At 36.8% G+C, this 144,179-nt stretch overlaps 2 protein-coding genes across 6 annotated transcripts; both read left to right on the top strand.

Annotated features, from left to right (window-relative positions):
- The first annotated feature begins 19,838 nt into the window (after positions 1-19,838).
- Positions 19,839-71,166, top strand: LOC120539324 (hypoxia-inducible factor 1-alpha-like). Of its 4 annotated transcripts, none has more exons than XM_039769287.1 (16): positions 19,839-20,025; positions 46,945-47,135; positions 48,766-48,905; positions 50,494-50,578; positions 51,007-51,110; positions 52,761-52,948; positions 53,569-53,675; positions 54,797-54,944; positions 55,597-55,784; positions 56,905-57,089; positions 57,469-57,570; positions 58,646-59,022; positions 59,234-59,351; positions 65,127-65,262; positions 65,550-65,672; positions 66,002-71,166. In XM_039769287.1, the coding sequence occupies exons 1-16, from the start codon at positions 19,997-19,999 to the stop codon at positions 66,154-66,156; spliced, it is 2,376 nt and encodes a 791-aa protein (XP_039625221.1). In that variant the 5' UTR covers positions 19,839-19,996; the 3' UTR covers positions 66,157-71,166. The 4 variants fall into 4 exon arrangements, with proteins under 4 accessions (XP_039625221.1, XP_039625223.1, XP_039625222.1 ...); XM_039769289.1 differs by having other exon boundaries at positions 65,127-65,253; XM_039769288.1 differs by having other exon boundaries at positions 48,769-48,905.
- A 12,250-nt stretch (positions 71,167-83,416) lies between these two features.
- On the top strand, positions 83,417-140,083 carry dpp3 (dipeptidyl-peptidase 3). Of its 2 annotated transcripts, none has more exons than XM_039769291.1 (18): positions 83,417-83,502; positions 102,882-103,223; positions 103,446-103,535; positions 105,638-105,775; positions 110,406-110,480; positions 112,993-113,086; positions 117,903-118,033; positions 118,756-118,886; positions 119,580-119,638; positions 123,673-123,867; positions 124,247-124,359; positions 124,455-124,547; positions 124,797-124,859; positions 127,072-127,196; positions 136,643-136,763; positions 137,094-137,273; positions 137,779-137,941; positions 139,387-140,083. In XM_039769291.1, exons 2-18 carry the CDS (start codon positions 102,954-102,956, stop codon positions 139,527-139,529), a joined length of 2,184 nt encoding a protein of 727 aa, XP_039625225.1. In that variant the 5' UTR covers positions 83,417-83,502; positions 102,882-102,953; the 3' UTR covers positions 139,530-140,083. The 2 variants fall into 2 exon arrangements, with proteins under 2 accessions (XP_039625225.1, XP_039625226.1); XM_039769292.1 differs by lacking the exon at positions 83,417-83,502 and adding an exon at positions 83,519-83,644.
- The last annotated feature ends 4,096 nt before the right edge of the window (positions 140,084-144,179 follow it).

The following is a 144,179-nucleotide window of genomic DNA, read 5'->3' on the forward strand; positions in this document are numbered from 1 at the left end:
CATTTCTCACGTCTGAATTAATCCTTTATTTCTTTTCGCAGACTCCGGCTCAAAGGACATTTGAGGTTATGTGCCAGAGATTCTGGCAGCACAACAGAGGAATAGCTTATGTTGACTTCAGCGCATGTCCTCCTAATTGGTCAATTACAGCAACCAATTGCCATGCAATCAGGCATGCCGAGTTCAAGGCTTCCATCAGAGGGGCAAATCAGTGGCATCCTGGGAGGGCCAAGGTCAAAAGTTTACCGAAATACAGGAACAAATAAAAACATTTGCACACTGCCTTTGCCTTTGCTACATCCAGCTTTGCATTACAAAAGTACTTCCTGTTAACAGCATCCTGTTTGTGGACCTTGAAATGGGACCAGTAGCCTCTGTCTACATTCCTCTTTTAAAAAAACAAAAATTCTTGAAAACCTTGATGTTGATGAATAGTAATACATCGCTTATTAAGTATAATTTGTTACTGAAAATCTTTTTGCACCTAAGCTGACTCATATTTCTAAAGAACATATTAAATACCAGACCATTATTATGATCAGCAGTTTCAACGTTTTTGTGTGCTTTCCTCAAACACAATTAACTAATGTGTGTATCTATTTAGGGGCTTTAGAACCTAGGGGTTATAAAAATGGCATTTGTTTTTTCCACTACAAGCAAGTTTAACATTTTTAGCATTATGCTGTGATGTCCTCTTTGTTTTGTTCAGGATCCTGCCATTTCAGAACATTCTCATCTGGAGCTTGAATGATGATGTTACCCAGCATGACCTGGGATGTGCAACAAACATGTCACTGGATAAAGGTTCAGTCAGTAAACCCTTTATGTGTAATAAACTGAGAGGAACATAAGCCCAGTTTGTCTACTGTGTGCAGTGAATATTACACCATGTATTTTTGACAAAAAAAATCATCTAGTCTTGTGTGAATATGATTTCACTTCATGCCAAGTATCCCTCCACTGTCAACTACCAAGATTCTGCAAACGTATATACTGTATGTTTACTGTGGAAAGAAGTATCTCAAGACCTTCTGAGATTCTCATTTATAACAGAATAAGGAATTTGACAAATCAGTGGAGACCATTCACTCCATCATGCGCCTTTGTTTAGCTAATGGCTAAGCTGTCCCAATATCATATCTAGATACTTCTTAAAGGTTGTCAAGATTTCTGTTTCATCTAAATGACTTGATAGTTTGCTTTTTTTGTTACAGAGTCCCAAAACTCCCTGAGTAAAGAAGTGCTTCCTGGCTTCAGTCTTTAATGCGCTTCCTCCTTTATTTCCACTGGTATCCCTGCTTATGTGATCTACGATGTAGTTGAAAGAATTCCAATAGAACAACAACAACATTTATTTATATAGCACATTTTCATACAAACAAATGTAGCTCAAAGTGCTTTACAAAATGAAGAATAGAAAAATAGAAGACATAATAAAAAATAAACATAAGTCAACATTAATTCACATAGAATAAGTAAGGTCCGATGGCCAGGGTGGACAGAAAAAACAAAAAAAAAAAACTCCAGACGGCTGGAGAAAAAAAATAAAATCTGCAGGGATTCCAGACCAAGAGACCGCCAAGTCCCCTCTGGGCAATCTACCTAACATAAATGAAACAGTCCTCTTTGTATTTAGAAAACTAGAACTTGGGTCGATGACAGAATACACTCGACTTCATGAGACAAGGTCTAATACAAATGTAAAGGTACCCCTTACATACATTTCTCCCATCTATTAAAAGTATACACCAGACCAGAAACTGCCTCTTAGAAATGCATTCTGCCCCATTTTATACTGTAGCTATATCCTCTGCTTAAACCATAATAGACTACAATTGTTCACCTAGCTGTCAGACTGCTTCAGCTCTTTCTAGAATAATATTGGATGTAACTCTCCGTCTTGATAAAGTAAAGTAACATATTCTTGTGCTTGCCAGGGAAGAATGCAAACCCATAGAAATTTAGGTACCTTTGAAAATGAAAGAAAACTAAATTTATAATACAAGGAGCAGTTTAAATATTTATCAGCATACACTATATAAGCCCTCTATAATTATCAACCTTAACTAACAAACTTGAAAGCGATCACTAAATAAACTCCGCTGCCTCAACACCTTTAACCAGATTACTTTTTCACATTTGTTAAATTCTTTTTAACATTTGATTGAATTTATTAAAATCAAATAATATTCCATACAAGCAAGTCAAATTTTACAAAAGTTTTGAATCAAATCTACACCCACCCATGAGAGAGAGCTAGGCCAACAGAGTAAAATTTTAATAGTAGGAAAAATAAGCGAATAAATTAACTAAAAAATAAATATATAAATAGAATAAACAAGGGAAAAGAATCTGCTTCCTCAATTTAAATGCTTATTCTAAAATGTTATGGATTAGATCCTGCCAGGTTTTAAAAAGTTTTGTACAGATCCTCTCAGTGAGAATTAGATTTTTTCCAGTTTCAAATAGTATATAACATCAGTTACCCACTGACTTAAAACCGGAGAGTTAGGATTATTCCAGTTGAGCAAGATAAGTCTACGTGCTAATGGTGAAGTAAAGGTAATGACAGTTTGTTTTTTCTTCTCCACTTTAAGCCCATCTGGAAGAACACCAAACACAGCTGTTAATGAGTTAGGAGGGATTGTGATGCCAAGGCTGTCTAATACGCATATATTTTGGTCCAGAATGATGTTAATTTGGTGCACACCCAAAAACACGTGGCTCAGTGAGGCTGGAGCTCGATTGCAACGTTCACATGTTGGATCTGCCCAGGGATCATCCTGGACAATTTTAAATGAGACAGATGCATTCGATAAAAGATTTTAAATTGAATGATTGTATGTTTTGCACATATGGAGCTAGAGTTAATTCTGTGCGTAGCTGCTTTCCACTCCTTTTCTGAAATGTTGAGTGTGAGATCCTTTTCTTACTGTACTCTGGGATCTTTGAAAAGAAGGGACTTTAAAATGTTTTTAGAACAGTGTGAACGTGACTAATCTTGTCTAACCACATTACCTTTTACTATGCAGTCTCTCAGTGTTGTGTACTCCTATGGAGTGAGGCGACTTAATACATAGTGTAGCTGATTTACTGTAACATGTAAATGACATTGTATTGATCTTAAGATATTAAAATAACAAATACATAAATAGCAGTATTACTGTTTGACTACTTAAAAGATCCATGCTAGAAAAACGTCAGAAGTTATGTAACACAAGTTTCAGTAGTGATTAATAGCTAATCTTATGATAATAGTTAAGTGTTATTTACAAGGCTGCAAATTCCAGTATTTAAATGATGTTTCATTCACTGATCAAGACTCCTACACACAGAAAGTCTAACATTTGGGAAGCGGTGCTATATATATATATATATATTTTTTAAATTAAATATATTGAAACATGCACCAATCATTAGCCGGCATCACTGTCAAGCAGGCTTTGTACTTTCAACACTAACTGAAAATCCCAAAATATTCTTTTAAATTGAATGCATTTTTTGTTGCTGCTGTTGAATGGGCCTCTTACCAGGCCAGGGGTGGTTGAATAATAATCTTTTCATACTCTTTCAACTTTTCAGGTATAGCATTTCTCTGAAGGGATGAAATAATGCTTTTGCTGCTACAGTAGCACCGCTTTTTAAAGGTAAAGATAACACTTTAAACATTCAAAAAAAAAGTTAAAAAAAATCAGTTACAGGACAGAAATGTAACAATATACTAAGCATTGACATTATAATAGTTTCTTTCAGTGATTCTGTATACAGGGCACTTAAAACCAATGAATGTATAGGGACTGACTGTGTGGCATATCTGACAGTTGGGCATCTGTTTTACAGCAGATTTCATGATAAATGCATATCATTTTTGCAAAAACCACCAAATTGTTTGATGCTGACAGATAAAATGCCCCCTTATGTGTTCTTGAAAAATTCTAGTGATGTTCTTAGTGACTCAGTTTTGTTAAATGTTTCATAGAAATGGTCCCTCTCCCAACATGCACGACAGGAGTGCTACCACATCTACTTTCCCTTACTGTCATAGCTGTTGCAGACTTTCATTAAGCCCTCTCATTCAAGATGTAAAAGTAAGACATAGAGATTTGTGTTTTTTGTTCTCGTAAAGGCTCACCAAATGATTATCACAAAACCCACAGGTCAATACACTCAAGTCTTAAATCAGCAGCTGAAGTTCTCAGAACAAAACAAAGCTTGTAGTTCAAAATCAGAATCAAGTCAGATCCAGAATCTGAAGTGAATTGTTTTTCTCCTCGGAGTCTTCTTTTTATATTAAAGTTTGGACATCCTTTGAACCAGAATATTTCTAGACTGGACAGTTGACCTCACCCACCCGTAATTTCTAATAAATTCATACCATGTCCTAATGTCCTAAACTTGTGTATAGCATAATCAGTTGTGTCCTCAGGCAGCATGTTAGCACAGTACGTTATGTCTAATGACCATGCTGCATCATCTCAACCAGTCTGTCCCAATATGGCAGTCCCCATAAAAAAAGAAACAAAATAACAGTGAAGTGATGTCTCCATCCTGACAACAAATATACAAATAAAAAAAAAAAAAACCTTGCTTGTGCAATCCTAACACTTCGTTTTCGTGTAAACTTCATTTGCCATTTTTAAAAAGTAATGCATCTCTTCCCTAAATGAGTGGCTCACATATTTCTCAGGATAACTTTTAAATTTATGAGAATTGTCAATGAATAGTATTTCTTAATAGAAATAGACCTTTGATACTTGAAGATTCAATATGGCTTGGCATTTGACATGGCAAGTGTCAGTTAGTTCACTCAAAAAATAAAATTAGAATTTAAATTTTTTAATTAGTAGAAATTAATTGCATAGCCTCTGGTCAAATTTGTGTAAATATATATAATATACGTTTGTATATCTCTATTTTAATAAAAAAAAATTTGGGGAGACAAGACGTGATCTTTTGAAGAGCTACACTTTCACGTCCTGTGAGACGAGACTTTGTGCCACGAGATTTAACCACGCCTGGGGCCAGAAATAAAAGACAAAGGGTAGATGACAAAGTTGAACATCGTAAAGATTTCAAAAACGTTGACGCAATACACATGCAGAGCAGGTTAGAGATAATGGAAGTACGAAAATTCAAGTCTCAAAAAAATGATAGTAAAGATCGCATTAGCGCAAACAAACGGAAATTATTACTCGGTTAAATAATGGAACAGCGAAAAGAGATTGAATCTATTGTTCGGATTTAAACTTTAGGTCGGAGATTTGTAGATTGTCTAATTCGTGTTGCCATCAGGGAAAAGTAGTGTTTCTTCCTAATGAAGAGGCGTATCCGCGAGAATTAAAAGATTGGTTGTTTGATGAAAATGAAATCCCACAAGACAAGATTTTATGCAGAGAGATTTGGAAAAGTCCTGCCCACATCTAAAACATGTACAACCAAGCACACGGTTCAATTAGTTCTCATTTGTGTGAATGCAATTGTCAGACACAGTTCATGTAGAGAGAAAGAAACGATATTAACTCACGGCCAGTTATACATTGTGTTGTCAAGATGTAATTCCAAACATGGAGTCAAAATGCAAAAAGATAAAAGCGAAAAAAGATCGAATATATGGACATAGGCGATATGACAGAAGCATGTAGATATTGTTTGGCTTTAAAGTTTAAGTCAGAGACTTGCAGATCGTCTAATTTGTGTTGCCATCCGGGAGAAGTAGTGTTTCTTCCCAATGAAGAGGTTATACACGAGAATTAAAAGTTTAGTTGTTTGCAAGAGGCAGAGATGCAAATTTGCTTGTGTGTAGCGCAGGCAGGGGGGTTGGCGAGCGAAGTCCCCTAGTGTGTGTGTGTGTGTGTGTGTATATATATATATATATATATATGTATGTATGTATGTATGTATGTATGTATGTATGTACAGTGGTGTGAAAAACTATTTGCCCCCTTCCTGATTTCTTATTCTTTTGCATGTTTGTCACACAAAATGTTTCTGATCATCAAACACATTTAACCATTAGTCAAATATAACACAAGTAAACACAAAATGCAGTTTTTAAATGATGGTTTTATTATTTTGGGAGAAAAAAAAATCCAAACCTACATGGCCCTGTGTGAAAAAGTAATTGCCCCCTGAACCTAATAACTGGTTGGGCCACCCTTAGCAGCAATAACTGCAATCAAGCGTTTGCGATAACTTGCAATGAGTCTTTTACACGCTCTGGAGGAATTTTGACCCACTCATCTTTGCAGAATTGTTGTAATTCAGCTTTTTTTGAGGGTTTTCTAGCATGAACCGCCTTTTTAAGGTCATGCCATAGCATCTCAATTGGATTCAGGTCAGAACTTTGACTAGGCCACTCCAAAGTCTTCATTTTGTTTTTCTTCAGCCATTCATAGGTGGATTTGCTGGTGTGTTTTGGGTCATTGTCCTGTTGCAGCACCCAAGATCGCTTCAGCTTGAGTTGACGAACAGATGGCCGGACATTCTCCTTCAGGATTTTTTGGTAGGCAGTAGAATTCATGGTTCCATCTATCACAGCAAGCCTTCCAGGTCCTGAAGCAGCAAAACAACCCCAGACCATCACCCTACCACCACCATATTTTACTGTTGGTATGATGTTCTTTTTCTGAAATGCTGTGTTCCTTTTACGCCAGATGTAACGGGACATTTGCCTTCCAAAAGTTCAACTTTTGTCTCATCAGTCCACAAGGTATTTTCCCAAAAGTCTTGGCAATCTTTGAGATGTTTCTTAGCAAAATTGAGACGAGCCCTCATGTTCTTTTTGCTTAACAGTGGTTTGCGTCTTGGAAATCTGCCATGCAGGCCGTTTTTGCCCAGTCTCTTTCTTATGGTGGAGTCGTGAACACTGACCTTAATTGAGGCAAGTGAGGCCTGCAGTTCTTTAGTCGTTCTCCTGGGGTCTTTTGTGACCTCTCGGATGAGTCGTCTCTGCGCTCTTGGGGTAATTTTGGTCGGCCGGCCACTCCTGGGAAAGTTCACCACTGTTCCATGTTTTTGCCATTTGTGGATAATGGCTCTCACTGTGGTTCACTGGAGTCCCAAAGCTTTAGAAATGGCTTTATAACCTTTACCAGACTGATAGATCTCAATTACTTCTGTTCTCATTTGTTCCTGAATTTCTTTGGATCTTGGCATGATGTCTAGCTTTTGAGGTGCTTTTGGTCTACTTCTCTGTGTCAGGCAGCTCCTATTTAAGTGATTTCTTGATTGAAACAGCTGTGGCAGTAATCAAGCCTGGGGGTGGCTACGGAAATTGAACTCAGGTGTGATACACCACAGTTAGGTTATTTTTAACAAGGGGCAATTACTTTTTCACACAGGGCCATGTAGGTTTGGATTTTTTCTCCCTAAATAATAAAAACCATCATTTAAAAACTGCACTTTGTGTTTACTTGTGTTATATTTGACTAATGGTTAAATGTGTTTGATGATCAGAAACATTTTGTGTGACAAACATGCAACAGAATAAGAAATCAGGAAGGGGCAAATAGTTTTCACACCACTGTATATGTATATATATATATATATATATATATATATATATATATATATATATATATATATATATATATATATATATATATATATATATATTGTCAGGGATGCCAGGGGCAACAACCCGGCCGGGACGCCGTGAGGGACCGGAAGAGGGTCAAAGCCCACCCTGGATCACGTGGGGACTGCCTTCCTGGTTGCTCTTGGGGCCACGGGTACAGGGCATGGAAGCTCCACCCTGTACGGGCCCATGGTCACCGCCAGGAGGCGCCCCAATGCCTTGGGGACCTGTTACCCCAGCACTTCCGCCACACCAGGAAGTGCTGGGGGGAAGATTTAGGATGGCACCCGGAGAGCTGCCGGGAGGACAGCCGGCAGTTCCGCCACACTGGGGCGTGGCCAAGGGAGGAATGCCGGGAACACCTGGGGCTCATCCGGGAACTGGATAAAAGGGGCTGTCTCCCTTCATGCATGGCTAGAGTAGGGTGGAAGAAGGACAAGGCAAGAAAGGAGAGTGGAGGCGGCCCGAGAAGAAGGCATTTGTGGCCAGGACTGTGATTGTTGGGGTAATTGTGCACTAAATGGACTGGGTCTGATTGGTGATTAAGAACATGTCCGCCTGTCTGTGTCCGGGTCAGCTCCACTATATATATATATATACAGTATATATATATATATATATATATATATATATATATATATATATATATATATATATATATATAAAATATACTCACATACATGTTTCCAGTTCATATCACTTTTGCCAAGCAGAAGAAGCTACATGCAGTTGACTTAGCTATAGAAGACTGTGGATTAAATGTGTAAAATCCTATTAGTTTATGCAGAATTTACCACACCACTGGAGGGCACTATGCGGTTAGGCTCGACACAATAATGCTGTATTGTGGCCCCTTTCACGACACTGGGGAGAATATCCTATCTGGTTTTTTCCAGGAAATATCTATGACGGAAATGTGCAGATTTCAGAAACTCAGGGTGTCTCTACAGAGAGTTTTGCCCCAACTACAGTGCATTGTGCTTTTGACTGGTGGCTCATAAACTGATCATCGTGGGCTACCTAGAAATGGTAATGGGAAATCTTATAGGGACATGGCTGGTAAGCATGGAGTTGGGAGGTACTGTTGAACGAAGACTCAAGTAGCAGGAGGACGAAAGACGAAATGTGAGGAAGGAGAGTGAGACAGTTCAGCGGATCAGTGGACCAGACACCCCACAGGGTAGACAGAGAGCCCTACTTGACTAGGAATCAAGGTGGATTAATCATATGGGGAACTGGGTGGGTGTCCAGGGGCACCAGAAGCTGCAGAGCACTCACCACAAAAATCTCTAAATGGGAAAAACTGCACTCACAAGCATCTCAATGGCCAAGTGTGTCTTGTCATGAGCATTTACTGAAAAAAATACAAAAATAAAACAAAACTGTCAGATTGGTTTATTACAATATTTAATGATGACTTTAGAGTGGTTCACACTGAACTGCAATATTAAATATTATTGGTAAAATAATTCAAAAATGGGTGTACATGGTTTGCTCAACTCTTTGCATGTTACCATCCTGTCCCATCCTGCAGTTGCTGTTAACTTGTATGCTAACGTGTTTTGTTTAAAACACAGTAAAAAATGTCACCAAAGACATTGAAGGCACAAATGGTCTATTTTATCCTTTTTCCATCAAACTCCATCTAAGCCTATGGACGATCACTCACAGCCTTCCACTTCTGAAACATATAATGCTGTCTGGTAAATCACTCCAGTTGGATGAGCCCAGTCACCATTTATTGACTTAGTCTGTATTTATTAATTAGAAAATACAGATGTGACAAATTACATCTTGTTTTTCACTTTACAAAATCATCCTCTAGACAACATCAGAAAGCTCACTGATGTAAGCACCTGTTATTTATGAAAAGTTAACAAGTTTATGTAGAAAGCTACCCAGATAAATTGTAGATGGGATTTTCTCCTTACTAATTGAACACTTAATGTCAGGGGTTGGTTTGTTCTTGCTAATTGCATAAAGAGATTCTCATTTTATTTTGTTCAGTGCTCTTCTTCATTGGTACTTTTTATGACAATCTGATTTTAAAAAAATATGTCCTTACCAAGACAAAATTTAGTGTCCTTTTCAAGGAAATGGATTTCTTATTGTGGGGCCCACTTAGCCTGTTGACATCAGAGTTGCTGCCTTCAGTAAAAGAAGAGAGCACTAAAAGAAAAACAGAAAAAAGTCTGGAAGTGCAATCACATTCCAAACTGTGCTGAAATCACTCAGCCTTTTTCTTAGAAAAGATGAGGCCTAACCACTGTGGGCAAAAAAATTTGTATAAAGCTTCAAAGAATCATTTTAAAAAGCCAAAGACACAGTTGTTTGTGTCTGTTAGTAAGAAGAGCATGATAGTCATTTACAAATAATTGCCAATTCTGATTGATTACACAGATTGATTGTAACACTTCTATGGAAATTAAGAACAGTGATACAGGTGCCAGCCTTCTTTCCTTTTAAAGCCTGTTTACTTTTAAACCTGATAAAATTATTTTAGGTGTACAGTAAATTGCATTTGATTTGTATCCATGTGTGTATATGTTGACAATAGAGCTGCTGAGGCACCACAGAGCCTTAATCCAGCCATACGTTCGATCGTTCTGTTTCTGTGGAGTAATTACTCCCGTTTGAATAAACCCCTTTTGTTGTAGGCCTACTACAGTCAACAATATGCATATCCTGATGTTATTGAAAAAAGCATTGCTTTCTTAATTTCATTTTTGCATTGGCATTTGATGTGATTTAAAAAATATTTCCATAGCCATGTATTTTTGTAACAAAACTTTATACATTCTAAAACACAGAGGTTGGGTTTTATGGGTGTGCTTTATTTGCACAGCCTGCTCTTCACTGATTATTTTGTCATCAACTTGTATTTTAGTATGGCGTGTTTAAGGAGCTATGTTCACATATTAAAATATAGAGTGATGTCCTATGTGTGTAAAATTAGGCTAAAATGTAACATTGTCTGCCTACCATATAATTAGATCTTGAATACAATTTTGGTTCTTTCCTCCATAATTTATAGAGAATATACAGAGAAATTCCTCTTGCTGAAGACTGGCATGCGGCAGTGTCAAAACAGAGATATGCAAGCCGTTATCTGAGTTGTTATCCAGGAAGACCCATCCCAATCATCAAGCACATTGGTGGCGGCACCGGCAGCAGACACTGGGAAGCTCCTCTTAATTAACTCAAAAAGTTATTGAGCAAAGTACAAACTTGAAGAAAAGCCAAGATTCTGAAACTGAGTTAGATGTTTCACTTTCAGCAGATCAATGCCCAGAAGAACACAACCACAAAGTCATTAAAATAGTTGAAAGAGAAAATAAAGAATATCCCTGGCTTGGTCCCTGGTTTCCTGTTTTATTGTCCTACCTCGATGTCTCAATGTGTATTTCTCTTTAGCACTACACTTCTACAAATGGCAGCTCTTTAAATTATGCAGTATGAGTAAATGTAATGATTTGGTTTATTTCATATCGCTATTTTGCTTATACTTTTTAGCTGCCATTTTCTTTGCTACCTTCACTACCATTTTGTAGAATTGCTTGAATTACAGTGGCCATCTTATGGCTAGCAATGAATGCTGTTGCCTCACGTGGCACCGGAGAGTTAAACCTCAGAATTTTATTACCCAGAAGGCACTTCATGTTGCGATACACTACTCTTTCCATCCAAAATTCAATTTAAAACAATCAGTGTTAAGTTGAATTTTGTAGTTTTTTGATAGCTTTGGATAGCATTATAGCTTTATTTGGATTTTGTTTCTTTTTTTTCTTTTGGTTTTGGACCTTTGCTCCTTTTCTAGTTCACAATTATCTTCTTTTTCCTTCTCTGCCTTATCCATTTTGGGAGAACAGTGAGTGTGTTGGATTGAACAAATTATTGCTTTAATTTTCAGGAATTTATTAAATATTCCTGGGGATTGTTTTGTTAGGTTTTTTTAATACCATTTTTGTTATTGGTGTAGTTATTTTCTTATCATTTCATGACATAATGATAGTGCCTTTTTGTAGATTTATTTGTTCATGTGTTCCCATTTTATGTTTGTTTTGAACAAGGTAACATTTTTGTTTGTTTTGTAAATTCTGCAACAACATTTTATTTTTTTAATGAGCATTGCCATATTGTTGGTCTATGCTATGATGTGATGAACCATCATCAGTACAACCCTATAAAGGTTGGTATCAAGGACAAAACCTTGCCCAAGCTTGTGGATAAGAACTACAAAGTTTGCCGATTGTTTATTCAGTTTCCTGACTTTTTGCTCAGCTCTTTTTGACACAGTTTTTGGTTAATTGTTTTGGTCTGATAGATGGATGATTGACCTATTCCACTTGCTGGTTTTGACTTTATAATTTTTGTTTTATGCTTATCTCTATATACTCTTCTCCTTGCCCTTTTGGCAGCCACTGTCCTATCTTCTTACAGTACAGCGGAAGGTCCAAGTTCAGGCTGATGCTGCCATTTGGCAAACTCAATCTATCAGAATCCCAACATATTTCATGTGATTTAAGGTTGGAATTACTATGTAGCACAAATCTCTGAATTTTTCTAGTGACAGATACCACTCTAGAAAGTGCTTATATGAAAACTCGCAGTGAGAAGCTTATATGTCCAGTTTCTCCCATACAGTGTGCAAGTAATCCTAGTCGTCACTCAAAGTTACCGAGTCCTTTTTCAGAATGTATACACACATAGCAGACATAGTAAGTATTGTTTTGTCTATTTGTTTGTGAAAACTCATGGTATACACTCATTCCCCATCCTATGAAATGACTTCCTGAATATTATTTCACATTTGGGGGATGAGCTAAGGTCACAATCATTTACACTAGTACAGCGAAATTCTTACCTGTATCTTTAGTAGTAAGTGATGTTACGCTGTTGGTAAGTCTGCTCTTCTTAAAACCCTTGATTGGTTCGAAGTATAAATTTGTATCTCCATTCCAATCATACTATACTAATGGAAGGAATTAATAATTTCCACATAATACGTGAAAGGGAAAAATGTTTTGCAGAGCTGCCTCCTGCAGGCGGCAGACTGCGCTAAAATTTGAAGCAGTGTTGTCTCTTGCCAATTGTGTCTGATCTTTGCTTCTTTGACAATTTATCTTGTTACAGCATTTCTGTAACTGATGAATCACAGCCCAAACATGACGATGACCCTCCTTCCTGTACTTGCTTTTCCACGATCCCATTGTTTCTCATTTAACCGAACACATCCTGTTAAAAAAAAAAAAAAATGTTTTAGCGAATCCCTTTAACTATGTTCTTAAGCTTTAACTTCACTTCTGATTCCAGCTTTATCCTCTATATAAACAGAGGACCCTCTATATGTACGATTAAAAACGTAAATGGGCTTGTATATGATGATGGTGAATGTAGGCTTCAACTTTATCATTAAGATTTGTGATGTAATTGTTGAGTGTTATTTTACTGGGATTTATGGACATGATATACAACAATATTATTTAGTGAAAGGGGTTTGGTCAGATCTGGGCCCATAGTAGACATTTATGTTGCTCAATGCTCCTTCTTTTTGACATACTTATTAAATTTCCCATTGGAACAAATAACATTCTATATGTCTGTTACGTGTCAGTACTAAAGAAACACATTATTATTATTATTATTATTATTACTCATAATAGTGTTTGGGTGTAATTTTATAATGTTTAGATCTGGCAACAGGAGCTGTCTGATTGAAAGTATACATTCCGCCTCTGGCTACACATTGCCTAACTCATTAGCTGTGTTCTGTCTGTTATTCTTGATTTGATGACGTCCAACAGTCTCTGCTGAACTGGCCCAGCTCAATCAAGGGCAGAAGCTGTCCTCACATAACCTCAGTGCTGCCACTCATTCTGGAAGAGTCTGAAATAAATGATGATGCTAGCTTGTGAGTAATATTGAAAATATTTGTGCACTCAACAAGCTTGGCTCAGATTCGCTTTATTTGGAATTTCCCACAAAATACCCCAGGGTATACAGTTATAAGACTTCAACAGGTCTGCAAAGCATTGGTAGGCTACATTGGCAAACTCCCATGTTCACAGCTCTGAGGCTAAGTATCCAGAAGGTTACCGGTTCGAATCCCCATCACTGCCAAGAGATCTTACTCTGCTGGGCCCTTGAGCAAGACCCTTAACCTATAATTGCTCCAAGGTCGCTGTACAATGGCTGACTCTGCCCTCTGACACCAAGGGGTATGCGAAAACTAACAAATTCCTAATACAAGAAATTGTATAAGGCGAAATAAAGAACAAAAACAAAAAAAAAACCCTCAAATGTTCAGTCTTGGTCCACTGTTCCACAGCCAGATGCAGATATTTTTTCTACATTTTAGGGTTGACTATTGGTGTATTAGTCTACTGTCTGGTGTAGCATTTTTAGGGAGGTTGAAAAGGCTGACAATCTGTAACCAGATCATACCTTCTGGTGCCCCTTTTTTAAAAAGTGGAGGTAACTACATCCAGCTGACCAACATTAAGAGAAGACCTAATCAAGTGATTTCAACAATACCCAATAAATACCCTTAACATTTTAAGGCCATACGTCATACATCCCAGTAGCTTTGCTTTTGAAGAGCTTCTCAACCATTACAGTGAAACTCCTCAACAATTTTACCAGTTAAGGCAAACATTTTTTCACAGGAACAGATATTGTACAAGAAAAATATCCCGCCTATCCTTGCTAAACCATTAAGTGGTGCACCAGAACCTTTATTAGGCCACCCAAAATCCTTTTCAATGTCCTAACCAAACTCATCCCACAAAAAAGGCCTTTTTTCATTGGGTTTTTAAAACCTAAAAATCCAATAACTTTTTAAAACTCATATTCAGATTAGGCATACTGTTCCTAAAAAGCATGCCTCTCCTGGTGTCTCCTTCATTTTTAACATGAGTGATGAAGTACGTCAGTAAGACTGCTGAGTGAGCAGTTCATATACTTATGAACACAGCATCCAACAATATACTCTCCATATATATTAGGCAAGTAACAGTCAAGGTTTTCCAGTCTACATTTAACATTGCAAATTTTACATAAATGACACACATCTGAGACTTCATAGCATTAAACCCCAGAGTCCCGGAAAGATACCGAACCATGATCAAAAAGTCTGGTCCCATAGCCAATTCAGTTCATAGCAAGTGAATTCAGTTTTAGGTAGTGGGTCCTTTTCCTCCTGCAACACAAGTTCTGTCTGTCACCCATTCAGGTAAGCAGTAGTTTGCAATGTCAAGTCGGTCTGGATTTGTTCAACACAGCTCGATGCAATACTGTGCAGCTTCTTCATGCCATGTCTAACAGCTATTAATTAGATAAATTAGATAAGACTAATTAAACAAAGTTTAAAAAAAAAAAAAAAAGCAAAAGACACTTGTAAAGAAGGACTCCACAATGTAAAAGCCATGGCTGCAGTGGGAATCATTGTGAATTTGTGAATCCAAGTTCTTTAAATGTATTAGTTGACTTCTAACTAAGAAGCTGGTTGAAATGAAGGCCTACTGCTCTAGGAACTGAATCAGAGACAGTTGTGCTATTGCTGCTGTTATCCATTGTTTGTATTTTGTGCTGTAATCTAAATAATAATAGGGAAGGTATTGAGGTATTTTGTGAGAAGATCATAAAGAAACAGACCTGTATGAAATTCATATTTGCTGCTTGAAATGAAAAGCATCAAAGTTTTGGATGTTTCCTCTAAACCTATATATTACTATATATGTAGTACTGGTTAAATATATAATTTACTTCTCTGGTGTCTGTTGTAACAAAAGTAAAAAGGAGTTGTCAAAGTATTGCAAATGCACAAGGGACTACCCTATTTTCTAGTACTCAAAGACTAAAGATGGCAGATGACAAATCAAGAGACAGCAGTTCATAACTTCAGTATGAACTAGTTTGGTCCGCTGATTTGAATATTATCAGCAATTTTCTGTGAGTGCAACATTATAAGGTAGTGATAGTGGAAGGCGAGGCAGAGTCATGATTCTTCTACAGTGCTGAAAGGATGACTGGTAAGCCAATGTGTTACTCCAAATCCTTTCTTCCCAGTAAGGGGCAGACATTGCCCAAGTGCCGGACACACTACATGATGAAGTTTTGTTAACTAGGGGCCTTAGGAACATAATTTATCAGATGATGTCCATAGATATGAAAATGCATGTTTTTATTTGCTTGACACTTTGATGACTTTTGCCTTACTGAATGACATCTTCTGTTTTTACTGAATGTTATGTTTTGTTTTAACTAAATCCATCTTACCTGTTTTAAAACCTTAATGTACAGTTCAGAATCTTGTGGGTGTCTTGGCAGCCTAAACCAGGGGTCCTCAATCACGGTTTTGGAGAGCCGCAGTGGCTGCAGGTTTTTGCTCCAACCCAGTTGCTTAATAAAAAGCACTTATTGCTAAAGTAACGCTTCTGCTTCACTTTAGTGATTTTGAGCCCTTATTGCTTAATTTTGTCTTAAACAGCTATTTTAATTGCTCCTTATTATCAATAACATGCAAATGACAAGAGAGAGCAGCATTTCTCCATTTAGCTTATTTAAATTTACACCTGTGTGTATTTATCTGCACTATTGGGTTTAATTAAATACTTGGAAGAAAAATGAAGAGAAAAAAGTGAAGGACTGAGAATTACTCGTCCATTTTAGCCTTCAAATCATTTGCATGATAGAAAGGGAAAGAAAATCTAGGATATAAGAATGACCTGACATAGCAGAGTTAATTTAATTTCATAGCTTGTTAGTGCTTTATTGGCAAGAATTTCTTTCTGATTAACCAACCAGGTCAGAACAAAAACCTGCAGCCACTGCGGCTCTCCAGGACTGGGATTGAGGACCCCTGGCCTAAACCAATGCTGAACAGGTTCATTGTGTTCACCGAGAGAGGGACACTTTAAAGTTTCTAATTAACCTGGTGCACTTGTCTTAGGGATGTAGGAAGAAAAGCAATGCCGACCCAGGGAGAATATTCAAACTCCATACAGGCAATGCTTAGGTTAAGATCTGAACCCAGGCCTCTGCTGCGCCACTGTGCAAATCTGTAATAGTAGAAGTCAGTTCAGGAAATGAATGCATGGGAAATGCACACATACTCCATATTTAAAAGACACAGATGTTGACATTTATTGATGTATGTATTAAATATTGATACACATGTAATGATGGCAGTCTAACTAAAGCAAAGAGACACAAACAAGCTGTTCCACTGTTGTGATTGGCGACTTTGGCTTGCAGCTATTGTCCATAATTTAGGAATTCCCAGTAACTGTTTGTCGTAATCTCATGCTGATTAAGCCCCATGTCCACTGTGTACACCACCTGCCACTACTGCTGATTGAATGGTTTAGTGGGGCTCCTCATCCCTTGTGTCATCTTTTGTGGTCTCTGCCAGAGTGCCAAGAAGATGATCAACCTTATCTGCCTAGAGGAATTCAAACTAATGTCATATGGCTTGTATGTTGTGTTTAAATGGCTAAAACAATCAGGCCACTATACTTTACTATATGTTACCATTTACTGTAATTCTTAGTTCATGCAACAGTGTTTGTTTAGAGTGCTCTCTGGCACAAGTGAGCCCTTAATAAATAATCAACACATCCTGGGTTGTAGGATTACTAAAGTGAATTAACACTTTGCAAATTGAATAATAATAATAATTCTTTATATTTATAAAGTGCTTTTCTCAGTACTCAAACTGAATTATGGCAACCTCGAAAGTGTTTAATATACAGTACTTGTTATGTAAACCAGCGCCCCCATCATCAGGTTGTACTAATTCATGCAGGAGACTGAAGACTTAAAATATTAATCCTCACTAAAATTTTTAGACTAAAAAGAAGAGCAACCACGGAGATTCTATGAAAATAAAGCATTTCTGTTGCATGAGGTCAATTCAGTTTACTAAACTGTTTATGGAGGGGTGGCCAGTCTCATATCTGATTGGCTTTCCAGTCCACCTTTTGAGGTGCCCATCAAAGGATGATAAGTCTGACTTTTTGTGCAGCGTTGCACTAACTGAATGCACCCAACATTACTCTCTAGATCTTATGATTAGTTTTATCAGGACAACTTTGATTTTTAAATTGGCTTTGCTGCCAACATCCCCGTTCTGTCAGCACTGATGCTGCTTGGGATCCCTGCTACTCCTTAAATGTCACTTTTGAATGGAATGAGTTCTGTGAGAAGAATTGCAAAATCTAGCACAAAGCGTCAATGTATTCACCTTGACATCTAGAAATGTCCTTCTCACTGTACAGTACAATACAATACAATTACATTTTGTATAGCCCAAAATCACACAAGGAGTGCCACAAAGGGCTTTAATAGGCCCTGCCTTTTGACAGTCTTACAGCCTTGACTCTCTAAGAAGACAAGGAAAAACTCCTAAAAAAAAAACCCTTGTAGGGAAAAATGGAAGATACCTTGGGAAAGGCAGTTCAAAGAGAGACCTCTTTCTAGGTAGGCTGAGCATGCAGTGGGTGTTTAAAAAAAATAAAATAAAAGGGGTAAATACAATATAATACACAGAACAGAACACAAGCAATCTTCAATAAAACAGAAATATTACAAATGCAGAGCAGAATTCAACAGTAGATAATATCACATAATACAATTTGAATTTGTTCATAGTGTCCTGCAAACCTCAGCTGCTGTACCATTAAAGATGTGTCAATGCCAAAGTGACCTCAAATGGCAGAGCTACATTAAAAATCCATGCTAATAAAAACTTGCTGGGATGCAATTTGATGCTCCCTCTTGCAGGCTCATATTTCATAAATACAGTACTGGTTGACCTATTCCTGACAGAGCAGACCTGATGATAACAGATTACTTTGATCTTCATCATCTGCTTTTTTATTTCCTCCACGCAACTCTTTAATGTAACCGTCAAGGAACTACATGCTGCTTTACCAGACTCGGGATGCAAATGACTGCACGGACAGACTACTGCTGGTCTATGTCCTGTAAAGAATAACCCAGATCCTGAGTAATAACAATTTTAGGCTAAGACCCTAGACATAAAGCTATTGGGGGAGGTCATTGCACTCATTTTTTAAGTTACTAAGTTGAATAAACTTCAAAGACACAAGGGCACACAAAATTCACTCGGACATGGGAATCACTCAGACAGTGATGGGGTGGGATTCAAAATAAGGTAGTCATGCTAAGTGCTGTTTCATATTGCTGACTAAATATACCAGTATATTTATAAATGTAATCATTTATTCACTCATTCAAAACTTTCAAATCAAACTAACCTGCATGTCCTTGGGGTGCAGAGGGACAATGGCAGAAAATATATGAGGAAAACTCCATACATACATACATGTGATTGTGCTATGATTTTACACTACTAGCCCACCATGCCCTTTGTTAGTATTTATGTAAAACTGAACAGACCTATGGAACTAGTTGTGCCCAGCAGAATACACCTTTTTTGGGGGTCTGTGTGCAGTGTAATGCAGTGTGGCTTTGAGCAATTTGATAGATTTTCCTGAACACCCTGCTATTCTTGCCCAAGACTGTGTTGAAAGAAGTTCATCCATCCTTCCAGTTCCAACCCACATAATGCAATTCAGGTTCATGGGGACTTGAGTCTTGCCTGGCAACATTGGAAATCAGGCAGGAATCAACCCTGAAGAGGCCAGCAGTCAACAACAGGACACACTCATGTGCACCCCTCACTCATGCCAGTGCAAGTGAGAGTTGCCAGTCAGCCTAACTTGTGTACCTTTGGGGTGTGGGAGACTAACTCACCCTCTCTCTCACACTCTCTCACATACATACAGACACACACACATACACACAGGGAGAATGTGAAGAGTATATAAAGTCTGATACCCTGCTAGAAACACAGTAATAAAATATATAATAATAAAAAGGAGAAAGTAGTAGAGAGAAATTGTGTTAGGAGCTGCAGAAAGTATTTACAAGTCAAAGTTACACCTCACTTCATCCACCCAGTGAACCTACGTATCTACAAAACATCTCCATTCTATAAAGAAGGACTTGCCCACTGATAAACTACTATGAAAACACATCATGTCACCCTGTTTGTAACCTAGGTTTCTAATGCGGTACTACAGTATATAGTATAGTACAGCACAGAGGTGAGGGTTACTTATCAGTGAAAGAACATAAGTAGACAAATTCTAAGAAAGATGTCACTAGGACCCAGAAGGGCCCCATTTCCCCTGTTGAGTGGGTGGGCTTTAGTCCTTGATTAATGAAGTATCTGCCACACGACTTGCTCACTCTGTGTGAAACAAACAACCTCAGCACACTCTTTACACCTGGAAGTGATGGGCTCTGTTTTAAAAGTGACAGAATAGACGAGAAGCAAACAACAAAGCAAAGAAGAAAAATTCTTTTTTTTTCCTTGGACTGAGAAAAATCAAAATGAATGACAGAAAGGAAAGGAAAAGGAGGTAGGCACTTCTCTATAGTGTAATTAATAACTATAGCTACAAAACGTAATCCTGCTATGCTACTATTATAATTGATTTCTTTAAATCAATTTACACGTCTAATGAACTGAAACTGTTAGTTTTTTGACAAAGTGAAAAGGCATTCTGACTGTGGTGTGTGTGTGCGTGCTATATGTGTATACATGTACATACATGCCATGAGATAGCTTTTAATACAGTAAGGCCCTTTTCAATATATGTGTTCTCATTATTTTGTACAAATGTCATCTTTTATTTATTCCATTTCAAAAAAATACAAAAGCATTGGGGAATTCTTCAGAATTTTAGATTTTTTAAACAATATTTCTTAATGTCATGGAGGAAACACAACATACGCTTAATGAAATGTTACATCTGTACCGCACTGGATTAAATATAATAGTAACAGAAATGTGTTGTTATATGAATATAAATTGTGAATAATTTCTTCTTATTATTACATTTTAATGAATATAACTAATATGGTAACAGCGATGTACTATTAGTAGCAGTAGTAGTGTTAAACAGTAGCAAACAAACTTTTTCTGAGACTGTCAAGAAGTTTACATTTTCCTCAGCTGCCTAGATAAAAAAATGGACTCCAGCATACTAACAGTTGAATGCTTTATTGAAAATCCCACGACAGCAGAGTGTTTTATAATTGTATTCACAGCAGTTGTCTTTTCTCTCAGTGATTCTGTAAAGTGCCCAGAATTCGTACACGCTGTTAGCAGTTCAACCTTCCATCTTCTAACCTGTTTATCTAATTCTAGCCTTCCAGGGTTTCTTTCGGTTTTGTGCCTAATGATGCTGAGATATGCTCCTTAAGAATTGAAAAAATGGGTTCATAAAACAGACAGTGGAATGGACAACACTAATTATTCTGTATTATACACGTAAACCAGGTAGCGACATTTAATTTAAATATATTGGTGTCAGAATATATACAATTATCTGAGTTTCTTTAAAAGTATCCACAATATCCTTCTGTGTTCTGTGGCATTGCTTAAATTGATTTAGTTACTTTAAAATAATGTCAAAAAAACTGGCAACATTTCCAAACTATGACACTCTTTTCAATTCCTTTACATATTAAACTACAGTGAACTTCATATGTGAAGTTTAGTAACATCAGGTAACTTCACAACAGACGTGTTTCAAAGAGTAATGCAGAATCAATACTAACTCTGCTTGATAATGAAGCAGGCACTGTGTTCATGTGCAAAGGCTGCCATAACTTGGCACTTCATTGTCTAATGGCTAAATTAATTTCAACTTCATTTTAAACATGAGATTTAAATTTTTAAAGGCATACATTTTGGCAATTTGATATTTTATATTTTGCTTACTAAATGTAAATATCATGTTGTGAGCTTAATGCAACTGTACGTTAAAGTGAAATAGCACACAATGAACAAGGATATTATTTTGTGAATGTTTCTTTATTATTTTTAAGAGTTAAATGGGAGCATAACTTAATTTACTTTTATAACTTAATGATAGATGCCACCGTGCGAAGCCGTTTTTCAGGCTTACTTTAGGGCTCAGTCAGTGTCTTCCTCATAAAAATAAATGTTATGTTAATTTGTGACTCTGAATTGGCCTAGTGTAGGAGGATGGTGCCCAGTCTAAGGTGGGCTCCTGCTTTGTACCACATACCTACTAACCCTGTAATTCAAAACAAGAGCTCAGAATGTGTTTTGAAGGATGGCTGTCCTAATGAGAAGACAGGTTTCTAAATGTCTGGATTCAGTGAAAACTGAATATTGTTACTTCAAAACGGCTAGTTGATTTTAGCAAAAGAGATGAAAAATCTCTAAGGTCTAAGTGGTCGGTGTTATAAAATAAAAATATAAATGTTAAGTGTGTTGAATTCAATTACCTATGTTTCATTGCCTGTTCAAAATATAACACAAAAATAATTAAAACAAAAATAAAAATAAAGTTTTAGAGTAACACATTTAGCAGACATACTACGTGTCCCTTTAATTTGCACACAACATCTGATGACAATAGTTGGCTTCTCCTTAAGTAAAGAAAGCCCACAGTTTAGACAAACCTTTAAAAGTAATATCTGTAGTACACCGTGAGGACTCCTGCAGAATTTGGATTGCTTTGAGATTAACCTGCAAACCCCTAAGAGTGCATCTTAGATTAACCTTGACAAATGTGAGTAAGGGAACATAGCTTGTATTACACTGGCATCCATTATTACACTCATTTATTAGTATTTTATTTTCTCATTCATGCACTATTCACGTAACATACGCTGCTTAATCATTTTTGTAACCTGTTCAAAGGTGATGAGTTGATTTTCCTACTATTATTTTCTTAACTACAGAATTTCTCCATTTTCTCTCATGTTTATAAATCATTAGCACTTTAAAATATGGACTGTCTGTCAGTCATTTGCCCATATGTAGGAAGACCTTAAAATAGGCTTTGTTTGTCTTATATATCCATAAGCATCAAAGTGATTAAGAAGTATTTCCTTGAGCTAACCACTTCAATAATTATGAGCTAATACAGTATTATTCAGGACTATTTCTACCCTGTGACACACAACTGAATACGTGGGTCTGAAAATGGATAAGTGGTCTAAGGCTGTGCATTTGGAATGTCCCAAGGACATAGGAGGACCATATTATTTTCTCTAATACTGGTATGAGAAGAACAAATGCATGTTTTGTTCTTTTAACCAGATTTTAAGGAATCTAAGGAGAAAGAAGTCACATCTCTTCAAAACTGCAAATGCTTGCAACAAAAAACATGTAGCCATTATCTGTTCCTTAATCAATTAAATTATCACATTAGGCCTAAAGTACTTTCTAACTGGAGTGCTAGAAAGAAATGGTAGTCAGCCCTTGTGCGAAAGAAATGAGAATGGTGAGGGTGCACACCCTGGAGTGAATCTTAGATTGTAGATAGAACAGGCCATGACACTGTAGGTTGGCCACGGGTGTGTCCACGTAGAGTTATGCCGGACAGCGTGACTGCTTGAGCTCTAGGGACTGAGTTTGATTCCTGGCTTGGCCACCGTGGGTGTGGGATTTCCACTTTCTTACCATGGTCACAAGGTTTGCTGCCATATCCCACAGATATGCATACTGGTTAAACTGTTAGCTCTAAACTGGTTGAGCATTAGTGAGTGTAATTGTGCCATACAATGGAGTGGCATTTTATCCAGATATGATTCGTGCTTTGAGTCAGAAGTAACAATTTATAACCTGCATTTCTCTCTTAATTGTGAATTTCTAATCAGCAGGTTTAGAAAATGCATGAATAATTGATTGATAAAGATAAAAGAGAGGGGTGATCTACCTTCATTGTAATTTTTTCAATGGAATAAGAGAACCTCTTAATCAAACTATGCAGATATTCTGCTGGATAAGTTTCCATCCATTTTCTAATCTACTTTTCCTGGTCAGGTACACATTCCTGCCTCCCTAGGCAGGATCAAATCCTAAATATAATGCCAGTTCATTGCAGGGCTTGCTCACATACAGTCCTGCAGTCACTTATAATGGGCATATCTAGTGTCCTCTCTTTGCATGTTTTTGAGCTGTGAGAAGGAAACCCATGAGGCACAAGCTCTACAGAAATAATGATGGAATTCAAACCCACTGCCCACTGTGCCACTACACTAATAATGCAGAGTAAGTTCTATAACTGGGAAGCATTGTGGGTCTTGTTGCCACACAAGCTTTTAGCTTCAAATACTTGTACGTTGAATAACATGGGCTTGGGTTGTTTTGATTGTGTATGCCCCATTGTAGACTGGCTCCTCTGGCCCAATCTCTCCAAATGAAGCAATCACTTGAAAAAGGATTGAAGTGCAGTGTTGTACTTTCTAACATAACAAGCCACTTACATATATAAAGATAAAGCAACCATGAGACCATGAACTGGACAAAAAAGGGACTGATGGTTAGGTTGGATGAGATGAACACACTACTGTGAATATAAAACTGTGAATATAAAACCTTCTGTACATTGTGCATTTACCTGGTCATTTTAACCCAAAGCATCAACCCCATTGCTTTTCATTATCTGATAAAATTAGAAATATTGCACTATAATTGAAGATTAATTTCTGACGTTCTCATCATTGGCCTTTAATCCAAGACTTTTTAAACAAAATGAGTTTCTGGTTAGGACACTTTGACTGCATCATCTTATTCAGACCAGTAAACTTAACAGTTTTTAACTTTCCTGCACATGTTTTGAATGCAGAACATGGAAGATTCTGAAGATTTACAGTTTGTGGATCAATCGACTGGCAGTAAACACTTTAATTAAGGAACACAGTCAGCAAACACTCCTGAATTTTTGTTTTTTTATATTCCCTCATAAACAGAGAGGGGGAGCTTATCAGAAGGCTGAGAATGTCCTACGATGTGAAGTTTGCGTCATTGCTGTCTTATCTTAAAACAGCAGGGAAATCCTACACTTGCGCAAAAAGGCACGTGAAGCAGAATTCACAAATTAAAAGTACAACTAAGAAATCCCCAGAAAAGCTGAAGATTACAAGGTTGGAGATAACAAATTCCGTTTTGGTGCTGGATGGAGCATGGTGACTTCAGAGCATTTAGTTTTACACTTGTCTGATTGATGGTACATTGAAGGCATATTTAAATCTTTACAAGCACAGAGACAATCTAAAATTTACAGTCATATTACCTGCTGGCCAGTAGAGACTTTTCATTAAAGTCATGTGAATTCTGTGTATCTCTTAGTAATTTCTTATGGGAAAGTTCCAGTCTTATGCACTTTCCTGTGTATTTATGTTCAACCAACATCCATCTATCCGTTATATAAGCCTCCTCTGGATGTGGCAGTGGTCCAATGCAGAGTTCAGTCACACCCCAATAGTACCCCCCAAACCTCCCAACCACACACACACTTCCTCATACAGGTCCACCTTCAAATCACATATTAACCTAATGTGCATGTCTTATTAATGTGGGAAGAAAACCAGAGTTATCCAGAAATAAAACAAACATGTGAACAAGAAGGAAAACATGCAGACTCCCCATAGGCAGCATGTCAATATATGACTATGTCTGTAGGGGTCTGATGTACTCCCATATTCTAAAGGAGGCCTGGTGGGAGTGAGAATGTACATGTGAGTGTGCCCTGCAGTATTGTACAATACATGTCATGTCCAATTTTGGTATTTGGTTTGCAGCTGGAATGGTCAGAACTATCAGTGATTCTGTAGTACAAAAATTCAGAAAGTGAATGTATGGGTATTTAAAAACTATGCAAAAAATGTTTGAACCAATTAGAATGTTCCAGTGTACAACTGGTGACACATGAGTAAGAATGGATCCTAAAACCAAAATAAATGAAGAATATATTGAACTTTACATATACACATGTTTCCAGATAGTAATAAATCCCACTTGCCAATACAACACACATGCAAAAATTTTTGCTGTACTCATCACATTATTAACCCTATAAACTGCTATCCTTCATGGCACAGAGTCATTGAGAAGCCAAATAGTAGGTTGTTGAAAGCCCTATAATACATTACATCAGTCGTATGCAGGCATTGTGTCCCATACGCACTCAGCAGCAGATCCATCTAAAGATCCCCAATGTATCACTGCACAATCAACTTGCACATAACAAACAACAGTTACACCCCATTTTGTAGGTGATTCAGCAACTCCCCATGACACCCAGGGTACTTTAATAATGCAGTTTGGATTATACTGTTATCTGTATCATCTTTATACCTGAATCCCAAAAGATAAGTATCACTATTGTTGAAGGTAATCTGAAGTCAGTCTACTGCAGGGGTGGCAAACTCGTTTATTGACAGGGATCACATAAGTAAAAAATTCAAAGACCGGGGGCCAGATCAGTTCCTCACAAAAATCAAATCAATTATTACCTGTATATGATAAAATATTGTAATCATTAATTCTATTCACCTTTTATGGTACTTTGTGAGTATATAAAAAACAGAATTATTGCAGTTTTTAATATTTGCTTTAATAAAAAAAACATTTTTTTCTAAAACACTTTTACATTGCATGTGACTGGGATATTTACTGAACAGACCAACCACATGCGTTACCTGGTAGGTAAGCACTCATACAATCAGATTGAGACTCAGGCTACAAATGCTATAAATGAAATATATATATATATATATATATATATATATATAATAACAATCATGCCTAAGACATTCTAATATGCTACATAAAAGCTTAAACTCACTTAAATTAAATTGTATGATGAATATCACTTCTGCATGAAGAATATAATATAATCCATATAACTGCCATTAGAGTTATAACATTAGGCTTCTACTTAGAAGAAGACACCTGGTATCTTTTAGCTTTTCTTAGATAAAGACATTTTAACTTATCTCGTTTAAACTGCAAAAAAAAAAAAAAGTTAACTTCACACGTCTAAAAAAGCAGGGCTGCCAGATATATAAGATGATTTCCAACAGAAAGACTAGCCAAACCCGCAAGATTTATAAAGAAATCAGCCCAAACTAAAGTGACTTACATCCTAAAACACTCTTAATCTGAAATGTTACCAGCCCTTTCCAACAAAATTACCCTATTCTGACAAACAATACAAAACCAGCAAATAAACAAAAAAAAAAAAAAAATGAATCTACTAATACGATTGAAAAGACGAAAGTGCAAACCAGAACCGCCATTTACTGGATAAATTAGAAACTGCAACTTATGGGAGCCAGTCCATTTCCACCACCTCTGTTGCAGTTTATATACATATGTATATGAGTACACATACATAAATAGCAGACAATATTTATTGTATTTCACTGATCAGATCATGGACCGGACAAAACCTCGTGGTATAGGCCATATATTCTGCACCTCTGGACTACTGAATGGTAGTCCAGGTTGCCTGAGAATGTGGTTAATTGTAAATGTTGTAATGAATAGCACAAAGGGAGTCACATGTTTGCAAGCCATCTCCAAAATTCACAGTGTGTACTGGAAGTTTATGGATGAGTGTCTAATCTCAGCAGATGTTGGTAAATATTAGTGTAAGCATTCTAAACATCACCAAACCATCCTCACTGGATTAATCTCTTGTGAGATTTGTACAACCAGTTTGTGTTGTGATGCACTGAACCCAGAACTTGAACTAAGAAATATTTATGATTTGTCCCATATGAAACTCACTCGGTTGTTTGTATGACTGAAAAACATTTGATAAGGCATTCTCACGAACATTCTTTACGAACATAAAAATATGAAAAAGATTTGCTGAATATATATATATATATATATATATATATATATATATATATATATATTCAGCCCAATTTAGCCCCTTGACACCACTTTACTTGTTTCAAAACATTGTGGCATTATAATTTAAAGGTTCCAAAGTTCTATTATTTACTAAACTGCTTAGTAATTGTTGGGCCTTTGTATGAAGAAATCTGTTGCATCATTTGTGTAAAATTAATTCTTAATAAATATTTGCCACCATGCTTTAGGTGAAAATAATTTTAATGTAAAAACTGGCACCCACTATACTAATTCCCTCCTTAATTTTAATCACATGTCATGTCACCTCCTAATCTTTCATTGTTTAACTGGACAGATCCAGTTTCCTCTTGCATATATCTTAACCTAGCAGCCCTGGAACTCTCCTCACTCCTCTCTGGACCTTCTCTATGGCTATTTTACGTTTTTAAAACATTTAGAGGATGTCTTGCTTTTTTCCTTGTAAAAGCATCAATATGATCATCCTGATTTCTCTTTAATTTGATCCTGTCTGGTTATCACCTCTTTATGACCAGCTTGAAATGTACCCTCTAGTGGTGGTCAAGAGTATATTAGCTTGTTTGATCATTCTAACCTCCCATGATAATTTTTGTATAATTTGTGCCTGTATGAAACAATTTTATGTCATGCAACGTAAATACAGTATATGATTTTAAAGTATCACTAAGAATGAGCAGAATGACTAATTTCATTGAAAGGAGAAGAATTTAATTCCGAGGACATTCTAGCCCTCAGGAATTCAAACCACTAAAATGTGTTGTAAGACAGGACCCTAGAGAAACCCTACATTAAATGTTTGTTTATCAAAAAGTGTGTTCATGAAATTTATTAATTAAGAAGTTGAGTGGAATATTTTTCATAGCTATTTAGTTGACCATTTAAATGATGAGATATTGCAGCCCTGAATTCAATATTCTGTTTTTCATTTTTGTACCTTCTCTTCCTCCTGAAAATAGTTTTTCTTTTTTAACACAAACATTTCCTGTTTTCCGGAATATCTAAATATGTAAATATCGAGTGGTCTGCTCACCGGACCTTTGGTTATTACTTCATATAGAGGGTTGCTTCCTTTGCATTGTTCCGTGGCCTAAAGCCGAGACATTTTTAGCCAATGATCTGAGCTTCTGTCAGATTCTTACTGAAAGCTTTTGGGTTCTTAAGTTTGTTCTGCTTTGGTTGCACTTTGAGAGTGACCCTTTCTGTCTTAACAGTTAATCAATGTTCTTCCTGTTTCAAATAAACCTTTGGCTTATGTTTTATTTAGTAAAATATAGAGATCATGATTTATGATGTCACGCATAGACCCTGTCTACACTACTATGTTTGCATTTAAAAAACACATAAAGTAGTCTTGGGTTTCACCTTTTGTCAATACTGCATCTGCATTTTCAACCCTTGAAAACTGAGACTCTTGAAAACAACCTCCAGAGTTGAATACTTCTGAATATGTAGCCCCAGCATTGTAATGCAGATAGGCAAAACACAGACTTTTGAAAATGCAGACTCTAATAACACTCTGACTGGTTTGTGCTTATTAATGTGATTAGATTCTGCTCATTTTGATGTTTCATTCCCGGCCTGGTTACCTTTCATGGAAGAAAACTATATATAGTACCAACATAGCAGGAACAGAAAGGCTGCTTTCAAAGGCAAATGTTGCGTTGCTTACCTGCATGCATTTAAATTTTGTTTTTCTACACTTTGAAGGCTGCATATAGGCATTAAAGGCAAATAATTTACCTGTCACTACAGTTTTGTGATCCCAGGGCCAGTGGCGTTAGCTCCCCTTAAAGGATTATTCTGATGATGCACACAGCAAACGTCTACATCATATGTGTTTTCTTTTTAGTATGGACCTAGATAATTTCATAGAATATGTGAAAATGCTAGTGTGGACAGAGATAATTTTGGTTTAAAAATGCAGTTTTAAGTGAACACTGTGGATGTAGCCATAGTGCAAGTAACTTCCATAACAAATACTTTCTGTGACCATAATGAGTTTGTAAATTGCTACTTGTTGATTAAGGAGACAGTAACTGTGTTTTATAAGCTGCCAATTTAGACCAGACCACTTGTGAAGGTAGCCGCAGCATGAAAGAAAGAAGACCACATAAGCGATGAGAGGAGAAAGCCTGTAGACAGTGTGTCCACCCAACTAGGGGTTCCCCAGGGCATGGTCATGTGTCAATAAGAACCCTCCAGAACATCTCAATATCGTTGAGGGATTGACATACCAATTTCGATGAGATAATGGCACCTCAACAGGAGGCCAGCTGTACTGTTTGTGTTCACTTCTCTTTCAAGTTAAGCTACTGGGAAGAAGACTTCCCATTACACTAGATATACCAGATGAGAATGCGACACACGCCTAAAATATCTTCCTAGCAAACCTCATCAAGATGGTACACCTCTGACTTATTTTGAGAAATTGAATTCAATTGAAATTAATGTAGTTAAATTATCATGGAACGAAGCAGACAGCTTTTAATCAGTTTTAGGAATTTACAGGTAAATAAGAAATACCATGTTTGAGTTATTCTCTCAGCATTTTTAATGAGTCATAGACTAGAAAGCAAGCTGAATATAAAACTAAAACAAAATGTGAACACTTTAGCCAGCTAAGTGGGACTGTTATGTACAAGAAAACTTGAAGTGATGCACAACTGAGGAACTATCACAACAGTGGGCACAAAGACCTGGTGAGGACAGAGAGCACCTATAATGTAGCATAGGGGCCCTGATAAGCTCTCATAGTGAAAATATTTACAACTAAGAAAGGATGAAATTTTGATAGTGGCTAGCGCATTTCATTGTAATAGTTCCATTTAATTTGATTTCTTATTATCTCCTGTTGCTGTTTGACTATAATGATTTACCATTTTTCTTCAATAATTAACATTGTCCACTACATTTTGATTATCATTCATGTAACCTTTGAATAGTCCTTTACTATTACTTTGAATCATAATAATTTCATGTTTTTAATATTAACATTTCCCTTTGCTTTTTCATTTATTAACATTTTCCTTTACTTTAGTTATTATTCACGTTACATTTCCATTGTTATAATTTCTTAGTACTTAATAATTTGCCATTATAATGAAGTTGTCCATTATTAGCACTGCCAATTACATTTCACTTATTATCTAAGATCATAATGCCCAGTGAATTCTAGGAGTGCCTTCGTGCTACAGTGGTTAGTGTTGGTCTGTTCCCCTTGTCCGTATGGAGTTTTGTTCACATCACTCATGTTCATTAGATTAATAGGTACTAAATCTGGCAAACTGTGAATTTGCTAAGTAATAGACAATGTGTCCTGAATAGACACCGACTCCCTATGACAATGAACTAGATAAATGGGCTACAGATTTGTAATGATGGCAACCATTAACAATGACCAGTGCATATTTAGTCTAATCACATTGTGTGAGACTGTTTGAAACTGTCATTTTAAAGAAGAAGAGAAGAGCAGAGAAATAGCAACATCATGATGTATAGTTCTATTTTAAAAAGAAATATGTTGGCAAATTTAAAGATGCAGTCTGTTGTGGTTCTTGATACATGGCCAAAAATTACAACAAAATTAGGAATTAGAGACATAATTGCTCAAAAGCTACATTTATAGTACAGTGGCATATTTACTGTATGTTTTTGTTGCAGTGTTGTCTTAAACTTACCAGGATGAAGTTTGCTAGACTTGGCACTAGATAGTAGGCTACTGGCTAAAATGACCTAAAACCTCATTAACAAAAAATATCACTCTATACAGCATTTTGTTTCTTATAGCCATGTTATTAAGTACACAGAGCACTATGTGGGTCCCTGTAAGATAATAAAATGAAACGAGAGGCAAAAAAGTTGAAGTTTAAATTGGCAAACACTGCTTAACTGATGAATGCTAAAAAGTGGCAAAAACACTCCATAAAAAGAAAGTCCTCTGTCAGACACACTGGTATGTCCTTCACTTAAATGACCTCCACTTCCTGTAGTGGTCTTTTTTTATAGTTTGTTGCTGTACAGGGTGGAGCTGAAGGAGGAGTGGAAGTGATGTTAATGTCTTTCCTCTGGGGCATTATCTTCCATTTTAAGGGCAGAAGTGGAAATTGGGTCAAAGATTGTGCCACTCTCCCCCCTCTCCTCCTATGTGCCCTTAAAGCAGTCCCTGTAAGATACTCACCACTCTTATTTGTTTGACAACCATCTTTGGTACACTCTGAAGAGTTAAAATTGATCAGGAGGACATTGCGACATTAAGGTTTCTGACAGTATGGTGGCACTGGGATGTTAGTTCTTATCAGCTTTCACTTTGTATCTTAGTTGTTAGCAGGTGGTGCATGTTACAACACACAGTTTGGTCCATCTCATCTTGTTCACAGTGCTGATTTTGTGACTAAGGAAGCTAGTGCATTAAAATGAATACACTGTCTTGAACCTGCCTTGTGAGGGTAGTTATGTATTATGTTGTATCTATTTCAGAACCACTATTGTGTTCACAGTTATTTGCTCTACTGTTGCCTTCTTCTTTAATCTGCAAAAGTTGTGTCCGCATCTGCCTCTGCCCTCAGGGTTTCATTTATCTGCATATTTATTGGTAATGGTTGCCCATTCTCAAACACTCATGACTGAAAACTTCAGTTTGTTGTAGTCAATACATACACACTCTGGATGTTAACTGTATTGCTATTCTGCATTCAGGGCCACCCTCATCAATCCATTGTCCATCAGAACTGCACACGCACAATCCATTAGTACTAAGTACTAGTTTAAATAGCTTTGTCTGTGCATACAATGCAGTCTTTGACTGACCACTGAAATGTGTAAGTGTACATGAAGTGGTCACTCCGTGAAACAACGTAATGTTCATTCCCACAGACCAAAGATACGTTGTCATTTTAAATAGCCTCTGTGAAAAGTAATCAAGTGTGTGTCAATTCACTGTGTATGCGTCTTGCCTTGGGTATTGGGTGCAGGACATGGATGGCCGCATAATTGAAAAGCAGTCTCTAAATGAGGCATCATTTAACTGTTTAACTGTATAATGCAAGCAATTAATCTGTGCTAAATTTATTTTGCAAATTGTATGTTTAATTATTGTTGTTTTAAATCTAAGAATACAGCACTTGCTGCACAGTAAAAAAAAAAGTTCAGAAGCATAAGACAGTGCAGACTGGGCTAACACACTAATATTATAAAGAACATATCTGCCTAACTATACCTGCCGAGACAAAATAGGTTTGATTTAATATGCACCAAAAAAAAAACTGGAATAGTCTAGATTTTTGTATTACTTATATTTGCAAGGCGGGGTTTTTATTAACAACATCTGTGCAAAAACGAAGCTATTAAAATGTTGAGAAACACTGGCCAGTGCAATCAGGCAGCTTGAGATACAGCGCACCCCACCCTATAGCTAGCATAACGAGGGGCCGGCGACATCTTATGTGCTTATCACAGCCAAGCGTTGATGCCTGCAAGAATGGATAGAACAGGATGGGAGGCTCAGCAAAGATTTCCTACCAAAGAAAGTGTTTTACATAGATCTGTTCTGAAGTGTCTGAATATCCAAATGAACACACACCTCTTCCTCCAATACTTTAAATTTTATTTTACCCCTCACTATAATAGTACATTTATGGTATTGTAATTTGGTATTTGTAAAATTATGAAAACACAATGACTGACTGATAGTTGTCTATGTCTTTACTCATTTATGTAAGGAATCCTGTTCAATTAAACTGTAATTAAGATGCATGTGTGCTGATCCTAATCCCAATGCTATTTTGATTCTCAGACTGCAGTGTGTGTAAGGACACTTCAATCCGATATTATTAAGTATTTTTTCAATGACTGTGCAATATATACTCAGCAAAAAAAGAAACATCCTCTGACTTTCAACTGTTTTTCCTTTCAGTAAACTTAATTTGTAAATATTTGTATGAACACTAAAAGAGTCAACACCATAAGATATAAACTAAAAATGTTTCACAATGTGTCCCTGAATGAAGGGAGGCTCAAAATCAAAAGTACCAGTCAGTATCTGGTGTGGCCACCAGCTGCTTGAAGTACTGCAGTGCATCTCCTCCTCATGGACTAGACCAGATTTGTCAGTTCTTGCTGTGAGATGTTACCCCACTCTTCCACCAAAGCACCTGCAAGTTCCTGGACATTTCTGGGGGGAATGGCCCTTGCCCTCACCCTGCGATCCAACAGGTCCCAGACGTGCTCAATGGGATTGAGATCCGGGCTCTTCCACTGCGAGGATGATCAGCTGTCCTTCCTGTCTCCCTGTAGCGCTGTCTTAGGCGTCTCACAGTGCGGACATGGCAATTTATTGCCCTAGCCACATCAGCAGTCCTCATGCCTCCCTGCAGCATGCCTAATGCACGTTCACGCAGATGAGCAGGGACCCTGGGCATCTTTCTTTGGGTGTTTTTCACAGTCGGTAGACAAGTCTCTTTAGTGTCCTGCGTTTTTAGAACTGTGACCTTAAATGCCTACTTTCTGTAAGCTGTTAAGGTCTTAACGACCATTCCACAGGTGCATGTTAATTAATTGATTATGGTTAATTGAACATGCATGGAAAACATTGTTTAAACCCTTTACAATGAAGATCTGTAAAGTTATTTGGATTTTTAAAACATTATTGTTGAAATACACAGTCCTGAAAAAGGAACGTTTCTTTTTTTGCTGAGTATAGCTAACTAGCAATGTCAATTGGTATCTAAAGCATCAGTGGTAGAGGAAAGTGACTGAAGACGCTGGTTGCTGGAGCAACAAGGATGATGCTTATTAAATTCACTTTAATGGGTATAGATATGTGTCTGCTGTTATTTACAGAAAGTAAATTTCTTTGCACTCAGCATACAATAAATATATGCAGTGAAATTCCTGATAAATTCCCTTTATCATCTATTTCAATAATCCAGCCACCAAGAAAAATGCCATAATTGATTACTGCAATGAGACATCAAATAGTAACATCAAAAAAAAGCCAGAAGAGTGATGTCTTGAAATAAATGGGAAAACAAATGTAGGGTGTTTTTTTCAGTACATGTTAAACAAAAAATAATATGTCTCAATACACCAGTAGGGTGCAACTGTACTTCTTCTACATCACAGAGTATGTGTCTTTAATTTACACTTAAATATTAAATATTATGTCATCATTGGTGTTTTGTTATTCTGTGTGTCGGAAGATGTCATAAGCAGAGTCTTTATAATAGGTGTTGCTGAAGTGCATTTATTAGTCTCTTACTGCTGTGTATCATTTGTGTGGCACAACAATAAGAAACAATGAAATGCACTAATGGAAATGCCTACAGCTCCTACTCTAAAGTATTAACAAACTAACTGCTGATTACATACCTCTTTAATATTTGCAGTTTGGGCAATAAATAATGGTTAGTAATAAACATGCAAAAACTGAGCTGAACATGATATGTTTGTTTGATTGTATAAACTGTGAAGACTCAATTTTAATTTATGGCAGAGAGGCAATTGCCACAGAAGATAGTATATAAAATGAGCTAGCATATCAACAATGACTATTGAAACCATAATTCGCAATTAAAACGTACTACTTTGGCCAAGATGATGCATAGACTCCATTCCAAATACAAACCTGAATTGGATTACACAGGTTTGAGGATATTCCACTATATATTTTAGTTTCAGTGCAGAGTTGCATGAGCTGAAGTGCAGTCTGGCAGCATTTTATGCAAGGCTTTACTGTGCACATTCAGACACATCACAACACTTTACATTTTAGAATCTCCAGTTAAGCTAACCTGTGCGTCTTTGATGTTTGAGGAAAACCCACACAGCCAGAGGGAGAACATGCCAACTCTACATAGGCGGTACTTGGGCAAGGACTGGAGCTACGAGGCAGCGGCCCTAGCCACTCCTCTGTGCCACCCTCAAGGCTTGTTATATCTGTAATTAGCACATATAACAGGTAAGTGTTACGATTAGGACCTTGTGAGCATAATACAAATACAATGACAAGAATGGTATCAACTTAATAACTTGACACATGTTTACCTCAAACCCAGCACTTAAGGTGAAGGCATGCCATTTTCTGCAATGAATGAAATAAATAATACTCCTGCATTTTAACATAGCAAAACTGACAATGCTGTGTCCCACAACATTAAAATAGCAAGTCTGAAACATGTAGTTTCTATACAATTTTCTCATGCTAGAGTTTTCATTAAGCTGTTAACAAACAACTTAATTACAACATCTACAAGAACTGTTAATTACAAATGAATACATATACTGTAATTTGGTATAATTATATATTGTAAAAAAAAAAAAATGTAAAATTCTGCCCATTATTTCAACTTACTTATCCAACTGATGATGGAAAAAGCCTACCCTAAATTCATTACAATGAGGCAGAAACTGTCTAGGCATTGTTTGGGCCAGATGCAGACTAGATCTCCTGTAGTGGTGAAGCAGCACTACTAACCACTGTGCCACCACGCCATCCAGAGAAATTACTGCGTATGTTAAATAACCTTATTATTAAATAATACTATATAAAGGAAAGTAACATGAAAATAAAACACAGAACACATGTATACAAGCTCTCTAGCAGTCAGATTATCAGATTTATAGTCCACATAAAGTTTAATGTGTAGAGTTCAAAAATACGATCAAAAGTGGTGTATAACTCAGATGATGTGTTGCCAAGTATATTACTTATACAAATAATATTTCTGTCTTATAAAACAAATTACATTTTCATATTTTATTCAACTGTATGATCCCCTGCCCCCTTGCTTGCTTGCAAGTTTTTACTCTTTTTAAAGAGGTAATGTGTACTCAAATGACAATTTAAATACTGTTTTAAAGAACCAATACTCACTTTGAACTCCACACGAGTTTAAGCTTTTTACACCAAAGAGAAAATTGCATTTTGTGCCTTGTCTTGACAACAGGGGAAACCTCTGCCATAAATATGATACAGAGTGATAAACTCTCATTTTATGTGGCTCTGGTGTAAACCTGGAAAACCGCCTAACTGACAATTGTTCTGTCTTTGGCTTAAGAGTGATCTTTGCCAAGCTGCACTCAGAAGCCCTTCTCTTGGATACAGTACGTGTACACTATCACCTCAGCTGCATCAGGAAAGGGAATTTTTTTTGGTTTCAAAGGGGCTAATGAACAAAGGTCATCTACATGACAGGATAAGGTTTTTCCTGTAGCACTGAAAACAGGCTGCTCCTTCCTTAGAACGTTATGTGCACACACATCCCCAGAACAACTCAGACAATTACACACATTCCTGTCAGAGTCTAAAGGTACAAAGTGATGTAGCAACTAAATGTTTCTTGCCTGTGAGGTTACTCAATATTATTCAATATTACTTAGTATTATCAAGCCAATATTATATAGTCATTAAGTATTACATTTGGGAAATTGGAAATTTTGGCTTGCACAGTTGTTAGCACTCCTACCTTAAAGCTCCAAGGGTCTGGTCACTGTCTGAGTAACATTTGGACCTTCTTCTTCCCATGTGTGTGTGAGTTTTCTCTTTGTGCAGCTGGCCTCTCCTGCAGGGCTGTCTTCTGCCTTGCATATAATACTCCCAACATAGTCTTTACCTTCCTTCAGCACTGTGTGTGATAAAAATGAGTTAAGAAAATAGATAAGCAGACAGAAATTGAGAAATGTGTAAAAGAGTAATAAATGATTATTATTTTACATTTGGCTGATGCCTTTATTCAAGGCAACTCAGAAGAGGAGAATATAGTACTGTTGTTTGTTTATTTTAGTGAGTGACTTACACTAAGTCACACAGTGAGTCACAGGAGGCCCCTGAATTGGCAACTTTCCATTTGTCTCATTTAAAAATATTTGCATACATTGTCTCTTAGTCAAAAAATGGATGTAAAAAGTGTTGCTGCTGTTATCTTTCAAAATATGTGCGTGTCCAAAAAGCTCTAATGAAACAATGCCATTACACTTTAACTATTTCTGCAGATCTGCTTTAACACTGTCTTTATTTTCAGGGTGAATATCATGCCATAGCCTTTCAGCTATAAGTACTGTTTTTATACAGATACATTTTTAACACAACTGAATGTCAGATTTCAATAATACATGCAGCTGCTTTTGATCATTTGTAAAATATCACTAAATGTATATACTTGGAATACATTTATATGAAGTATATACAAACATGATTGAAAGATACATCTTTTACATATTAATACAGTGTTGTTAATATATGAATTGTGGGCCTGCATGAGTGTACCATTCTAAAAAATAATGTCAATATGGTTTCAGGAGAGACTCTGTTTTACCAGGAGCCTAAAAAGGAATAAGCAGGCTAAGAAGATGGATGGGTGGATAGTCAGTTAATTCAGACAGTGACAGGTATCAGAGGCTAATAGGTGGCCAAGCTAGACTATATAGAACATGACGGTGAGTACAAAGTCAGGGAAGATTATTGTAAGATGCACAATGCCTTTGTGGAGCCTAATCTGGAATACTGTCTGTCAGTTTTGGACTATATACTGTATTAAATAAAAGCCAAAATGAGTCCAGAGCTACTAGTCTGTTTCCAAGGCTGTAGAGTATTACCTAAGAAAAGAGGCAGAATTACTTAACTGTTTCATTTAAAGTAAACAAGAAATGTTTACAATTAGTAGATGATAATAGTCTCTTTAAAACGAAGTAATGTATAAAATTTTTGGACTTGAGTCTTGATAATTTTAGAGCATTAGGTGAAGAGGAATTGAGGAGCTGTGCTGGACTGAATAGCCAGATTTCTTATATCCTTATCTTGCCCTGTAAACCTTAGTGCAAACTTGACACAGTGTGGTAGTGTGCTGTTCCCCTTTGTGCCCGTTTACATCCTCAGTTTTCAGTTGCTTTGTTAAGTTTAACTTGATTGTATGGAATGTTATCTGCTTCTAATTAAAACTGATAAAAAAATCTTTCAGATCAGTTCAATCCAGCTTTAAGTCAGCTTCTCAGTCAACAATTATACACCATTGTAAAGGAGTACTGACAATAACCAAACCCACAGAGACCATCAATGATTACAAAAACCTTAAATATCCTACCTACAGCACAGAGCAACACATTTGTGAAAAAAAACTTTATAGTCAATGAAATTTTCATTTATAAAAAGTTAATATAAATTATAATAAATATGTGGGACCATTGGAAGAGTGAAGCAATATCTGTTAGTTACATATCCATTATTGAAAACTTACTAAATTCTATTATATTTTGGAGTACAATTTTTAAAGATAGCTCACTCCTTATTTATCATCACAAAATACACTAACACAGTAACCGCTCCCATCTGGCCCATGATCTTTTCCGTCTTCTTCTCTTAGGTGGACCCTTCCTTATTTATCCAGATTATCATGCTTTCAAGAATAGCTTCTTCTCTGTTGCTCTAAAATTGCTAAATTCTTTTCACTAGTTCTCTGATAAATTACTACAATTTTTAAAACTGCTGTTATGTTTGATGTCTATGCTGCTATGTCATTCTGCTGTTTGTGCAAAGTATGATGTAAATGTATGCCAATTCTGTATAAATGCAATTACTGCCAACTTGTACATGTGGTAGTCTTTTCCAGTTTATCATTTTAGGGTCAGTACTTTGGTAATTCAGAAATAATTTTATAGACTTGTTGCTAATACTACTACTACTACTGGTAGGGTAGGCAACCACACAGTTGTTTCATGTTGGTGTTCTATTTAATGCAAAATCCAAATATCCTTTCTAAAATTTATTTTTGGTGACAATACTGTAAGACATTAAAAACCATGATCATGTTAGTTATAAATATATAAATTTGTATTATTTTCAGTAGTAGCTTTATGGGAAACTAACTATTAAAAGATATACTTGGTAATAAAGTCTATCTATCTATCTATCTATCTATCTATCTATCTATCTATCTATCTATCTATCTATCTATCTATCGCCCTTTTAGCCTCTATTCTGAGAGTATTCTTCTAAAACTGTCTCATATCATTTTGCAACAAGATTAAAAATAATGAGTGCATACAGTATGCAGTATTACTTTGTGTACCAGTGACTGAGCCTACTTATGACTAGATATTACAGTCTTTTTCACCAATATACCCCATAAATTTAACCTTCAGTGTTAGTTCATTGATCTCTGGTGTTAGTTCATTGATCTGTGGACTTACTTTACAGGCCACAAACAATGTTAGACACCAATGTGGGTTTAAGAGAGTAAAAGAGGCAACTAAGAGAGAAAAAAAACAGTGATGTGGTCAAAAATCAATATAAGAACACTAGTCAGAAACATGAGAAGAATGATAAAAAATGTCAGGGTTGGAGACTAAAAAAAGAATAACATGGATAATACAAAATGTGTTGAAATACTGAATAAATGAATTAAAATAAAAATTAAAAATTAAATTAAAAATGAAAATTACTACATACCTCCCATTGCAAAAAAAACTGCTGATGTGAACAGTGTGAAACATTATGTAGTACTGGGAAACACTACTATCTACAACAGGGGTGCCCACACTGTTTCGGCTTGCAAGCTGCTTTTAAAATGACCAGGTCGATATGATCTACCTACATTAAAAATGATATATATATATATATATATATATATATTGTGGTGTATGGCTGGCCGTTCATCCCGGCCAATACCCCCAAGCTGACAAGTGGAGCTCTCCCTGCATTACAGAGGTCCCCCGAAGACCAGCAGGGCATCATGGACATTGGAGTTTTTATGTACAGCCCTGCTGGATACCATGGGGGCCACTAGGAGACGCGGCAGGGAGGAACGATGGTTATTTGCTTTACGCCCCAGAAGTACGTCCGAGTCACATGGACAAGGGGAATGATGTGCTTCCGGGATAAAGAAAAGGACTTTTTATCTGACCCGGAAGTGAAAGGAGATCACATGGACTGGGGATTGGAACACTTCCGGGTCAGGGAATATAAAAGGATTGTGGGAGCTCCCAGACGGTGAGCTGAGCTGGGTGGTAGGAGGGCAACGCATTTGGGAGTGAAGGAGAGTTTATTGTGATTATTATTGTGTATTGTATGAGTATAGTGGAGGAGAGGGTGCTTTGTGCACTGTTGCATATGAATAAAGTCAACTTTTGGACTTTTACTTGGTGTCTGGAGTCTTGGACAGGGGTTCAAGGGAGCGATAGCACCCCCTATCTGTCACAATATATATATATTTATAGTCTATATATAGTAGTGTCAAAATCTTATCCTCCACTGTAGAGGAGTTTTAGGTGAAACAGTGTTGCAATTTTTGATGCCGTTGAATCACCCTTAACATCTTCCCTAAATGGATAACACTTAAATGTAGTGACTGGCTCAAGTAAAGCTGAGTCTTGAAACCGTCTGTCAAAGTCTGACAGGCAATTTTCAATCTGCTCTGTAGCGTATGCTGTCAAGTTGTGCACACGCCTTCCATTGCATCTCCAGCTCTGACACGAGGTTTTGGATGTTCCCCAAATTAAGCATTAACTGAGCTAATCATATTGACCATGGAGTTCTCTTTTCCTTGCAGCTGTAAATTAAGCTCATTCAACATGTTGGTCAGATCGGAAAAAAAATGCCAAGTCTAGCGGCCATTGATCGTTATTAAGTTACTTGTATTTTGCTTGTTTAATGACAAAAAGAAACTTCTTTTTCTCCGGCCAGGGGTCTTGAAATCTCAGCAGGAATTTCTCTCTAGCCATCTGTCTCAACGAAGGCATCTTTTATCATCTCTCCATCTTCTGGAAGAACTTCTTATGCCTTTGCTTTTGAATTCAGCTAAGTGAAAAATGACAGCTGTCTGATTTAACTGCGATTTTAGTTCCCTCTCCTTTCTCTTTCTCAGATTGCTTTTCGGAAGGAAGTCAGTTTTTATGAACAGTACGAAAGTGCCTTTCCACATTTTCCTTCTTTGGAATAGCAATGATAGATTGACAGATCAGACAAACGCACTTTGACTGTGACATTGTGAGAAAAAAAATCCAGTTCCACATCCAGCCCATACCCTCCCCAAACATTTTTTTTTAAATCCCATCTTTAGTGTATATAAATTGGAAGGCTAACTAGATTACTTAGATAGCCGGAGTTTTGCAGTAGCTCACAAGTTTGATCGTGCGTGCGGGATGACCAGTGTGTTAGAAGAAAAGAGATCTCAGACTGGCCGCCCTGTATGTCAATCAAGTGGCAAATTTTCAATGCAACGCGATCTACCTGCACTACCTTTCCGATATACCGGTCGATCGCAATCAATGTATTGGGCACCCCTGATCTACAATAAGAGCTCGGCATCATAAGAGCTAGACTGTGGGTGACACATCTAGGCTCAAAACATTTACTAATTTAAAACTCCACACAACAGATGAAAATGTAGTGTTCTGTTGAATTACTGGATATTTAAAAAATGCAGAGTTGAAGAAGTAGAACATACTACTCACCTTTTAATATACACAACCGTCTCATCCACTGAAACTATCAGAGGCCCAGTTGAAGGACAGATGCTCAAGTCATGGATCTATTAAATAAATAAAACTAACTTGCTTTCATTTTCTCTGGGTATGTTCTGGCCATTATCCTGAAGTTGATTCAGTAAGTGTGAAAATGTTAGTTATTTTCTACACTAACAATACACATCCAGACTTAATTTCTTCTTCTAAATAAGGGTACAATTCCTCAGTGTACATTACAACAGTGAGAGACATCTCCAAACCTGACTACAGATCTGGCAAGACGTCTTTAGTGTGGATGTAACATTAGTGAACTTCCTCATTCCAGGTATCTTACTCCAAGTCATAAACATAAACAGACTGGTAAAACCAGGGCGAGAAAATTAAGGATATTTCATATCTTATTTTTTATAGGCAAGACTATTATAATTAATTATTTCTGTTTTACTGCTTGTTTACCTTGATATGTGCATTTATCAGTGTAAATGCTGAAAATGTATGGGTGTGGTATGATACTTGTAAATCTGATAAATATTCATCTATCCATTTCCATACCCACTTAATTCATAGGGGCTTGAAACCTGTCCTGTCAACACTTTGTGCAAGGCAGGTACCAACAATGGATTGTGTTCTGGGTCTACTCTCACACCTACCCACAGAGCTAGTTTTAATTCGCCAGTTGCCTTTGTATCTTTTAAAATAAACAGACTGTATTATTACAGATGTATAGTTATACCACACTACCGACTAGAACATCACATAAAGGGATCATTTTCCTGAAGATCATCTAATGTGGTCTGCCTAATTCTCTGCATGAAATGTCCTGACACTGCACTCTATGTGGGAGAAACTGGACAAACACTCCGCCAGAGAATGAAGTTAAAACAGGTTCCACATTAAACGTGGCCACACAGATGTTCCTGTAGCAGCCCACTTCAACAGCCATGGACACTGTGAGAGGGACTTTAAAGTCACAGTGCTTATGGGCAACTTCAGAACACAGCAAGAGAGAAAAGAATGGGAAGTTAAACTCATGTTAAAATTTAATACATTAAAATATGGTTTAAACAGCAACACGAGTTTTATGGCCAGATATGAGGATTGTTTGCATCTCTCAGACTAACAGAAAATCTGACTACAGATCCACATGGTATGGAAAAACTCATCAGAAACTTCAAAAGACTTTGTTAGACAGTTATCTTATCCAAAGATCTTGACCATATATTATTCTTCTCTCTTGTTCAATGAATCTTAGCTTGAAGAAGTCTATTAATTTTTTACATTTAAGATATCTCACTTAAAGATTTACCAATGTTGTTACTTGTCCTAATGTGTATATAAACACAGGGAACTCTAGTTTCTGTATTATATCTTACCTGAAGAAGGGGCCTGAGGTACCTCGAAAGCTTGCATACTGTAATCTTTTTAGTTAGCCAATAAGAGGTGTCATTTTTCAGTGTAAATGATAGTAAATGTGATCTGATAATACTGTAGTTATGCACACTCCACTACCTCAAAAATGCTAATATTAACAATAGTATGTATATACTTTCTCAAGAGGAAGCACTGAGATATAAAAAGAGCAATTCAGAAATACCAATGTGTTTGTTTTGTGCTTGTGGTAGTGGAATGTAAGTGACCTTTTATAAAGTCGAACCTTGACAACAAATTTGCAGTGCCAAAAAACAATACTTTGAATGAAAAGAACTGACAAGATCTAGTGTCAGTGTAATTGCAATGATTCATCCACAGTGTAGGAATGGAGTTGGACTGAATAATGCCCATACAGCAGGTACACTGGCAGGGCTGTCATGGCTAGTGACAAACGGGCACTATCAGCAGGGAGCAGACTTTTTCAATATTGCTTTTTTTTTGTTACCTGGGTTCCACCTCTTGCTGTCTTTGGGTATTTCCTGCCTTTCTTAGTGCTCTCCCACCAAAAATATGTTATGCACCAAGGTACTTGTTTGATTCCTTCAATGAATTCATGTGTAAGCACTTGACATCTGAAAAGTTAGCTGCAGTGGTGGAAAGGTGGTATGGCACATCATGGTGCATAAAATTATAGGAGAATTAAACTATAGGTGCTTAATCGTGCTTTGGCAATTATTAATTTGTTTTTGTGCTAAATAATTACTGTCAGGGGAAATGAGCACAAAATATTTCAGGGAAAATTTGCAAATGAATACTATATGAGAGTTTTTTAGACCATTCTGTGAAACTGAAAGAAGGATCACCCACTAAGAGCTGAACACGTGGTAATATTATTTATGGCAAATCTGAGCTCTCACTAACAAAATTTGGAGCATGAACAGTTGTATGGAAGTTATTTTGCCTTTATTGAAGTTCAAAGTATATTTTAGTTTCACCACTGGAAAGTCATTTTGCACATGGATTTAAACAAAACTTAAACCTGGCATGCTGCCCTTGGCTAGATTTTTATAGAAGCAATGTTTCTATAATTGCACACAGTATTCGATAGACATCCTGTCCTAAGCGTTTCCCTTTGACACAACAAAATATAATAATAGAATAGGAAAGCGTGGACAGGAATTTGAATCCGGTTAGACTTCCAAGGCTTGCAGTCCAAAATTCCTTTTACTTCAGGTCACACAGATCAGCTGTAAAGCAATGCCAGGTTGCTTTCAGTAGTCTGGTGCTGCAATAAACTGATGGCTCTATTCTTTATGATTCACCTCTCAGAGTTTCCTACAAAGAAACTAGTATGCTAGAAGGAGATTAACAAACTGGCATTTCCTAACATTATGTTAAGGGTCTTTGGTATCCTTTGTTCTTTCTGTAAGACAATGTCAATTGCAAACACAACAATACTGATGTCTCTATGAGGGAGCATGTTGAATGTAAATTCTACACTTTGTTATTTGTTGCGAGTGAACTTACCAATGCCTAATTGCTTTCATTGCCTTGTAAAGTGAGTTTCCAAATGTTATGCCTGCTGATCTGTTTATATCAACTATAGACCCTACGCACATAAGTCCATGGGCAATTGTTACAGTCTATGTGTAATGATATATATTTTAAATATTATCTATTACCGTTAAAAAAATCATCACTTCCACACTAAAAGTACAACAAATCCTAACTCTTGGTTCAGATTTTAATTAAATGTTTTACAGCAATTTTCACTGTTTCAGAGTAAGTCATGCAGTCATATATGTAAAGAGTCAATCTAAGGACAGTGGTATATGGCAGAGGAAGTGCCCATCGACAACTCTACAGAAACAGAGAAACTGAAAGCTTCGCTATAAGATAGTAAGGATATACAGGTCCTATCGGGGAGCAGTAATGCCAGAAGAAGCTAGGCAAGTGTATAATCCATTTCACGTAATAGTTAGGAGTCAGATCTGCTTTCTATTCTGTTTTATTTGATGTTTGTGTTCTCCATTTGCTCATCTCCTACTAAGGTTTAGGGGTTTTTTTTTCTACAGGTATCTAGGTTTTTAGGATTAGTATTCATTTGCACATTTTTGGCATGTGCTGCTTTTGTTTTTCTTGACGTTTATCTTTTTTTACTTTTTATGGGGTAATGTTACTGTGGTGCCATTTTAGGTTTTTGTTTTGTTTATGAACAGTGCAATTTTGTATAGTTTTATCATAGGTATAGTGATTTTGTTTATTGTTACTGTAACTTATAAGAGATGATGCAACATTGCAATGTAATTTCCTTTTCCCTATATAGGATGACAGCACTCACAGTTCAGACCAAAAATTGTCTGCAAACACTATTCACATCTTCTAGAATATTTAAGGGCAAGGAATTCAAGTTAATATTTGGAGCTTTGGGAGTTTTGTTTTACCTTGTTTTCTGCTTTTGCATTTTGCCTTTGTTGTTAGGTTTGGTTTGCTACTTTTCAGAGCAACTTTTCCATAGAAACAGCACTGCTACTGCACAGATACCATTGAGTGATACAGCATTCAGTATTTTTATTTAAACGCGAAAGGTTGCAGATGTAACTCTTCTAAACTTGAAGTAAAAATGAAGGAAAGACACAATCTTGAAAGAGATTTATTTATATTAATAGCTTTAGGTATAGTTAGTCAACTTGTGAAATTTGCAGATGCTACTAAAATTGAAAGAATGGCAGACACTGAGGAGGCAACAAAATCAATCCAAAAAGACTTGGACATGCTTAGGGTAAACACTTGAAAAATGCAGTTTAACATAAAACAGTGTAAAGTGCTACCTGTGGGGGAAAAAGGAACATCAGTTAAAAATACAAGATGGGAGACACTATCCTAAAGGAAGCAAACTCTGAAAAGGATTTAGGGTTTCATGTTGACACATCATTTTCATCATCTAAGCAATGCGAAGAGCAATGAAAAAGTCAAATAAAATGTTGTTACCCTAAAAACTGTCGATTATAACTCAAGGGATATAATTCCCAGACTGCACAGTATAATCCACTAGTACTAGTGAGACCACATCTAGAGTATTGTGTGCACTTCTGGTCACTATCCTACACTTGAAGCTGTTCAGAACAGAGCAACTAGTTAATCCCAGGACATAAGGGTATGTCTTCCTACGACGGTCTCAGAGAGTTAATTAAACCTGTTAATTCTTAAGCAGAGAAGACTGTTGTGGATCTTAATCCAGGTCTTCAAAATTCTCAAAGACATTTATAATGTAGATCCAGCAGAATTCTTTGACTTTAACACTAAATCACATACTTGCCAAAAACAATTTTTAATTTACTATTCTGATAAAATACTAAAAAAAAAAAAAACTTTCAATTTGCACTTTTGTATTATTAGAACAGTCTATTCTAATTCCCTTTTAAAACTTACATAAATGTCAACATAAGCCTTACCGTTTAATTAGCATATATTTTTTATAGTCTTTGTTGAACTCTCTATTGTTGAATATTTTTTTTCTAGTTCCTTTACTCATCTTCTGAGGACATCTATCAATATACCAGCTGCTAATTTTTACAATGAAATTGTCCTGCATTTAAAAAAAAAAAAACTATAACCATTCCTGCATTCCAGTTTATTTCTGCATATACATTTGTTCAACATTTGTTACTTTGAAATTAAATTTGAATCGTGAAAATGCTTCTGGAACTTATTAGGTTAATGTTGTTGGGTCCTAGTAGTTAATTGTCCTAATTATTCTGAATTCTGTCTTTATTTTTATTAGAATATGCTCTGAGAAAAGAAGAGAAAAATCCCGTGATGCTGCTCGAAGCAGAAGAGGTAAAGAGAACGAGCTGTTTGCTGAACTGGCCCTGCAGCTGCCGCTACCCCAAGGGATGGCCCAATACCTAGACAAAGCATCCATTGTGAGGCTAACACTCAGCTACCTACATCTTCGTACTGTTCTGTCTAACAGTAAGTAGGTCAAACTTTTCAAAAAGTAAAGACATACTGTTAATAGTTGGAGACATAGTATTCTTGATTAACAGGAGAAGCCAATTAGTATTTTTATAACTACATTTTTTTAGAGCTAGTCCCTTTAATCCCCCCTTTATCATATGTCAGCTGTGTAATAAGTGTTGCATAGCAACACATACAAAAAGAAAGGGATATTAGCACAACTCCAGACAATTCCTGAAAACACAAGAACTGAGATTGTTTTTTACTGTATGTGTGATGGCTGGATTACCCGTGTCAACTGCAGGGATCACTTGACTACAGAATTCACTTTTCCCTTCCAGAATCTTCAAGTCAAATTGCCTTATTTATCAAAGAATCATAAATATTTGCACAGTGGTACTCTAAATTCATCTTTTTATGTACAACCAATGAAAGGCATTTTGTAAATAGATACAATAATAAGTATCAGATTTTGACTCCCCCACCCCACACACTTATACAGCTACAAATTCCAATACACAAGTAAAGCAAAGTGCTAATTCACTGTTGTTTATTTTATACTTAGTTCACAAACATCACTTTGATTTATTGTTATTGTTTTCCAAACTTACTTATTTGGTACCATATTGCGTAAGGAAGCAATGCCGAAACCAGATATAAACCTGGTACAGTGGTGAGTGAAAATACTCAAAATGTTATGTTGAGAAAAACAGGAACCTGACGGTCACCATAATATGACACAGAAATACAGCCTAATCAGCTAGATCACTAGACTAGAACTAGACAAATGTAAAATTTAAAATTTGCATGGTACATCAAAGAAGGGAGATGTTTTACTACAATTTGTAATCTAATTGATGCAATTCAGAATTCTAGTGTCTGTTTTGGTAGCAATAGGCACAGGATCAGAAGCATTCCTAGGTAAGACAAGATTCTTGTACTATTGTTCTGGAGTCAATTATTCCACAAAATGGTAGGGCATCAAAGGTTGTCCTTTTAGAACTTTAAAGAAAGAGAAACCACAGAAAGAGTGCCATTTCGTTGTAAATAACATTTATTTTGCATACCCACTACTAATTAATATTGCATTTACTTCTCTTGTGTACACACATGGAAAACATGCAAACTGCATTTATATGGAACTCTAAGGCTTTGAGTAAGTCAATATTTGAGTAATTTAGAAAATCCACTGGAATTGATGGCGTATGTCAGACTGCTGGAGGAAACCAGGACCCCAGAAAAAGCTAATATGGATACATGAAAATCATAAAAATCTAAATTCATCCATGATGAGCAGCATTATAATGCAGAAACATAACCTATTCTAACAAAAAATGATTCTCAAGTAAGAAACATTCCATTCAAGTCTTTTCAAAATTCTTACAAAATTCTGCTAAAGTGAAAAATGAAAAATGTTCCTGGGGGATTTTTTCTGCCCCAACATCTAACAATTATTTATTTAAAAAAAGTATGTATATGTCTAACAAAATACAATTTTCCACAAGGGGCTATATTTATTTAGATTAATGTTGTGCGTCTAGTACATCACATAATAGTGAAGGAAGAAAACTCTGAAGTGAATTCCATTAACCCATTGTGCCTTACAACAAGCACAACATTGATATTAACAATATGCTTCACTCAGTAGGGACAGAAGATGTCAAGACATCAAAGACGGATGATCTCCTGAGTTCAATGCTTGACAACTTCCTACTTCTGCTGTCTCAGAGTGGGCACGTAGTTTACAGCTCGGAGGCCATAACCAAACACATCGGCATCAATCAGGTACTTGGCATTTTTGTTATTGTCCATAACTAGCAGCCGTTCTGTAGGTAGTCATAACCTTCTCATTTCAAATGTTTTTCATTTTGCTCTTTTCTCATTTCACTGTTCAGATCTGCTTTCATACGTTACAGTTATCAATCTTTACTCAGTATAATGTTTCTGTTTAAGAAGTACAAATACCTCTGCAAATATTTTTCCTGATTTTTGTTGGGAACTCTTTCTAATCATTAAGTTGGTGTCCGGGTGAGGGTGAAAATGGACATTGCATCCTTGTTCGAGGGAATGACAGTTGTCAGTGGCATTATTTTAAATCATAATAACTCATTAAACTTCATCATGGTTAGTTCAGAAGTCTTATGAAAGAATTACTGCCATTGTTGTTTAGTAGTGGATGTGAAGCACATCAGCCATTTACAGGAGTGAAAATCATGACTGGATGAACAAGAGAAATTCAATAAAATGGAATGAGGGAACAAAGGAAAACATAGCCAAAAGTGTCTACAGGAACTCCTAAAACATTATTATCAGAGGGATAAAGCAAAAAAAAAAAAAAAGTTGAGCGTTATCTGTGAAACTGATACACTGAATACTGGATGCTAGAAAATAATGTTCATTCAATAATGGAATACTTAATGATGAAAGGCACTATGAATATAGCAAAAAGCAGACTTAGCAAGATTTAGATGACAGCATCAGGAAACTGCGCACATGTGATGTGACAAGAGATAAACTGCACATTAATGTTGTTGCCAATGGGTGAAGGGTATGTCCAAGATTGTGGTGTCACAGTCAGACACTAGAATATTTGAAAAGCAATGAATTATGCTTCAGTAGCCAAGTCTTGATTTAATCCAATGAGCCTTCCTTAAATATATTAATCAGCACGTTTAAATATGCCTCAACTGAAATGGCAATGACTACTGTGATTAGTGATAGGCGATATGGCCGAGGATGTGCATGGATATGATGTATTACAATTTCAGACTTAGTCTTTTAATATTATATTGTATTATTATTTTGGTCAGATACTGTATTCCACATGCTCATATGGTACCCTGATATATGCACAAAGGTTTTACTTGCAAAGACTTTTTTTAACAGTGTTCTTAATTGACATTCATGCAATAGTTTTGCAAAACCCCATGAAAAAATATAGTTTCCTCAAACAGCAGTCTGCCAGTTTTCAGTATTGTTTCCTTCTTCTACATCATTAAAGCGAGTATGATTACTCTGATTACCACAAAAAACTGCTCTGTCTCCATATTCTCGTACTATCAGAGATATTATAATTGCTGTTTGTTTTTCATTCAAAGTAGGGCATAACACTCCAGAAAGTCTTTTCTCCCCAGTGTCATAATAAAAACATAAATGTTTTAGGCTTAAAGACTGTTATAAAGATATTGTTATAAAGATATTGTTTTTAAATTATCTAAATATTTTTGTGAAAAATGTAATCTGACTTTGGTTCTTTTCTATTTAAAGTTATTTAAATGAGAGGCACATTTCATGCTTTTTCATGTAAACATGACTAAATGAAAATCAGAAACCTTAATGAAACTCACGGTATGCTGCTTTGACTGTTTTACAGATGGAGTTAATTGGGCAAAACATTTTCGAATTTATCCATCCTTGTGACCAAGAAGAAATAAGAGACATTCTCAGTTTTAAACAAGGTATAACTCCTCACTCTCAAAAGATCAACATCTAAATTGAGCTAATCATGCATTTGTTCTACAGAACAAAACAAAGCAAATAGCAACACAGCTCCTTACCTATCTTTTTGAGGGCAGTAGTCTGTTAGTCAAAACTTTAAAAGGAGAAGTCAAAAGTTTGGAACATAATTTAATAATCGTGGAAAGCAGTTTGTGTTGATTTAATAACTGATTAAAAACTGACTCCATATAAATTATAACTGGAATCCCTTGGAACAGCAGTTAAAAGTGATAAGTGCTTTCATTAATCCATTCGTCCATCCAGTATCAAAACCTCTTCATCCAGAGTTCAATCTTTTAATTTACCTTAATTTACCCAATTCATATTATCTTAAGATTGATTTACTTTCCCATTAGAAAGTCAAGTTGTCTGCCTTTCTGTTCCACAGATTCCTTAAAGAGTGGCCAACAAGACTATGATTTCTTCATCAGAATGAAGTGTACACTTACAAATCAAGGACGTACTGTCAACATCAGATCAGCCTCCTGGAAAGTGAGCTACAATTTAGAATCTAATGGGTTATCACATTTATATTATGCAGAATGTTCAATTGATATAGAATTCTACATCTGCCATGTGTTGGGAAATTTGCTTACCAACTTACTCAACCAACTCATGTTCTGCTTATGGATTTTAATTCCAGGAGCAGTAATTTCTAAGTCATGACTTATGTAACAAACTCCACAATTCTCTTTCATAGTCCATAAACCTACTGTAACCACATTACATGGTGTTCCGTTAATACTGTAATACTTATGGGGTCATGCAAAGAATCCTACCGTTTATTACACTCAAGGTTCATGTGGGTTCCCCATACCTCCTGGACTGGAAATCCCCAAAGTACTGACAGGCATCTCAGAGTTCTGGCAAGAACTTCTGCCATTTCCTGTGTCCCTTGAATTTAGTTTTACAACTGTAGACTAATAATCAACTTGTGATTATGTATACTTATAATTCTATTAATATTTTGCTAACATTTAGGAAATTTATGAAGAAACAATTCTGATCCTCTCATATGAACATGTGAGCATTTATTTATAAAATCAAACATGATGTGAGTGCTTGATAATGCATATGAAGCTTTGGAGCAGTGTAATGTGAATAGGCCTTAAGACAAAATATTTAGAAAGGCTCTTCTTATTACAGGTCTGTTAAATCAGTATCTATAATCAGAGATACTATAAGTCTTTTAATTTAGAACTCAAGATGTTTGACAAACAAGAAGAGACCATTCTGTCCATTACACTCTTTGGTTAACTAATTAGAACATTAAAATATTAGAAAATTTTTGACAAGTAACAGGCATTTAACTCAACAAAGCAAGCCATTCCTATCCACTTAATTTCTCCAAAATAACATCAAGCTGGGATTTAAATATCCCTAAAGTCCTACTGCCTACCACACTACTTGGTAACACACTCTGTAGCCCTTTGAGTGAAGAAAACCTTCCTAATTTTATTATGAAATTTACTCTTAAGAAGTTTCCAACTGTGTTCACATGTTCTAGTTGAACTTGATACCCAGTTTTTACAGTATTTCATTTTTAAGCTGTCAAGCTTCAGTAGTTGCCATAGTTTATTCCAGCTTCCTACAATATTTTGAACCAAGAAGTGCTTTTTGTTTTCCCAATAATTTCCTCCCACCTTCTCAAATGGAAGGAATCATGTTGGATCAACTTTATTAATGCCTTGGAGATTTTTGAAAAGCAGCTTTACATTCAACAGTTTTAATTACTTTTTCTTTCAGAATTGGGCATTCTCTTCACACTAGGGATAAACTTGGTTGCTCTTCCATGCACAGTCTCTTTATAGGTTGCATTTTTGCAATATTGAGAGTGTAAATATATTCTAACATGTCTATCCAGTTGAATCTTTATGTATGTGCTACATATGGAACTGTACATCATTCTTTCCTAGACCTATTTTTCATACAGCCATTATATATATTTCATGAGCTCAAATACATTGAAAAAATGCTCAATGTTTGATTTTTGGTGTTTTGAATGTTGTTATAAAACTGCTTAAAAATCTAAATTAGGTCTAACTAAATATTTTTGTTATAAACATCATGGTAGGAAAGATTTTGTTTCAGAAACTCTCTTGTGGGTATTATTAAACTAAGATTACATTAATGTGTTTCCAGATGCTCCACTGTATTGGACGGGTGAGACATCCATGCCCTGTGCCAGCATCATGCAGGACCCCTAACGGTTGTCTGGTTCTGCTGTGTGAGTCCATTCCTTTCCCTGACAGCATGGAGACGAAAGAAAACCAAAATATGTTCCTGAGCCGACATAATGTGGATATGTGCTTCACGGACTGCGATCATAGGTCAGGAAAACACACAAAAACAATTCTGTTTCTCTTTTAAAATGTGCTAGGTGACACAACTGTTGTTATATATAATATAGTATATATAGTCATATTCAAAATTGTTTTAAATACAATTTACACAAAAAACATGGTTCTTGAAGAAATGGCTAAACAAGACCCCAAATCTTTCTGATAAACACTGTTGCATATTACATACTGTATGTACATATGTGCAAACAAGCATAACATTCTTAAGTACAATTTAATAACATAGGGAGTCAGACAGAACTGAGCGCAAGGCTGGAAACAATTCTAAACAGGATGCCAGTCCATTACAGGGCAAAACCACACATAGACTCATACTCACTCACCTGAGCCAATCTAGATTTGCCAAATAATCTCAGGGTTAGTAAAATAGAAACATTTCAAATCCATGCAGTAGATTATCCGCCCAATCCATTATTTCTTTATTTTAAATATTTTTGTTTGTTACCAGGTTTGCCATGCTCATTTTTCACAGCCTACAAGTGTTTAGTTACTTACCAGCCACACTAAAAATAATTGTCACATTTAAATGTATAGAACATTATGTATAACTTTGCAATACCCTTTTTTTTCTACTTTTTTGTTTATTTTAGGGTGAAAGATTTGGTTGGTTATGATGCAAGTGAGTTAGTTGGCCGATCTGTATATGAATACTATCACGCTCTGGACACTGACCACATAAGGAAGACTCATCAAAGCTGTATGGGCCAAATATATTCTTTACTCTATGACATTCTAAGAAATGTTTTACAATACTATTGTTGTATGTTTTATTATAGAAATGTTAAGTATTTTACATTAAACAATATTTAAAACTAAGGTAGCTATGAAGCAGATAACTTTTTAGGGCTGGACATCTGTGGGTTATAAAGTATATAATCAATTAATAAATCTATTGTAAAGAAATTTTGGGTTTTTTTTTACCAGTGAGACTGTCATTAGCACTTGAATCTTGTCTCAATTCCTGCACTAAATGTTATCTCACTGAAGTTTGCATGCATATTCCCCATTTGCATCTTCTCCTTGTATATCCACTTCCCTTCATATCCCCAGGCCAGATGTTGGTGAGCCTGAGTGAATGTATGAATGTGCCTGGTGTGGGTTAATGTCCTGTCTCCCCTGAACTTGATGCTACTACGATGAGCTGGTGTTCTCCATGACCCTTTATTGGATGCAGCAGGTTTAGAAAATAGATGGATATTAACTCTAAATGGTCTAACATGTTGCTGAGAATTGATCTTGCATTAGATTAGTCTGTCATTTAGGATTAGTTTTTGCTTTGTGTCCGAATCAACTGGGATAGGCAGCTGATACTCAAACCAAGTAATGGAAAAGCAAGTTCTGAAAATAGAAAGCTGTACAAATTACTATGGTAAGACTGGTGGGCAAGTGGATGTGCTTATTTCTACACTTTGCCATTATGTGGAAAATACAATGTGCGGTTCCAAAAAGATGACTGGGCAAAGCACAGACTAAACTGAGAGATTAAACACAAGTGACCCTCAACAAAGAACGGTGGAAATATATTACCTGAGGTTTCAGAGGTCTGGTAGCACCAACAGCAGCATATTGGCTGTATGGTCAGTCATAGGTAATTGTGCACTATGGGATGCTCAAGTCGAGTTAAAAGTGAGTTTATGGCTTATGTATGTTGATTGTTAGGTGGTGTGGCAACAGCTCCACACAATTCACTGCTGGGAAAGCAGTCAAATTAAACAAATGTAATCTTCATTGTTATTATTAAGTACTCCCACAATCTGATGTGTTTGATGTGTTAAACATGTCAGTTGTACAGATGATTTTCTCTTTCTCTCTTTTCAGTGGTGACCAAAGGCCAAGCTTCCACAAGACATTATCGACTACTGGCCAAAAAAGGTGGATATGTATGGGCACAGACTGATGCAGCAGTGATTTATAATAACCGCAGTGGCCAGCCTCAGTGTGTCATCTGTATCAACTATGTTCTGAGGTCAATAATCTTTGTTCCATTGCCTACATAATCTGTCCATAAATCACAGAGGTCCTACCACAGTCTTGATTCATTCATAAACTGTTTCCAGATAGTATACTGTTGTGACACTCTTTTTCATATATTGGACAGCTAATTTAGAGAGAGCAGATTAATATCATATACTCAAGTTTAGGTTTTTCAGGGCAAAGCCTACACTGGCAGCAATGGAAACAGGCCTGAACAGGGCACCAGTCCTTCACAGTCCTCTCACATAATACCAAGGATGTGAAAGAACCAAGTGATGTGCTGTATATCTTTTTTGTTCTTTCTTTCACGGTGCACTGGTTCTCGTTGGTTTGAATCCTGAGCTTGGCTGCTGTCTTTGTGGAGTTTGCTTTTTCTACCATCTCTGTGTGAGTTTTCTCTGCAACATCCCAGAGATGTGTTTGTTTGGCTAATTAGTAATTCTAAATTGACCTGGTCAGCCCTATAATACACTGATTGCTTAGTCTGCTTTGGTTCTCAAATTGAGTACCATGCCACTGGGACTGACTGTGAATTTAATAAGCCAGTAAGAAAATGGATGTAAATGTGTAAATAAGTATTTTACCAAGTTCTAACATTCTGTACTCCAGTTTAATTCATTAATATTATGTTGATCTCTTTGTAGTGGTCTAGAAGAATCTGAAGTAGTATTTTCACTGGAACAAACAAAGAATCTTTTGAAACCTTATACTTCTAACATGCCAATATCCCAGTCTGTGGATTTTTTTGCTCAAACTCCAGAAGAGTTGGCACAGCTGGCACCAGAGCCTGGAGATACCATTGTTCCCCTAAATTTCAACAATGAGGACACAGGTAAGTCACTGTGAGAGGAAATTTAATAATAATGAAAAAAAAAATTGGATGGGAAGCATGCAATGACATTGCGGTTAGTACTGTGGCTATATAGGTCCATTGACCTGGACTCAAAATCTAGGCCCAATCAATATATTCTATCCAAGTACTCAAAATAATTCTTAGGATAATTGAGTCTAATCTGAGATGAGTGTGTGTAGGTCAATTGGTCTGCCATGCAATGGACTGGCATGTAACCTGGAATTGGTTCCTACCTTGCATTTAATGTTGCCTGGGACTCTATATTGGAATAAGTGGATTCAAGAAGTGAATGTTTAGATGCACACAACATGGGTGTCTTAGATTAAATATACAATGAACCATATTACTTAAATATCACCTTTTGGTGTAAGATGTATTCAAAAATCTGTGGTGGGATTGGTTCCTGCCTTGTTCCCTGTGTTGGCTGGGATTGGCTCCAGCAGACCCCCGTGACCTTGTGTTCGGATTCAGCGGGTTGGAAAATGGATGGATATATTAAAAAATGCCAAAGTAAATTTATTATTTCGGACATTATTAAGTGTTATTATAATGGTTTGGGGCCATGTCCAGGGCTGTTTGCTGCGGTGGTACCAGAATAGGCTTGAGCACTCTACAATCATTGAATTGGGTTAAGTGAGTTTAAAAATGTAATATTATATCATTTAATTTTCATAAGAACAAAATTCAGTTGCTTTACATGTATTGAAACAATTTAAAATAAATACAGAGAAGAAATGAAAAAGCTTTGCCAAAAATTGACCTGCAGTGAAGGGGCGTGGCAGTTGTTGGTTTATAAATGCATTACTCACTGTAATTGCTTTTTAGATTAATCTATAGTTTCTTTATTTTGTTATGCCAGTTTGTATCTACAAAGTATTGTTAGTGAGTATATGTTTTAATGGCTAATGCCTTTTTGTTTAGTTTCTTATTCCAATAATGTGTTATATCATTAAATTAACAGTATAGAAAATATTGTAGAAACAGCTTTATTCACATCAGTTATTTCTTTCACTTACACAAAGAAATGTATATTTGTAATTGATTTGACTTTTCAAGCAATATAAACTGAATGTTTATATACATTTGTTTTTTCAAACAGAACTACCAGATCTTAACCAGTCCTACAGTGATCCTCTGGGATACACACCAGAAATATTTAGAACAAAGAAGGGTGGTGCTTTTAAGAAGGAATTTCAGATGTACTTTTCTGAGAAACAGATCAACAGCAATGTGGAGGAGCCTAGGAAGCTACCAAGGGGAAACTACAATGCTAGTTCTTTCTCAGTAAGTTAACTAGACCATTTGCACAGCTTCTGTAATTCCTAAAATACCACCAAAACATGCATTTATAATATATCTTACATTCTAAGAGCCATCACCCTTAACCTTCTCCAAGTTTATGAACTGCTGTGTGCAACCTACATTTCCCATTCATTGTGGTTTTATTTTTGAGACAAAAAAGCTATCAAGCCATGGAGTCTAGTTTCAGCTCTACTTGCAAAGCTGCAAACATTTACAGTTACAGCATGACATGAAATGCGATCTTTGAGATAAGAAAATGAAGATCTTTTTAAATAGTCTTATTTCTATACATTGGAAAAAATGCATTATATGTTAGAATTTTGAACTTAACCTTAGCATAAAAAATTTCTTCTCATTATAGAACCATGACGTTTCAGAAGAACAACTTTACAGTCAGCCTGTCAAATTCATCGAAAGCATGTTTGAGTGGGACTATGAGGGACAGAATCGAGTTGGCCTGCAGGTCTGTTTGAAATTTCTATTATTTAAAAATCAGTCAGAAATTCTACACACACATATATGAAAGGTATGAATCAGTCTGAAGACAAGAAGTGGTTTATACATTCTCCCCAAGTCTGTGAGGATACACAAAGCCTGCATATTAGGTTAATTCACAGCTCTAAAATGGTGTTGTGTGGAAATTTAGATTGGGTCCTGTGGGTGAAGAATCAGAGTTATGCCAGATTACTTACAAAAGACATTGAGACAAAGAAGTCATATAGTGTAAAGGGGGTTCGGAAACTTGAAAGTCCACTTCATGAAAAGGACCTAGTAGTCACAGTGGACTTGTCACTGTCCACATCCAGACAGCGTACACATATGATTAAGAAGGCTAATAAGACATTAGGTTATATGGCATGATTTATGAAGTGCAAGTCAGGGAAGCTTATTCTTAAACTATATAACCCACTTGTGAGGATTCATCTGGGATACTTTATGCAGTTTTGGCATCCATATTACCAAAAGAGCATACCCTTGCTAAACGAACGACTAGACTGCTATGAGGAGTGTGGGGTATGAGCTATGAGAAAAGATTGAAGGAATTGAACCTTTCTGGTTCAAACAAATAGACTTTTAGAAGTAACATGATAGAAGTTTTCAAAATTATGGAGGGAATCAATATGAGGGATATGACCTGTCACTTTGAAATCTTCAACAAGAACACAGATGGAAATTTGTTAAGTGTGAATTTCATACAAACATTTGAAAGTATTTAGTCATATTGCTAATCATAGATACATGGAATAAGTTACTGAATATTTTGATTGACACAGTACTACTTTGTGGTCTTTTAAATCTTGACTTTTTAGGTGGGCTGAGTTGCCCATTCTCATTGTAATTGTTCTAATGGTCTAATATTCTAATTATCTTTTGTTGTACATCATCCAATGTTATTTCCTTACTTTTATTAATTTTTTAATCGTTTATTAAAAGCATTTGGTCTTTCAAGACATGAAAGAAATTAATTGCTTAATATTTACAAAATGACTGAAAATTGGCGAACTGGTACCTTTACTGATTAGATCACTTTAATTTAGAATGACCTGAGTGAGCTTGATTTGGAGACGCTTGCACCTTATATTCCCATGGATGGGGAAGACTTCCAGTTGACGCCCATCAGCTATGACACCAAGGAAGGTGTATCCAGTTTGCCTGAAAGTGAAGACTGTGCATATGAGGCAACATTCCCAGCCCCGGAGCAAACAGATGAGAACTACACCATTTCGCCTTCTTCCTCTCTTAAAGATGTTCATTCATGCTTTCCTACAAAGTTAGAGGCACCTTCACATTTTCAGCAAACTGCTAACACACCTCAGCGGTCACTGAATCCCTTATTCAACAGTGTGGTATATCAGTTCTGGTCGGAGCAAAAGCCACCAGCACACTGCATGCAGCCATCAGGACACAGGCTTGGGTAAGGAGAAAATTGTATTATAATTCTTTTAAAAACTATACCAATTCTTTGTAATATTATTGGCTTGTCTATTAATTTATATGAAATAGTAAACATACCACAATACTGATAAAGTGAAAACGCAGAAGCAGAAGAGGTTTAAATATATTCGTCACCATAGTGCTTTTTACGCTGTAACATACAGATTGCAATTTTGCTTTGTTTACTACAGTGCTGTAACACCACTTGGTGCTGGACGTGGATGTTCAGGTCCTGGTTGTGACAATGAAATCCCTCAAAAGAGAAGAAAACAAAATGACTGCTTTAATCCTATACAGTGCAATACAGAGGTAAGGGCTTGTTCAGGTTTTATGGAATACTGTAAAAAGCTAAAGTTAATGGAACCCTGCTTGTCATGCTTGCTAGTTATTTTTACAAGTAAGCTGAGTTATGAAGCATTTTGTAAAATTCACCTAGTTCTTAACATTTTTGTTTTTTGTCTGTATTATTTTGGGTTACTTTGGTGAAGATATCATTGTGCTGCTTCACATTTTGTTTTTGTGTTGCTGTGTAGCCACTTTGTCAGTTGATGACACAATGACACGCCTGACACTCTTTTATTTAAAGGAATACTCCACCCTTAAATTACATTATTTTATTTATAACTTACCTCATGTGATTTGCAATAATGGATAGGAAAAATTTCAATGTTGCATTCCAAGTTAACAGAAGTAACAAACTTTCTGTTTGAATAGTAATCTATGGAGACCAAAGGTGGACCACAGAAAAAAAATATAAAAAATTCATGATAAAGTCCCCTTTTAGTCTTGTCACATAATCTACAAGCTAAGTCATCCAGTCATATACTCACAACAGGCAAACACTTGCACTATTGTTAAAATACTGCTATATACCTCCAAAAAATGAGGGCAATGCATGCAAATAAAAGGCTCACATGGGATAAATCTTTTGAACTGAAGACTGTCCTTTCCACCTTATTCACTAGTCAACAGTCCTGTCTTCAATTCAAAATCTCTTTTGCCTACATTTTTTGGTCCAAACAGGAAAGATTACATGATCAACAAACCACCATTTTTCATATGGTTACAATTCCTGTTGGAGCCCAAAATCCTGCCACCCAATAAATAATTAGATGGAAGAGAGTCGCTCTCTTTATGAAAGAAATTGTCACTGGTCACTTCTATTTTTCAGGACTTGGCCCACATGATGCTATTAAATGGTTACAGAAGGTAAAATCAATCTGGAGATCGTCACTGGATACATGTTAACTACAGGCCAAACATGTACACACAAATCAACTACCACACAAAATGGGCCAATTTAGAGTTGCTATGCATGCCTTTGGAATGTGGTTGGAAAAAACACACAACATACCTATGTTGTAACATCACATTAACACCTCTCTGCAAATGAAGGCTATAAGAGGACAGAATGCCACCACTCCAGAATAGTAAGCATTCCAATCCAGAATGATTGAATTGTGTGTTTATTAAGTAAAAGGAAATAAATCTCTGCTATCATTCTGGGTCTTCTGATATGGTCCTAAATCCTGTCTGTCAGGTGGGATGGCTCACTAAGTTGCCAATCTAGTGACACAAGATTCACTTCTTTCTTTATATCACTTTAAAAACTCTTTTTCAAACTACTGTATCTAGCTTAGCCTCTGATCCTCCATCCAGTAATCTGTTGTCCCAATTCACCTTTCAACTCTTAATTTAAACCATCCTGTAGTAAATTCTACCTAAGCCTGCAATCAGTGGAAAAGTTCACCCAAAACCAAAATAAAATCCCCCCACCTCCAAAAAAAATGCCAAAATAAATCCACAAACAATGGATCTAAAATCACAGATGCCTTTGTTTAATACAATAGACAGAAGTAGGGACAAACTAAATACATGTATGTATAAAGTGCATGAAAACTGATTAATAATAAATATCTTGATCTGGTGCTTTGAGGCAAACACACAATTAAAATATATGAATGCAAGAAGAATTTAAACACAATTATCTCAGGAACTAAGTACATTATGTCACTTAAACTTAACACACAAATTGGTTTGCTTTCATAGCTGACATTTACCAATATATAAGGACTTGCATGACAATGAGAACTTTTCTATCTTCCTGGACTTTCCTAGCTGCAAAGTCCTCTATGACCCATCATATGAAATATAAATGGTAAACTCATGGCTGATACTCATTACAGCCTGGTTATTTAGGAGGGTAAATTATTGTGATGTTACAGTAACTTCATGGTGAATGTGGGAACCTTTTCCTTTAAACCTTCCTGACCACTACAGAACTTGCTCATGTCTATGATTTCTAGATAGCACTGTTGTTCACGGGGTGGAGAAAGAGAGTCCTAGGCTTAAACCATTGTTCGGAGCACCCCATAGGGAACCACAGAAAAACTAGTATGTCATGTCAAAGCTTAGGAGTTGCCTAAACATGAATTTGGGACAACAAAGAGGTTAATATTCTCGGTTCATTGTTTTATTGATGTGTCCATCAAAAAGCAAAACATCAATATTATAGGTTGACTTTAAAGTTGTCTAAAGACAATAGTTATTGCCTACTGGTAAACTAATGTCACCTTAGACTGGAGATTACCTCAGGTTTAGAAAGAAACTTACTGATTTATTAAGAAGTTAGTCTGTTTTTGTTTTTTTGTATTGAAGGATGTAAGATATTTTGTTCTGATTGTGGTATTTTGTTATTTTCATGTTTTTTTGTTATTCCATGGTATCAAACCCAATTAATCACAAATCCTTTAATAATACATAATTTAACACAATATAACGTAAAAATAAGGTAGGAATGAATACGTTTTACAGGCGTTTTATTGTAAATATCTGTTCTCCATGTTTTGTAAATAGTTACTTTAAAAGCTGTCTTAACTTATTTTTGACTTATTTCGAAACTGATACAAAACCTGCTATAAGGCAAAATAACAACTTCAGGTAAGATGTGAACAAGAATCAGATTAAAATCTTAAGAGTGGAATTGCAAATAGACATACTTTAAGGTAAAGAATGCACTTCTGAATGTTCCAAGAACTCAATATGGATTTCAGGAAACTTGGGCATCTTGCACCTATTGTTCTTAGTAAAGTCACTGTACAAAGAGTAAATAGTTGCAAGTAATTTAGGGTTCACATTACTGAATTTTTCTGACCTGCATCAAATCAGTCAGGATTGCTCATGGTTACTCAGTACTGACTTGGGTGTCTTAATCACTCAGGGTCTGTCATGGTTGTTCAACAGCATCTTCTGGGTCCACATAAGTGAGGATCTTTCATGATCCCTTAACACAACCTATTTTCTAAAGAAGGTTAATTTTTAATTTGAATACAGATTTTTTATTTATTTTACTCTTTCATCCTGAGTGTACTAATCAAAAGTTTTTAAGTCAAACCTGAAAGGAATATGCTGTTTTTCTGAAGCCAAAGGTTGCATCCTGTATTTGTGGAAATAGTGGTCTATAGTGTAGTAGGCAAAGTACCTGCCATTACCCCGATATATTTGCATAATGGGTTAAAGTAAGAATGCAAATATTTATTGCTATTTAAATGCTGGACCTTTTGTCAGTGCTGACTGTAATGAAAACACTCCGTTTGTAATTCACATTTCCTCTCTGATAACCATCAGTTTTTCTGTTCTCATAAATTGAGACCTCTTTTTGGATTGCAAAATTGCATTAACACCTTGCTGTGTTGAACCATAAACACTGCTTCTTTGTATTTCCTGGTTTAGTGTAATTTCACAAATACAGTAGGTGTTTAATCATACATCTATAAAATGGTAAAGCCAGCAAAGCACAAAATTAAAAAAGATGTAATCCAGTGAAACAATAAAATTATTATTCGGATTAGTGGAGACTAAATCCTGCACCTGTGGTCTTAGAGGAGATCTTGCTTTTGTTGGTATAAAACATTGTATTCGATGACAACAGTGTCCTTCCATTGGCCCCAGAGTTCTTCTGCTGCCTGATGTGAATTGAAGTCCATGTGTCAGCACTGGTTTTTGGGTTGCTCCTCTCCATTACAACCCCTATCCCTGATATAAAACATAGCAATATACTTTATATTGGACCAAAAGCAATGTACATGCAAAATTTCATGTAAAGCAGTTCAGCTACTGTTGAATGATTGGTGAAGAAACAGACAAACAAACAAATTACAATTTTATTTGTATAGATGTTTCTTGTTTTAAAATCAGGTCAACATAGATGCCAAAAACACAAAATCAAGTGTTATGATATAATTTCTAACACTACAAAGTAAAATATTTTATGAGATTTCTTCTTGTCAAGTTAGCATTTCTGAGCACCAGTCCTTTTCATGTGCCACAGTCAAGAGACAGGGTGCATAATTCAGCTATGGCTGCATGTCTCTCAAAGATTACCTAGGGTTTACCAAGCCTATAATATCAACAGTGTGGAGCTATGCTCCACGTTGTTATTTTATAGGAATAATATAGATAAGAAGATTTGCACTGACACTAAAAAAGATATCAGTGCTTTCTAATATTAATTTGAATAATGCAGTCCTCTTTTTTTATGCATTTCTCATTTTGTTCCTCCATGGAGAAATAAAACACATATCATTTCTGATGCATGCATTATGAAGAAACAAAGAAAGGTTCATTATGAAAATAAAAATATTTTTACCTGTCTATGCATGCAAGCACACAGTTTGGTTATGTTACTTAAGTGCTGACAAATGTGAGTAAGTAAGCGATTTAAAGGTCAGGTTGTTTCAAAATTCGTACATTTTGTTAAGCTTTTTTCTTTGCTGGTCTGGGGAATAAGGCTAATGTTAAAATAAGTTGAAGGAAATGGTAGTGTGTGTATGTGTGCATATGGGCTATAACTCAATGGTAGTAAGCACTGGAATTCATTGACTGAAGATAAGTGTTTGGGGGCTGCCATTGTGGGATTACTGTTTCCTGAAAATCCTGGTTTCAGATTAGAAAAACTTTATTACCCCTAGGGGGAATTTAGATCCATACAGCAGCAAAAACATAAAAGCAAAAATACAGACTCACAGGACAAATAATACAATCAATCCATAAATAATAAATGTATATTGTGCAGAAATTGCAAAATGTACTTAGAGTACAAGCATTTAGTTTCAGACATCAGGAAGAAGCACCAAGTTGCCTGATAGCAGCAGGCAGAAAAGACCCCACAGAAGTGATACTTAGCACACCGTCATGTAATGCACCTGTGGCTTTAAGTACTCCAAGAGAGCACCTCCTGGGTGGGGGTGGAAGGAATATTTCATGTTGACATCCAGCTTTACCATCTTTCAGTATATCCAGTGTTAGCCCAGTGATGGAGCAAGCTTTCCCAATAAGTGTGTTCAGGAATTGTGCATATTTTGGGCTCAAGTTGCGTCCCCAGAAGACTTCAGGGTAGAACAATGTACTGTCTATTACAGACTGTTAGAAAATTTCCAGCATCTTGCTGCATATGTTAAAATACCCAAGTCTCCTTAGGAAGTACAGTTTGCTCTGGCCCTTCTTGCACAGAGACACTATGTTGTCAGACTAGTCCAGTTTGCTCATTACATTTGGTACAACTCTCAGATTAATCTTTTGTTGTTGATATATTGGCTAAAAAACTGGCTCACCAAGGGTAATATAGTAAGTCAGAGATAGGGAATAAACTGGCATCCAAGTGGTTTACATTGCAACAATATAGTTAAGTCCCAGAGTTGGTTACAACATGAATGAAGACAGTAACAGAATCTCAAAACATAAGCTAAAACACCCATAAAATGACCCATAAAATATAATTCAGAAAAAAAGTCAATGCACAAATTAATTACTTCATACTTCATATTTCATTAGCTTTTCTATCATACATAGCATATGGGAGAATTTTTTTTCCTCTTTTTACTTTTATCTTTTTTATACTTAGTTCCATACTTGCTGTTATGAAACATGTATTTATATCTTCAGAGAAACTTCTTTTTAATGCTATTGGAGAAAATATCAGTTCCACTTCAAATATTATATCTGATACTTGTCTAGATGTTCAACTATAAACAAAACTGAAAATCCTACTTACAGTATGATAGTAATTGTCATTTGCATTTGTAGTATGTATGCAGTAGTTTATGGGAGAGACAGCAGACCCTCTGGAAGAGAAAGAAAACTTATCTGAAACCAAGAAAAATCACTGGCTTCCTCACATGGGCAGACAGAGACCCCTACTTGTGGAATGCAGGTACTGCAGGTACTTATTCTTTTTGTGTCTTGCACTATTCTTCAAATTGATAACATCGAGAAAATGGATAAAGTAGGTCTAAAATATTTTTATTTCGATTAGTGTGTTACTTCAGTGGATTACCTAATTCAGACATCCTCCATAAATAATGTTATGTGTACTGCTTGACCAATCCAAATAGGTTTTGTGACACCGATTTGATCTTATCTGAAGGTTACGAGACCACATTGATGCAATATGAATGTGCTTAAGGTCCGTGGCTGACTATGTGTGATTGCTGATTGGTTTTCACACAGGATCACACTCCTATGTACATGATGTAAACAGGAATGCAACTTTGCAGATGTCACTGGCTCCAAATATTGGCCATCATCTCAATAGGACCAGCCTATCACCAGAAAACCTACCTGAAAGAACAGGTCATTATACTGCAAGAATAATTTGCTTGCTTTGAAGCATATGCTTCTCTGTTTCTGTGTGTTTTCTGTCACTGCAGGTCAAGTCTGTCCTGATTCCTGTCAGCTATACTGTAATAATGTTTTGACTGGATACTTTGCACTTCATGAAATACAGCCTTCACTTTGACCTTACTAATCCATGTCTAGAGTTTTTCCATGTCCATGATTTTTCTGCATTATCTCTACTGCTTTAAATTTAGCCGCTTTATTTTTTTTGGCAATCCTCTAACACCACTCTATTTATTTATTGACTGTAGCCCCGAAACACTGCTGTATATTTTGTTTCTCAGGTCTATCCAATTGCCTGCTGCATCCAGCTCTTGACCGCTCTGTGTTACCAGTACTGACTCGTTGGGAATGTGAAGTCAATGCCCCATTAACAGGTCCATCCCGCCTGCTGCACGGAGCAGAAATCCTTCGGGTTCTTGACCAGGCCGCTTTATAACTGACCACTGTGACCAGCATCTGCTTGGCCTGAATCGGGAGAAGGATCTTACTTGGATACCTGTCCTCGCAACTGATCGAGCAATAACATACAGTGAAATCATTTGATACGGCAAGTCATTGTTGTTTTGGACAGATTTTTGACTTTTCAACAATACAACGTTCCAACGGACTCCTGTGGCATGCACTGCATTGTTCTTTTTTTGCTTGCTGCCTGCTGGATATTTAGTAAGATGACGCCTCCTGAATAATTCCAGGGAAAATACTCAACCTGCACTTCTTTATAAGCATCACTTTATTGTGAGAAAAGTGGTAAAGATCATTATATAGTAGTTATATGTTAAAGCTTTAAGTGCTTTTGTAGTCAAAAGATACTGTTGTGTATTTGTTTGACTGAATGAACAAAGTAATATTTAGCAGAATATCATTACATTTTTTAACATGTAGCATTTTACTACTGAAATGGGTTTGTTTAAGATTTTATCTTTAAATTAATAATTTTACGCACTTTTAAAAGTAATATCAATAATAATGAAATTAAATTATCTATGACGCACAACTGATTATTTAGCTGAGTATGTTTTAATCAGCACAGTACTGTGCCTCATTTTTTAGTACTGTTCCCGTCTCAGTCCCAGGAATCTGCGCTAGATTCCAATCTAATGCACTGTGCACCTACTTCCCATGCATGTAGGTTTTCACCAGGTACTCCAGACTCCTTCCACATTTTGTGTTAATTGGCAGCACTAAATTGGCTTGATACTGGAGCAATTATGGGTGCGTGTTTGCCCTGCAATAGACTGATATTTCATGCAGCTTTGCTTTCTACTCTGTGAAGGGGTTATAAAGATAGCTCCTGCATCCCTGAAACCTACTATTGTACAAAGTGAATTCAGAAAAGGGGTGAATGAATGTTATATAGTAAACACAAAACCCTAACCCTAACCCTAACACCTACCAGCATGAAATCACTTAGTGAATACAATTACTAAAGTCTTAAATGTACCCTTAACATAGTATGAGAAGTTAAAAGGTTACAGCAAATATCTACGTTGACATTCAGATTTTTATATGTTGCTGTCCTAAAAGGCATCATAATCAGTAGGATGGACAAGATGTCAGACTGTAAAGTAAGAAGTCAGTAGCTGAGTTCCCAAAGACTCCCATAAAGATTTACATTGTGACACTAAATCAGTCACCTAAACTGTTTCTGCTACTATTTTAGAAAGGAATAAACAACTGTGCTGTACATTCAAAATTCCTATTTAGAAATGTGCCTTATAAAATAGCTTTTTATTCATTTATATCGGAGTTGGTAATACTGGAGTTTTGTTCATGCTGAGATAAGGAAACCATTTTGAGGCCACAATATAGTCATCAAAACAACAATTATTGGGTTCAGTTCTGAAAGCACAAGTATCTCTGCCAATTAGTGCAACAACTGCCCAATCTCCTCAACATGTCTTCCTTGACATGGGGTGCACTAGACCTCGGTGAGGTCAGTCAATCATAACTGTAATGGAGTTCATGTGTCTAGGGCACACTCCAGACATCAATGTAGTATACAGTATGCTACCAGGCATCCGTGTAGCATAACATATGTTAAAAAACAGACTATGCTAACCATAAATTCATTATATCGTGTTGCTTTTTTATAATCAGGATGACAATTTGCTAACTTGTGTAATTTGGGTTTCTTTGTGTAGTACTTTACTTACACAACACCAAACCACCAAGTTGAACAGTTGTGCAATTCCTGTATACATGTTGGCCTAAACCTTTTGTTTTCAGCAAAGAATGAAAACATTAACTTTTAGGGACTTTCATATTATGAGAGGCTGTTGTCACAGGTCTGAAACTTTAAATCTCATTCCCATTCTTGCTCTTTTAGACAAGACAGTTGTTCAATCACACTATGCACAAAAATATACAGTATAAAAGTTGTATTAGTTAAAAAGGAGCATTATCACCTATTTTAGAATATATTTTCATACAAATTTCTTAGGCAGACATCATACCAATGCACTATGCAAATGTAGGACTTTAGCAAACTTATTTATATATATTTGTGAGAATTGCTTCAAAAGTAATAAGTATATAATTAAATAAAGATATAAGTGTTAAATCGCTACATTTCATTCAAATCCACATCTTTTTTTTTCTTACATACAAAATCAACATCGCAAATGAGGTATTTTTCCACTGTTTTTCAAGTTTAAAGTTGTGTTGGATCTCTGTTCCAGCCAAGTATAAAGCTTCCATTATCTCTTGGATTTCCTGGTGCCCTACAGTGAGCTCTGTGGATATTTATACTATTATCACGCATCAGTCCTTTCTGATTGATATCTTTCTTTTTTGCCACTAATTGGAGGGAATTCGCTTATTACCACCACATGGCTGAGACAATTGGAGACGTCCATTTTTCTATCTTTAGAATGCTCTTAACTCATCATCTGACACTGGTTGTGCCCATGCAGTAATGGGTGAATGTCATCTGGAAACATTTTCTCCCTTAAAAAAATTAAATTGCTACTCGTCAGCAAAATGGCATATCCTTTGCTGTCAGTCATTGTCAGCCATTTTTTCGCACTGAACTTACAAAAAATATTTTTTAATCAGGTGTAAGACAATAGATCAAGTTATGCTACTGCACATTACAATGTTATCACCATTTTCTGGAAATTCATATCTGCTCATTACATTTGGTACAACTCTCAGATTAATCTTTTGTTGTTGATATATTGGCTAAAAAACTGGCTCACCAAGGGTAATATAGTAAGTCAGAGATAGGGAATAAACTGGCATCCAAGTGGTTTACATTGCAACAATATAGTTAAGTCCCAGAGTTGGTTACAACATGAATGAAGACAGTAACAGAATCTCAAAACATAAGCTAAAACACCCATAAAATGATCCCATAAAATATAATTCAGAAAAAAAGTCAATGCACAAATTAATTACTTCATATTTCATTAGCTTTCTATGCAGGGTGTATGTTGCATGTTCTGTTCGTGTTCCCCTGGCTTGTACTTCACCCCCTTCCCACATCCCAAAGACATATGCATTAAGTTAACTGGGTACATTAAGCTGGCCTGGTATGTGTGTGAGTGAGTTAGTGAGTCTTATGCCAGACCAGAATCTCATCCAAGTTTGGCTTCTACTTTGCACTCAGATCTAAACTGTAGGCTCCTTCTCCCATGAGCCTTTAGTATTAAAGCAGGAATATGTCAGGGAACATTTTAAAATCATAATTTTACTTATAAACACTATAAGGGATAAAAAAGTTATTTGTATGAGAGCCTTAATCCTATTCTTCTATTTTTATTCTAAATGGGAGAATACTATTAACACACTGTCGTGCTGCAATTCCATATTCAATAAAATAAAAGAAAAAAGTAGCACTTTGTTAAATGTCTAAACCATTTTCTTTTTATTTCTTTTGATTTAATTTATATTGCTCATAGTTACTGTATATTCACTTAAATTGTTTATTTAAATGCTTTTTCAACTGAATTTTTAAAAACATATTTATTTAATTGCACGCTTATGGTCACATGTACAATTTAATGCGTTAAAAGCATATTGCCACTAATAAAAATTAATGGAATTACCATGCAAAATGTTTTACAATTTTAGTGGCGACCAACCCTCAGCATTTGCACTTTTCTGTTTTAGCCAAACTATGATAGAACCATAGACACATGGAATAAATTACCAAGGAGTGTGGTAGAGAGTTAGATTTCAGGTACCTTCAAATTTTAACTTGATGTTCTTTTTGGAGAAATTAGATGGATAGGATTGGTGAGCTTTGTTGGACTGAATAGCTTTTTCTCGACAAAAATGTCCTAATGTTGTAATCTCTTAATCAGCGACTGCCTCTTTCCCATTACTAAATTCTGTTTTAAACTTAATCCAAGGTGACATTTAGTCTGTAACTGGGGTGAAAAGGAATAGTTGTTGTTGTTATTATTATTATTATATCAGAAGTAAATGAGAGAATTCACATTATATTTAACAATAAGCCAGGACAGCACAACAATACAGACATTAGGGCTGTTGTCACAAGGCTTCAGGGGCACAAGTTCAGTTCTTGGCCATGCCCACGTTTGTGTGAACTTTATAGCCCAAGTAGGTTTTCACCAGGTACAGCAGTTTGTCATAATCTGACACACTTGAATGATTAATACATTTGCTAAGATGTACCCATTATGAGAGAGTGTGTGATGAAGGCACATCCCATTCAGGGTTATTTAATTCCCAACTTGTCCTTGATTCTTCTGAGGTGGATAAACTCAGGCTCTCTGTGAATCCTGTAATTGAAAACGTGAAATTAGAAAATGGATGGAAGGATAGATGGATGAACTTGCCTAGCAAAGGATTTATCTTATTTTCTTTTTCTGCTGAATCTACATTCTTTTTAAAAAGCACTTAATGGGCAGAAAATGTCAGTAGACTTTTAGGAATATGTAAGAAATAATGAAAGATCAGATGGAGCTGTATCCTTTAATGTGAATCCAAACATGTCATGTGCACAATAAGTATTAAAAATTTACACAACTGCTCTTTAAGTTTAAATCCAAATATCATTAAGAATACATACTGCAAGGATAGACTATAGAAAGTATATATTTAATTAGAAAATTAAAGTACTGTTTTTAAATATTATTGTTTTGGTGTTTGTTTTTTCCAATACTTTAATATGTTGGGCAAAGAAACATTATTTATAAAAGATGACTAATTGGTATTTCTAAACTAATAATTTATTACATTTTATCAGAAATTGTTAGTGCACAGTGAAGCAATTCCAATTTGTTTTTTATTTAAATTAATCCATCTGTTGACTGACCTGAAATTTTACAAATTCTTTTTAATGAGGTACCTTTGGTCAAGGATAGAAACTAGCAATGTCCATCGAAAAATATGCATTTTTTTGTTAATGAGGCATTTTAACTTGTCTGTGAATTTTTGTAATATGAAAGAATTGCCATGGAAATAAATGTTTTTATGAGGATTTGTTAAATATTTAATAGGGTTGAAAACCCAAAGCAAAATTTCTTAAACAATTGAAAATTAGAAAATAATGCCAATAAAAATATCTCAAAGTAGTTTGTGATTTCATTTTAAATTGGCTCAGTGTGTGTGCAGTTTGTTTGTTGGTGAGCTGGTTCTCGTCTTCTGCCAGTATAGGTGTCATATCCCATTAATCCTGTATAATGGGAAAGTGGGTTCAGAAAATGGGTGGATGCACAGATTGGTAAATGGAAGTGTTCAATGCTGATACAGAAGATAACTACTTTCTGAGGAGCAGACCATCTTTGCTCTCCAACATACTTTGCAAAAAATAACATAATGGTGATACTTGTTATATTCCATAGTACAATAATACATTGCCATTGTTTTAATTGCTTTGAACAAAGAGTTTAATAAATGAAATATATGATGTGAATTTCACCTGTGATATAGCACCTGATTTTTCCATGGTCAGTTTCACCTCTGCCAACCTTGACAGCAACAGGCACAAGGTGGGGACAACAATGAATGAGGCTCTTAGGAATCTGGAGAGCACCCTAGTAAATATGAAGCAAATATGGAAACTTTGCTCAGACAGAGATGGGAAATGACAAAGAGCTCTCTCGAGCTACGAGGCTGCAGCACAACCTGCAGCTATTCCCATTTTTATATGGGGGTCCCTATGTTCTGACTAGACTTCTCCAATTGATGTTTCAGCATGATTTTTACAGCCGGATGCCTTTCCTGATGACAGTCCTCCACATTTCATTCACTGAATTTGTATATCCGCCTTTTTTATTATAAGGATCCAGAGGAAGTATCAGTTGCAAATAATCTGCTATTCCCCTCATCTCTCAAACACACACTTTGTACTACACAGCCTAAAAATAATCCAACCAAATTGTCTGTGCAGGAAAGGCAATGAGGGGACACGCAAGTCAAATTCCAATTAATGTGTCATAAATCTCTGCACTTCCATTCAGATTACCCTTGGAGTACAAATCCAAAAAAAAAAAAAATAAGATAAATCAAAAATCAATATTAACTGGTTTCTTTCTCTGTCATCTGTCCAGGTGACATATTCATTTCAGTCAAACCTTCTCAGGGATCGCTCAAATTCTGAAAGGCTAATTAATCTTTTAATGTTCGTGAAGGACGTGTTTTCCTCAATCAGAATCAGCTAAAAGGCTTTTAAACACTCTTAAAAATGAGCAATTTAGGTTACGTTACTGCTTTCCTTTTCTGTCGGCTGAAAACTCCACAGAATGCAAGCAAGAACATGGTAAGTCATTCTCAAGACTCACTTTATGTGCTCAAAGTAGTCACTAAACCAAAAATTATCTATAATAAATATTATTTAAGCAAACGTACAGTAGCTGGTGTGTGTGTGCGTGTGCCCTGTGGTGGGCTGGCACCCTGCCCGGGATTTGTTCCTGCCTTGTACCCTGTGCTAGCTGAGATTGGCTCCAGCAGACCCCCGTGACCCTGTGTTAGGATATAGTGGGTTGGATAATGACTGACTGATTGACAAACTTCCCCCATTGTTCTTTTTCAGGGTAATGCAATTTTAGACTCATTCAAAACATATAGCTGGATTCTATAGACTTCTGAACCAAGAAGGAAAGAAACTGGAAAGAATCCTGAAGTAGCTCTCAGTTTATTCATCAGCTTGTGTACATTTTCTGTTAAATCATTAAACTGATTCCACTGCTTATCTCAATGTGCTTCCTGTGCTAAGAAGCACAAAGTTTAATTTCTCGTTATCTGATGATTCTCTCTTCAGTGGCTTCACTTTATATTGTACCACTGGAAGGTGGATCAAGAAATCACTTAATTTCTACACAAATGCAATAATTCTCACTATACAAATGAGTTGTTCATTGCAAACATCATCTGGCACTTGTCAGCCCCTATCTTGTCTATAACACCAGCACTGCACTCAAGGAAGTGGATCAGACAGAGAACTCAGACAGTGTGTGTACTCAGAGAAGCAGTAGTAGATAACAATGCAGCAAACCAAAAACAAAGGAGAACACCATACAAGCAGCTGTTGACATGAAACAACAAAGAAACTCAAGACAAGTACTACAAAATGAAATTAGCAATCAAAAGGCCAAGCTAAAAGATCACTTGTTTAGGAGACTCTCTCTTTATAAAAGAAGATGGCTTTTCCAGCAATTAGAAGGGTATGGAAATCATAGTGTAACTCTTTCACCCTGTTTCTAAAGTCAAAACATTTTGACCATCTAAACTTTCAGCACCTGTCTTCATGATTTTATGTTAATCCAGCAGTATCTCATCTGGAATCTTGAAGAGAACTCATTTCTTACTCAGCAAAGGCTTCCATCTCTTGTCAGAATAATACCCTCACTAATATATCACCACTTTCTTTCTATCCTTAATGTCTATTGCAAGCACACTGCCAGATTTCCAGCATCTATACAAATATGTCAGGTCTGGTTAATCAAGACCTATCACTGAGGTAGCAGCCTGGGCACTTTTTTTATAAAACAATATTATATACAACTCTATATTAATAGAGAGGTTTGCTGTTTCTGATCCCCAAAGATGTATGTGCATGCAACAGTGCTAGGTTGACATTCTCAATGGAGTCACTGCTGTCTCCTTTCTCAGAATAGAAAAATGTAGTTCAGACTGAGAGTAACTTGCTTAAACAGAAGTGACATTCTAATAAGTTCCAAGGCTTCCTGGCTCATATGGTCTTGATTAATGCTTTGGATGATACAGATGGCCCAGTGAAGAATATATTATTGATATTTATTAGATTACGGTGTAATCTGTTAAATGTTCAAAATATATCCTTGTATGATATGAATAAATGTTACAGTAGCCTTTACCGTCATTATTTTTTCAGATTGCAGTAAATACTAAAGAACAGCCGGCTCCACTTGATCTATAGCAGCTGTTATCTGTTGTCAGTGTTTAATTATTACAAATGTCTTGAGCTCTGCTGTTACTAAAAAATGTATTTTTCAATCATGCATATAACCTTGTGATCATTTTTACAAGCACCATATTCATTCAGCAAGGGCAAAGCTAGTACAGTATCAGTCCCATTTGCAATGACAATTGAAGTCTGACACCTCACATTGACCCCCATAATCCCTTGAACCATTTTATTCTTAGCACTTTATTTTCAAAAGTTCCTGGAAATACCCATGACATTTCTGGGTGAATTTGGTCTACACAATGAATGTGAAGTCTATGTCAACCTTGGAATGTCTTAATAAGGCAACTATAATGATGCATTTACTGATTCATTAGTGCTCATGTTGACATAAAAATAAAAAGAAAAACTAATTAGAGCATTGGTGCTGTTGCTAAATTGTCATGTGGTGGCTTGGATTTAGATTTTTTTAAATATTTGCTTTTTTGTGCAAAATTGAGTCACAAATGCACAGGACTGCAGACAAGCTGAAATCACTGATTGCGATTATGTGGACAACAATGTTCGGCATAACCTAAAAAGTTTGACATGTAACAAAGCATTATATACTGGCAAACATCAAAGAAAAAGTAAGGAACGCGTGTCTTCTGTCTGTTTTCTGTCCCCCCTGGCCATTGAACCTTACTCTTATTCGATGTTAATTAATGTTGATTTATTTTGTTTTATAATTGTGTCTTTCATTTTTCTATTCTTTAATATGTAAAGCACTTTGAGCTACTGTTTGTATGAAAACGTGCTATATAAATAAATGTTGTTGTTGTTGTGTGCTGTGCAGGATTACAATATGACAATACTAAAGCATTTGTATCTTGTGTTTGGCACAATCAGTTTACAAGTAATACCTCTTATACCTGAAACTGACCTGTCACAACCAGTTCAGTTTAATCCTGGTTTTTGTAAAAAAGGCACAGAAAAATATTTTCATACTATATCATATTTTCTTTTGCACATTGCCCAGTTTTCTTAGTGTGCCCTGTGCTGGCACACTCTTACTGCAAAAAGTGTTTAGTCAATGGGAAGTTTAAATTCCACATTTATTTTACCATTCATGTTTCTACTGAACCAGGCATCTAATTTGCCCTGTTGTCACACAACAAAAACAGCACATATTTATTTGGGAAATGTTTATACAAATTCATAGCTCAAAGAGCTTAACAAATGGTAAAAGAAAGAAATACAATTATAAAAATGAAAGGTAGAAAAGGAAGAATCCCATACGTAAACATATCCCATAGGTAAACATAAATTAGAATTGAATTTGGGAAGTTTATCTCTGAAGCTTATAATAGCAAAAGTCAGTGTCCGATTTGATAACAAATGCCCAGATGGCATGAGGCAAATGGAAAAAAAAAACTCAAATAGGACTGCAAATGACCTGAAACTTTTTGTGCATACTGGATAAAATTAAAGGAACGTGGAATATAGCTGTCAATGTGAGTAATCTTTATCCATTCTTAGTGTTCCATGGTCAGACAAGTGAAGTACAGTATATTCTTTTGGATTTTTTGTATGAAACACTGTTGATGATAGACTTGGACAATGATTGAGTCAGATACACAAATATGATGCTTATACCTAGGGGAAAACAAATTGATAGTATAATGTATATAGCATGGGAAAGATCATGTAACATGCTTGAAGCTGATGATAAAGGATAAAGTATTTTATCTGTTCTGACACTGTAGAAAGTACACTTCAGTTGTGATCTTTTGGGGGCATTTATCTCCATATGAAATAAATATAACATTAAAATAGCTAAAACTTTATGACAATAAATTCAATTATTTTTATAGTAATTTTGTATGCAGAAGCATCAAGAGATGTGAAGTGGATATTTTTGGAAAAATATATGCATGTACAGTATACTGTTTGTTTGGAAAGCTATATTACAGATTTGCATCCATTTGTTTTATTTTCTTTGCCTTATTCCTTGTTTAAATGTTGTAGGATTAGGAGACTAGATACCAATAAACAGACACATGTGAGAATGCAGTTTTACAACTATAAAAATATCAATTGTTTACATTTTAATATAATTAAATAAACCATGTACATGTACCAACTGTAAATTCCTTTTGAATGCTACAAACAATAGATATGTATACTTCTCTGTCTTAGAAAGAAAAACTTGCCTGCCTTTGGTTTCTTTACTCCTGCTTACTGGATCTAGCAAACTTCATTTGAATTCTGAACACAGATTTTGGGTCCTATATTTGCATGCTTTTCCCATGTCTGCATGGGGTTCTCCTACTACATCCCCAAAACACAAGCAGGTTCATTTAGTGAACCAATCAGCATCTCTTAATTGGCCCTAATATATGTGAAAGTAAGTGCACATATACTGTATGCATATTCATCAATAAACAGGCACCCTGTCTAAGGTTGTTTCCCCCTTTTTGCCCAGAGCCACCATAGTAAGTCTTCCCTTTTCAAAAAAACATGCTGAAAACTAATGGATGGATGAAAAGAATCCCTAAAGGCTGATGAAAAAACTAAGTATTCTGCTTGAACTACCAACCACATCTATTGGATTACATCTTGCCTGAAGAAGGGGCCCGAGTTGCCTCGAAAGCTTGCATATTGTAATCTTTTTAGATAAATAAAAGGTGTCATTTTGCTTGACTTTTCACTACAACCATATCTATAAATTTAAGTCATTTCTGTATCAATCTTTGAGTTTTTCTTAACCACAGGCAGAACTTTTCTCCCCAACCACATAGTACCTTTTAATTTCAACATACGAAAATACTCTGCTCTTCCATTATTTCCCATCTATATTACAGTGATTCCCTTCCTACTGATAGGTTTAACAGAACTGGCTGGTACCAGCATCCTGGCATATGGTGGAAAATTACCATTCAACTGCCTGAACTTCATGAGTTTCCTGTTTATTACAGAATTGCCTTTAACATCCTGCTATTCATCTATAAATACTGACAAACACTACCTTCAGAACACTTCTTATTGTTGCTTTCCATTTATACTTTTAATCCTTAACTCTCTCTTAAAGCTTGTCTGTGATGTTGCTTAGCCCTAATATTTTAACAATTAGTCTACTTGAAAATGTAAGACTTCCATATCCCTAAAAACCAAAACTGTATGCACTTACATACAGATTGTTCTACACTGTCAAAATATATTCCGATTCAATTTATTTACTGATCCAAAGTCAGACTCGTATGAGAAATCTGTCCCTGAAGTGGATGGATTTCAAGGTAACGCAGCTTACTCACCTTCCTTTCTTCGTGCATCCCTCATGACACACCAGAAGAGACTCCAACTTTGTCCGTGTCCTTTTGGATCCTACCACTATAATTCTCAAGCTAAACAGGAAGTAGTTATATCAAAGTAAAAAACATTTTCCAAATCTCTAAGCAAAATTATAGCTAATAAAAGGGGAACCTGGCAATACATCAACCTTTTAATATTTTTTACACCAGCCGCAATATTTTAAAACCTATAATACAATGATACTTAAGCAAATTCAGGTAATAAAGTCATTTAATCTACTTATAATGCTGTAATAGCGATAAATCCCCAGCACAAGTAGAATTCTAAATTCACTTCTTTTAAGTATGGAGACCTCAAGTTCAGTCCTTGAAGGATGCAGGGATTTTAGATTTTTGTTTTTTTTAATAAAATTATTTTATTTTCGAAACCTGTAACATTACATGCTACTCATTCAAACAATAATAACTTAACAGGTACAACCATTTGAATACAATGGAGAAAAACAAAACAAAGCAAAACAAGATTACATCCCAGGAGAAACAGAAAAACACAGACATTAGCAAAAATGAAAAATATGACCAAGTGATTAATAACATAAGAGAGTCAATCACACTCTCAACGTGTTTTATTCTAAAATAATATTAATTATTTCCATGTTTAAAGAAGTCTTTGGACATACCCTCCTAAGAGAGAATTTGATGTTTCTAATTTGAGGAAAAAAAACATTGCTTACCCACTGAGTTATAAAGGGTGAACTGGGATTCTTCCAGTTGATCAAGATAAGTCTGCATGATAGTAGCATAGTACAGTCTAAAACAATTGAATTAGCCATATGTACCTTAATGCCATGTAGGAGTACACTAAATACTGACATTAATAGATCAGTGATGATTGTAACACCAAGGCTGTTTGAGAAGAATGTAAAGAGTGTTGTCCAAAACTGTGCTAAATTTAGTGCAATCACAGAACATATGGCCTAATGAAGCTGGAGCTAGATGGCAGCGCTTGCAGGTTGGGCAGTGCCATTGGTGCATTTTCAACAAATTTAAACAAGATAAATGCAATTGATAGAAGATCTTTTGTTGAATTATGGGATGATTGTTGTGTATAAGAGTAGAGTGTATTCTATATATGGCCGATTTCCACCCGTTTTCTGAGATGCCAATTGAAAGGACTCTTACTTACTGTTGCCTAGGATCTTTGAAGGGTAATTTCTTTGAAATACTTTTATATATTATTGAAACACTCCCTGAGCCTTCATCAAGACTATCCAGAATGGCCTCTAGGATTGACACGGGAGACAGATGTGTAAAGTTCAATAGGTTTCTTTTAACAAAATTTTTAATTTACATATAGGAAAAATTGCATAGCTGGAAAGTTAGATTTGGAACATAATTGTTCATAAGATGCAAATATGTGGTTTATATAAAGATCACTGAAGTGTCTCAATCCCTAGCGTTTTCCACAAGTTAAACACTGAGTAGGTTTGAGTAGGTGGAATAAGACGATTATGGTATCTAGGAGCAACAGATAAGAGCTGTTCTACCTTGAAGTAAGTCCTGCATTGGTTTCATGTTTTATACCTTTTTTCCCCAAACATTTAAACACGTTTCCAGAAACTATGCCTCTGTTTCTCAAAACTTTAAACATAACTGAAAAGAGTTCTCTTGCAAAATGAAACATGGCACTCAAAAACATGTTCTCTCTTCTTTGAACTGATTTCTTCCACCAAAACAATACACACAGCTATATGCTTATATCATGCAGAACATCAAATAAACACTGATGTGATAAATTCAAAACACTAACATCAAACAAAGACCAGCAAAGAGGACTAATTTAGGAACATTTCTGTTAGGTACAATGCCCAGTGGATGCTGGACAGCATGTTTTGCCTTGGAACCCCTGCAGCAGGAGTTTTTTTTTTCTGTCACCCCTACCATCAGATGTTACATTTTTTTTATTATTTAATGTTGTTGCCTAATCTTATTTGGTTCTCTTTTCTGGTCACTTTGGCCTTGTTGTGCAGTAAAGCAATCTGAGCTACATTATTTTCTTGAAAAAATGTTATATAAATAAATGTTATTTTATTTACACAAATATTACAGGATACACATTTTACTGTATAGCTACGTAAATTTAAGACAGAACCTTACAGTATAGGGTACACTTTTGTTGAGCACTGCAGATAGCCACAGAAACCATAAAGGTAAGGTATACTGTAATTACTGTAGAGAGTACAGTTCTCTTCTCTAAAGGCCTAGAAAACTGAAGCTACTTGAAACAGCTCACATTTGGCTGGACTTGCTGCCCAGCTTCAGTCATGGTTAGGCCACGATTGAGTACATGGTACAAAGTTACATGTATTACATTGGTCATATTGGCTTGCCTTTGCCTTCATCCTTTTCTTTTTCCTTCTCCTCTTCTTCCTATTACTCTTCTTCCTCCCCATCTTCTTCCTCATCTTCCTCCTACTCTTCATCCTTTCACTCTTCCTCATCCTTTTCTTCCTCCTCCCCCAGTTCTTATTCCTTCTCTTCTTCCCTCCTCCTCCTCCTCCTCACCCTAGAGGTTTTACCATGGCCTGCTAAGCCTCCTCTTCCTATCTGTCCTTACTGCTCCATACTCTTGCCTAAAACCTATATAAGTCACTTGAGGCCTCTTTTATACTCTGACAAATGATTGAATTGTTCTTCCAATTGAGTTTGTACAGATGCAACATGAGTGAGACTAATTGGTAATCAAGATAGCCAGTGTTTCTAGATGAACAATGTGTGCTAAATGATGCAGTGTGTGTTTAGAGATTTGCAAAACTCTGATTTAGAATGATATTTAAATGAGACCATTGGAATTGTGCTTAGAGTTTAGATGTTTGGAGTCATGTTGTTGATACATGAGCTACACATTTCCAGAATTATGTGCATAGTTCCATCTTTTGCATGAATAAAATGAGAAAAAACTATAAGTAATTGGTGGACAATTAAACAACAAAGGGATTCCAGTTTTTTGTTCCAACCCAGTTGCTTAATTAGAATCCAATGTTTGCCAAAAACAGAGTTCATTATTTAATTAAATTATTATTTAAATCCATGACATAAGTGTATTCCTACATCATCCAAATAATTTGTGGACCAGAGCAGATTACTAATTTTGGCTTTCACTTTATTACTCTCCCATTTCTATCTAAATATTATATTAAAACAATACTTCATAATGGCTGTGGTGGGCTGGCGCCCTGCCCAGGATTTGTTCCTGCCTTGCACCCTGTGTTGCCTGGAATTGGTTCCAGCAGACCCCCATGACCCTGTGTTAGGATATAGCAGGTTGGATAATGACTAAATACCTGATTGACTTCATAATGGACACATGCACAAGGGTGGAAATGTGACCAAGATAGATGGTTAACTGCTGGCCCCTTTGTTATTTGCTGCTCACTGTTAATTGCAATCTGGTTAAGAAAACAAGAACTAAATAAACACATAGAATGCAGCTGTTTAACAACACTAAAACAAGCAGTCACAGGTGGGGAATCCAAACACGCAAATAAAGATGGAGCACCAAAAATGTTATACGAGTAAAGATTGCCTTAGCAGCAATAACTGGCTTCTAATTATGATGCTGGACTGGAGCAAAATCCTGTAGCAACTACAGCCTTCTTGGATCAAACCTGTAGACTCCAGTGCTTTTCTTGCGTACACCAGGGTGTACTCGTTACCCTGGCATACATACTCTTGTAAACCCTACATCAAGGCCCCAAATGTGATGAGTTGCACATGCTCTTGAGGCACAAATCACTGGAGAGTGACGCTGCAGTTTCCAAGCTACGAATCAGGCACCACAGGCTAAACCAGTCTCTTCTCACCAAGTGCACTGTGTCAGAGTGTGTTGATGGCACCTGGGGATGCAGAGGCAGGCAGGCAGCCTAACAGCGGAAAGTGTTGGTGAACACAGAGCTGCAGCAGTAAAAACCAAGATGTCTCTATGTTCTTACCTGGTTTATTTCTCAGGCTTACAACTATATAAGAACACTTGTGAAGGAAATGCACAGCTATATGCACAAATATATTTTAAATCTTAAATAAGTGAGAAAAACAAAACTACTAAACAAGGAGGGGGATAATTAAATCTAAGGGAAAATTCTTCCTTCATAGACATTCACGTGTTACCAGCAAACAAACAAACAACACTCTTATTACTGTCTTGACATCTTGCCATATTTTCGCTAATATTTCTTTCGCCTTTTTATTGGCTATAGGCAGCTCAACTTTAAAGATGCATTGCCACCACATACTGAAGCGGAGAATGTCTCTAACATCGAGCTTTTTGTTGCTGTTTAGTAGTTCACCAAATAAACCAAGACACGTCTATCCCAACTCGAATTACCTGGCAAATGCACGCCAATGGAGAGAAATTTTGAATAAAAGAATACGACGTAGAACGCAGCAAAAAAATAAACGTCCTCTGACTTTCAACTGTTTTTACTTTCAGTAAACTTAATGTGTAAATATTTGTATGAACACTAAAAGAGTCAACACCATAAGACAAAAAAAACTAAAAATGTTTCACAATGTGTCCCTGAATGAAGGGAGGCTCAAAATCAAAAGTACCAGTCAGTATCTGGTGTGGCCACCAGCTGCCTGAAGTACTGCAGTGCATCTCCTCCTCATGGACTGGACCAGACTTGTCAATTCTTGCTGTGAGATGTTACCCCACTCTTCCACCAAGGCACCTGCAAGTTCCTGGACATTTCTGGGGGGAATGGGCCCTAGTCCTCACCCTGCGATCCAACAGGTCCCAGACTTGCTCAATGGGATTGAGATCCGGGCTCTTCGCTGGCCATGGCAGAACACTGACATTGTTGTCATGCAGAAACTCACGCACAGAATAAGCAGTATGGCTGGTGGCATTGTCCTGCTGGAGGATCATGTCCGGATGAGCATGCATAAAGGGTACCACATGAGGGAGGAGGATGTCTTCCCTGTACTGCAAGGCATTGAGATTGCCTGCAATGACAACAAGCTCAGTCCGATGGTGATGTGATACACCGCCCCAGACCATGACGGACCCCCCACCTCCAAATCGATCCCGCTCCAGGGTAAAGGCCTCTGTGTAACGCTCATTCCTTCGACGATAAACACAAATCCGTCCATCACCCCTGGTGAGACAAAACCGTGACTCATTAGTGAAGAGCACTTTTTGCCACTCCTGTCTGGTCCAGCAAAGGTGGGTTTGTGCCCATAGGCGGCGTTGTTGCTGGTGATGTCTGGTAAGGACCTGCCTTACAACAGGCCTACAAGCCCTCAGTCCAGCCTCTCTCAGCCTATTGCGGACAGTCTGAGCACTGATGGAGGGATTGTGTGTTCCTGGTGTGACTCGGGCAGTTGTTGTGGCCATCCTGTACCTGTCACGCAGGTGTGATATTCGGATGTACCGATCCTGTGCAGGTGTTGTTACACGTGGTCTTCCACTGCGAGGATGATCAGCTGTCCTTCCTGTCTCCCTGTAGCGCTGTCTTAGGCGTCTCACAGTGCGGACATGGCAATTTATTGCCCTAGCCACATCAGCAGTCCTCATGCCTCCCTGCAGCATGCCTAATGCACGTTCACGCAGATGTGCAGGGACCCTGGGCATCTTTCTTTGGGTGTTTTTCACAGTCGGTAGACAAGTCTCTTTAGTGTCCTGCGTTTTTAGAACTGTGACCTTAAATGCCTACTTTCTGTAAGCTGTTAAGGTCTTAACGACCATTCCATAGGTGCATGTTATTATGATTATGGTTAATTGAACATGCATGGAAAACATTGTTTAAACCCTTTACAATGAAGATCTGTAAAGTTACTTGGATTTTTAAAACATTATTGTTGAAATACACAGTCCTGAAAAAGGAACGTTTCTTTTTTTGCTGAGTTTATGTTGCGTAGGGAGATGGCGAACTCTTACTTTCCTGTTCAGAATTGGATCTGTCAAGTGTCAATTAAATTACAACGCATTACTCAGAATCGTGATTGGCGAAATTATGAAACCGTCAGCTTTAGCGGTCCATAATTGGACAATGGAGCGTTAGGGCGGGCTCTATGGGCAATGAATGGGGAAATAGGCGGAAGTAAGTGTGGGGTCAGAGTGACTCGTGTAAGTGTTGAGGTAAGTTAGAAAATTGCTTGTTGACGTTGGTTAGTAACTGTTTTTAAAGAACCTGTCAACACTGCAGGTAGAGAATCTGAATACGAGTGACTATACGTCAAGATTTTTTAATCTAACGAAAGGAATTCGATTGACTTACGAAGTAAGGGAGCATTTTGTTAATATGTATCAGTTGTTACTTGCAGGGTTCGAATGAGATAATTATGTTGATATTCTTGGTTAAATGCTATTAAGTAACAGTTATAAATACAGCCATTTTATTCACACATATGTCTTGTTAGTCTTTGTTTCGGTTTACATTTAACCCCTGTAAGCTTCATTTGCGGTTTGTTTTAGAAATATGTTCGTTGTCTTGTCACTGTCAACAGCATTGTCGTTGTACTGTATTGCTGCAGTGATCGAAAATTTTTCAGAAAGAGTACACCTCTTGCCTGCGGCTGGAATTTGATCGGGGTGGGCAGTTGACATTTTGAGACAATTGGATAGGCTAAAATACACGCGTACGACTCCAATGCACATTTTAGATCGTTATTACTTTTTAAAGTGATTTATACACTAAAAAACTCCGTACGATTATGATGAATGCACAGATATCCGTGTGACTGTTATATAGTTTCAATAAAGAATATTCGTGCCGTCTGAAACACGTTTTTGACCTCAGGGAAGTGACTGTACAGACCGAACGGTCGCAGCCCTCTTTATGAGGTTATTCATGGTGTCCTTCTCTTTGGTACAAAGAATAAATCCACGTTTTCCATTATGTCATCTGGTTCATTGGCGGCTGAGAGTGTGCGTAGCTCAGTGTGCCATGTGGCGGACTGGCTCCGTGTTCAAAAGTGGTCAGCGCTCTTGCCCTGCTGATAGCACACTGATTTCCTCGAAACAGAACTGGAAGAGCCGGTTGGATGGATCACAATCTTAATTTTGTTGAGTTTTAGTCGTGAAGGTTATGTAAGGTACAGTTACCAACACAACATTCTAAGTTTTTATGCTTAAAGATGATTATTTAAAAGTTTTCATACCATCAAGATCTTTGCATGGAGGTTGGATTCATTTTAAAAGTAATTTATGTAAACCGAACATTTTACCAGTGAAGCCCATTGAATTGGTATAATATAATGGCACTGGAACTTTCTCCAGAAGACTTCCGTCACAAAAAACATATTTAGTTTTTAGATAAGACTTAGTTTGGGAGCGGTAATTTAAGAAAGTTTTCACCCTGAACTATTGAAAGAAACACTAAAAACCAAATCAGTTTTTTTTTTTTTGGGTTTTTTGATTCATGTAGTCAATATGGGGTACATCCTTAGTGTTATGCAAAAAAGATCATGTGTACTTTTTTAATTTTTTTTATTTACTAATTCTTGACCTTGATGTTGTAGAATTACCATGCTTCCAATGGTTTTTATTGTTGTGAGGTCTCTGGGTCATAGTTATGTATCTCCGTTTCATCGCTAGTTATGAAAAGCTTTTTAAATGTTTTTTTGTTCAGATTCATTAGCTTGCATGTGGTGACATATAATTTCAAGATTCAACATTGTGGCCACCCTCGGTGCACTGACCTTACTTCTGTTTAATTGTTCCTGAAGAATGGGTTCAGCTGACCACAACTATTCTCTGTAAAGCCTGCCATCTTGCACACTTTCATTCTTTGGTTCTCCGTTATCTCTTGTTTTCTGTCAAAGGTCATTTTCAAGAGAGGTCCTACCATGATAAAATTCTGACTGTGGAACTGATTCTGACACTCGTTGGTTAGGCATGAAATAAATATCTGAAAGTGTATTGTTTCCTAATGTTAGAAATTCAGAGATAACATGATGATTGATTTTTGCAGTTTTTAGTGTCTCTATTGATTTGATACTGAAACATGAAGCGAGTGACTTGAGCATGGGAAAGGTGCTATATAAATAAAATTTACTATTATTAAAATACATCACAAACCACACATCTTAGAAACTTGTAGTACATAATTTTTACATAGGGAGCTAATTTTTGGCCACTTCCAAGATAAATGCTGCAGAATACCCCTTTAAAGGAACACTTTGTCCAAAAATGACATTTTTTTATGTTACTTACCCCATGCAGTTTGTAGTGTTGGCTGAAAAAATTTCAGTCTCATGTTTTCATGACATAACACACTTTCTGACAGAATGGGTGTCTAATGCTGAATCACAGGAAATATTATCAAAAAATGTTAGTGAAAAAATCTAATGCCAGTTGTGTTGTGTCATCAACCTGTCAAGACATCAAGTCATAAGCTCACAACTGACAAAACACATGGATTGTTTGGTAATATCTGGTTAAATAAATCCTTCAAGAAAATCAGAGTAGTGAGCGAACATGTAACACATTCACATGTGATCAATCTTTTGAATTGAAGACCGGACTCTTCCCAGTGAAAGAGGAGGAGAGGCGGGTCTTCAGTTCAAAAGCTGAATATCATGTGAATGTCTTACCTGTTCTTGCACTGCTCTGATTTTCTAGAAGCATTTATTTAACATTATTTTAGCAAAAAATGCACTTGTTTTGCCCATTGTGAGCATACAACTGGATGAATTGACATAGGGATGGTGCAACATGAGTGACATGATTTTTTTTTTTTAAAAAGACTTTTTATATTTTTTGGTGTGGTCCAGTGTTGGTCTCCATAGATGCCCATTCTATTAGAATGTTTATTAACCCTGCTACCATGAAAGCATGGGGTTAATATTTTTCTTGGCCATCACTACAAACCACATTGGGTAAGTAACATGTAAAAATATTTGTTTTGGGTGGAGTATTTCTTTAAGGTTGAAGTGAAAAACTATTAGGTCACTTCTCACAACTTCAACATAGGCTGCTAGTTCTTATTCACTGAAGGTTTGCAAAATGATTTTAAAGTTACCTTTGAAGGTTCCCAAGTTGGTACTGTGATTCACACTGATAGATGAAATAACTTTGCTTTGAAAGAGAAAAACAGCTGTTGTACTGTCTGTTTTTGTTATAATTTGTTTTTCAGTGTGTTGCAAATGTTCATGGGATGTAGGAATGTTCTACTAGCAGGACTTAAAATTCAGTCTGTATATGTGCAACAAGCCACTTATTAGTGTAATTGAGTATAGCACCTTTAAAACCTTCAAAACTGCAACTTTTTATTCTTTTTGGGCAAGCTATTTTAAAACTGAATGGCTTGATCTCATTAATTTTTTTCATCAGAATCAGAATTCACTTTATTACCCATGTACATTAAAGTGTACTAGGAATTTGTCTTGATAGTACTAGGGCGAGACAGAATACAAAATATAAATATATGAATGTATATGAAGGTAAAATATAAAATGATAAAATTATGATGCAGCATACAAGGGCAATACAAAAGAAACAAAGAGATAGTAGGATTAAAGTGCCCAGATGTACAGGTATACATAGATACTGAGAAGCTCAGACCTAATTAGTAAGAATAATTGCACATGGGGAAAAAACTGTTTAGGTGATGGGCTGTTTTAGCTTTTACTGGACAAAGACTTTTGCTGGACGGAAGTCTTTGGAACAGGTGATGCCCTGAGTGAGTCGGATCAGCAGTGATCTTTGTGGTCATCTTCCTTACCCTGGACTCCTATAGAACTGTAGTTTACAGTAAGTTACAGCCTACAATCATTTCACAGGCTTTGATGGTATGTTGTAGAATGGCCTTAGCCTGAACAGAGGCAGCACCAAACCAGAGAGTTAGATGATGTCAGAGTGGACTCGATGATGGCCGTGTAGAATTAGACCAGTATTGCTTGAGGAAGATTGAATTTCCTCAGCTGACGCAAAAAAAATATTCTCTGATGGCCTTTCTTAATAATGCATATGATGTTATTGTCCCACTTAAGGTTTGGTGACAGCACAGTGCTCACAAACTCAAATGATTCTGTCATCCCAACATCTGAGTCATTTATGGCAAGTGATAGGTGAGAAAGTGACAGTTTCTTGAAATCAATGATCATCTCCTGAGTTTTTTGTCTGTATATGGACTCATTATTATTTGAAATGAGGCCTAAAGTCATTTGCAAATTTAAGATTTTTGACAGATGAATTGTCAGAGGTACAGTCATTTGTATAATGTGAGAAGATATGTCAGATATCTTCAACGTTCAACGTCAACTGTACGTACTGTTTGCTATCTGTAAGAAAGTCTGTGATCCAATTTTAGATTAAACTAGGCAGGTTGAACTGGGTGAGTTTCTTATCTATCTTATCTTATATGATTGTATTGAAAGCAGAGTTAAAGTCCACAAACAAGATCCTCACATATGCCCCTGGCCTATCAAAGGTATTGGTAAGTAAAGCTCAGACCCAAATTCACTGTATCGTCCACAGACTGGCTGGCACTGTATGCAAACTGAAATGGGTCCAGAAAGTCTTTTGTAGTATTCCTGAGGGAATTTCAGAATAAGACTTTCAAAGGTCTTCATTACGACAGAGGTTGAAACTGCTGGTCTATAGTCATTTAAGCCTCTGATTTTGATATTTTTGCTACTGGAATGATCATGGATGTCTTGAAGCAGGCAGGAACAGTGCATATATCCAGAGATTGGTAGAAAATGTCTGCAAATACTGTAGACAACTGGTCTGCACACTGCCCGAGTGTGGAAGGGGAAATAGGGGCCTGCAGCTTTTTGAATATTTTGCTTTTTGAATAAGCTGCAGACGTCTTTTGCAGAGATGACAGGAGATGGAAGCTGAGAAGGAGTGCAGAGTAGTAACAGTGAGACTATTGGGTAGATTTATGTTGTGATTTTTTTCATATATTTTCTTAGTACAGTAATTCACCATGGGATGGGACATAGAGTTCATTGCCCTTTCAGTACTTTGTTTTGGATTTCAGTGTCACAAGATAAATAGTTTTTCTACCCAATGTCTAAATGTGACCATTGTGTTTGGTATGATTACACAGATACAGGAAACTTTTTTTAATTTTGTTTATTTGTGATGTAGTTTTGTTTTAGATACTGTATATACTAAGCTTTACACCTGTTGTAATGTTTGAGTCTAGTTAAATTCTAGCCGCCTTTTGCATATACAGGGATCTGAATAAGTGGATTATTCTTTCCTGCGTGGAAAAAAGACTCAAATCTGGTTACCTTAGCATTTGAAAGGGAACTATATAATCAAACTATTGGCAACAAGATGCTCAGGAGGTGGTTCTATCCTGGGTGAACTTGCAGTCAAAAAGCACTCGCACATCTTTGTATAACAGCCTAATAGAACAAATTAGGTGTACCACACAAAGCCTTTCCGAATAATAGTTATCTAAAATAATATGTAACATTTGGCAAAGCATTTTATATTTTATTCAAATTATATTAATTGTATGCTGTGTTATTTAATTTAGGCTTCTTGTTCATGTACAGTATATCTTGAGACATTTTCTTCTGGTTTTATGATTGCTTTCAGCATCCTAAAGGTGTACATGCTAGATTTATTGGTATGGTATGAGTTTGCCATATAATGAGTGTGTCTATCTTTGCATGCAAAGATGCTGGAAAAGATTGTAGCTTCCTGTGAACCTGTAACACAATAATTCTAGGTTTTATAAGTAATGGATACATGTTTTGAACTCAAGATACTACGTATTGTGCAACTTGTCATACAAAGTATTTGCTGATCCTGAATTGAATTTATCTAGATGCCTTATTTTACCAGATGTGATGATTACTTTTAACAGTTTTATCTGCTATTGTGCTTCCTTTGTTTTTATGGTTTACTTTTAGCTTGTGACATAGTGGCTAGTGCTTGTCCCTCATAGCCTCAGAGTACTGTAGTCACATTTCATTAGAGTGATGTATGGGAGAGCTATATTTTGTTGCAGCCATTTTAGATGACCAATAATTCTTAAATATAATATTAAAAGTATGTCCAGTGCTAATGTACATCGTCTGGGTCATATTGTTTTTTTGTTGTTGTTTCTCATCTCTGTAGAGTGGCAGATCTAAAATATTTGTTTCCATTTTTAAATGTTTGAGATAAATGATTGTGTTTATTCACTTTGATTTACCTGAATACTTGTACTGGGGAACTGGATGTGTTTGATAAACCAGCAGGTATAGGGAAAGCCATTTTATGCTATGTTTAGTAATGGAGAGGTGGGCTGGTAAAATGGATTAGGGTTCATTTGATTGGACCTAATTTCTGTGACTCTAAATGTTCCTCTACAAATGCATATGTTTGTGTGCCTGCATGTGCCATGCAGTCTTAATAATTATGTGCACTGCCAAAGTTTAATAATGTTAAACAAAATATTTAAATATTATTGGCAGTTGTCATTTATACAGTAAAATGCCTGTATATTCAGCCAACATGCAACAGTTTGCCATTCTCTGACACCATGATAAACAAAAATATAGAAAGTACAGAACTTAATTTTATTGAATAGAAAACATTCATCAGCTGAACAGATGCACTGCTTTCTCCTTTTCAGTTATGTTTCCATATATTATTAGGCACGTTTTTATATTATATATTATGTGATTTCTCAATTTTTTTATATAATTTATAATAATTTTTACTATATATATATATATATTGTGGCGGAAGTGCCGGCTGTCCTCCCGGCTGCTCTCCGGCGCCGTCATAAATCTTCCCCAGCACTTCCTGGTGTGGCGGGAGTGCTGGGGAAACAAGTCCCAAGGCATTGGGGCCTCCTGGCGGTGACCACGGGCCCCTACAGGGAAGGGCTTCCATGCCCTCGACCCGTGGCCCCAAAGCAACCGGAAGGCAAACCCCGTGATCCAGGCAGGGCTCTGACCCTCTTCCGGTCCCTCCTGGCGTCCCGGCCGGTCATGGCCCTGGCATCCCTGACAATATATATATATATATATATACACTAGCAAAATACCCACGCCGCAGCGAGAAGTATTGTGTTAAAGAAACAATGAAAAAGAAAAGGAAACATTTTAATATTAACGTAACATGATTGACAATGTAATTGTGTTGTCATTGTCATGAGTGTTGCTGGCATATATATATATATATATATATATATATACAGTATATTATACAAACCGGATTCCAAAAAAGTTGGGACACTATACAAATCGTGAATAAAAACTGAATGCAATGATGTGGAGGTGCCAACTTCTAATATTTTATTCAGAATAGAACATAAATCACGGAACAAAAGTTTAAACTGAGAAAATGTATCATTTTAAGGGAAAAATATGTTGATTCAGAATTTCAACAAATCCCAAAAAAGTTGGGACAAGGCCATTTTCACCACTGTGTGGCATCTCCCCTTCTTCTTACAACACTCAACAGACGTCTGGGGACCGAGGAGACCAGTTTCTCAAGTTTAGAAATAGGAATGCTCTCCCATTCTTGTCTAATACAGGCCTCTAACTGTTCAATCGTCTTGGGCCTTCTTTGTCGCACCTTCCTCTTTATGAATCGCCAAATGTTCTCTATAGGTGAAAGATCTGGACTGCAGACTGGCCATTTCAGTACCGGATCCTTCTCCTACGCAGCCATGATGTTGTGATTGATGCAGAATGTGGTCTGGCATTATCTTGTTGAAAAATGCAGGGTCTTCCCTGAAAGAGATGACGTCTGGATGGGAGCATATGTTGTTCTAGAACCTGAATATATTTTTCTGCATTGATGGTGCCTTTCCAGACATGCAAGCTGCCCATGCCACACGCACTCATGCAACCCCATACCATCAGAGATGCAGGCTTCTGAACTGGCGTTGATAACAACTTGGGTTGTCCTTGTCCTCTTTGGTCCGGATGACATGGCGTCCCAGATTTCCAAAAAGAACTTTGAATCGTGACTCGTCTGACCACAGAACAGTCTTCCATTTTGCCACACTCCATTTTAAATGATCCCTGGCCCAGTGACAACACCTGAGCTTGTGGATCTTGCTTAGAAATGGCTTCTTCTTTGCACTGTAGAGTTTCAGCTGGCAACGGCGGATGGCACGGTGGATTGTGTTCACTGACAATGGTTTCTGGAAGTATTCCTGAGCCCATTCTGTGATTTCCTTTACAGTAGCATTCCTGTTTGTGGTGCAGTGTCGTTTAAGGGCCCGGAGATCACGGGCATCCAGTATGGTTTTACGGCCTTGACCCTTACGCACAGAGATTGTTCCAGATTCTCTGAATCTTCGGATGATGTTATGCACAGTTGATGATGATAGATGCAAAGTCTTTGCAATTTTTCGCTGGGTAACACCTTTCTGATATTGCTCCACTATCTTTCTGTGCAACATTGTGGGAATTGGTGATCCTCTACCCATCTTGGCTTCTGAGAGACACTGCCACTCTGAGAAGCTCTTTTATACCCAATCATGTTGCCAATTGACCTAATTAGTGTTTATTGGTCTTCCAGCTCTTCGTTATGCTCAAATTTACTTTTTCCAGCCTCTTATTGCTACTTGTCCCAACTTTTTGGGATTTGTTGACACCGTGAAATTTTGAATCAACATATTTTTCCTTTAAAATGATACATTTACTCGGATTAAGCGTTTGATCTGTCATCTACGTTCTATTACAAATAAAATATTGACATTTGCCATCTCCACATCATTGCATTCAGGTTTTATTCACAATTTGTTTAGTGTCCCAACTTTTTTGGAATCCGGTTTGTATGTATGTATGTATATATATGTGTGTATATATATATATGTATATATATATATATATATATATATATATATATATATATATATATATATATATATATATATATATACACACACATATATATATATATACACAAATCTACATATATACTGTACATACACATATATATACAAATCTACATATATACTGTACATATATACTCCGCAAAAAAAGAAACGTCCTCTGACTTTCAACTGTTTTTCCTTTCAGTAAACTTAATTTGTAAATATTTGTATGAACACTAAAAGAGTCAACACCATAAGACATAAACTAAAAATGTTTCACAATGTGTCCCTGAATGAAGGGAGGCTCAAAATCAAAAGTACCAGTCAGTATCTGGTGTGGCCACCAGCTGCTTGAAGTACTGCAGTGCATCTCCTCCTCATGGACTGGACCAGATTTGTCAGTTCTTGCTGTGAGATGTTACCCCACTCTTCCACCAAGGCACCTGCAAGTTTCTGGACATTTCTGGGGGGAATGGCCCTAGCCATCGATCCAAATCGATCCTGCTCCAGGGTAAAGGCCTCGGTGTAACGCTCATTCCTTTGACGATAAACACGAATCCGTCCATCACCCCTGGTGAGACAAAACCGTGACTCATCAGTGAAGAGCACTTTTTGCCACTCCTGTCTGGTCCAGCGAAGGTGGGTTTGTGTCCATAGGCGTTGTTGCTGGTGATGTCTGGTAAGGACCTGCCTTACAACAGGCCTACAAGCCCTCAGTCCAGCCTCTCTCAGCCTATTGCGGACAGTCTGAGCACTGATGGAGGGATTGTGTGTTCCTGGTGTGACTCGGGCAGTTGTTCTGGCCATCCTGTACCTGTCACGCAGGTGTGATATTCGGATGTACCGATCCTGTGCAGGTGTTGTTACACGTGGTCTTCCACTGCGAGATGATCAGCTGTCCTTCCTGTCTCCCTGTAGCGCTGTCTTAGGCGTCTCACAGTGCGGACATGGCAATTTATTGCCCTAGCCACATCAGCAGTCCTCATGCCTCCCTGCAGCATGCCTAATGCACGTTCATGCAGATGAGCAGGGACCCTGGGCATCTTTCTTTGGGTGTTTTTCACAGTGGTAGACAAGTCTCTTTAGTGTCCTGCGTTTTTAGAACTGTGACCTTAAATGCCTACTTTCTGTAAGCTGTTAAGGTCTTAACGACCATTCCACAGGTGCATGTTAATTAATTAATTGATTATGGTTAATTGAACATGCATGGAAAACATTGTTTAAACCCTTTACAATGAAGATCTGTAAAGTTATTTGGATTTTTAAAACATTATTGTTGAAATACACAGTCCTGAAAAAGGAACATTTCTTTTTTTGATGAGTAAATATATATTAGGGGTGGGACTCGATTAAAAAAAATTAATCTAATTAGAGGCTGTGTAATAATTAATCTTGATTAATCGTATGTAATCACACATGAAAATTTGCCCCAAATCGCAAAAGTTTTTTTTTAATTTAAAAGGGTTTTAGTGGGCAACAGAATCAAATAATAGACATGGATATGAATATTGTAAACTCAAGCTCTTTTAATTTCTGAAAAAAAAATGCCTTTAAACTGCATTTCAATTCAAAATAGAAACAAAAATATCATCCCTGGCTAAAATAGGGCAGACTTAAAAATAAAGTGGTAGTTCAAGTACTTTAAGTACATTTTCAGAATAGTATTGTCTTTATGTTGAAATTTTGGTTATTATTATTTAAAGTGCAATCTTTCTTCTTAAAAAAAATAAGTCAGAAACATAAAAGGTAATTTGACATCTTACTCTTTAAACTCTGAGTAACATTAGCCAAAATTATTTTGTACATTACGCTAAAACAGTGTGATCATTGAACATTTTGTAATTAGATGTAATTAGAATTACTAACGGTCTCGGAAGTCCAATGATCCCCAGTAAGAGCCACAAAGTCCGCTTTCTGTAATGCATCTAATTTTGCTTACTTTCAGTGTGCATCAATGTAATCGATGTACAGGGCTGCTGCTGGCCAAATGGGTGCCCTAAGCAGAAATTTACTTTTGTGCCCCCTCCCCCAAATATTATGGAAGTAAAAATAAAATAATAAAAAAAACACCTACTATAGAGGCCAAAATAGAACTTTATTCAAATACAATTTATTTATGTATTTACTTTTATCATTTATAAATTACAATTGTAGCTCTACAGCAAAAAATACAAACTAAAATTACACTTTAAATAAAACATTTATAATAAATAAAATAAACAATAATAAAATGAAATAAAATTAACATTGTCATCTAATGGAGCTTTCCAAAGTTCAAAATTTACAAAGGCACACTTCTGCTTTTTCTTGAGGCAAAGTCGTAAATGAGCTCTTCATATGATAAAGCCTTTGCTAATTCAGAGTTGATGCTGACAACTGCCAGACCACTCATGTGCTCTTGTGCCATAGATGAGCGCAAGTACGTTTTGATGAGCTTCATTTTAGAAAAACTTCGCTCAGCAGAGGCAACAGTTACAGGGAGCGTCACTGCTATGCGCAGAGCAATCCAGAGATTTGGGTACATGCACGGGCTTCATCTTGGGCTTTTTTTTTTTCTTTCATTTCTCAGCGCCGGACTGTTGATGTCTCTTTCCAGGAGCAGGCATATTGTTAATTTATTATCATTTTTGGCCAAATAGGCAGCCGTAACAGAGGTGAGGGCGCACGCGTCATCACGTGTGCTTAGCCTACTCTGCGTTCACCGTAAAATGCAATATATACATTTATATTTTTGTTTATTTGTATATGTTTATTACTAATATTAATTTATTATTATAATATATAAATGATTTTTTTTGAGCAGCTGAGTTGGTGCCCTACGCAGACTGCGTACTCTGCGTATAGGGAGCGGCGGTACTGTCGATGTACCAGGAAATCATGCATTGACAAAAGTTCCCCTTTGCTTGGAATTGAAAATGTGATTAAATGCGTTTTTTAACGCGTTATGGAGTACATGCATTGAAGCTTCTCAGCTGTGCTTGTGCTAAGAAAAGGAAACATTTTAAAAACGTAAAATGATTGTCAATATACAGTAATTGTTTTGTGAGTGTTGCTGTCATCAAGGATTTGATCATCCATTATTTCTTGCAATCAGGTTCGTATTTGGAGGATGTGTTTATTTAATGGTAGCTAAGACCCGGCACTTAAACGTTTCTTGCTACAGCAATTTTAACTCCGTTACAAAGTGATCCAAAGTCTCGTTTATACCTCGTGTCTTCTCAGTAAACTTGTATGTCGCGAATACCGTCATTCGTCGTAGGCATGACAAACGGCAGCGGGAGTGTGTCTATAAACTTAATGTAAACTTACGGTTCACGCCGTGCTTTGTTTCGCAGTAGCTGCACTTATGAATATGCATTGGCCTCGCTCACTGAGTGCAAGGGAAAAAAATAAAATGTAGTCTATAAGTTATTAATAGTAAAACATTAACGTTTTGTTCAGTTTCTTGCTACAGCAATTTTAACTCCGTTACAAGGTGATCCAAAGTCTCGTTTATACCTCGTGTCTTCTCAGTAAACTTGTATCTGGCGAATACCGTCATTCGCCGTAGGCATGACAAACGGCAGCGGGAGTGTGTCTATAAACTTAATATAAACTTACGGTACACGGCGTGCTTTGTTTCCGCAGTAGCTGTACTTATGAATATGCTTGTCTTTATGAATACGCTTGTGTGCATCACTTGCTTCATAATCTTTTTCTGCCTTCTCAATTGTGAAATGGCGTTTTTTGTTCAGCGCTGTTTGGAGGTCTTCCTTGTTCTCTATGTACTTACGTAGGAGGCGTGATGATGTCACACGAAACCGCCCCCCCCACGGCCATCCAGCTCAACTCCATTACATTATATGGAGAAAAATAGCTTCCAGTTTATGACCATTACGCGTAGAATTTCGAAATGAAACCTGCACAACTTTTGTAAGTAAGCTGTAAGGAATGAGCCTGCCAAATTTCAGCCTTCTACCCACACAGGAACTTGGAGAATTAGTGATGAGTGAGTGAGTCAGTCAGTCAGTCAGTGAGGGCTTTGCCTTTTATTAGTATATATTGTGGAGCCGACCCGGACACAGACAGGCGGACATGTTGTTTTTCAACCACCACACGTTTATTTACAACTATTTACAACAATTATAAATGGTCACTCAGACCCAGTTCATGCACAATACCCTAAACACTCAGTCCTGGCCACAAATGCCTCTTCTTTGGGCCGCCTCCACACCTCTCTCGTGCCTCGTCCTGCTTCCACCCGACTCCAGCCTCAAATGAAGGGACACGGCCCCTTTTATACACTCTTCGGATGAGCTCCAGGTGCTTCTGACACACCCCCGTTGGCCACGCCTACGTGTGACGGAAGTGTTGGCTGCTCTCCTGGCAGCTCCCCGGGTGTCCTCTTAATTCTCCCCTGCACTTCCTGGTGTGGCGGAAGTGCTGAGGTAACAGGTCCCCAAGGACTCTGAGATGGTGAGAAATAAGATTCTCTGGTCTGATGAGACCAAGATAGAACTTTATGGCCTTAATTCTAAACATTATGTGTGGAGACAACCAGGCACTGCTCCAATACAGTCCCCACAGTGAAGCATGGCGGTGGCAGCATCATGCTGTGGGGGTGTTTTTCAGCTGCAGGGATTTGACGACTGGTTGCAATCGAGGGAAAGATGATTGCGGCCAAGTACAGTGATATCCTGGACAAAAACCTTCTCCAGAGTGCGAAGGACCTCAGACTGGGCCAAAGGTTTACCTTCCAACAAGACAATGACCCTAAGCACACAGCTAAAATAACGAAGGAGTGGCTTCACAACAACTCTGTGACTGTTCTTGAATGGCCCAGCCACAGCCCTGACTTAAACCCAATTGAGCATCTCTGGAGAGAACTAAAAATGGCTGTCCACCAACGTTTACCATTCAACCTGACAGAACTGGAGAGGATCTGCAAGGAGGAATGGCAGAGGATCCCCAAATCCAGGTGTGAAAAACTTGTTGCATCTTTCCCAAGAAGACTCATGGCTGTATCAGCTCAAAAGGGTGCTTCTACTAAATACTGAGCAAAGGGTCTGAATACTTAGGACCATGTGATATTTCAGTTTTTCTTTTTTAATAAATCTGCAACAATTTCAAAAATTATTTTTTTGTCTGTCAATATGGGGTGCTGTGTGTACATTAATGAGGGAAAAAATTAATTGAAATGATTTCAGCAAATGGCTGCAATATAACAGAGTGAAAAATTGAAGGGGGTCTGAATACTTTCCGTACCCACTGTATATGTAATATATAAAATAATTCTGGCTGGCAAGAAGCCAATTTTAAGCCCTTATCATTTATTTAATTTTTTGCAATTTTCAATGCAAATTTTAAAACTGCACCAAGTTTACACTACTTATTTATTAAAAGGTATATCTGTATATTAAACATAGTTCAATTTCCCTTTTTGTCTAAAAATTACAGTGAAATAAACTTGAAAGGTGACTGATAGGATAAATACTGGTGCAAAAATATTTTTTTCTTTCTCCTACCAAATTGTAACATTTGGTATATTTATGGAAATCTTTAAAAATGCTTTTGCAGCCTATATTAAATGATATATAGAACTTCAATTTCAATCCAGTATAAAGGTCTGTGGCACACTGCAAAGTTTAGAGTTATTTGCATGAGGAAGTGCTGCCTTGTGTGTCAGTCTCATTCTATACTGCTCACAAAAATTAAAGGAACACTTTAAAGAAACACATTAGATACATCAGATCTCAATATGAAGTTGGATATCTATACAAATAACGACAGGGCAATGTCTTAGGAACAAAAGGATGCCAAGTCTTTTAATGGAAATAAAAGTTTTCTGCCTACAGAGGGCTCAATTGTGTAGACACCCTAAAATCAGAGTGAAAAGAAGATGTGGCAGGCTAGTCCATTTTTTCAAAAACTTAATTTCTGCTACTCAAAATGCTTTTCAGTATCTTGTGTGGCCCCCACGCACTTGTATGCATGCTTGACAACGTCGGGGCATGCTCCTAATGAGACGACGGATGGTGTCTTGTGGCATTTCCTCCCAGATCTGTATGAGGGCATCCCTGAGCTGTTGTACAGTCTGAGGAGCAACCTGGCGGCGCCTAATGGACCGAAACATAATGTCCCACAGATGTTCTATTGGGTTTAAGTCAGGGGATCGTGAAGGCCATTCAATTGTTTCAATTCCTTCATCCTCCAGGTACTGCCTGCATACTCTTGCCACATGAGGCCGGGCATTGTCGTGCATTAGGAGGAAACCAGGACCTACTGCACCAGCGTAGGGTCTGACAATGGGTTCAAGGATTTCATCTCGATACCTTATGGCAGTCAGAGCACCATTTCCTACGCAGTAGATGTCTGTGCGTCCCTCCATGGATATGCCTCCCCAGACCATCACTGACCCACCACCAAACCTGTCATGTTGAACGATGTTGCAGGCAGCATATCGTTCTCCTTGTCTTCTCCAGACTCTTTCACGTCTATCACAGCTGCTCAGGGTGAACCTGCTCGTCTGTAAAAGTACAGGGCCAGTGGCGGACTTGCCAATTCTGGTGTTCTTGAGCAAATGCCAGTCGAGCTCCACGGTGCTGGGCAGTGAGCACAGGGCCCACTACAGGACGTCGGGCCCTCAGGCCATCTTCATGAAGTCTGTTCCTGATTGTTTGGGTAGAGACATTCACACCAGTGGCCCTCTGGAGGTCATTCTGTAGGGCACGAGCAGTGCTCAGCCTGTTCCGCTTTGCACAAAGGAGCAGGTATCGGTCCTGCTGATGGGTTGAGGACCTTCTACGGCCCTGTCCAGCTCTCCGAGAATAACAGCCAGTCTCCTGAAATCTCCTCCATGTTCTGGAGATTGTGCTGGGAGACACATTAAACCTTCTTGCTGCAGCACGTGTGGATGTGCCATCCTGGAGAAGTTGGACAACCTGTGCAACTTCTGTAGGGTTAAGGAATCTCCTCATACTGCCAGTAGAGATGATTACTCAAGCCAAAACTAGCATGAGTGGAGAACCAGCCAAAAAAGATCAAGAGGGAGAAACTTGAAATGACCTCCACATGTAAAACCAGTCCTGTTTTGAGGGTTTTCTAATTGTTACCACTTTAGTGCACCTGTCGTTAAGTCCATGAACACCAATACAGCTGAAAGTGATTAACAATGACCTCAGCTGCTTAACCAACCAGAAAATTATCAGACAGGTTTAATTGATTTCATGCCAGGCCCAATAAAAAAAAGTGTTCCTTTAATTTTTGTGAGCAGTGTAGTTTAAGCTTATGTCTCATTGCATATCTTGCATTGATCATTCATGCGTACAAGAGCTTTGAATGAGTAGAACTGAATTTATTCCATTGATATCTAGTTTTGGAATCATTAGGCATGAATCAGTTTGAATACTGAAAACAAAGAAACCAACTTGGCTGCTATAAGAAAAATACAATTTTATCAAAACCAATGAAGAACAAGGAGACATTTTTAATATTATATTTAAGAATTATTGGTCATCGTAAACGGCTGCAACAAAATATAGCTCTCCCTTGCATCACTCCAATGAAATGTGGCTACAGTACTCTGAGGCTATGAGGGACAAGCACTAGCTATTATGTCACAAGCTAAAAGTAAACCATAAAACATAAAGGAAGCACCCTAGCAGATAAAACTGTTCATAAGTAATCATCACATCTGGTAAAACAATATTTTCTAATGTTTTGGAAAAGGGAGGAAATAAACTATGTACTTGTTGATTACCAACAACTTGCACAAAGAACAACTGTGAAAGACAAATGTCTAATGGGAGAGTGCTCTATCATGTGAAGAAAAATTTTAATTGTCTCTGTAATCGCCAACATCCTCCACAATTCAGGGATTTAGGCATTACAATATACAATTTGCAGAGGGCTTTGGCAAAAGAGTAATAAAGGTCATATCGCAAATAATCATCCTCTCGTCATCACTGAAAGTAGAACGTCCAGATTAGAATGTGCTAAAAATAACATAGATGATCAAGCAGACCTCTAAAACAAGACGGTATGAACAGGTGAGACAAAAGGAATCTTTACCCAAGTAATGGCAAGGTGAGTAATTGGGAAAGGAACAGATTATAGATCTTCTGAAGCATACAACTCTTTGAGTAATGTTTTGAGGTAGTGTCATAGCTTTGGTTAGTGTGGTCAACTCTGCAACTGTCTCATTGTTATTAATAATGCAAGTAATGATTTTAGAACGGTTTTCATGTAAATGTACAAAAAATACCTTTAGACTCATGAACTCATTGACTTTGTTTCATGGTACAGCAAGACAGTGAACTAAAATATATGCAGCACAGGAGTTCATCAGCTGAAATAAAGTGCTAAGTTATGCCAACTCATTCGTCTGATTTCAGTCATGCATTTACCTTGGTGAAAAGTAGAATGCAGTAACAGAAAATAAAGAGCAGCTGAAAATGGCTGCAATGAAGGCTTATGTGTTTGATCAGGTTAGTGATTTACAAACTCGTTGTGACTCATCCATGTAAATGATTTGCAAGTAAATACCTAATTGCATAAGTTCATAAAATTTGCCTAACATAGTGGGATGTAGAAAAAAGAAACCTGGTTTATATTAAAATGTTAAGGCACACATGTGCAGAAGTAACCAAAACTAAACGTGAAATTATCAGATTTAATTTCATACTAATGTTTCATTACCAATGTATATTGCTGGATTATGCTGCAAAAATAGTGTCCCGGTGCTTACAGTATGTCGTCCTGTTTCGGCTAATTTGAGACTTTGTTCCCAGTATAGTTCCATTCAAATTTAAAATACATTAACTGCATTTACTGTAGCAACTATAGTACTGAATTTTTTTGAAGAGTAAATGTAGTCAACTAAATATGTGCAGTCATTTTTGGTAAAAAAAAAAAAAAAATGCTTTTATAAAATCAGATGTTTGTCACAGTTTATTAGTGTGCCTCATCCACTGTAAGAATTAAACAACCTGGGCAGATGTCAATTTTATTAAGTAGAACTTATGACATTAGGTAAACCTTAGTTGTTATCATTAGCTATGAAAAGGGACGTGTGTGTTGGTATTCATTTGTGTTGTGCCTTTAGTTGGTAGCAAAACACAGATATCCAGGTGACAAAACTTAAGCTAAAAAAGACCTTAATCATTTATTATTTACCAGCTCCTGTTTCAAAAACACCTTTCTGTTTTACTCTGGTATGTTGTTATCATAATATGATCCTTTGGATTAAAAGTCCTGTTTGCCTTCATGTGTGATATGTACTTTTGTTTTTATTTCAGGACAAAATTTATCTTCTTATATATAGTAATTTGCTTAATTTGGTAACTATTATTTTGCATAAATTAAATTGAAAGCATAAATGATGCCTTGTACTGATGTAGATTTTTGAGCAAAAACTTTAAAGCAATTTTAAGATTAAGTATTAATAGTTATGAGGTAATTTGTTCTAATAACTCCAAGCTAATTTAAGTTTGTCCACAGTATTGAAGTTTGAGAAACAACATTGCTATATGTGTTTCTGCATTTTTTTAAGATAATGACAGCCAAATTATAGTAATGAATAGAAAAAGTCCAATAAATATTTTTCTAAATCTTTTTATTTATGATATGGTGAAATGGAGTAAAAGGATGCCCCAGCAGAACTGTATACAAGAAAGGAACAATGCTAGCCCATCACAGGGCATACTCATTTATACAATGATAATTAGAGTCACTAGTAAGCCCAGTGTGCTGGTCTGGAAGAGAATGTTGCAGATTTTAAGCCTAGATTCACAACCCAAAGTCTCTGCAGCACTAAGCACTGTAACACTGTAATGGCCATACCATACTGTACTATACTATTTTCTAAGCCCACTTAATCCTGAGCATGGCCATAAGACGTAACAGTGAAATACTGAAGAAAAAAATAAATATATGAAAGTTTTATTTAACTTACCCAAAGGTTAATTCATTGAAAAAATACAATTAGGACAGCATTTAGTAAAGAAACCTAAAATGCTTAAATTCATAATTAACCCTTAAAGTCTAATAAAGTTCTGTGGAATACAAATTAAAAATGTTCTTCTGTTCTGTACATAACATGGGGCATTAAATATTGTATTAGGCTGACCTGTTTCTTCTTTATTAATTACGCTGAATTGGTGTGTAATGAATGTTATAGCACTGCACTTTAAAACCACAAGGCTGCAAGTGGTAAAAAATATAAACAAGTAAGATATTTGTAAGTCACCTCTTTCAAATGCATTTGCAAAATAGAAAATAATAAAAATACCATACCATTTTCCAAGCCTGCTTAATCCAGAGAAGAAGAAATAAACATATTCTAAATCCTCCTGTTGCTATTCCCACTGCGTGTGTGTGTGTGTGTGTGTGTGTGTTGGAAGAGGACTGGTTGTTACCTCTTCTTGATAGTCATCTGTATGTTTTACAAGCTTAAATACAGTACATCAAATTGGGTAGGAAAATGGGTGGCTAATGGATACAATTAAAAGATTACTGCTTTTATCATGCTGCATTTAGTACAAACAACGGTCTTTGTGGCAGGTGGTGTTGGTTTTGTTTGTTTATAGAATAGCATTTGACTTAACAGTTGCATGACAAAAATATAAAAATTTTACTTTTCATTTTTTTCATCCTATGAGTGGAGGGCCTAAAAAATGTGAAATGTGGTGCATGGTAGACTCTTTTGAAATTCAAGTAATTCAGTTTGTTCATTGCATCGTATTTGTTTCTGTTTTAGTGCCTGTCTAACTGATCTGCCTTTGACTTACTTTACCTGAACTAAGAAACCACTCTCGCCCTCTGCTTAATAATGGTGGACTCGCAGTACATCCTACCCAACGATGTGGGGATCTCACCTCTGGACTGTGCTGAGGCATTTCCACTTCTGTCCCCAAAGGAGAAGCTGTATGCTCATTACCTCTCACGCGCCTCATGGTATGGTGGGTTGATAGTTCTGTTGCAGACCTCTCCAGAGTCTCCCACCATCTATGTGCTTCTGCAGAGACTGTTTAGAAAGCAGCCGCCTAGTGTTCTAGAGAGTGTGGCCAGTGCAGCTGGTCTTTCTCCAGAAGAATACCAGGTAATGTTTCACACATGCTGAGAATTATCTCAATAAAAAAATTTATATAATACTTCCAAGAAGCCTTTCTTTTTAATTATTGGTAATAGAGAGATTTTAAATAAACTAAGTTTCAAACTTTAAGATATTTAACCTTTTATTAATTGTTCTATTTGCTACATACTGGGCATGGTCACCTCCACAAAAAATGTGTTTTGTTCTCTATCCCTTTCACGTTCACAGGCTTTCCTAGTATATGCTGCTGGTATTTATTCCAACATGGGCAACTACAAATCATTTGGTGACACCAAATTTATACCTAATCTGCCAAAGGTGAGTTCCAGCTTTAAACATGGTTAAGTAAATAAACACCTGGGAAGGGTTTAGATTGAATACCAGTTTTTTATATTAGGCCAGTAATGCTTTTGCAGTTTCTCTAGTCACACAGTTTAGAAATGTGTCATGCCTGTTCCTTTATGTAAGTAAAAACTCTTCCCTAAACACTCAGGAAAGTTAGAAACCTCAGGATGTTGGCTTAACAAGAAGGAGGCTTTGCTTATGCTAAACAGATGTACCAGATAAGTTTAATATAAAGAATGCTTCTTGAGGATGAAGGGCTGCCACATATTGAAAACATGAAACATTGAATTCTTTATTTTTGAATAAATTTAATTTAGTACTAAACTAAGATCAATGGAAAGTTATAGTAGTAAACTATAGTTTAAAAAAAAAATAAATAAATATTTGCATATACAGATGGCTAATTGGACCTACCACACATTTGTTTTTTTGCACATAGAAATAAATATAAAAAAAAATTTGATCCATAACAGAAGGACTTTGTAATGTGAGATCAAACCACCTTTTAACATGAAGATAACATAAGTTTTCATACTTTGCTTGGCATCTATGCTTTTTGTTTGTTTGTAGTTTATTATAAACTGCATCTTCAAGTATTTATATTTTGAAAGTAAAGTTATTTTAACACATTTAAAATATTAATTCACTAGGGCTAGTTGCAACATAGATTATTAGGATGTCAAAATTTTTAGCTTAACGCTTTTTGTTTCATAAAGTATGTATTTTTGCTATTAAGTGCATGTATTTCCTTAGAAAAGAAGGAAAGGACTTCATTTCAATTATGAGTCAAATTCTCCTATTTTTTGTGACAAATTAAATTTTGTGGAGTAAATTACTTTTTGCATTCTTCATTTTTATGATATGTCATAACAACCTTACAAACTGAAGTTTTAGTAAGTCCTAATTTTAATATGGGCAATGACCTTCATCCCTATCATGAAGTTAGAAAGGTCAGTTGGGACATGAGTATACACCCGCCAAGGGTATAAAGAACACTGCAGGGCCAATTGATTCAACCCCCTTAGCCTGAAACAAACTTGCACTACATACTACATGAAACAATGTTTTTTATGGATAAGTAATTACATTAAACATATGATAAAAAAATGGGGGCAAAATGCTTAAGAAAACTAAGCTAAGGGTTGTTACAAACATTTTAATAATGAATTATTTTCCACAACGTCTGGTGTTGTATATGTAATGTCTATATACTGTATACCTCCAGTGCCAGACTGGGCCTGGTCTTGTCCAACGTACCTTTGGTTGTGCTGTGATCTTTGGCAAACCTTCATAATGAATACAATTTAAAGAAAGTGATCATTTCTGTGAACCTAGGGTAGTACTCTATATGTATGTTACTTTTAAAATCTTCTTCCTTTCTACCTTTTTAACTAAACATTAAGTTGTTGCATGGAATACAAGTTTAAGTTTGAATACTTGTTTTGGTATGATCCATTTAATGCACTGTCCAGAGATATCATATTTATTCATGATCCTAGTCACAACACTTAGTCCCAGTTCTTTAACAAGTAGTATATAAAAAATGGCATTGCAGAGCTTTTTAAAAACTTTATTTACATATGACCTTTGTTAATTTATTTAGTCACAGAATAGTTAAAACTAGATAACTCTTAATGTTGTCTTCATTTCTACATAGCACATAATAGCCTTAGTCACATAACTTTTTTAAATATTAGAAAAACACTGATGTTGAGGTTTTACAGGTCTCCTACAGTGTATTCACAGCATGTTACGCTTCGTGTTTTAGGAGTTCAAAAAACGAAAACTCATACAATCACCTTATTGCCTTTTATATCGAAAATAATGTGAATGTAAACTACCCATTTGTACCATATGAGCTGAAAGTAAAGTTAACTGGAAAAAGTTTTGGAAATGTCTATTGTAGTGCATTTAATGTTTGACTCCCTGCATAAAAAAAATTTCTTGATGCTTTAGTAAGGCCTTAATTTGTCCTCATGTAATCTGCCAGCCTCTTCCATTTGTTAACCTCAGAAAACTGAATGGTGTTGGAAGTCAGCAAATAACTCAAAATAATGACCACTTCTCTATTTTAGGAAAAGTTGAAAGCTCTCATTTGGCAAAGCCAAGCATTTAAGGATAGTCCCACCCAAATGGAAGCGTTGTGGAATAGTTGTGGTGATCTTATGTACTCTCTGGATGAGAAGCTGAAACAGTTGGGTTTGGGTGACAAGGTAAGACATATATGATGCAGAGATATTGGTCTGCATTCCATCCATGTCTACAACTATGGCATATCCATTAATTTTACTATTTGCCAATATCTGTAACATTATTAAATGTACAGAACAAAAAGTTTAATAGTGGAACCACTGTTACGTACTTAGTCTACTCAGTTTTTATTCCCAAATGTAATCTGAACATTGGAATTGTTTAGTGATATTTGCTTTATGTTTGCAATCTAAATTTTAAAGAAAATTATTTTAAGAAAATTAAATAAAAATGAAGTTTGCTTATGTAGAATGGGACTACTGTCAGCATGTCAAAAAAATTAAAGGAACACTTTGAAAACACAACAGATCTCAATGGGGGAAAAAAAATCATGCTGGGTAATGTGTTAAGAATGAAAGGATGTCACATCGTATGATGGAAATGAAAATTATCAACCTACAGAGGGCTGAATTCAAAGACACCCCGAAAATCAAAGTGAAAAAATGATGCGGCAGGCTAATCCATTTTGCCAAAATTTCATTGCAGCAACTAAAAATCATACTCAGTAGTTTGTATGGCCCCTACATGCTTCTATGCATGCCTTGGGATATGCTCCTAATGAGACGACAGATGATGTCCTGGGGGATCTCCTCCCAGATCTGGAGCAGGGCATCACTGAGCTTCCAGACAGTCTGAGGTGCAAACTGCCAGCATCGGATGAACCGAAACATAATGTCCCAGAGGTGTTCTATTGGATTTAGGTCAAGCAAGCATTAGGGACAGTCAATGGTATCAGTTCCTTCATCCTCCAGGAACTGCCTGCATACTCTAACCACATGAGGCCGGACATTGTCGTACTTCAGGAGGAAACCAGGACCCAATGCACCAGCATAGGGTCTGACAATTGGTCCAAGGATTTCATCCCGATACCTCATGGCAGTCAAGGTGCTGTTGTCTAGCCTGTAGTGGTCTGTGCGCCCCTCCATGGATATGCCTTCCCAGACTATCGCTGACCCACCACCAACCGGTCATGCTGAACGATGTTACAGGCAGTGTAACGTTCTCCATGGCTTCTCCAAACCCTTCCACGTTAGTCACATGTGCTCAGGGTGAACCTGCTCTCATCTGTGAAAAGCACAGGGCGCCAGTGGTGGACCTGCCAGTTCTGATATTCTATTGCAAATTACAATCGAACTCCACGGTGCCGGGCTGTGAACACAGGGACCACTAGAGGACGTCGGGCACTCAGGCCACCCGCATGAACTCTGTTTCTGATTATTTGGTCAGAGATATTCACACCAGTGGCCTGCTTGAGGTCATTTTGCAGGGCTCTGGCAGTGCTCATCCTGTTCCTCCTTGCTCAAAGGAGCAGATACTGGTCCTGCTGATGGGTTAAGGACCTTCTACGGCCCTGTCCAGTTCTCCTAGAGTAACTGCCTGTCTCCTGGAGTCCACTCCATGCTCTTGGGACTGTGCTGGGAGACACAGCAAACCTTCTGGCAATGGCACATATTGATGTGCCATCCTGGAGAAGTTGGACTACCTGTGCAACCTCTATAGGGTCCATGGAACTACCTTGTGCTACCAGTAGTGACACTGATCATAGCTTAATTAATTAATTAATTAATTTCATTAACACCAAAGTAGCTAAATCTAATTAACAACCCCCTCTGCTACTTAACTGACCCGATCAATATCTTGGAAGTTTCGTTGACTTGATGCTATACTCTAATTAAAAAAAAAAAAAAAGTGTTCCTTTAATTTGTTTAAACAGTATATTTTAGAGGTAGTGAAACATGGGCTCTAAAGTATTTCAGTTAGTTCGGTATCAGGCATTGAAATATAAAAGGAAATTAGTATTAATTTGGTATCTGTTAAGTAACTGCATGTAGCAGATGCATAGTATTTCTGAAAGATCTTGAGGAACTTTCACTTTATGTAGCCTCTTTATTTTTTGAATAATAAGGTTTTATTTTGGGGTACCCCCACTCAGGTGGAGATTATTTAACACATTTTGTTATAGACTTAAAAGAGAGGATAAGGGGAACCATTCTAGTACTGCTTCAATACAAGTTACAAGTGAAAATAATTATAGTTACAGGCAGCATAATGACAAAAGTATATAGAAAATAACTTTTCAAATACTAGAAGAACTTTTTTTAGTTGAAGTAATATGCAGGGTATTCAGCAAAGTAGCAATGACAGCAGAAGAGAGAACATCTCAACCAAATCAGAGAATGTACCATACCGTCTGCAGAGAGCATCCAGAAACCACATATAAAAGTGGTCCTTTGTTTTCAGGCAAAACTAATGTAAGGTGAGAAAAGGTAAAACACCGTTTACTAGTCAGCCTTCAATATCACTAACAAATGTTGATGGAGTATTAAAGGACAACTTCTAAAGAAAAATGTATGCACATGCTTCAAGTAACACTTTGCAACTGATGGGGCTTGCTACACCTGAGAAAATCCACCAGAGTTCCTGTCACAAATTTTCAGCCTTAGGAAATTAACATTAAGCTTTTTAAATCGGGGGACTATACTCCATTACACACAGATCTTGATTTATGTGATCACAGAGAGAAATCTTAAAAATAACATTTTCACCATTAACCAGTGTGTACTCCGGGCACCTAACAGGTATACTGGAGTTTGTGAAAATGCTCCTTGCTATTAGCCAAAACACTGCAGCGTGAAGATGCTTTTTTTTCAGACCTAAACCTTAGTTTCTAAAAAAAAGTTAATCTACTTGAATGCAAACTCACAAATACTAGAATGAAGATTATATGCCTCTGTGATGGTGAAATCTGCTATTCAGTAAATAAAGTTATTATAGAACTCTCATACAATATTATGTTTGTAAGTGGTCTAATTCATTGTGCATGTGGCAATGACTGAATTTATATACTGTACAGATATTTATTAAAACATTGTCTTTATTAGTTAAAAATTAAATAGTGTAACCACAAGGGGGTGCCGTAGAATACCAAACCACATACATAGTAATACAGCACATCAATAAAATAAAGGATTTTTATTCCTTCTAAAGCACCTTTCTGAAGACCTCTTTCCAAGAATCAGCCACAAATATAAGTAAAATCACAAAAATTCAATTAATCTTCCTCCTTCTGTCCTCTAGTTGAGTGTTGCTTCCTTTTAAACCAGACCCAGGAACTGCTTCTGGTCTCCTGTCCAGATCAACCCAGAGCATTTCCATGTTGTATTGGAAACTAGGGCAGTTCTCCCCTAGCGGCTCCCTCTGATGGTCTCGAAAGACCCCGCCAGAGCTGCATTTCCGGACTACAGCTCCCAAGCCTGCCTGTGGGTGGGTGTCCTGATTGGGTTTTGTGTTGGTGGAACACTGCGACCTGTCGTGTGGGGGAATGTTCTACTACTGGTGAGCCCATTTGACTGCTTCTTCCATTATGGCCTACTGGCTGTGCATGAATCCTTCCTTTATCCCTACCAGGATGCCTATTCTTCCTCTCTGGCACTTGCAATAGTTTGCAAGATTGATTTTCAACGAAAAAGACTGGATAAACCAATTCAAAGTAAAGCTTGTGATATGAGTCGACGTGTAGTGGGGTGAAAAAATTATTTGCGAAGCAGTGTAATAACTTGAAGTAAATTTGGGTTGCTGTAACTGGCTATAATTTATTTAACAACACAGTGTGCTTACTGAGAATTAATCACAACCAGAATGGTTTAAAAGGTCATTATATGGACTTCCTATGGACTTTGCATTTCTTTTTTGTGGCTCAGGACGCAAATCTTTTTGTGTATGACTTTTACGGAATGTACAGTATGTTAGGAATGAGGTCTCTATATATATATATTATATATATATATTATATATTATATTATATATATATATATATATATATATATATATATATATACTGTATTAGTGCAGCAATTTTTATCAATTGAAGAAAATGTCTTTTACTGCATGTTTCAGACTCCGTAATGCAGGGTCATAAACACTGCATGAAATTTAATTAAAAAAACAAACAAATAAATAAAAATTATTAAACCCTGTTTCAGATCTCATGTATGCCCATACATAAACTGAGATATTCTTTTCATTTCACTTCTAAATTGCTTGAATGCACAGAAAGAAGCAGTTTAACCTTCACTGTCCTGAACTTATTTATGGTGCTGTATTTTTGCACTTTGTAGCACATTAATGCAGAAGCTTTTGATTACTAGATTCCAAAGCACATTACTGATCAACTCAAATTGTATTCTTTTTCATATTTACCAGATTAAACATTTTTGGTTTATTTGATACAAATAACAAGAATTGCTGCAGTTGGTAATGAACAGCAGGAAAACTGCACAGGCAGAAAAAGAAAACAAAAAGAAAATATAGGAGGGAATAATTATTGTAATAGTAAACTGAAAAGACTCAGGTCTTCTAATCTTTCCTCACGAGTCATTCCCTGTAACCCTGGAATTAGCCTGTTCACTCTTCTATGGTAATACTGCATCTGACAAGAGTGGGGAAATAGGAGTTGCATCAACAAGGAGTTGATATAACAGATATTAATAACAAATATTTTTATTTTAATAAGTATGCATAATATACTATTAATAAAGTCAAACTATGTTGGTCATTGTTTTACTTTGTCATACAGTATATGCTTTCTTGTAGGGAATAACTACTTACTTCTCTGGGAACTGCTGTCTAAAAGATGCTGAGCTTGTGCAGAAATTTCTTGACTCTAAGGTAGGATGATTAAGTGACTTGTATTTAAAATTTAAAGGAAAACATGATAACTTACTGCATACTTTAGTCATTTGTTTTGAAAATGAAGCACTATTTAAAAAGTGACTGGACAACTAATAACATTTACTGACAATTATTAGTTGAAGTAGATGTTAAAGAATAAAACTTATAGTATCGCAAGAAAACCTTTTTTACAACATTACAAATCCACTTAATTCATCCAACAACAACAACAACAACATTTATTTATATAGCACATTTTCATACAAAAAATGTAGCTCACAATAACATTGTCTAGTTTTGAAGGTCCCTAAAGTCCTATTGTCTGCCACACTACTTGGAAATTGATTCCATGTTTTTTATGGTTCTGTGTGTAAAGAAAATTTTTCTAATGTTTGTGTGAAATTTACCCTTAGCAAGTTTCCAACTGTGGTCACCCACATTCTTGTTAAACATGTTTTAAAGTAGCAGTCTTGGTCCACTGTACTAATTCACTTCATCATTTTAAACACTTCGATTATGTCTCCTCCTAATCTCCTTCTGCTTAAACTGAAAAGGCTCAGCTCTTATCTTTCCTTATAATTCATTCCCTGTAGCCAGGATATCAGCCTAGTCGCTCTTCTGTGGACTTTTTCTAGTTATGTCTTTTTTTTGTATTGTGGAGACCAAAACTATACACAGTACTCCAGATGAAGCCTTGCTAGTGTGTTTATAAAGCTTGAGCATAACCTCTTTGGACTTGGACTATACACATAATGCTATATTACCCATGACTACTAAATCCTATTTTCTACTTTCTACATGTAATCCCTCTGTGATTATTCAGTGGATTTAGGATTCTACATCTTGCATGGTATCGTTTACAGACCTAGCCAGCTTGTTTATATTCCCAACCAAATCATATATACATATATAATAAAAGAGCAGTGGCCCTAGCACTGACCACTGTAGGGTGCCACTCTTCTCAACCAATTCTAATAAGACTTGTTGCACCATAACCCTTTGCTTCCTGTATTTTAGCTAGTTCTGGACCCATGTACACAACACCCTGAACTCGTACTTCTTTTAGTTTGACGCCCAACCTTTCACGCAGTACTTTATCAAATGCTTTCTCAAAATCAATTTACATAATATCAAATGCACCACTTTGATTGTATCCCTTTGTTGCTTCCTTGTAGAATTCTAGCATATTAGTAAAACACGACCTCCCTCATCTAAACTTGTGCTGACTGTATGTGTGGATGCATCTTTTTGCTGTTTTTCATGTGAAGATGCTGCATTTCAGTTCATTTACAGTTTACTCTCAGATTCATTTGTGTGTTGTAATTTCTTTGTTTCCTAATTAGAAGTACCTGCTTTTCAAGATTTCACATCAACCAGTTTCAACCTGGTCAGTCAGTCACTCATTGTCCAACCCGCTATATCCTAACACAGGGTCACGGGGTCTGCTGGAGCCAATCTCAGCCAACACAGGGCGCAAGTCAGGAACAAATCCTGGGTAGGGCGCCAGCCCACCGCAGTTCAACCTGGTTGTTGAAACAATTGTATCTTAGTGTCATAAGACAGTAAAGATAAAATTCAATAATGACAAATCCCTGCCTGAAAAGCTTCTCTTAATATTTTTTTCTACTCAAACTTTTAGCAGGTCCACAATGTAGTGTTTTGAAAAAGTGACAAATTTAAATATTTGTCAGTGAAGATTCAAATTCATTTACTATACAGTATAACCCAATTAGTTCTGCCTCTTCTTAAGCTCGTTTTTTAAAGCATTATTTTTGTTTTATATTTTAGACAATGACTCTGTTGCCTTTATACAGTATGTAGTCTTCATCAATAAGTTCTGTTTTTTTTCTTCTCACTGTTTGTATGTGTATACGTATAATTTTTCCTTGTTTTGGGGGCTCAGAGTCTCCATGTGGGCAGAACTCATATATGATAATATGATAATTGTACGCTTGTTGTGAGTTTTAATTTTGACCTAATAACAGTTTACCTAAAAAATAGCTACCACGGTCAGAATAAAAGCCATATTTTTTCAAGACATCTTTTTTTTTTTTTTTTTTTTTTTAGATAAGGGTGCTGTGTTTTTTCTTTTAATACTAGTAAATGCTGTAATTAGTTGTTCATGCTTTTAGGATTGCTTTATAAAATGAGTCTTTTGCAAATAACAGATGCCTTTTTACCGCATCTTAAATGTAAATCTGTTGACTGAAATGTATTTTGCCTATACCCACCATTGTCCTAGGTTTTTGCAGGATTGCTTTTATTTCTAAAATCCCTGTTAATTTAAAAATATATTTTAAGTTTCTTGTGATTTTTTTGTAGTTTATGCCTCCACATTTTATAAATTAATCTATATATGTTAATTATTTGTTAACTTGACTAAAGATTTTCAACAAAATGTAGCTTCTTATGAATGTTTTCCCAGCTAACCTGGTGTTCAGTATGAAGCAAAGAAGAATTGTTAGCTAAAAGACGGTCTTGTTTTTTTATAATTTTTTTTCCTTTGTAGAATCTGAGTGCTTATAATACTCGCCTTTTCAAGCAAGTGAATAATGATGGGAAATGCTGCTATGAAGTGCGCCTGGCTTCTGCCATTAAAGATGGTATGGACTAGATATTCAAATGAAATTGTTTTTTTTTTTTTTTTCTTTCTTTATAGATTCAGTTCACAGTTTACCAGTATGAAAATTATGCTACATACACTAAAATGCAACATTAATGAATAAAAAATAAATAGTGTTGCTTTTCCCACCTATACAATTTGTAGTTAAGCTGTTTGACCTATGGTTAATACCATAATTATTAGGAAAAACTAATTCCTAAAATCTCCCATTTCCAGCATTTACACAACCATTTTTTAGTAGTACAGTTTTTGGCAACTTCTTCTTTATAACTGCCGCTGTCTTTACAACAGAAAAGGCAAGTCATATTTACCATAAAATCAGAAATTTTTCTTGGAACAATGGCTACAGCATATTTCTAAAGGCCCATCTATGTCCTTCTAAAGGCCCATCTTGTTGTTGGCAGTGCTTTCGATTTTGCTTCCTTCTTACAGGGGGTGTGGAACATACTAATTTCTGCCCAGTTACAAGTTTTAATCTAACCACTGTGTTGTAATCCCAAAGTCTTTTAGCGTTTAAAGAAAGGGACTGCTGGATGTGCTCTCGAAAGAAGCCAGTGACACTGCTGCTAATACTAATTGGTTTACAATAAGAGTGATTTGCAGATATAGTCTACTTCTCAGTAGGGATCGGCAATATGGACTTGTGATATTTGATATTTCTTTATATGTTCTCGAAACGCCTTAAAAACAAAAGATCAGCATCATATACAGTTAGGTCCATAAATATTTGGACAGAGACAACTTTTTTCTAATTTTGATTCTGTACATTACCACACCACTTTCTTCTTTGAGCTCTCGTCCTCTCCTCACCCAACCCCAGCCCTGAATGAAGGGAGGCGGCCCCTTTTATAGTCACCCGGATGTGCTCCAGGTGCTTCCTGGCCATCTTCCACCAACACTCCCCAGTGTGGCAGAAGTGCCGGCTGCGTACCCGGAAGCACTCCAGGTGTCCCCGGTCCTCTTCCCACCCCAGCACTTCTGCCAGGGCTCCGAAGGCAGTGGGGTGACCATGAGCCCCTACAGGGTTGAGCTTCCAAGCTCTCTACCCGTGGTCCCCAAAGCAACCAGGGCGGTCGCAGCAGCCCCAGCCATTCGCCACAGTGCCCCATCGCCAGCAAAGACCCGTCCCACGAGGGCAGGTCCTACTGCTTGTCCAGGGTCAGGTCCTGCAAAGCAAACGGAAACAGCCACCTCCTGGCGTCCCTCTGCGCCACACACTGGCAGCGCTCCTCCCTCTGACCGGCACCCTGGAACTTGCCTCTTCGGCACCAGGTGAGAACAAGTCCTCCGTGGTCCGGCAGCAGTCTGTTGGGTGACTCTCTGTCTCTGGGCTGTGAGCACTCCGCCCTCGCGGCACGTGTGCGTGGCCGCCTGCTGCTCCGGGCCATCCACAAAATATTTATTTTGGGGTCCCTGCCTTGGAACAGGCAGAGAGCCCTACCTTGGGCGCCATTGTGGAACATGACCCGGACACAGACAGGCAGACTCGTTTTAATTACCCCACACACTTTTATTATACATACTACTATTTACAGTTCAAGTGCTCACAAACCCCAAAGTCCCCAAATTCCTGGCCACACAACACAACGCCTTCACTCTTCAGGCCGCCTCCTTGCCTCCTCCAGAGACCTCGTCCTCTGCAGTCCTGACTCCAGCCATTTTCTGAAGGGAGGCGGCCCCTTTTATCAGCACCTGGATTTGCTCCAGGTGTGCTCCAGCAACCTTCCACCGGAAGTGCCGGCTGTGTACCTGGAAGCACCCCGGGTGTCCCCAGTCCTCTTCCCCCCCAGCACTTCCGGGTGTGGCGGAAGTGCTGAGGTCCAGTGCCCTTAAAGGCACGGGGCGCCCCCTGGCGGTGACCACGGGCCCCTACAGGGTAGAGCTTCAAAGCTCTGTACCTGTGGCCCCCAAAGGAACCAGGGCGGTCGCCCCCACATGGTCTGGGGAAGGCGTAAGCCCTCCTCCGGTCCTCCTGGGCGTCCCGGCCGGGTTGCCACCCCAGCCATCTCTGACAAAATATATATATATATATATATATATATATATATATATATACACACACACACACACACACACACACACACACACACAAGTTTTCTATACAAAGTCAAAAACCTGATATAAGTTTTTGACTTTAGTATGGATAATATGAACTATTACCAAAGGAAACAGTTTTTTGTTTTGTTTTTATTTTAAAGTGATAACAATTTCATTAACAACTACTACTTATTTGTGTTTTCATTGTATGTATTGCATATCTGCCAGTCAGATAAACCAAAGCTCTTGATTCATTACCACACTAATCACTGATCATAATACATGTGCATATGCACATTATTCATGTACCGTTTTTTATCATTTACATCATTTTTAATGTTTCTAAATTGTGTATATGCATATCCATTTTTTTTTGTCTAAAACAGATTATGATGTGTGCATGCACTTTTACACAGCTGATGCCAGGTAAGAATCTGTAAGAGGTGCTTGTAATTCTGAAGTGTGTGGGATATTTTGTTGGACAAGGAGCCAATTTAGTTATCCAGTGAAGCTTTACTTGCATTTTCAGTCCGAATAAACAGTGAAGTAAAATCTACCTATTAAAATATGACATTACAAAATCACAGCTTTTTAATCATTAATCGATATCTTAGTATCTTTTGACTAACCGCCGCTCACAAAGTAATATGGTTGTATATTTGACATCCTTCAATAATGTTAATGAATTCATATATCGCCAAGACAATGTAGTGTGGCACCTCTTAGAGAGAAACACTCTTCAGGTGATCTCAGGCTGTCAGAGGGGTGAGGATGCATAGAGAAGCCAGCCATAAAACACTCTCGGTGGAGCTGCTGAGTGGGGTGCACAGACAGCACTTAAAGAGCACTTTGACTGGGTGACCCCACTTCTAAAGTCCATCAGCCTGGGTGTGTGGCAACTGGCAAGCCTTAGATGTGCTCATGGAGCCTGATTAGCTTTGTGAGGAAAGGCTGATGTAGAAGAATTGTGTGGCATGAAGGACCGGCCAAGTAAGGCACTAGCAGGCTCAGCTGTGGAAGAAACTAATTGTCCTTTTCAGGACTAACTATCATCAGATTTTCACAGAGTGCTTTAATCCATTCCCCTGTTTCCCACACCTCTGGATCATTACAGTAATTATAAATGTTAGGTCAAAATTAATGCACTATACATTCAATATATATATTATTAGAATTAGGAAGCTCAATTCAATTGCCATGCAAAAATACAAACTTAAAAAAAAAAAATTGGCCAGGATACAGTTTACCCCATAGATGATACACGATCATTGAATAAGTCACACAAGTGAAAACTAGGCTGCTGTTTTTATTCCCGCTTATAATGTTTCAGTAATGGGACAGGGTTAAATGGATGTTTGAGGATTTACACTGTGCAGATGTCTGACTTGTGGTGTGATATGAATTACAGGTTAGTGTAGATATCTGACTTTTATACTGGGAAAGACCATACTATTTGCAAACAGCAGTGCTAATCCTAACAATCTTAAATGCTTTGTCTTCTGATCCTTGCTCCATTTTTTTTCTCACTTTAATCGTCGCTAGGCAACATAGTTTTGTGGATTTTATTTAATGTTCAAAAGAAGCTGTGGAATATTAAAGTGCTGAGAATAGCTTTTACATATTCATTTTTCTTAAATATCTAATCAAATTGAAAATTCCATATACTGCCCAGCTCTACTTCTCAGTACCCTTTCTACATTATAATAGAAATTGTGTTAAAATAGTACCAGATCCAAACTGTTTCACTTTAGGCTGTTCAATAAAATACATGTCCTCAGTGCATTGCATCTACACATTTTTTTTTAAATCCATCTTCCTGTTTCAGTGCTCCTCAGCAGCCTTTTTGTGTTCTTTACTCTTTGGAAATTTCCACACATTATAGCTTTTTGGCAACATAAGATGAGGCGAAGGCAAAACGTGAAGTAGTTTCAACCAGTGGCTGTTGAATATTTGTGATGGATTTCAAAATTGCTTTTCAGTATCCTGTTGATAATTCATGATAGTGTTTTATTTATTGTTATATTACCAGCTATTCACTTTGATAGCCTGATAATTCAAAGACTTTTATTTGTCTTATTAAAATTTGTATATTAAACAATAGACCATATTTTGCACCCAACAAATACAAATGAATCTGTACCAGCAAACTCTTCTTTCTGACGGGACTTGGGTCCTTTTAATGTGTGTGACTAGCTGCTGGGCACGTCCTACCAGTCCATAGTAGCCAATGTACTGTTTCAAGCTGCTGGGGAAGTAACACCAACTCGGAGGATGACTCGCATCTAGATGAACTATAAATTAAGGCATGCATAAAAGCAAAGATATGGAAAAATGTGGGGCCATTCTGGCTAGTGCTGCTTATTCTCTTCATGTTGTGTTTCCTGGAGCACTTTTAGTCACTGGGCACTGTTGGGGCTTTCTTTTACCCTGTGGGATTTTCATACTGTTTAATGCCTCCGTTCATCATACCCAGTCATTTAAAGTATTTCTTATCTAACTAGCTATCCATTTAATTTCTCAAAAACAACATTTTAGTATCATTCTGCAAACTTAAAGATTACATATTCTATATTTTAATTTAGGACTGCATTTTATTTTTTGTTATGCGTATGCAGTGACATGCTGTATATAGATCATTAAACAGCAAAAAGAATAAAGTATTGATAATGCATACTTTTTATTCATTCTGCTAATTTCTAGTTCTCATCATTTTTTTCATGATTTTGTTCTGTGTTTGTGAAATCATTCCTCTTTTTCAGAATGTCCTATTGATGGTGATGTTGACAATAAGTGTGGCTGTTACAATTTTGATGGAACTTTGTTCAAAGTGGTGCGCGGTGACTATGCTCCTCTTATGCAGAGAGTGGTGGACTGTCTTAAAAAAGCCAAGGTCAGCAAAACTTAGTTTGAAGTAGAAGAAGAGAGTGATGTATAAAGGTTTTTAGGGAGAACAATGTCCATACTTCATTTTGTGACATTGTAACTACTGTTCTCGACTATGATATTTCCCATCCTAGCAATTTTCTAGAAATGCAATGAACATGGCTCCCCTGGAAACTTTTTTTGAGAAATAATTAATATTCTACATTTAATTCTTTTTATTCCCCATCAAAATATCCAGATCAAAACAATGTGGCCAGAATGTATTGTGTTAAATTGTTTCTGGTGAACCTCAACGAGAGTGGCCCCACATCAGGTTTTCTACACTATAGGGAAAAAGGCACTGCTGTGGACTAATACATTAATAACACTTGAAAGCTAGAAAGGGACAGAAGTCTACCATCTTTAAAGTTATATTTTCACATCAGCAGATATCTGTTTGTAGTTCTAAATATGTTCTATATATTAAATATAATATTCTGAAGGGGCCAGAGTGATTATTATGGTATAATTAATAAATCTGAAACCAAAAATGCACACATGCTTAAGCTGATCTTTAATAGTTTATTATTGGAGAGATGACCATCTCAGGTCCCCTTTGAATTGTCTGTATTTCATTCAAGTGAGAGTAGAGAAATAAAAAAGCACATGTAAATAATACTTACAGTAGTCTTTTTATTGATTGCATGTTGGTGTCCAGATGACATCTGTTGTTCTCTTTTATGCACACAGGCCTATGCAGCTAATGAAAATGAAGAACATATGCTTGAGGAGTATGTGCAAAGCTTTTTCTTTGGGTCCATTGAAGCACATAAACAGGGCTCTCGTTACTGGATCAGAGATAAAGGACCTATTGTGGAAAGGTATTGAGAGTTCAAAGGAGTGGCATTCATATTTGATTAGCATATTCTGTTAAGACATTATTGACATTAGGGTTTTGTTATCTTTAGAATACCAAAAGTAACTGAAGTTGTTTTAAACAATTTAAGAAATGAGTGATATATATGGCAGTAGGTAAACTGCAAGACCACTGTTTCTGAAAAGCCTGTGCTTCCATTGCTGGGCAAATAAATTCTTCACTATTTATATGTTAATACATTGGTTTATGCATGCCACCTTGAGGATGAAATTAAGATTTCTTGTTACCAGTTGTATGCAAATACTGCAAATAACATTATAGTGGACTTTATTTCTGATAATCGGAGTCCTAGGTCCTTTTTTAGGTATCGAGAATTTCTTTGGCTAGACTAATAGAGAAACAAGACCAAGCATAATTAATCTTTTTTTAATTCTATTTACAGTGATTACCTCACACTCCCTTACCATGCTTGTTCTGGCTAAGGCACAGTAGAGATTGTGACTCTGATTTCACTTTTGGAATTAAAATGCAGTGAAATATTTTAATATAAAATATGTTTTCAAGACTTTAAAGTTTTGTAAAAAGGAGAATAAGTTCCTGGGATACAGTCAAGTAGATTTTTAAATTTTTATTAGGTTTGGGTAGTGATTGCATTTTTGTACTTATTGATATATTTTATTTTCTTTCTTCTCCATAGCCACATTGGCTTTATTGAAAGCTACAGAGATCCTTTTGGCTCACGTGGAGAGTTTGAAGGTGCAACAGTTTTTGTTTCTTGTTTAGTTTGTCATGTAAAAGTTATACATTATATATTATTCCTTCCAGTGAGCTTTTATTGGTGATTTATTTCTCATATAAAACTGTGTCACAGTTTATTTTAGGTATGCTATGTTCCTGTCTGGACTTGTAAAACACCTTCCCTTTCTCACATGGATAATCACTTCACTTTTCCAGGCAGCTAGTACAGTGCACCTAAGTTTGACTTTGAGATGTGGTGCATTGTTTGTTGTGAGCACATCAGTTTCTGCATGTGTACTTAGAAGACCACAAAATGCTAAAGTGACAGTTTAACTGTGCTGTCAAGATGTGTAGCTGTATTTCTGGGATGGTTTAGTTTCTTATATACAGTGGGTACAGAAGGTATTCAGACCCCCTTCAATTTTTCACTCTTTGTTAAATTGCAGCCATTTGCTAAAATCATTTAAATTAATTTTTTTTCCTCATTAATGTACACACAGCACCCCATATTAACAGACAAAAAAAAGAATTTTTGAAATTGTTACAGATTTATTAAAAAAGAAAAACTGAAATATCACATGGTCCTAAGTATTCAGACCCTTTGCTCAGTATTTAGTAGAAGCACCCTTTTGAGCTAATACAGCCATGAGTCTTCTTGGGAAAGATGCAACAAGTTTTTCACACCTGGATTTGGGGATCCTCTGCCATTCCTCCTTGCAGATCCTCTCCAGTTCTGTCAGGTTGGATGGTAAACGTTGGTGGACAGCCATTTTTAGTTCTCTCCAGAGATGCTCAATTGGGTTTAAGTCAGGGCTGTGGCTGGGCCATTCAAGAACAGTCACAGAGAGAGGTGTTGTGAAGCCACTCCTTCGTTATTTTAGCTGTGTGCTTAGGGTCATTGTCTTGTTGGAAGGTAAACCTTCAGCCCAGTCTAAGGTCCTTAGCACTCTGGAGAAGGTTTTTGTCCAGGATATCCCTGTACTTGGCGCATTCATCTTTCCCTCGATTGCAACCAGTCGTCCTGTCCCTGCAGCTGAAAAACACCCCCACAGCATGATGCTGCCACCGCCATGCTTCACTGTGGGGACTGTATTGGACAAGTGATGAGCAGTGCCTGGTTGTCTCCACACATACCGCTTAGAATTAAGGCCAAAAAGTTCTATCTTGGTCTCGTCAGACCAGAGAATCTTTAGGTGTCTTTTAGCAAACTCCATGCGGGCTGTCATGTGTCTTGCACTGAGGAGAGGCTTCCGACAGGCCACTCTGCCATAAAGCCCTGACTGGTGGAGGACTGCAGTGATGGTTGACTTTCTACAACTTTCTCCCATCTCCTGACTGCATCTCTGGAGCTCAGCCAAAGTGATCTTTGGGTTCTTCTTTACCTCTCTCACCAAGGCTCTTCTCCCCCAGTAGCTCAGCTTGGCCGACGGCCAGCTCTAGGAAGGGTTCTGGTCGTCCCAAACGTCTTCCATTTAAGGATTATGGAGGCCACTGTGCTCTTGGGAACCTTAAGTGCAGCAGAAATTTTTTTGTAACCTTGGCCAGATCTGTGCCTTGCCACAATTCTGTCTCTGAGCTCTTTAGGCAGTTCCTTTGACCTCATGATTCTCATTTGCTCTGACATGCATTGTGAGCTGTAAGGTCTTATATAGACAGGTATGTGGCTCTTCTAATCAAGTCCAATCAGTATAATCAAACACAGCTGGACTCAAATGAAGGTGATCAAGGATGATCAGAAGAAATGGAAAGCACCTGAGTTAAATATATGAGTGTCACAGCAAAGGGTCTGAATACTTAGGACCATGTGATATTTCAGTTTTTCATTTTTAATAAATGCAACAATTTCAAAAATTCTTTTTTTTGTCTGTCAATACGGGGTGCTGTGTGTACATTAATGAGGGAAAAAAATTAATTTAAAGTGATTTTAGCAAATGGCTGCAATATAACAAAGAGTGAAACATTGAAGGGGGTCTGAATACTTTCTGTACCCACTGTATGACCACTTGCACTGTGTATAGTACTTATTTGAGGAGTGCATGTGTCCCCAATTTGTTGATAAAGCAGGAATGAGTTTATAATAATTAAATTAGGTTATTACTTTAGGACATTTCTCAATAAGTTGTACTGCACTGCACTGTTGTCATTGTTTTTTTTTTTAATTAATCTCAGAATGATTTAATATATTGAGCCTCATTGTGTACAGCCTGGAATAAATCTGAATGCTACCTGAGGCCAGGTTACTTTAGGTTAGCTTATTTCAGAAAATAAATATTACAAATAATATCTATAGCTCTACATAAGTGATTTATTTTTTATATTGTAATGAGTTCTTACGATACAATAAACATTTTTATGGAAAATGTATATATTTGCAGTATTAGCTTTTTGTGTAATCCATCTACCATAGTTTTGCATTTAGCACATTGGAATTGCTTTTTTTATGAAGTAAAGCAATATATACCTGGAAATCATGTTTTAGGGTGAAAGGGTGACATGAAATGCCACTTCTGTATTATTCATGATATGTGCTAGTTATGTTTCCTAGAGAATATTTTAAAGAATAGACACTGATAGGAAGTACAGTAATGTTATTTAGTCTTCTTGCCTGGTTACCTAGGAGAGCAGAACCACATATCGCTGTGTGCAATAGATTATCATTTGGATAGTAAACAAATACTGATGACATTTTACTGCAAATCTTGGAAAACTAAAATATTTTGTTATAGCGTTACAATGATTCATGCATCAAAGACATCCTCTACACCCTGTGTTTTGAACAATTTTATTCTTCTTTACAAAAAATGAATTATCCATGTATCTGCTATTGTGTTACAAAGTTGAGGATCACAAGGGCTGGAGTCTATTCCAGTAGCACTGGACATTAGACAAAAATCAGTCCTGGCTGGGGCACACTGACAAATACATACACTCACTCATGCCAGGCTTATTCAGAGTCCCCAGTTACAGAACTGATATATTTAGGATGTGGGAGTTAAAATACTGCATCCAGTGTAAAACACACATTGACACAGGAACTGCGAAGACCATTATGCCATCTTCTTATATACTTTTAGATGCTTATTATCTGGTTATATCTTTTCTTCTTCCCTCATGGCAATGGCCCACTTGAATTGACAACTGCTTTTAAAGTTTTAACATTTGTTACAGCTTCACTGTCATTAGAGATGTGGAGTGCCTGTACTAAATGGGTCTTAACTGTAAATTTCAATAGATGAAATGGGGGGAAAAGGAAGCTAATACCTGGGTTGACAGTAGAGGTACAGGTTCAGTATGTGAAATTATTTTGAATACCAGCATCTGTGTGCCCTTGACACTTTCCTAGTACAATATACTTATCTAGAGCTGAAAACCATGTTGGAAGTGATTTAATTCTGTTAACTGAAAACTTCATTGGTAGCATTTTTTTTCTCTTGTTCTTCTCCCTTCCCTCTTGGTTAATGTCAGAGCTATTATACCAAGCCTGAAGCAGGGAATACAGTTTTAACAGTTTTCTATAAACTACCACTTTACAGAATTGTTGCATTAACAGTCAAAAAGACTGGTCTTAATAAAATCTATTATTAACATTATTGACTGTTAATTTTATACAGGTCTAAAGTGCACCATAGGTTATTTAGCCACAATAGCTAAAGTCAATAGCAGTTCTACTAAATTATGAATAGATGTCTTGCGCATATAAAATAAATAATGTAATAGTGCAGCAAGATTATGCTCATTATTAGCCAAGCTGTTTTTAAAAATGTTACATTTGTACTATAAACACATTAAGGTTTTAGAGGCAGTTTGTTTTCCATTATCACAAATCACTTAATACAAAAATCACATACACACAATACATATTTGTCAGTTATTTTAAATGTATTAATTGTATAATTTGGGAGATGTTTAATTGAAGAAAATGTTACAATTGTCCAGATGTGTGTTTCTTGTAGTTACACACATCTGCAGACAGTAAGTTTTTTGTTTTCATTTGGTGGTGGTAACATTTTTTAATGCTGATGGAAAGAAATTCCTTTTTCTTCCCATTCCAGGTTTTGTAGCTGTTGTGAATAAAGCAATGAGTGCCCGCTTTGCTGAATTGGTAAATTCTGCAGAGGTCTTACTGCCAGAGCTGCCTTGGCCCACACAGTTTGAGAAGGATCGTTTTCTCAAGCCAGATTTCACTTCGCTAGATGTACTCACTTTTGCTGGCAGCGGAATTCCTGTGGGCATCAGCATCCCCAACTGTGAGTCTTGCACTTCTTCAGCTGTTTTTAGTTAAATATTATTTTTCTGGAAACTGCAACATTATAATTATTTTAGTTATCTTTACATTCTATATGCAGTTTTATTTCCTGATTTTGGTTTGTGTGGTGTTTTCCTTTTTTTGGGGTTTACCTTTTTCTCAAATAACATATTTTGCATCAGATATTATTATTTTGAAATTCTTTTCATGTTTTTTGTATGTCTCTTGGATTGATATGGAGGAAATACTAATTTTTCTATGCAAGTACACAGATGTGTTCAGGGCACTGTATTCAATTTAACACGTTTAGAAATAACTTATTAATTATTAGTACCGCGATATGGAGAAATCTGTGTTCCTTCTGTATTCCACTGCTTCAGATGATTGCATCCGTCAGTCAGAAGGCTTTAAGAATGTGTCTCTCGGCAATGTGTTGGCAGTGGCTTCAGCCACACAAAAAGAGAAGCTGACATTCCTGAGGGAGGAGGACAAGGTTTGCTCTGATTTGATGCAGTAGTGTTTTAATGGTGCTTTAAAAGATGGTACAAAACAAACAGTTAAATAATAAAAGAACGTTCCTTTTCACAGGATCTCTATATCAAACTGAAGAACCCATCATTTGAGGTGCAAGTGGGCTTGCATGAACTTCTAGGACATGGCAGTGGGAAGCTTTTTGTTGAGGTATGCACGTCACTTCTTTTTTACATATTTTGTTTAATGTTATATTTTTTATAGACATAAAGGAGCAGGTGCTTTATTTCAAGATGAAATAATTCAAAATTAAAGTTTGAGAATGATTATCCTTTGAAATACTTAAAGACCACAGGGATTTTAAAATCATAACTACTACCAGTTGGCCTAAACCAAGATAGTTGTATCTTGCTCAGATATTCTGGTGAGCGTTCTTGATTACTGCTTGTTCATTTTCAGGATGAAAAGGGAAACTTCAACTTTGATTCCAAGAATGTGAGAAATCCAGAGACAGGAGAACTGGTGAGTTGGTTTACTATAGCAAATTTAAAAGACTTCCACTTTCCTTTCATAGCTTTAGGGTGTTTTAATATTGTAACTGCTTGTTAAATGCACCCACATTCCTGTGTCTAAGAACAAATATTGTAATGTAACAATCACAATGTGTGTGTGTGTGTCTATAAGAGCATAACAAGATTGTGGCAAATTATTAAAAGAAAAAAATGTATGTGTTATGGGAAATTGAAACCATAGTGAACAACAAATCCTTACCCAAGTGTACCTAGGACATAAACTTCAAGGGAAGCAACTCTGATATAAAAATCACATTGACTTGTTATCAAACGTGACATAAGTAAAAATGAGGATAGAAACTTTTACAGTGGGATGCAAATGTTTGGGCAACTTTTGTTAATAGTCATTATTTTCCTGTATAAATCGTTGGTTGTTACGATAAAAGATGTCATATAGGAGACACACACAGTGATATTTGAGAAGTGAAATGAAGTTTATTGGATTTACAGAAAGTGTGCAATAATTGTTCAAACAAAATCAGGCAGGTGCATAAATTTGGGCACCATTGTCATTTTATTGATTCCAAAACTTTTAGAACTAATTATTGGAACTCAAATTGGCTTGGTAAGCTCAGTGACCCCTGACCTACATACACAGCTGAATCCTATAATGAGAAAGAGTATTTAAGGGGGTCAATTGTAAGTTTCCCTCCTCCTTTAATTTTCTCTGAAGAGTAGCAACATGGGGGTCACAAAACAACTCTCAAATGACCTGAAGACAAAGATTGTTCACCATCATGGTTTAGGGGAAGGATACAGAAAGCTGTCCCAGAGATTTAAGCTGTCTGTTTCCACAGTTAGGAACATATTGAGGAAATGGAAGACCACAGGCTCAGTTCAAGTTAAGGCTCAAGTGGCAGACCAAGAAAGATTTTGGATAGACAGAAGCGACGAATGGTGAGAACAGTCAGAGTCAACCCACAGACCAGCACCAAAGACCTACAACATCATCTTGCAGCAGATGGAGTCACTGTGCATCGTTCAACCATTCGGAGCACTTTACACAAGGAGATGCTGTATGCGAGAGTGATGCAGAGGAAGCCTTTTCTCCGCCCACAGCACAAACAGAGCCGCTTGAGGTATGCTCAAGCACATTTGGACAAGCCAGCTTCATTTTGGAATAAGGTGCTGTGGACTGATGAAACTAAAATTGAGTTATTTGGGCATAACAAGGGCGTTATGCATGGAGGAAAAAGAACACAGCATTCCAAGAAAAACACCTGCTACCTACAGTAAAATATGGTGGTGGTTCCATCATACTGTGGGGCTGTGTGGCCAGTGCAGGGACTGGGAATCTTGTCAAAGTTGAGGGACGCATGGATTCCACTCAGTATCAGCAGATTCTGGAGACCAATGTCCAGGAATCAGTGACAAAGCTGAAGCTGCGCCGGGGCTGGATCTTTCAACAAGACAACGACCTGAAACACTGCTCAAAATCCACTAAGGCATTCATGCAGAGGAACAAGTACAACGTTCTGGAATGGCCATCTCAGTCCCCAGACCTGAATATAATTGAAAATCTGTGGTGTGAGTTAAAGAGAGCTGTCCATGCTCGGAAGCCATCAAACCTGAATGAACTAGAGATCTTTTGTAAAGAGGAATGGTCCAAAATACCTTCAACCACAATCCAGACTCTCATTGGAACCTACAGGAAGCGTTTAGAGGCTGTAATTTCTGCAAAAGACGGATCTACTAAATATTGATTTCATTTCTTTTTTGTGGTGCCCAAATTTATGCACCTGCCTGATTTTGTTTGAACAATTATTGCACACTTTCTGTAAATCCAATAAACTTCATTTCACCTCTCAAATATCACTGTGTGTGTCTCCTATATGATATATTTAACTGACATTTTTTATCGTAACAACCAACGATTTATACAGGAAAATAATGACTATTAACAAGGTTGCCCAAACTTTTGCATCCCACTGTATATAGTTTCAAATCCTATAATCAAACACGGTAATGGAGATGTTACATTTGTCAATAGGTCTAAAGACACTTCTGTGGAACATTAACTTGCTAAACATCGGGGCTTAAACAAAAAACTAAAAAGTAGTCCCTGTGTAATCCATAATATATTCATAATACAAATATTTATAACCACATTAATTTTAAAGGTAAACAGATGAAGATGATTTTACCCTGTTTCTTCCCTTAAGGTTTCAAGCTGGTACAAAGGAAGTGAAACTTGGGACAGTAAGTTCTCGACCATTGCTTCAACCTATGAAGAGTGCAGAGCAGAATGCGTTGGTCTGTACCTCTGTCTCAATAACCGAGTACTAAGGTGAGAATTTGTGTCAGTGTTTTCTTTTAATAATGGAAATATTATTTTTATATTCAAATTTATTATCTAAAATATTGTCATTTTAGCCAGTAATGTCATCAATTGATTTCCTTTTGTTGGTTGTGGGCGGTCTGTGACTTATTGTAGTTCGAAATTACTTAAACATAATATTTTTGAAAGACGTATCCAGTGGAGAGAGAAAATCCCTGCGGAAGTTTCAAGGCAAAATTGTAGGCTATTTCAGACCAGAGAAATACGGAGTTATTATAATGTATGCAAAATACCGCCATGAAGTTGTTTTTTAGTGTAGCCTAAATTTGGAGTACAAATCTGCGCAACCTGAGCAACACTTACATAATTCCAGTCCTCTTACATTCATTTCTAGATAGTTGTGAACATTAATAAAAAAAAAAAACCTAGGCAAAAACTAAGTTACCGTAAGCAGTAGGAGAAGTAAAGTGATACACAAGCAGCTTGATTGTGCAACCCATATCCAGTATTTAACTCGTATTAGAGATCTGTTTTGCTGTCAGAAGTAGCCATTGAACTAGTAAAAGAAGAAAATGTACAAGTTGAAGTGACCTTTGTCAAGGAAAATTGGAACAATAAACTATTCTGTAATTGAAGTCACACACAATATTTCTTTATTTTTTGAGATGGTCAAAATCACAAATTCACCAATTATGTACAATGGGAGATTTTGAAATTTCAAAGGTTTGTCCTGCACTCTCTATTCAAGATATCTCAGCAAAAATTGAACTGTCCTTACAAATTTAATTGAAGAAAAAATGTGCCAAATTCCAACAGACAGACAATGAAAGGGGGCAGTAGGTTTACAGAAATTCTTTCTTGCATGTGTAAATTAAATATCAATCACGTCGCCTCTCTCCCGTGCCAGGATCAGTTAATATTAATACTGTACTGCAAAGCCACCATCTTCCTTATCTGAAAGATTGTAAAGCAATAACAAATGATCATGAGAGTCTGCCTGCACACAAAAATGTGTGTGATTAATTCTGTTAATTATTCATTATCATTAAAATAAATGTTTGTCACCATAAGTAAAAGCCGGTGAAAAAAAAAACAATTATCCAGATATGAATTTTGGCCTGTTTTAAGAAATTGACAAGCAAATCTCACATTTCATCATATGCCCTGCACCACAAACAAACCTCCCACTTGTGAGTTTCACTGTTGTCACAAGATATATTGGTATAGTCTTTCAATAATAAAAAAAAATGTAATATATTGTGGTGGATAGAAAGCATTATTTATTTATTTAAAGTTGCATTGTGTTTACCTCTGTTATTTACAAGTCTTATGTTAACCTTAATGGCAGTTAAAACATATGGCTTTAAAATGAGCTTATGAATGAATAACTGTTATCTATATGTTATAACGTGATGTATAATGCAAAAGAGCCTGGCCATGAGTAAAGCCATTTAGCATGAGTGCAGTATGCATTAATTGATTAAAATATGAATGTTTAGCATTTCATGTCCTCTTAGGCTTTATTAACTTTAAACGTGGAAGCTTATGAATAGGTTTTGTTCCCACCCCATGCAATATTTGCTGGATTAAGCAAGTTTGAGAATGACATGGTGTTGTTACACAAACTTTAGTGTTTGTGAAAATGAGGTGACACCAATTAAAAAGTGTTCAAAAAGTTGACTAAACTTATAAATTCTGAAGCACTATAGTGTGTACACTTTCAACTGCTTATATACCATTTGTTTTCTAAATGCTTTACCAGTTGTACTTGAATATTACATAGGATGGCGCTTCCTTGTTAGCGTCCAATGTAAAGTCCCAAAAGGAAGTGAAAAGTACTGCAAGAATTAGTTCATTTATTATCGCAGTAAACAACAAAAAAAAAAAAAACATGGCTATAGAGTGAACAAAAATTCACAGGAGTCTCAGTGAATTTCCCCTTGAGATTAATAAAGTATCTATCTATCTATCTGCACACTATTCTCACTGGTGTTATCCTTGATTCCCAATTTACCACTTCCAGTATATACATAAAAATCTTCAGACGTTCTGTGTCCCAAAGCATTACCGTCTCTGCCTGTAGCTCCTTTCAGTTGGTGTCTCTCTAATTCTCTTTACAGAAACATGCTTCTGACGCCAGACTCAGAATAGAGAGTGACTTGTTAAAACCTCTTTTGGATTACGTCCAGGCTATACCTACAGTAAATCTACTTCTTGGTAGTGGTATGGGAAATAAATTATTGGAGATACCAGGCAGGCCTCTGACAACTTCCGGTGATTCAAGATGCCCAAGAACTCTAACATACACTTAAAGGGGAAATGCCTATATGTTTTTATATTCACCAATATTATATCTTTACCCCGCTGTTCATAGCAGACACTCTATGAGAGTTAATGATCCCCTGCAGTTGCCGTTTATCCAACATGTTTGCATAAAAACTCTTAAAATGCCAATTAGGATTTCTCCATTTGACTCCTGTAAGGCATTCCCTAGTCCTTTTAACAAGATAGTCTTACTTATTCCCCTGACAACTGTTTACAGTATTTGGAAACAAAGAAAAAGATAAAACCATTACTGATTTGTATTTAACAATGATTTGGAATACTGCAGATGTTAATACTTGGGCAGGTTACAGGTTTTTGCACAAGCAAGTCTCATGTCTTAAACTTCAAATAATAAGGAAGTCTCAAGTGATATGTCTCAAATTCTTGAAGTAAACTCAAGTACCAAGTCTATAATTTTGTGCCATAAGTCTTCACGTCTAATGTCTGCATTATAAACTTAAAAATAGCCATCTTAAAATGTGTGAAGCCAAATAAATAGTAACAATGAATTCTTTGTAGGTTGATGCAGTTTATTCAATGAGTATTGTCAATGGTAGAAGAACCTGTAAAATCAAATCCAAGACATTCAAAACTGCCTGAAGACAATAAAGATTGTTGATTGAAATTGAATAAAAGTGCTGTATGTGGATTTTATCAAAAAAAAGATAGACTTAATGCGCACACGCACGTTTAATATGAATCCCTTGGGTGCTCCTGTAATGCATTTAGGAGTGTCATATATAGGAGAATCCATTTGAATTAAAAATTAAACATATGGTTACATACCATGGATGTGAGTTGCTTGCAACTTTAAAGTTAAATCTGCTGTCTAATGTAATGTTTAAACAGTCATGTCTTAGTGGTTAAGTAAGGAACATTTGTCAAAACTCCATAGTCAGAGACAGGGGTCAGTTAGTGTTGTCTAGAATGATTCCAATTAACAAAGGTTTATTTCTGAAGATCATGCGTCCATTGGTCCAGTCTTTTTCATTGCTTAGATTTTTATGTTGTTTAGAAACCTTTCTTTATGTGCCATCTTGCCATACAGATGGCATTCAAGCTGCTCCAGCTCTGTAACTTAGCCTTGAGATGGCTCCTTACTCTCTGCTGTAGCCACTTTAACACCAAGGAAGCATTTGTTACATTAATGCATATGTTAAATGTTATCCTGGTCATACTGTACAATTTTCAGATGGGTGATGAGTATTCAGTTGGTGGTTTTTTGTTTTTTTTTTCTCCACAGTAGAACATTGGCACCCACTCTGACTTTTTATAAAGTGTCCAAAATGGAAAAGTCATCAAAGGTGGATTTCTGTTTGACTATTGGTAGAATTTAAACTATTAAAAAAATCTTTATTCTTAATTAATATAGTAATAATATGAAATGCAGTGTCACCACTGCAGCAGTTCACAATAGTACATCCTGATAAATTGAGCAGTGATAAAAAGTTAACATTCTTCGCTCAGCTCCATCTATTTGAGGGCATTGGGGGCTAGAACCTATCCTAGTCACCAATCTATGGTGCAAGGCAGCAAATTTCCCAAGAGTTGACAGTCCATGGCAGGGCCCGCTCATGTACATATTTACATCTAACAAGTGCATCATTTGGGATATTTAAGGACAACCCATATAGGCACATATGACTAGTTGGCAAGCATATACAGTACACAAAGAATAGTACTTCAGTATGTCTTATTTAGCTCGAGGTGAGTCTTTGTGATGTGAGCATTAATGTTTGCAGAAGGGCTACTGGCCAATATAGTCTGTTTACAAAAATGAATTGCATTCATTGAATGAGTCAGACATTTTTGAAAATCTGCAAATAATATTTAAATGTGAATACTAAGCTTTTCTTGTTTATAACCGAACGAATTTACGTCTCTCAAGGAGGCAACTCCACCTGGTTTCACTTTCCATACAAAACCTCGCAGCTCTAGACAAGGAGGTGGGCTAGTAGTAATTATCAGAGCAGACTTGAATATCAAACGAATCCCAATTGACTGTCCACTGTCTTTTGAGTGCCTGGCTCTTAAACTAATAACGGAATCGGGTCCTGTCTCACTCATTGTTCTTTATCGTCCCCCAAAATACAATGCATCCTTCTTATCTGATCTGATTGAACTTTTAACCCACCTAAGCTCTTATTCTCAGAGAATTATCCTTCTTGGTGATTTCAACATCCATATTGACATTACTACATCTAAACTGAGAAATGAATTCCTATCCTTACTGGACTGTTTTGACTTGACACAACATGTTGATTTTCCCACCCACTCTGGTGGTCATATACTGGATCTGATCTGCACATCTGGACTATCTGTTGCCAACATCTACAGCACTGATTTGGGACTCTGTGACCATAAAGCAGTATTTTTCACTGTCTCACTGCCTTTCCCTCCTCTTAACTGTAAACGACAAATTTCTTACAGAAACCTTAAAACTATCTGTCCCTCTATCCTTTCTGGATCCATTTCTGATCTTTTACTGTCTGCACCTATTCCGTCAACACTAGATAGTCTTGTTGACCACTATAACTCAGCCCTTCATTCAGCATTAGATAAAACAGCTCCTTTAAAACATAAGGAGGTTTCCTTTAAACGTTCAACTCCTTGGTATAATTCAGAATTGCGATCTATGAAAGCAGCTGGTCGACGCCTTGAGAGAATGTCACGTAGGACTGGCCTCACCGTGCACATCCAGGCTTTCTCTGACCACCAAAGAGCTTACAGAGAAGCACTAACTGCTGCTAAGAACACCCACTATGGCAGAATAATAGAAAGTGGCCACGATAACCCAAGGGTTTTGTTTTCTGTAGTTAATAAACTACTCAAACCACATCTGGCCCAACTACCTCTTCTACTGAAGTCTGTGAGGAATTCCTCCACTTTTTCCGTAACAAAATTAAAGATCTAAATAATTCAACTAACATAAATACATCATCTGTTTATATCTCTCCCTGTTTTCCCACTCCATCCAGCTCCTTCTCTAAGTTCTCACCAGTCACATCTGCATTTGTTAATAACCTGCTTTGTAAGATGAGGCCGACTGCTTGTGTACTGGACCCCATCGACAGCACACTACTTAAATCCTGCCTTGCCATAATCCCGACTGTTACAACAATAATAAACTCATCCCTTGACACTGGCTCTGTGCCGCTCACTTTTAAAATCGCTTCTGTAACCCCAATGTTAAAAAAGTCTGGTCTTGATGCTGACAATCTTAACAATTTCGGCCTATGTCCCACTTACCTTTCCTGTCAAAAGCTCTTGAGTGTGTTGTAGCCACCCAGCTCACCAATTACTTAACCCCTAAATAATTTGATGAAACCCTTTCAATTTGGTTTCAGGGCGCAGCACAGCTGTGAAACTGCTCTGCTATGGGTAACCAATGATTTGCTTATGGCAGCAGACTCTGGACAAACCAGCATATTAATTCTATTAGACCTCAGTGCAGCATTTGACACTGTCAGACATGACATTCTACTGTCCAGAATGGAGAACATGCTGGGTATCTCTGGCACTGCCCTCCAGTGGTTCAAGTCCTATCTGACTGATAGGCAAGAGTTTGTTAGTCTTGGCAACAGCAGATCCAGCTCGGTGCCAGTCACACAAGGAGTTCCTTAGGGCTCTGTCCTCGGCCCTCTTCTGTATCTATATGCTTCCCCTTGGCCATATTATTCGTAACTATGGACTGGGCTATCATTTTATGCAGATGATACTCAACTCTACTTCAATGTTAAAAGTGGAACTTCATCAGAGCTTTCTCAGCTCACAACCTGCCTTAGTGAAATTAAAACCTGGATGGAGCAGAACTCTTTAAAATTAAATTGCAACAAAACTGCACTCCTGCAAATTGGGATTAAAATGCAACTTAATAAAATGAGCTCATCAGACCTGCCTCTACTGCAAAGAATCTGGGTGTCATTTTTAATTCCTCCCTCTCTTATTCCACATAAATCACATTAAGAAACTTGCTTACTTTCACCTCCGTAACATATCCCGTGTTCACTCCTTCCTCTCCTTTTCTAAAGCTGAGAAACTTGTCCATGCTTTTATTACATCCCGCATCTATTATTGTAACTTGCTGCTGGCAGGTGCCCCTTCTAATCTTATATCACAGCTCCAGCTTATTCAAAACTCTACTGCAAGAGTCCTTACTCGAACCAGCAGCAGCAAGCACATAACACCCATCCTGCTCCGTCTTCACCGGCTCCCTGTGCCTTACAGAATCGAATATAAAATCCTACTAATAACCTACAAAGCCTTAAATAACCTCGCGCCAAACTACATCACTGACCTTCTCCATCACTATGTGCCTGCCCGCCCACTAAGGTCCTCTGATTCTGGCAATCTTGTTGTGCCCCACACTAATCTACACTCCATGGGTGACAGGGCCTTCAGCTGTATAGCGCCCAGACTCTGGAATGACCTACCGAAATTAATTAGATCAGCTAACTCCATGAATTCTTTTAAAAAAACAACTTAAAACTCATCTGTTCAGGAAGGCTTTTTAATAATAACGTAACATGATTGACAATGTAATTGTTTTGTCATTGTCATGAGTGTTGCTGGCATATACGTGTGTGTGTGTGTGTGTGTGTGTATATGTGTATGTATATATATATATATATATATATATATATATATATATACACATACACACATATACTATGGGGTGCCATACTGTACATTGATTTTCTGAATATATAAAGTCGGCGTCAGAATATATAAAGTCAACATCGGAGTATATAAACTCATTCCTGAATATATAAAGTCAAAGTCAAAATATATTGATTGAAACGACTCTGAACTGAACTAAGTTAACAAAAACTTATTCAGAAAAATAAATTAAAAAAACACTGTTCGGTTAATGTTTTGAAAATGATGCATGTGCCCTGCCCAGGATTGGTTCCTGCCTTGCGTCCATTGTTGGCTGGGATTGGCTCCAGCAGACCCCCGTGACCCTGTGGTCGGATTCAACATGTTGGGAAATGGATGGATATTCCAGCGCTGACTTTTTATATTCCGACGCAGACTTTATATATTCAAGATTTGACTTTATGTATTCCAGCGCTTACATTATATATTCAAGTTTTGACTTTATATATTCAGAAGCAAGTTTTGACTTAATATATACCGACGCTGACTTTATATATTCAAGTTTTGACTTTATATATTCGGGAATGACTTTATATATACAAGTTTTGACTTTATATAGTTAAATTTAGTCATCATTGCATAACTTTTTCTTTACCATAGAAATTTAAAGACTAAATTCAACTTCCATTCCTACCAAAGATATTTCTGGGGACTAAATAGAACCTACTTATATCCAAATTGAGCTATTGAGCGTCGCCTGCCTGCCTGAATAAGTCACCCTCGCGCTCTTACTTTTTTACCGTTCATTTAATCATGGCTAGTGGTGGAAAATTTATAAAATGGAAGGAGGATTACACCGAGTATGGCTTTACCAAAACAATTCTTGATGGCGAATCGATTATTCATAAAGATTCAATTGGTGATCTGTTTTTCTGTGTTAACCTCATATTTTTTCATACTTCTTCTCAAACCAAGGGTGTGCGAGGGTAAAATGAATCGGGAAGTGCTGATCAATGTAATCGGTGTACCAGGAAATCGTGCATTGACAGAAGTTCCCCTTTGCTTGGAATTGAAAGTGTGATTAAATGCATTATTTTTTAACGCGTTATGGAGCACATGCATCGAAGCTTCTCAGCTGTGCTTGTGGTAAGAAAATTAAACATTTTAAAAATAACATAACACGATTGTCAATGTAACCTTTTGTAAGTAGTACCTGGAGGATTCAGTGTGGAGAAACTCTAGAGACAGCGTGTGTATTAACTTGTGGATTTTTCTGTGAGTATTTGGTAGCAGCGTCACAAAGTCACTTCTGTAAGACTGCGTTGGCTGCGGAGCTCAGCTCAGAGCGAAATGAGGTGAATGGGAGGGGAGATGATGACGTGACTCCCCCACCTGCCTTAACTGTCAATCCCCCACAAACACAGTCTCTCAGAATTTGCATAAGCACAGCCCTTCACCTGCAATTTTAACTTAGTTACAAAATGATCAAAACTCTCGTTTATATCCTGCGTCCTCTCATTAAACTTGTATCCCGCATTACCCGTGGGCATGAACTTAACTTAAACTTTAGGTTTACACCGTGCTTTGTTTCCGAAATAGCAGCACTCATGAATATGGTTGTATATGTCACTGGCTCACTTCTTATTGTTTTGCTGCCTTCTCAATTATATAATACATGTTTTCTTCAGCGCTTTTTGGAGCTTTTCCTGGTTTTCTACGTACTGCGTTGACAGTCAGTTCACGTGATTACGTGGGAGGCGTGATGATGTCACACGAAACTCTGTTCCCCACGGCTTTCGAGCTCAACTGCATTACAGTATATGGAGAAAAATAGCTTCCAGTTATGACCATTATGCGTAGAATTTCGAAATGAAACCTGCCTAACTTTTGTAAGGAAGCTGTAAGGAATGATCTTGCCAAATTTCAGCCTTCTACCTACATGGGAAGTTGGAGAATTAGTGATGAGTCAGTGAGGGCTTTGCCTTTGATTAGTATAGATACCCTGCTGTTCTTTTTTTATATTCTGTGAGTGCCTTGAGCATGGGAAAGGCGCTATATAAATAAAATGTAATTATTATTATTATTATACAGATGTAAAGAGTGTATGCCCAAAGTAAAAGTCCATTTCTTATACTATATAAAGGGAATACTCAGACAGCACTATTTTGAACACTAAAGTAAAACTTGTATAATTTGAGGTATAGAAAGACAAACACACATTTCAGAAATACAATTTTTTTACTGAATTTGTATTCCAATATTTAATCTGTGTAAATTTTAAAACTATGTGAAATATATCAGCAGTAAATTAGGTTAAATAAGACGTAACTAGCACATTTCAATTAAAATGCCAAATTTGTCTACTTTTGTGCATTTGTGGAAAGCAGGTATGCAAAAACTGCAAAATGCAGTGTTAGACTGTACTGTAATCTGAGGTAAATGCAGGTGAATGTATCTAATATATAGAAATTAGTGTTTCTTCTGTTAATGTTTATTTGAATGTTCCACCAAATCTCTCTTTTTCATTCTAGCATCTTTGGTCAAGAAGGATCAGATGCAGAGGATGTAGTTTATATTAATTGGCTGAACATGGTGAGAGCAGGAGTGTTGGCCCTTGAATTTTACACCCCAGTAAATAAGACCTGGAGACAGGTAAGAAGCAGAAACCAAAGGAATTTTAAAGAAAAATTAAACTGTTCTGATTTAACAAGTTTATTTTAAAAATGTAAGTGCTATATGCCTTAATTTGTATGAATGTACTTGTAATAAACTTGTATTTAGAAACATTTTAAACTTTATTTTATTTATTATTGGAAGAATGTGCAACTAGATTACTTTAGTAGGAATATAAATTTTAAAATATGTTTAAAGCCACAAACTCTTATTGATCCTTATGTCATTTTTCTTTTTGGGCTATATATGTCTTTATGTACTTGTTATATGTAGTTTTTATTTATTTTTATGTTTAATTCATTCTTTTAGGCACATATGCAGGCTCGCTTTGTGATACTGCGTGTACTTCTGGAGGCAAATGAAGGCTTAGTATCCCTAGAGCATACTGTTGGATCAGATGGTAAGCCAGATGCCATTATCTCCTTGGACAGAACAAAGATTAGGAGTGTCGGCAAACCTGCTATTGAGCGATTCCTCCGTAAACTGCAGGTATTCCAACATCTCAAAAATTCTTTCAATCACTTGTGACTTTTGAGCATATGGTAATTGTTTTACTTTCACATATTGGCTGTGATATAGTTCACCTTCTGTCCAATTATGGTAGTTTAATCATCACTGATTTTCCTTTAATATAACTGAAAAAAAATAGTGTAGTTAAACTCTGCAAATAAACTACTGTACAAAACAAATTGAAGAGAATTAAAGCATAAATTTGAAATGGAATGCATGAATCTCTATGGAAATGCGCCATAATAAAGTATGTTTTTATTTAGCAAATGTTATTAGATCACTGGTCTTTATTTTTTATTTTTGTGTTTTAGTCCATAAGGCCTATTTTGAAAGATGTCTGTAATATAGATTTTTCAATGTTTTAAATGTAAAACCAGAATGACCTCCAGGAAAAAACGTTTTAGGAAAACTTCATTATGACCTGATTTTTCAGGTATTCCAACATCTCAAAAATTCTTTCAATCACTTGTGACTTTTTTTCTAGATCCACAAGTCTACAGCAGATGTTGAGGGTGGACGTGCCCTATACGAAGGTTATTCTTCTGTAACAGACAGTGAACCAGAAAAGTTCCTAACTCTTCGAGAAACGGTCCTGCTAAGAAAGGAGGCTCGGAAGATGTTTGTCCAAGCCAATACGAGAGTTCAAGGTAATTAATGGAAACTCCATAGAATACGTTCTAAATACTAACATTTAGGTCCGTACAGATTTCAAATTCAAACTTCCTTAGTTTAATTAAGGCTTAGTCCTTAATGTAATAATAAATGATATATTCAGACACAGTCAAATAAGAAGCTAGCAAGCTTTATTTAATATAAAACTTGGGTCAAAATATGGACTTAAAGTATTTTATGCGAGCTGGAGTTGCAATGGAACGTTCATTACGATATTCTTGTGTCAAGTTTTCAAATATTAAGTGTTGTCATTTAAACCTAATCAGAAAAATACTTGACTTCATTTATCTTGGTGAATTCTTTTAATATTAGTATGACTGGAACACTCATTTATGGTACACAACACATGGGTACATCTAAATTTAGCTCTGGGTGATGTTTGCAGTAGGGCTGCTGGGTAATAATGGAGATTAGAATGCTTCTAATTGAAAATATTGCTTAAATATATTTACTTCTGCATTTAACTCTGTAATGTCCATTAACACAGCATTTTTATAATGAATTATCATTCATTATTAAAATTTCTTACAAAAGGAACATGTGTTGAATGCTGTCCATTTGTCAAATACTGATAAATTCCATCGGTAAAATATTCAGAGATGCTTCACATCCCTTTACTTTTTATTTTAAAGACATTCAAGCCTACTCTTTTGTTTTCAGATCTGTGTTGCAGTTTCATGCGAAATGTCTTGTTTCTTTGCTTTCTCTTTAACTGTATCAGTTGGTGCTTCTGGAAACACAGGTGCTGGAGAAGATAGTCCTTGTGTGTACTGTGTCAGAGTACTTCATTTTAATATGAGAGTGCAGTTTTAAGCAAACCTTGCTAACATATTGTAACTAAATATGATACACATAAAAGAGACACAAGCAGCAGTACAAGAGCAGCATAATCAAGTAAATCATTTCAGAAATGAAGGTTTCCATTGTTCAGGTGTGTTTTTTTTATGGGTTTTTTTTATGGTAATTCCTGTTTTCATTTTTTGTTCATCAAAAAGAAACTACCACTAGTGTACTAGAATTTTTATAATTTCTTTCAGGAAAACTCTAATACAGATAGATTTCATTTTTACCTATTCCCCAATTTTTTTTCATATAATTAATTTAACTCAGAGCTATAATAATTTTTTTTCAATATATCCATTCATTTAATCCTTAACTGCTAGTTAATCAATACACAATACAAGCTAAACCAGGAACCAAAAACTAAGATCCAATTAACACATCTAATAGTTTGGCATTTTTTGGAAATTGTCTAACTATTCATTGTAGGCCTCAAGTATTTTTTTTTTGGTGACTAAGTAATCGGTATTATTATTATTGGGCTGCCAGGTAATCAAGACAAGATGTGACCAACTGAATGTATGTTTCTTTGTGAGTGACCTGCACTGATGTTTCCTGTCTTTAAACATCTGCTTCACAGGAGACACCATAGAACTTCAGGAATATGCCGGCAGTGCAGCTGACCTCATTCGCTCATTTGTTGACCGATTTCATGATGATGGAGAAGAGCTAGAGGAAGAGATTCTTGCTCTAAGCCAGATGGATGCACATTGTTGGAGTTAAATGTTTTTTTTAAAAGGAAGTCAGTTGATATAGTTTTTACTTACTTATTACTTTTTACTTAAAAAGAGATAATGTTGGATTCTACAAGGATGGATTTAATCAAGGAGGGTGATAAAGTAGTCTTTATTTTTTCCTCTAGCACTTGCTTTTACAACAGTCTGAATGAAATTATTCCAACAGCACACTTTAGGACTTACTTTTTTTACTGTTTCAAATATTCATAGGTGATCACCAAAATGGGAGAATCAGTTTTTTCATTTCCTCAGAAGATGGCTTACATCTGGGATTACTTTGAATATGGCTGTAGACTGTCATACTACTGGAACCATAAGCTTGTAAATTTAAAACATGTTTCCAATGAAATTAGTGCCCACGCAATATAGCCTTGCTTTAAGTATTTTGATGCTCCTAAATTCTGGTAATAATTTTCTCACAGCTATGTAATCCTCCCATTAGACATTGCACTTACAGCTAATGCATAGGACATGGATGTTACACTAATATGTACTGTTTTAAAAGAGGAAAAAAATAAACACTTTTTTCCCTCACTTGAATTCATGTGATTAATTTGTATTCAGAGATGTCTCAAGTGTGTGTATGCATGCATGCATGTATGTGTTCATTCATACATATATGTTGAACAAAATAATAGAAACAGTCAACAATATAGTGGTGTGAAAGACCTAATAAGTACTACAGTTATCATTTCCTTTCAAAACCACTGCAGTCCTTTTTTGTAATACTGTCATACAAATCGTGAAAAGTGTGTACTGGGATACAAAACTTTAAGGAGAAAACCCTCCAGGACTTTGAGGGATAAAAGAAATGGAAATCTGCTTTGAACCCCCATGAAAGTTTAATGCTGTTTAGACTTTGTAATTGGAGAGGCCATTGACAGCATTTCTGTTCATCCTAGTATTGATGAAACCTGCCATGAAGGAAAATTCTGTGCATCATAGCAAACTGGTCCTGTAAAATGAACTGATATTCTTTGGCCATTATACAACCACACAGAGCAATCCTCAAAATGAATAACTTGTTTAAAAAAGCACCCATACCATTACAAATCCCCACCAAGTTTAACAGCTGGCAACAGATGTTGTGGGTTGAAGGCATCTGTTGACTCTTGTGAAGGACAGCCGGGTCCCATGCCTGGCAGGGACGCCCCTGCTACTTCTGTTCCAGGGAGCCGCCATGGGCAGTCTCAATACCTGCCCCGGGACGCTTGGTGGCAGCCTCCCTGGCCGACGGTGATTCCCCAACCACCCGCAGGGCTCCATGGGAAATGGAGTCCTCCACAGCTTGGTTGTGGCCGCTAGGGGGGGCTGTCTGCTTCCAACAGCCCGGCTGGACGAGTCTTCAGCCCCACCCGGAAGTGCAATTAGGACCAGGTGGTTAATCACCTGGAACGCTTCCAGGTGGGCTATAAAAGGGCCCAGCCACCACCACTCGAGGAGCCAGAGTTGGTAGGAAGGAGACGAAGCTTGAGGAGGAGTGGTGGTCAAGGAGAAAGGATTGTTGGTTGTGCTTTGGGACTGTGTTTGGGCTGTGTGGCACGGGGAAGACGTGTCCCACAGCTGAAGAAAAATAAAAGTATTTGTACTTTTTATACGTGCCTCCGTGTCGGGTCAGGCGCCTATATAGCACCTTTTGTTATGTTACACTCTGTACAAGTGTAAACCTGTCCAAATGTAGGGTGACTATTTATTTAGCAGACCATATCCCTTTTTTGATTGCTCATTGGTGTAGGTTTTGTTGTTGTTGCACCAGGTTGTGCATCTGTGTTTACATGACATTGATACAAGTGTTTTCTGAATTGCAGCCCTGCCATAAATTCTAGCATTGTGAAGAACATAATGCACAGATTGAGTTGATAAAGGGTCTTGGAAGATGTGATTTAATTTGTGGCATCTATTCAGTCAAGTGCCCTCCTGTCACTGTTGATGCATTTCTCTTTGCAGTTTGTTCATGTTTGACATGAGCTCTCACTGATTTTGAGATTATTCCACTTGACTGATGACTGTCACAAAAACAAAAAAGACTGACTGATACACCTGAAATTTTGGCACTGAATATTTTGCAGCAGTGGGGAAAAGGATGTTAAAGATTTAAGTTAAAGGTTTATGGATGAGGAAAGAAGAGGACATGCAGGTGGCAACCCCTAACGGGAACAGCCAAAAGAAGAGCTTTGAAAGCTCACATATCAAACTGCTAATCATTTGACCTCTTTATTTTATTAGGTTGCCTAATGAAAATCTTTGAATAAATTCGCTTCTGAAGCTGTATTTGTAATTGTGTTTTTACTTAATGAAATGTGAAATTTTGACTGTATGTGGTGTAGATAGCATGAATTCATGGATCCACCCTACCTAATATTACAAGGTGCTGCTAGTACAGCACTGGTGATAGGGTTGTTTTCTTGGCACATTTTGGTACTTCTAATATCAACATCTTTGAAAGTCACCATGTTCCTAAGTATTACTACTGACTATGTGCATTCGATTATAGCCACAGTCTGTCCTTTTTCATATTACCAGGAAGATAATGTACCATATTACAAAGTACTAGTCTATTATCATGAATGACAACTGTAACAGAGTTGTTTGTTAAATAAAAAAAAACTAAAAGCTCAGTTGAAAGTGGAAGCTAAACTGAAATTTAAGCTACATACTTGAAAACCTAATGAAATCTATTTTTTCTTTAGGATTTCTCCTATTGGTCATGGTGTTTATATAAAAAAAAACAGCTTCTGAGGCTCTTTGTAATCCTAACATTGTGTTTTTATGGCTGGCCACAGGCAGTATCCACAATGCAAATGTCTGGACTGGTGCACATTGTGCTGTGATTCTACAAGAAATTGTTAGTGGGGCCTGAAACAAATTTGTAATTATCATGGAATCATTGATGGCACCCAGCTGTATCATGCATGCTTGATGAATAGGATACCATTTAATGTAATGGGTACCCAAGTCAGGGTTGACTCCTATTGTATGTCTGATGCATTGGCTCTTTGTGACTCTGTAATGGAATAATGCAGTCAGACACATTTGACACTTACAAGGGCCTGAAAAACCCAACTGAAGGTTGTTAAAGCTCAGGCAGTTGATTTTATATACAGGAAACCTGTAATTTAACATTGAGTAATAAAAGGCATGATTTTCAGTGTCAACATATCAAGTTCAGATTTATTTTCATGTGTAGCTATTATACAAATATTTTATTTGCAACCCACATGGGATACCAGAAGTACTCCCGGGTTTCACATAAAAGGAACTCCCTGCTACTGCTCAAGGCGCCATAGTCAGGAGGGCGATGCTTGTGTGTTGGAGTGGAGGCAGAGTGAGTGACAGAGAGAGATAAGAAAGACAAAGAGTTGCAGAGAATCGTATTGCTGTGTGCTCTATTACTGTGCTTTGTACTTGTGTTGATGGAGGGAACTGCTTATTGGAAGAGTTTCTTACAATAAAAAGCTTTGAGCTTTTGTAATTGTCTCCAAGGTTTTGTGTCGGGTGTTTGGGAAGCACAAAAAAAATTAAACACTTTGAAAACACATCATAGCTCAATGGGGGAAAAAATCATGCTACTTATCTATACTGATATGGACTGGGTAATGTGATAGGAACGAAAGGATGCCACATCGTTTGATGGAAATGAAAATTATCAACCTACAGAGGGCTGAATTCAAAGACACCCTGAAAATCAAAGTGAAAAAATGATGTGGCAGTCTAGTCCATTTTGCCGAAGTTTCATTGCAGCAACTCCAAATTGCTACTCAGTAATTTGTATGGCCCCCGTATGGCTTGTATGCATGCCTGACAATGTCGGGGCAAGCTCCTAATGAGATGATGGATGATGTCCTGGGCGGGTCTCCTCCCAGATTTGGATCACAGCATCACTGAGCACCTGGACAGTCTGAAGTGCAACGTGGCATCATTGGATGGACTGAAACATAATGTCCCAGAGGTGTTCTATTGGATTTAGGTAAGGTGAGTGTGGGGGCCAGTCAATGGTATCAATTCCTTCATCCTCCAGAAACTGCTTGCATACATACTCTCGCCACATGAGGCTGGGCATTGTCGTGCACCAGGAGGAACCCAGGACCCACTGCACCAGCACAGGGTTTGACAATGGGTCCAAGGATTGCATCCTGATACCTAATGGCAGTCAAGGTGCCGTTGTCTAGCCTGTAGAAGTCTGTGCGCCCCTCCATGGAAAAGCCTCCCCAGACCATCACTGACCCACCACCAAACCGGTCATACTGAGCGATGTTACAGGCAGCATAACGTTTTCTACAGCTTCTCCAGACCCTTTCACGTCTGTCACGTGCTCAGGGTGAAACTGCTTTCATCTGTGAAAGGCACAGGGTGCCAGTGGTGGACATGCCAATTCTCATATTCTATGGCAAATGCCAATCGAGCTCCACAGTGCCAAGCAGTGAGCACAAAGTCTACTAGTGGACGTCAGCTTCTTGGGCCACCCTCATAAAGTCCGTTTCTGATTGTTTGGTCAGAGACGTTCACACCAGTGGCCTGCTGGAGGTCATTTTGTAGGGCTCTGGCAATGCTCATCCTGTTCCACCTTGCCCAAGGGAGCAGATACTGGTCCTGCTGATAGGTTTAAAGACCTTCTACGGCCCTGTCCAGCTCTCCT

This window comes from Polypterus senegalus, chromosome 11, assembly GCF_016835505.1.
Source record: "Polypterus senegalus isolate Bchr_013 chromosome 11, ASM1683550v1, whole genome shotgun sequence".
In the NCBI taxonomy this organism is placed as follows: Eukaryota; Metazoa; Chordata; class Cladistia; order Polypteriformes; family Polypteridae; genus Polypterus; species Polypterus senegalus.

Bases quoted from the DNA above. Each gene is read 5' to 3' on its own strand.
- dpp3 (XM_039769291.1), top strand. From the start codon at position 102,954: ATGGTGGACTCGCAGTACATCCTACCCAACGATGTGGGGATCTCACCT. The intron at 105,776-110,405 runs GTAAGACATATA...GCTTTCTTGTAG, and splicing joins AGTTGGGTTTGGGTGACAAG to GGAATAACTACTTACTTCTC. The intron at 127,197-136,642 runs GTGAGAATTTGT...TTTTCATTCTAG, and splicing joins CTCAATAACCGAGTACTAAG to CATCTTTGGTCAAGAAGGAT.
- LOC120539324 (XM_039769287.1), top strand. From the start codon at position 19,997: ATGAATGACAGAAAGGAAAGGAAAAGGAG. The intron at 59,023-59,233 runs GTAAGGAGAAAA...TGTTTACTACAG, and splicing joins CCATCAGGACACAGGCTTGG to TGCTGTAACACCACTTGGTG. The intron at 65,263-65,549 runs GTACTTATTCTT...GTTTTCACACAG, and splicing joins GTGGAATGCAGGTACTGCAG to GATCACACTCCTATGTACAT.